A 109517-nucleotide genomic window follows, 5' to 3' on the forward strand; every position below is an offset into this window, starting at 1 on the left:
AGGAGAGAGAAAATGTTAAATTGAGAAGAAAACTGAAGAGAGAGAAAAATAATAGAGCTAAGGAAGAATAAGAAAGAGAATTAAGATATAAGGAAGAAAAAAAAAACGTATGTTCATTTTAACGTAATATATGTTCACATTTAATGGTGTTGCAGCTAGCTTGGCTGCACTAGAATACAACCAAGAACTTGTACTAATTTCCTTCTCTTATAAAATATCCAGTTCAGTTCAGTTCAGCTCAACTCTAATAAGTTAAGTTAAGTTCAGTTCAGTTCAGCTCTAATAAGTTCAGTTCAGTTCAGCTCAGTTCAGTCAATCAGAACAGGCCCTTAGTCATATGGATTTTGCAACTAATTCAAGTGACCATTCCCAATTTCCTACTCCAACTTTCATAAGCATCAAAAACATGTTTAATTAAAAAAAAAAAAAAAAAAAAAAAAAAAAAAAAAAAAAAAAAAAATCAAAATAAAAAAAACAGAGCTTCCCAAATATTATTAGAGCCTAAAAGTTCCTTTTTTTTTTTTTTTTTTAATTAGAGCCTAAAAGTTCCCTTTTTTTTTTATTAGACCCTAAAAGTTCTGAAAGTGCATGTAACTGTGTAAGTAAACATACAGTTATACAATTGCTGCCTTGCACCACCTTATAGTTCAATATAACACACCAAAATTCCAAAACTGTAATGCTGTACTTCATCATTTGTCCCTCAGAATTGAGCACTGTATATTTATATATACAACCCCTCATCTCTAACAAAAAGAATCAGAAATAACAGCATCTTTCACAATGCAAGATGAATCCTCTCTCATTTTTGAATCAACTATTGTAAAAAAATAAAATTAAGCCTTTTAATTCCTATTAAGATAATCTGCTAACAGCCCTTTCAAGCAGATTATTTACAGATAATGTAAATGCATCATCAAATCGTGTTAGCTTAGCGTCTTCATGTGCATAAACCAACCGAGGCATCAGTTCCTCAATTATATACTTCCTCATCTGTTGCCTTTCCACTAGAGGGATTTTCAGAAGCTCGTTTACCACGTTCACCTCGGACATCTTTACCTCCTCTTGGTCTATATACACTGAATACTTCCTGTGATCTTCGGGCAAATGCCAGGGATATTGGTAGTGTGCTGTGAAAGGATCAAAGACAACCGGAATACAGCCAGCAATGAGGGCATCAAACACTGATTTTCTTGTTGGACTATCCCCTGCAGGCTGCAGGCAGAATTCTGATTCCATGAAAAGTTTCATTACAGCTGCAGAATCAGCACATTTCTGTTCTCCACAGTCTAAGAAGTTGCACACTCTAGGGGCAGAAGCACATTGCTCGATTAGGACTGATCTTATGCTCCCCAAGGCCCTGCGCGGTGCACCTGCAAAGCTGATCAAGTTCATCCGATTCATCTGCTTGATTTTCTCCTGCCATGCTATGATCTCTTCATCTGAGCTGGGGTGGAAGTTGGTCGGGTGTGGTATTCCCACGTCGTTGGGATGCCAAGGTTGTCGTTCTATCAAGAGCTTCATCGGGTTTTGGAGCTCATCTAGCTCCAAGAGGCGGCTCCCCCAGGAGACATTCTCCCACCTCCTGAAATCCCAAGAGATTTTTCCTAGGACAAATACATGATCCAACCCAAAGTTTCTCCTCCACGTCTCCTGCGGTTCAAGCCACTCTACAAGCTCCTCAGAAAGTGAATCCTTGACGTTAATAGGGGCCTTATTAAAGTGCCACCTTAATATATCCATCCCACCGTAGAAGGGCACGAAAAAAAGCTTGGCCTCCTCTGCATTGTGGACTCTACAAGGGTGTTTGAGTACGCGATTGTGGAATATTGGCTCTAGGGAATACTGGTAGGTGTTATACCACCCTTCCCCTAGCTCTGGCATAGGCTCACCCATTGCACTGTTGGTGAAGTACTTACAAAAGTCGAGCCACGACATCATCTCATTGCACTTGGCTAACAAATCTTTGTTGAACTTGGGAGGCAGGTCATACACATATATACCTCTTCCCTCACAATTTAAGGGCTTTTCCTTTGCAATGTAGGTTCGCAAGGTTGCTAGTTGTTCTTCGACGTTCTTCCTAGCATTTGCTATCTCCTCTGCCTTTTCCTTATCAATGCCCTTCCGGAGGACTGGCTTTGAAAACTGATACAAGCTCGACGATTGGGATGATATCATTACCTCTTTCGTACTTCCATCATTTACTACAGGCAGTTGAATATCAACGCTGTCCCTGATTGGATTAATAACTCCTGTGTTTCGGGTTAATTGTACAGCCCCTTCAATCTTTTCTTCAGAAGCAGAGTTTTTGGTGTTTTCAGCTGCAGTTAAAAGGCTAACAGGCGAAAACACAGGCGTTTTCTGGCTGTTATGCAGGACTAAATTTGTGCTTCTTTGAACAGCTGAAAAATCAGAACTATTATTAATCAAAGGGATATCAAAGGCAGAAGGTTGAGCACCAGCAGAAAGACAGTAGAGGTTGTTAAGTTTCCTAGACGTTACACAAACATGGACAATAGAACCGGAAATTATTGTGGTGGAAGAAGACCATATGAAGATGATGACAATAAGAAGTAAAGTCACAGGAATTCTGCTCAGAAAATTAAACAGACATGACTTAACTAAGCCGCGCTCTTCCTCTTTCTTGTATGATTTCTTTGATTTCTTCTTAGACAATGAGACTGCCATTTGGAAGATATCTGATGTTATTACTCTTAGCCATGCTAGCTCCTAGTTTTGTACGACGAAAAAGTTCTAAGAGTAATCTGCAGTAACTGATGGCACGTCGAAAACTTACAGACCTGCACGTCCTTCAGCTAACAATATAATGTGCAATCCAAGGTGACATATCATAGAAGCATAAACATGTTAGAATACAATAGTATTATTGGTCTTAATTTATTATAAATTGGTCAGCATATTGAAGCAGAAACCTGTCATAAGCTCCTCACTGATCGACGTGCTATATGATTTCATCATAATGATCATATAACAACAATTAATTGACACTAAATTACCAAATTTCATGACCATATGATATGTTAGTTGTTGGCATTCAACAATAAATCAAAAGCTAATGTATGATTATATTATTAGTCAATGATGACAATTTTCAGGATCTGGTCATTGCTTGTGATTCTACTCAACTGATTTCCTCCATCTTTGGCACGAACCTTTTATTCGGCTTCACGTAATCAAAATATTTGACAGCTAGTTTTTCGGAATCAGCTGTTGGTTACCGGAACAAGGTCACGAAACGAACGAGCTCCACTTCAACATGATGAAGCCCAGCTAGGCTACCATAATGTCATGTTCTTTCATACTTCAATACTCCAAATAAAATTTGTATTCTTCTGACCTTTGATATTTTAACTATTATCCTGTGTCATGTGATAGCTAAGCTGTCCTTTTCCAAGGGAACTAAATTACAATTAACTCTAATATTCATTATTCTAATATTCTTTACCTTGAAGAATCTAATAACCTTAATTGCACCAATGGTCAACACTTAAAATACTTGTATATACAGTAAAGTAGCAGATGTTCATTGTTTAAACTCATTATTTTAAACATTGGCTAGAATTTGCTACTTACCATAGGATTAAGACAATGCATGTACGCCCCTGCAGCCCTGCCCCTGCCCTTACCCTGCATATGCAAAAACCTTGTTAAGATGTAGGAACGATTTCCAACTAATACTCCTACGACATATATGTTCCAGTACTGAATGAGTCGTCTATGTAATACTTACAATTTTTAACACGGAACAACTCCTCTGTACAACAATAATAATTGCAACTACGTCGTATTAACTTCTGATATGGCTCAGCTATATTTTGTTATCTGCACACAGCATTATTAACAAAGTGCTTGCTTTAAAGAAAATCAGAAGAACAAGTGGAAAACTACACAATAATTTCAATCAAAGGTTGAAAATGAGATCTCTAATATAACAGGAATAATTTAACCTTAAAATTTCAGAATACTATATGTGTTAGCAAAGCAGAAGACAGCATAAGTTGAGGGGCATTAAAGGCAAACCTATGACGAAACCTAAGATGCCTCATATACAGATCTGCAGCTAAAGACTTGGAGTTGTACATGTGCCAAAGAATCATCTTTATAAAAAATCTTTACAAAAACAAAAATCTTAATAATAAAAAAAAAATGGATTGCAAAAATTGTCTTCAATTTTGCTTCAATGCTTAGCAAATTTGCAATTGTTGTTGTAATTTGTAAATACTGTATGACTTTCTATTAACGACAATTTTTTCTATCCAATGAAAAAAGAAAAAAATCTAGCTTAGTTTCTAAAAAGAATAAAACAACCTTTAATTTCCTACTCAAGGGAATTTGCTAATCGCCCTTTCAAGCAGATTATTCACAGCTAGAGTGAATGCATCTTCGAATTTTTCTAACTTGGCGTCAGCTTGTGCATAAACCAACCTAGGCATCAACTCATCAATGATATACTTCCTCATCTGTTGCCTCTCTTTCAGAGGGATCTTCACAAGCTTCTCTATTACATTAACTCCTGACAACTTTACCTCATCTTGGTCTATATACACCGAATACTTCCTGTGATCCTCAGGAAAATGCCACGGATATTGGTAGTGTGCTGTGAAAGGATCAAAGACTACGGGAATGCAGCCAGCAATGAGAGAATCAAACATCGACTTTCTTGTAGGACTATCCCCGGGAGGCTGCAGGCAAAACTCTGTTGCCATGAAAAGTTTCTCAACAGGTGCTGATTCAACACATGATTCTCCTATACAATTCAAGAAGTTGCACGCCTTGGGGGCAGCAGTGCACTGCTCAATGAGAATCGATCTTATGCTCTCCCAGCGCTTGTGTGGAGTCCCGGCAAAGCTGATTAAGTACTTTCTTTTCAGCTTCCTGGTTTTCTCCTGCCATGCAATGATCTCTTCATCTGATCTAGGATGGAAGTATGTTGGGTATGGGACACCAACCTCGTTGATATTCCAAGGTTGTCGTTCAATTAAAAGCTTCATTGGGTTTTGGAGCTCCTCGAGCTCTAATAGGGGGCTCCCCCATGACACATTCTCCGTCCTCCTGAAATCCCAAGAGATTTTCCCTAGAACAAACACATGATCTAACCCAGAGTTTCTCTTCCACATCTTCTGCTGCTTGAGCCACTCAACGATTTCCTTAGAGAGAACATCTGAATCATTCATGCCGCTGCCATCCTTACTAAAATGACATCTTATCATATCTATTGCACCATAGAAAGGAACATAGAAAACCTTGGCCTTCTCTGCCTCCTGAACTCTGCAAGGATGCTTCAGGATACGATTGTGGAATATTGGCTCTAGCGAAAACTGATGGCTGTTATACCATCCTTTCCCCAATGCTGGTATAGGCTCACCCATTGCTTCATTTGTGAAGTATTTACAGAAGTCAATCCACGCCATCATCTCATTGCACTTAGCTAGCAAATCCGTGTTGAACTTAGGAGGCAAGTCATACACATATATCCCTCGTCCCTCACAGCTGGAGGGCTTTGACTTTGCAGTGTAGGATCGCAAGATCGCTAATTGCCCTTCCACAGCCAACCTAGAATTCGCTGTCTCCTCTGCCTTAGCCTTGTCTATGCCCTTCCGGATTACTGGCTTTGTAAACACGGAGTCTCCCAATGCTGGTGATGGTATCATCAGCTCATCTTCCGCAGTTTCATCACTAGTTTGGCTCTTGCTACTTACAGAAAGCCGGATATCAGGGCTATCCCCAATATCTGAAACCGGGGTGGTTACAGGGCTGACAGAAGAAGGAACTACAGAATTTTGGGTTATATTTACAACCTCCTTAATCTCATCTTCTGCAGCAAAACTTGTGTTGTTTTCAGCTGCAGTTGAAGGACTAACAGATGAAAAAACAAGGTTTATCTGGGTGTTACTTTGGTAAACAGGACTTTCAGAACTTTCATTAATCAAAGAAAGAGTAAAACCGGAATTTGTGGATATACCAGGACCACCAAAAGAAATACAGTTGGGGTCGTTAAGCTTCCTAGACCTTACACAAACATGAAAAATCGAACCTGATATAAGTATGGTAGACGAACACCAGATAAAAAGTATCAAAAGAAGACAAACAACCGCGGAAATTCTCTTGAGATTTCTGAACAGACACGGATCAAAGAAGCACTGCTCCTCTGATTTTTTCCTCTCCATTTTTTTTGTGAGCTCTCTATACAAAGCTAAACCTCTCGGCTAATCTCCTGCCTTTATAACTTCAACGGTAATCCTCGAAAAGTTGGCAGGCACGTTTATAACTTGCAAGCCTGTACATGAGCACTGCCCAAATCGTATAAAAACATTACTTATAGAGAGACTTAAACACATAAAAAACTACGCGATCAGATAAATATTTCCATTTTAATTGGAGTAAAACAACAGCCGGCTAGACGTCGCAGTCACGACCATCATGACAAGTTGTTGGTAACAACCATTATATCATAATATATTAACGATTATGTAATCATTAACTTGAAATTCCCATGTTTATAATTCAAACTATAACATTACATCGTATAATATAAGATCAGAGAACACAGGATCTGGTCCCTCCAATCTGTTACAACCCCTCTAATAGGCAAAAGGGTCGGAAACAGCTTATACACGTGCATAGTCTGTTGTTATAAAACAAAAATTATCAAGGAATAATATTGGACCATCTATTGATTTAAACCTTTGTCATACTTGTATTTAACTCCTCCTTAAAATGACATGCTTACCTCTAAGGTTACCGCGTTCGACGCCGACTCCGGTGGTTGGATTAATAATCTCTGCTTGTTGTATTTGTTTATTTGATGGTGGCTGTTAAAATAGTAGAAGAATGATGATTATACTTTGATATGATTTCTCCCCTAATATCATTAGTTTAAGGCTTTTTTAACTTTCCTTGCTAATTACACTTGCCTTATTTTAATATCTCGTTTCTTTTTCATTGTTACTAGATTAATGTAAAGTGGGTCATTAATTTGTATGAATACAAGTTTGATACTCTTTGCTTTCGTTTTATTATTGGTTGTTAAGTATTTTAAACGCGTTTAATTTGACTAGTTTTAGGTGTTCAAGTAAGAATATTCTTTATGGGGTGGTGGCCTGGTGGGGTGTTGATTGTTCACTTTAATCTCTTTTGCTTTTCAAATTTAAATTATGACCTTTAATTAGTCAAATTATACATTGATTACAATTATAATATTCATTACTGTTATGTTATTTAAAAAATAAAATAATATAATATTCATTACTGTTAGGAGATTTGAAATATTTGAGATTAGGGAGATAATAAATATTGTGGTATATTTTACATACTGTTATAAGGTTTTGATTAAGTAAGTTTTGAAATATTTGAGATTTGGGAAATTATAAATATTGTGGTATCTTTTACATATTATTTTTATAAGGTTTTGATTTATTGAGATTTTGAAATTATTTGAGATTTGGGAAATTATAAATATTGTGGTATATTTTTCTTACTGTTATAACTTATAAGGTTCTGATTAAGTGAGATTTTGAAATTTGGGAAATTATAAATATTGTGGTATATTTTACATACTGTTTAAGGTTTTGATTAAGTAAGATTTTGATATATTTGAGATTTAAATTACGGAGTATAAATACTACGAAGTATTTTACATAAATAAGATTTTGATTTAGAGAATACCCCAGAACATCTAAAGATTCAGTAATCAGTAATCAGTAATCAGTATGTAAGTTAGGATTGTTTCCTAATAATCAAGATTAGCTACGGTATACCATCTGGTTTGGTAGTTGTCAAAATTGTTACAGAGTATTTTTTTTTGGGTACTCTGTAACCCTTGATTAAAGGCCTCTCATCTGGTCATCTATGTACGCGTACGCAGTCTTAAAGCACAACGCGTACTTAGTTATGTCCGTATTCCAATTTGCACCGTATGGGCAGGGACTAGAAAAACAGAACAAAACAAAACAAAAGAAAACTAGAACAAATTTCCAATCTATTCTGTTAGGGTAGACAACACTTCAGAAAGGAAACCCACAAGGCCACAAGCACTTCATAGTTAATTTACTCATATGGTTGTACGGTTTATTATTGTACAAAATGCTTGCTGTAAAGGCAAACCACTAAAAAAAACTACACAAAAACTTAAAAATCAAAAGTTAAAGCAAGATCTAGGACATGCCTTAAATAATCTGACCTCAAATCTACAGCATACTGTCAGTCCTAGCAGGCAGACGACGGAAGAAGTTGATGGGCACTGAAGGCAAGCGATAGCGAAACCTAGGATGTCTCAGGGCGTAGAACCCAGCTAAAGCAGCAATCACTTGAAATGGAGTAACATACAGCACAATAGCAGCAACAAGACAGAACGTCACAAAGATGGCTGTAGCACGTGGATCCCGCCAGCTTAAGAGAGCCTGGAACCGCTCACCTTGAGTTGCAACATCACCAACCACGGTTTGAATCCTTCCAGCCACACTCCTCAGCCGATCATACCTCATTCTCACAAGCTCCGGACTCTTGCTAGTTGGGAAAGTGTCAAACTCCTCATCAAGTTCATCAGGAAGGGAAGTATCGGCCTGTGAGATTTTAATATTCATATGTGGAGGGTACCTAGGGCGGTACCTATAGTTCCAAATCCCGATCAAAAACATGTAGAGGAAGACCGTAGGCAAGATCAGCTCGGGAAAGCAAACGAGCATAAGAAAGAGAATGTGCACGAGGACTGTGGTTATAGGATTTCTCCACATGCATACATCACCAAACCATTTTCCAACAGCAAATAATCCTGAGAAGACTGACATGAGGCGGAAGAAATTTGCCTTGCTTCTCCGCATGCTCCAGAGATGGGCATCCACATCAGACATGTATTCCACTACCTCCTTCCGGAGTGGAGGTTCTGCTCGGCCAAGCCTCATAGCAACTATATTCATGGCTTGAAATCGTAGCATGTCCTGCTGCATTACTGTGAAGGGTCTAACATAGTGCATTTTTGGTAAGAGGGGACGTGAATACTGATACATCATGTTCGCAAATGAAGTGCAGGAATACCTAAGAGCCAAATGCAGCTCCCCCATCTTTTTAACTCCGTTTGGTTGAAGAACAAGCAAGGGATATGAATGTGTATAGATACGACCAGTTTCAAGGGTAGAGATACGTATCCGTACCTTCCCTATCTTGACGTCCTTGTGCACTCCACTTGATTCCTTCCCTCCAATTTGACAGTTGTCAAACACACCCACTGTTATAACGGTTGCTGGGTCAAAAACTTCCCAAGTATACTGCTCATTGTATTTTGGAGAGAGGCTGTCAACAAGTGTTCTTGTTCTGATCCACTTATGACCATACTTTGCTACACAATACGTATCTGATGTACCTCTCCCATCCCTTGTTTTCATCGGGTGGAGTCCTTCAGCACTTAATATGCCCAATTCTAAGACACCTATTGTAGGCTTCCAGAGCTGTTTTGCTGTGGGGCGAAGATCACTGCTGTAATGAGTGGACTCATCAAGAACATGATAACCTCCATCTAAACACACACGAATATGAAGCCGGCTCGCAAACTTCTCTTTCTTCAGTTGGTCAATATCCACAGCAACCGGCTTCTCAAGATGAAACCACCGAGAAGGAATGAGCCGGTCATCTGCACGCCTATCGACTTGAGTCAAGGGGATGATAACTCTCCCAATGATCTCATCTTTACCAGGAGCCACACGATCCTCAACAGTGAGAACCAGATGGTCATCAAAGGGCTCTGCTGCAACAAACAGTAGATCCTCATTCCAAAGGGAGTTCAGTGTACGAGCCTGAACAGGTTTAGTCTTCATAATTTGGTGACCAATCTGTGCCTTGCAGAAAACTTCAGGAAATCGGTTTTTTTCAGTAGGTATCAAATCCTGTGCTTCAATAACATTAACACGGACATACCACAGCCTTGGGGCATGATAAACCTTTGAGCGCAGAAGTGCTGAAGCAGCAGAAGACTGAATATCAATACCAGCTGTATCTGAATGCCATGCTTCTGAATATGCTTCATCAGCTTGAGTACCAAGCCAGACAGCAAGCATTAATTCACCTTTTACCTTTTCACCCTTCTTATCCTCAAGACGGTACCATTGAGGAGCTAATGGACTATCTGGGGGAACCCTGCTTGGCACCTCATGCAAATCAAACCTTACAATGCCAACGAAATCATCTTTAATTAAATCCTTGTCCTTGACCTTTACTTCAAGAACTGAGGCCTGCAAACGATCCTTTGAAAAGGCAAACACCACATTCCATTCCGGATGATCATTCTTATCTAGGTGCTTGGTCACACCTTTATAGTTTCCTATTCTCACCTCCACAAAAGGGTCAATACTACCAGTAAGATCCATATTAGGAAGATCATGGGCTTTAACGACTCTGACATAAAGGAACTGCATCCGTTCCACAAGATCATATGTGCTTGAAGTTTTATCTGCATGAACAATACGTCCCCCAATTACTCGTCCTCCTCCTAGGTATGGGCTGGTCTCTTTGAGAGCAAAGTCAACTGGTTGTGCGGCAGAAGCAGAGTGCATCCTGACAATCTTGGGCGGTGGTGCTTGAGCTTTCATTTTCATTTCTTCAACTTCTTGATAAGTTGCCTCACGGGAAGCGTTCACAGGACCACCATGATTATGTTGATGGTCTTGATGAGGATGAGGCTGCGGATGAGAATGAGAATGGGAATGGGAATGATCATGAGGATGAGAATGGCTGGTGTTAGGTAAATGACGGAAGGTGTGCCTGACTTCAGATTTTGGAGCCTGAGCATGGTTGTGTATTACATTAGTTTCAGCAGCAGGAGTGGACGACTTAATGGTTGGATCATTTGTGATAAAAACTTTGAGACCAAGCTCTCCTTTGATGCGAGAGAAGATGCCACGCTTTTCCAGAGGGTAATGCAAGACAACTGCATCAGAGTGGGGAACAAATGAAGTTCCACTAAGAGAGACCTTACCAAGAAATGACCTTGAGTTTGTGGCTCTGTTATGATTGTATACATAAACATCAAGAGCAAGATGAGGTAGGACAGATGGATCAGATATATTGAAATAGAAGGTCTCGTCCCAAACTGGGCTGAGATCCTTTTCCTTGACAGTGGTTCGGAATTTCTGTCCATCAAAATGAAGCTCAGCAAATGGACTTGATGATCCTTGGCCATCTTTTGGCATAAGATCATGTGCACTAACCACATGTACTCCCAGTTTCAAATTGTTCATGGTTAGGTTGGCAGATGGGCAATGCTGCTAGCTGGGTGCGGATGACAAATTGGCTTGCAAATTTGCAATACCTAAAATTAAGAAGATAACAATTAATATTTGGAGATATTGCAATATAAATAGATGACAGAATAATAAATGGAATATTCAACTTTATATTACTGTTTTGTGGTCTGGTCAATTGCTATTTAGATTGAGAAATAATAAGAAATAACCTCTTTGCAATTCTAGGGTTAAGGACTTAAGGCCACAGGCATTGAAATAGTGCAGTCTAATCCATTCATCCCACCACGGGCAGGAGCTTGGTTAGAAGCGTTGGAGTAATGGTATGGTAGGGTAGTTATACAAATAAATTAGAAAATAATATCAGTAAGGGGAAAATAACACATCAAGCCAATGATTAGAAGAAAATATAAGCTTTCCTCTTCAAGTGATATAGAGATTTTATGTTCCTATGTACTCCCCAAAAATTATCTTGTGCGGTCTAATTAAAAGAAAATAAGTAGTCATAGTCTAATGTATTGATGGTCAGCATAATACAGGGAGGACACTGTCCGCTAACACTATGATAATGGTGTCACGGTTTAACAAAAATCAAGATGAAAATTTTCAGATCTTGTAAAACCATTTCAGAAACTCGTCATGGTCATAAGAGCAAGCAAAATGAACCACATGAACAACAGGGCTCGTGTTACTTGGAGTTGTGGCCTGTGCATCTGAGGGTTGGACCGAGTTACTTTGAAGAGCTTGGTTGTTTTGTCTTATTTGAAGTTTTTTAAAATTAAGTCACATCCAAGAGTTCAAGAGCTGGATGCAGATAGTCCTGCAGGTCTAATAGAGAAAAGTGGAGACTTTTCTCCAGCAGATCTTGGGTGGTGAGGGGGGGGACTAGCAAACTTGCAAGAAATAAAAGTTCTTGAGCTAGTGTAAACAGGATCCCTTGATAGAGTGTTCATACTTTCTAGTCAAGCTGGAAAAATGTTTTACTGAACATTAACACAGTTTCACAAAATGCCATGGATCAGAAAAAGAAACAAATTCAGCACAACAAAAGAAGTTCCATTGCAAATATTACATGCATAAAAACAAATTAAATCATGTGGTATGGTCGCTGTCACGCTATCCTAACGAACTAACAACAAAATCCAAAGTTTCATCCACGTAAAGCGGATTCAGACAGCAGTAGATGAAATAAGAGTTGCTGAACTTCAAAAAAAGTTAGAAATAACCTGATGGTAAGTAAATTGATCAAGATTCAAGACTTTGTTTATTCCTTTCAGCTTGTTTTTTTCACTTCAGATTCTAAGAAACTGTTTAGGTAAGCCAAAAGTTGATATTGAATCCTTTCTTTTAACAAAAGCTCATAATGCCAATAGTATTAGCTCTAAAGTATACAATCTAAGATTATTGTATTTCTTTTTTTGGACAGATTGAAAATGAAAGTTAACATTTTTGGAATGATGGGAACTTACAAAAGTGAGATTTAGGAAGTAGGCAACAAGTCAACACTTTCTCAAGCATGTGCATGGTCTAAATTCTAGGAGATCTCAAAGTACAAGTAACTTTAATATATTATAGATTATACACATACATGTAGAAGGTACTCTTATAAATTTAATAATTTAAGGTCTAAGGGTCTTAATCTTCATTTAAAATGATAAATTAATAAAAAAAATACACTTTTTTTTTTTTTGAAACAAAAAAAAAAAAAAAAAAAAAAAAAAAAAAAAAAAAAACACTTGATTACGTAAAAAGAGTCCTACACTCCAAATCTTAATTAATAGAAATAAATGAATAATAAGTTCAAGGGTCCTAATCTTCATTAATAAAAAAAAAAAACTAACATAAAAAAGGGTGGTCCAAATTTTGAAATAAAAGGTTTAGGGATCCTAATTTTCACTAAAAAAAGAGGGAGGGGGGGTTAAGGGTCCTAATCTTCACTAATAAAAACAAATGAATACAAAGTTTAAGGGTCCTAATCTTCAATATTAGTATAAATAAAAAAAAATTGAGGATCCTAATCTTCATTTAAAAAAATTTAAAAAAAAAAATAAAAAGTGGGTGTTTAAGTGTCTTATTCTTCATATAAATAAAGGTTTAAGGATCCTAATCTTCATTTAAAAAAAGAAGGGTGTTTAAGTGTCTTAATCTTCATATAAATAAAGGTTTAAGGATCCTAATTTTCATTTTAAAAAAAAAATAATAATACTCTGTAGTGTTTAAGTGTCTTAATCTTCATATAAATAAAGGTTTAAGGATCCTAATCTTCATTTTTTTTTAAAAAAAATACTCGTAGTGTTTTAGTGTCTTAATCTTCATATAAAAAAAGGTTTAAGGTTCCTAATCTTCATTTTAAAAAGGGGTTAAGTGTTCTAATCTTCAAATAAATAAAGGTTTAATTAAGTGTCCTAAAAGCACGCTAATTACACATGATCTATTTAGCAAATTCAACAAAATTAAATAAATACATTGACTACTTTCTATGGAATCTCAAAAACCACACATTTGCGAAAAGGGTAGAAAAGTCATTATCCAAAACTACTTATGTATATTGCATATTCCAACAATAATTTGGGATCCATTTTAGTATCTCAATCAAATCCTTTTACCTTTTTTCCTGATAAAAAAGGTACCAGAAAATCCAAATTAAATAATAAAAAATGTAAACAACTTCTAATTTTCTCTTCAAATCCCAATAATTCTAAACTTTGATGTTTAATCTTAAAACCCCAGTAATATTTGAATTTTCCCATCAATTCAACCCCAGTAACATTGAAAATTCCTTATCAAATCACAGTGATTTGTACAAATCATAAACAAAATACTACAAACAAATAGGAAGAAGTTTTCTCAAAAAAACATACAATTATAAAATCAAAATGAGAATGTATAATGTTAGACAACCAAAACAAAGATTAAAACACAGTTATAAGAAAGTACCTGAGTAATTTGGGTGAATTACTTCTAATCTGCCATGTTTGCCGAGTAGATGATGAGTTTAAGGGGAGAGAAAGAGAGGGTTATAAAGCTGAGAAAAAAGGGAGATGTTTACTGGTACAACTGTACAAGTATTTTAGAATTCGTAGAATTCGAATTGGAATTTGCAAGTAGAAGTAAATGGCAAAAAGTGGTGGAATTAAGACATTTAATACGTGTGCGAGTCATGTAATGTTAAAAGACTTAAAACCATATCTTACGCCATGTCATGTGAGGGATTCAGGAGTCGAGTGAGAATGGGAGGACTGTCACTCAGTTACAATACTTCCTCCGTTCTATTAATATTGCAATAATGGATTTTTTGCACTATTCATCACTCTTGTTTGACCATATAATATGAGTTATACGTTAAGCAAAATATAGTCAAGCGGGATCTTGTTGGATTCGTCTCATAAAATACTTTCACAATATTAATTTTTTATAATTTTAACTCTTGCACAATTATAGATATTTAGCATATAAAGTGTGTTTTGGGATGCGTAATTTCCTCCTTGTTGCAATATTAACAGAACGTAGGAACTATTATCCTTTGTCCCATTAAAATTGCCTCCTAAATTGTATATGAATAATATGATACTCTCTCCGTTCCTAAATTACATTCCTCCTTTCTATTTTGGGTATTCTAAAATTACATTCCACCTTTTTATTTTTAGTAAGTTTTTTATTCTAAATATTCCAAATACGCTATCTTTTTCGGTTGTACTTTTAATGTAAAATTAATGTATTTACATTCCACTTTTAATGTTTGGTTGACTAATGTAATTTTTCAGCCTTTAATTTTTTATAATCCTTGTACCAAATTACAATGAATATGATTGGTTAAAAAATTTCAATTAGGAGCATGTGATTGGTCCTTTTTTTTTTTTTTTTTTTGCAAAGGATTGATGACATGTCATAGTAATCACTAATCTATCTTTGTTTTACTCGAAAATATTATTTAATGTTTTGTACTTCCCATTGCATTATCTAATTATTGTTATTTGTCTTATTCTTTCCTCCTTAATTCCCGTGTAAATTTCCAAACATGAATGTAATTTAGGGACGGAAGGAGTAATAGATAACTAATTTTGCTCATTAGTGATCATTTTGCTTTCGTAATGTATGTCCAATGATAAAGGATTGTATCTTACCAGAGTTACAAATTACTTTTTTTTGTATACAAGAAAGCCAGAGTTACAAACATACGTATATCTTGGTTTAAAAAAAAACGGTTTTGTTATTCATAGCCCTAAGGGCTATGCATAAAAACTAGCAAATTCCTCCAATTAATGGTATATATCTTATTCCAATGGAATCTATGACAAACTTAATATTAATAATTAGACCATCATTCAATTCTCATTAAATTGTATTTATTAAAATATTATTTCCTACCCACTTATTAGTTATACACATTATTTTAGGAAATAAAATACGTTCATTGTACTGCAATTCTGTAAATCATCTTTAAAGCAATTTTTTTTTTTTTTATAAAGAGAAAAATAAAAAAAAAGAGCACACGATTATTTTAGCGACTTTGATTTCACTGGAATTGGTCTAAGTATGGCAGTCATAATATTACAAATTCGTCCTTGAACAATTTCTTGTACAGCAATATCAATCTAAAATTTTCAAAAGTAAAAAGATTAACTACATGATTTAAGAAATTTTACAATTAAAATAGTAAAATATATTTCAAGAAGTTAGTAGACAATATCAGCAAGTCAATTAGGATTTGTATCCTTCTTTTTTACTCCAAATACGTGAGAGTGGGTTATAATGTTAGGGTAGAATCACAAGTATTAAAACAACTAGCATGATCGTAATTTACTTCATTTAAAAAAAAAATAAACAATTCATCAAACCAGTATATATTACTTCATTAACAGGAAAAAAAGAAAAAAAAAAAACAATTTATCAAACAGGTTGTGGGCAATAAGATTATCACAATGCAAAATATTTTCACAATACTGATGGTGATGAATTGATGATCAATTATTCATTAAAACAAAATATTCATCTCATAAAAGACAAAAAGACATACCTTTTAGAATAAAAAATAATTCATAAGACTCTTGCTAACCTTTTTTTTTTTTTTTTCCCACTAGTATAGATAGAAAAGATGTAAAATGACGAAGAGGAAATGTTGTAAGATGATTTGATGGAGACTTCAGTTTTTTTTTTTTTTTTTTTTTTTTTTTTTTCCATATATTTTTATGGTATAAGTAAGATGAAAAATCTGATTCTAATTTAGGCGCCAAGCATTAGTTTCATGGGGAATTAACATATTTGTGTGGGTATGTGCTATTTATTGACTTGTTTTTTTTTATTATTCCTCATAAATATTAAACATGTACACTATTATTTTTATTGAAAATATAAGAGAATCTAGACATGTATTAATGGTTATACATAGCCCTTAGGGCTATGTTTAACATTTGCCTTATTTTTATTGAAAATATAAGAGAATCTAGACATATATTAATGGTTATACATAGCCCTTAGGGCTATGTTTAACATTTGCCTAAAAAAAAACATATGTATACAACCATACGTTATAGAATCAATTTGGGTACTATTATTCCAAAGTTGCACATAACATTTAACGGAGGTAGTATATATATAGATTAAAAGCAAATTAAGTACATGTAAAACAACTTTACAGCTTCAACTTATTGATAAATCAGCAATTGAAGAGTGCTCCATATACAACAATTGAATTTTGGTAGAAAAATATTTTTATTTGATTCAATTAATATGTGTACAACACTCCTATAATTTTGTAATAGTGATATGAAGTAGCATATATAATACGAAAAACAAGGAGACTTTTTTTTTTCCTTGATGAATACTTTTCATTTCTTAAGAGAAAATTGCCTAATTTCACATAATAAATTAGTGTAAAATGATCTTATTCAAGACAAATAAAGATGAACAAAATGTAAGTACTCCTTATTAAAGAGTTGTATTTGTAGTGCTATATATCTGATTAAAAATAAAAACGAAGTATATATACATCTAGCTTTATTTTCTGTATAATTCTTTAGGTACATGTTCATCTCAAAGTGTTTCAAATATAATATTAATAAACAATGGTGGTTTAGATAAATTATTGGTAATTGCGATGCATTTGGTACAGTGGAAGATTGGGAGCACCGACTATAACAAGTGCTCTGCACTGATCCCATCCAGATACCATTTGTTCTAATAAATGGAGGGGTCTTTTTCATACGGCGTAGTCCATATTCATTACTCACTAGTAACTCCACAGTCCATGTCTCATGCATGCTTCCTCCGTCCCATTGAAATTGCCTCATTTAATTACGGAGATTATACAGAGAGTTTTTTTTTTTTCAAATAAAACAATCTTATCATGGGAGAACGAAGTACATCATGTATTGGTTCATCCTATTTATTTGTAAGGATGGTATCCCACGTTGTCTATGTCTATTTATTGGTTTCTTGTTGACCCCATTGAATTGGCCCATTGCTACTTATTAGTTTTAGAAGTACCACCAATATTTATTGGTTCCTATACGAGGGCATAATAGATTCCCTGGACAAAAAGTTATAAGACATTCCATTTTGATTAATAATCTCAATCACATAAATGATGGTCATGATAATTGTAAGAGACATAATCAAGGAAAACGAGGGAGAGTAGAAAAGGACGACATGTGGGAAAAATAACAAAAGATAGAGTTAGATCTGATTATTGGGCGGGTTAGATCAAATATGTATGGGTCATTAACTAACAAATCATCTTGTAGAGGGCCAAATGATGGTCATGTCAATGCGGATTAAAAGAAGCTAGATTTTTGAAGGGCTAGTAAATAAGCAAGGAAAAAGACAAGAGGATAATAAGAAAAGTTATTGCGATCTAAATTTTAAACCAAACGAGTACATATAACATGTAATAAAAACCCTTTACATCAAACCCAACTCTACATGGATATATCCATTGGTATATTTGTCCAATAATGAACCACCACTAAGTAGAGTGTTCGTAAGGTTTATCCGTTTATGTACTTGGTAAGCGAAATTTAAGCAAAGAGATTTTTGACAAAATAATAGGAAAAAAAAAATGTAACTAATAGATAAAGTATTAAGTGTAAATAATCACAAAGATTTGCCACGGCAATAAGAAAGATATAGATAAGGTGTTTTATAAGTAACGTCATCTTTTCACTTTTAAAGAACTTGCCTTTTACACTTCATGGCATAAATAAAAAGCTACAAAAATAAAATGTATTGTGTAAGCCCTGTAAGGACTTCTAAGATTCATACTAACTAGTTATACTACCTCGGGTCAAAAATACAATGTATTGTGTAAGCCCTGTAAGGACTTCTAAGATTCATACTAACTAGTTATACTACCTCTGATCCAATTTAATTGCAACTTTTGGGGTGATTGCAAAGACCGAGGCAAAAGATCATAAGCATGATTATTGAAAGATAAGGATATATGCTTAAGTTTTTATCCAGCCTAAGAAAAAAAAAAAACAAATTCAACTAAATTTATACTAATTTACCCACCACCACCGCCACCACCTAGTTGTACAGAAACCACCCACTGGCCACCACCACCTACCACCAAACCCAGCAAACCCAACACCAACGACCCCCCGAACCCACCAACCACCAAACCCGACGAGCCTAGAAACCACCGAACCCACTAACCACCAAACCACCGACCACGACCACTAACCTACGACCACCAACCCAGCCACGACCATCAAACCAACGACCAAACCACCGACCACTACCACTAACCTACGACCACACCCAGCCACGACCACCAACCCAGCCACAACCACCAACCCAGCACACCGACACAACCAACCCAACAAACCCGACACATCGGCACCGAAACCACCAGCCCATGGCACACCGAAACCACCAACCCAGCACACCGAATCAACTAACACCGAAACCACCAACCCCAACCCACCTATTTGAAACCCACGAAGCCACCGATCTTAAACCATGACAAAGCCGATCCTCGCCGATCTTAAACCACGAGAAAGGAGAGGAGAGAAAATAAAACTGCTGATTCACGCTCAATTCTTCACTGTCAAACTCTGGAACTCGCCGGAAATCACCGCTGAAATCTTCGCTGCAGCGCAAAATGGAGGCATAATTTTCAATATCGGAGCCGAAGGAAATGGTGTTGTCTCAATTGGACTCGATCAAGTGACAGGTTGAAGGAGGAGAGAGAAAAAAAATAGGGATGAGGAAGAAGATGAAGAAATTTGATGAATAATGATGATGAGGAGGAAGATGAAGGAGGGTGAAGGTGGCTGGAATTGCCCTAAAGGTGGTTGATTAGATGGAAAGGGGTTGATTTTGGTGAAAATAGTTAACTTAATTAATGTTAGGGTTTAAGCTAATTAGATAAAATCAGTTTTTTTAATTAGGGTGTTTTAAAAAAAAGTAAGGGTAAAATGGTAATTTTACCACTAAAAAGTTAATAAAAAAGAAAAGAAATGGGAAAGTTGCAAGTAATGTGGATCGGCCCATAAAGGAAATAGTTGCAATTAATTTGGACCGGAGGTAGTATAAGGTGTCATCTATGACGAATATTTAAACTAAAGCCCAAATAAAGTCTAAGATCATTTAACACCATATGGTGTCATATCATGCTTGTGTACCTATAAACTACGAAGTAATAAGGGCATGTTCTCATACGATTATTTTCATTTCAGTTCAGTCTAGCTGTAATAAATTTACTTTAGTTCAGCTCCTAATTTCCTTCTTTTATAAAATATTCAATTCAGTTCAGTTCAGTTCAGCTCTAATAAGTTCAGTTCAGTTCAGTTCAACTCTAATAAGTCCATTTTAGTTCAACTCTAATAAGTCCATTTCAGTTCATTTCAGCTCATTTCAATCAATGAGAACAAATCCTAAATTAACATGTTTTGTTGTGCCGGATCTTGTTATCTCATCCCTAATTGTGCTTCTTCGAAAATAACGTGGCCCACAACTAGAAAAGTACGGAGTACAATATTGTTTCGTACAACTAGAAAAGTACGGAGTGCAATATTGTTTCGTGTTGTACTTTTTCGTGCTAGGCCAAGTTGTGGCACTGGGCAACCCGACCCACTTCCATATTTACTTTTGCACTGCAGGCCCAGCCAATGTCATCTTAACTTTTGCATTGCATAGCATTATTGACTAGAGATTTAAGCATCATAATCAGGCAATCAGCCAACTTTGATTTCTAACTTTTCAAACAATGAGAGTTATGAGTCCTGTTCTCTATTAGGCTAAGCCCACTAACTCTTTAGTTACCAAAGGGGTCCAATATTTAGCCAACTAGCCAATGAAACTCTAATTTTGGTCTTTCGGCTTCCTAGAACTAATAGCAGGATTCATGAAGGGTCAATTACGAATATCAAAGATTTTACGTTTTGAATATCACCTTTTAATATTATTACTACTAACATATTATATAAATTATATCTTTATTTACTTTTATTCCTCACACTATCCTTATAGATCAGTTTTTACCTTTAGTTCACATAGGTTATTGGATAAGATTGATCTATCTCAAGGCTATCAGTCTAACTCATCAATGTTTATGATGCCTCCTTTCCACCGTTCTTACCACAATATATATCATCCACATACTTTGATCCCTAGCTAGTCTCCCTAAGAAAGTGAGCGAGAACACTAATCACAAGGGTTTCGGTAAAATTCTACTCAAGTAAAAGTAGTTATATGTACCTTAGTTATCTAATTACCTTGAACAACATGTCTAAATTATAATGGTGACATCCATTCTTTTATATTTCTTCCGTGTTTAGATAAATGAAACATTTTGACTTTTACGGAGTTTTAGAATAGTTAGTTGAATTTATTAAAATAAATAGGCAGTGGCCAGTGGGGGTATAAGTTTATGAGAGAGAAGAGAGTAAGGAGTTTTGTGTGGACCATTACTTAGTAGAATAAATATTATTACCTCCAATTTTTTTTTAGTTGCAACTTTAAAATATATATTTTATATCTTACAAAAATTACCTCAAAGTTGCAAAAATAAATAAATAAATTCGGAGGTAGTATTAAAAATAGAGAGAAGTTACTAAAAAAAGAGAAATGTTTCATTTACTTAAACACAGCCGAAGAAGAAAAACGTTTCATTTATTTAAATAAGGAGGGAGTAACTATTACGAGTAATAAAGTTTGGGGATATTTTAGATTTTAGGGCAAGTCGTGCATATGGCTAGCTATAGACAATCATAAAATAATGTAGAATGTACTTTGTATATAAAAATTAATGGTATGTTATATATCGAAGGATTATAACAAAATCATATACGTTTACTACTCCAACTTTTCTTTTGACAAATGCTTGACGATTGTCTATTATAGTTAAGTTAGCAATTTGACATGATGACATCTCATGCCCAACGTTACTAGGCTGTTGTTACCTCAAAAACACAAAAGTCAAATTTTAGCTTTCTAACAAAAATTTTCTTAGAAAATGCATAATCTTTAATTACATCAAAATTCATTCCTCTCCTTATCAACTTAATCTGTTAATCATAATTAAAGAACCAATATCAGTTGGTAACCACTACAATTTTTATAATGATTAAATCATGGTAAGTGAATTAAACTATGCTAATGAATTAAACTATGCTAATTTAACGTATTCTATAATTAGCGGCAACTAATTGATTGAGATATGATGAGCTTCACGTTCCATTCCTACATAATGTTGTTGGCTTCCACGTTTCATGATACATTCATAATCACTTATAACATTTAAAATTAAATACATAAAATAAAGATTAATGATAAACCTACTAGTCTACTACTATGCATTAAACATTATACTGTAAAACTCAAATATTAGTCCTTAATTTAGAAGAGAAGAAAAAATAAAATAAAAGAGATGGCAACTCTCAAGGTTTATGCTGATAGGAGGTCCCAACCAACTCGAGCTATTATCATTTTCTGCAAGTAATAATAAAACTTGTTTTATTTTCATGAACAACTAATGTGGTTTAGTTCGTTTGTTTAAGCTTATGTCCCAAAAAAAAAAAAAAAATTGATTTCTTCAGCTAGTATTTGAATTTCAAGTTTGTTAAATGCTTCCACTAATTGGAATTATTAATTTGTAATTAGGGTTAACGATATCGAGTTTGAAGAAGTGGAAACAAGGCTCTTTAGCGATGATCTCCAAAGCCCAGAATATCAAGGTGCTTAATTTTTCTAATTACTTGTCTTTAATTTGGTTTCCCTAAGCTAAATTTTCTTTCGTTGTATACTTGTACGTATGACTTATGAGTTATGACAATGTTCATTGTTAAATACTTAAATAAGTCATATTTTCTCTTTTAGAGGTCATAGTGTATCGTTTTAATCATCCTTACACTATTTTGATAAAATTATGTTGGTTTAATATGAATACCAATTTTTATTTTTATTTTAAAAAAAAAAAAAATTGTAGTAGTTAGTATCATTAAATTTTAAGATTTTAATTTTTTATAACAAAGTTTAACCATGTGTGTGACATTTTTGCAAGCCTCTAAACCAAACATAAAATAGTTGATTTACTAAAATTTATGACCCAACTTTAATTTCAGCAATAAATCCTATGAAGAAAGTCCCAGCAATAGCTCATGGAGATTTTACACTCTTTGAGAGGTAATTTTTATTTATTTATTTATTTTAATAATTAGCTTTGAAATTTTTTATAATGCAACTAATTGTTTTTTTTTTTTTTTTTTTTTTTTTTTTTTTTTTTTTTTTTTTTTTTTTGGGTCACTCTTGCTCGATCGCAGCCATGCCATCCTCATGTACCTTGCTTGCTCTTACCATGTACCTGATCACTGGTAATAAGCTCATTATTTTCTCTCTCGATTCAAATGTTACTCCATTGTAATTAATGCACTCATATCTTAAGATCAAATTTCATCAATTTTGACTTTTTTTATACCAATATATGTAATACGGAGTATTCGTTTAAGTTTTGTACTTTAAAAATACTTCTGTATAAACTATTCATTATTCGTAAAATTAATGACAAAAAACATTTGTCTTAAAATCAAATAATGGAACAATTAAATTATACGGGGACCCTATTGATGATGTTGCCTTTAGAAATACGGAATATAAGCTAGCTAGGTAATGATATACCCTAAACCTTTTAGACAAACACTTGGTAATGATAATGGTTTTAATAAATCCGTTTCCAATCTAAAAAACACTATTACCAAACATGCTCGCTCTAAACTTTTAAAATTTGGTCATGTAGGTATCCAGCTGATCTTTGCAAGAGGGCTAAGCTTCAATCCTTGTTGGATTGGCATCACTCCAACTTGCGCTATGGTTCAAGTAATATACAACATGTACACTAGAATTTCCATTTTCTTTTACTAATGAGTAGTATTAAGTAATGTTACAAGTATTGATATCTCAAAATTAAAACTATTTAGGCCCCGTTCACGTCACCTTATTTTTGCTGAACTGAAATTATTTTCACTGAACTGAAATTATTTTTACTGAAACAAAATTATATTTGCTGAACTTTATTTTTTATTGCACTTAAATTAATTTTACTAAACTGAAATTATTTTTGTTGAACTGAAATTATTTTTACTGAAACAAAATTATATTTGCTGAACTTTATTTTTTACCGAACTTAAATTAATTTTACTAAACTGAAATTATTTTTGCTAAACTGAAATTATTTTTTACTGATTTTCTATTATAATTCTTCTATAAGTAAACTGAATTTTATTGTACTAAACTTATTTTTACTGAACTGAAATTATTTTTAAATTAGTCAACTGAAATTAATTTTAATAAACTGAACTTATTTTTACTGAACTGAAATTATTTTACTTAATATTATTTTTCTAAGGAGAAGTGATCAGGGCCTTAACAAGCACATTTTCTAACGCGTAACTTTAATTAATAATCAATATTTTTTACCTTGCTAATATAATTTTGTGGTGTATGCAGTGGGATACTTGGTTAACACAATATTAGCACAATTTTTGGGAAAATTGCCAAACCATGATTGTGCAGCTGATTGTGAAAAAAAATTGGTTGAATCATTTTCCACAATTGAGAAAGTATGGCTTAAGGACGATGCCAAGTTCTTGCTAGGCAACGATCAACCCTCCATTGCCGATCTTTCCTTGGCTTCAGAGATAATGCAACTTCATGTAATTAAGCAAACTTTGTTAAATTCCTCTCATTGATCAATATTATGCCTCCATATTCATTGTTAATCAAACATGCAATTAAGTTAAAATCAAAGTAAATGTGTAAAGTAGCGCGATTTTAATGGTTTTCTACGACTAACACGTTGTTCTTGTACGTATAGATGTTGCCTGAAGAAGAAAGGAATAGGTTGATAGGCCCTTACAAGAATATTCAGCAATGGGTTGAGGATGTGAAAGAGGCAACTAACCCTCATTTTGATGAAGTTCACAAGTATTTATTTGATGTTATTGCCACTTTGAAGCAAAAGGCTTAATTTTCAAAAGCATGTATTATTATTGTGTTAATTTTGTACACAATTTGATTGATTAAGGAGGTTTTCAGCCTTAATACATCTCTCTCTCTCTCTTTTTTTTTTTTTTTTTTTTTTTTTTTTTTTTTTTTTTTTTTTTAATTTCGAGTTTGAGTTGTTCACTTGTTGTATTATTGCATTTGGAAGTTTCTAGTCGAGTGACTCGCGTCTATGCACTACTAGTCTACTAGTAGTGTAATGCAATTATTAAATGATATTTCCTCCGTTCTTTATTACTTGACCCGCTTTGACTTTTACATTATTCACCACCTCTCCTTAACCGTCTTTTGTGAATAATAGGTAAGGAAAAATATATTCATGTATGATCTTTTTAGATTCGTCTCAATAATAACTATCATAATATATAACTTTTATAATTTTTACTTATGGAGAATTTAAGCTACTGATCATTAAAGTTTTGCATTGGCAAGCGTGATAAAAGAAACAAGTCAAGTAAAAAAGAACAGAGGAAGTACGGGGTACTGACTACCGAGTATTTTTTTTAATTTTTAATTTTTAAATTTCTTTCATTTTTAAGTATCTTTGTATTTTCTGGCTCAAATGAGTTCATATAATAATTATGGGCATTCCTTAAGCGGTTAAGCCTTACTCCGTATTAAGCCCACTCACACATACTACGGGCATGTTTACATTTACTAAAGTGAGCTGAATTGAACTGAAGTGAACTAAACTAAACTGAACTGAAGGAACTAAACTAAAATTAAGTTGAAATAAACAGGTCCTATGTATCGTGTCAAAATTTTTAAAAGTTCTTTTTGAAAAAGAAAGATAAGAAAAGAAAAAAAAAACCCTATAATTTGAGACCGGCACATCTTGTAATTTATAATGCTATTTTATGCACAAGGACAGAGGTGATAATCGAACCCAAGATCTCTTGGAATCGGGAGGGAAGCTCTAACCACTTGAGCTATTTCTCACTCGCGACTCATATGGATATATTAATTTAACATGACTCAACTTTAAAAATTGACTTAACCTTATCAGATTCGATCCGAACATTCGAATTGACACCACTAATCACAGATTGGCTTTATTAGTGTCATTTTAAGCCACAACTACTCAAGCTCCTTCGGACCCTACCTCTTTTAACAAAGAGAAACGAATAAAGTAAATTAGACAAAAGATGTTAATTGTGTCCTGCAACTTTATCTATAATTATATGGTCTTGTATTCACTCAAATAATGAGTACTGCCAAAACAAGAAAGAGTTTGAGAGAAAGCGAGAGAAATGGCAACAGAATTGCTCAAGATTTATGGTGATCGCAAGTCTCAACCCACCCGTGCTATCTTGATCTTTTGCAAGTATTTTACTCTTTCCTTTATTCCCTTCATTTAAAAAAAAAAAATTATTTTGTTTTATCCATAAGATTGATCATTGAAAAACATCATACAATTTTGATCAACGAAAATGTTATACAATTATCATTTTAAAGATGCTTGGCATAATTTGGATTTACATGTATAATTCTTACTACACACCAATTAATATTTGTAATTTTAGGGCTAATGGGATCCATTTTGAGGAGGTGAAAATAAGACTCTTCACTTCTGATGTTCAAACCTCAGAGTATCAAGGTATAGTATGCTACCCATTTTTTAAAGTACTAATATTTCGTTTCACAATTAATTAGTACGAGTTTTGGCTTTTGTTTCTTTGAATTTAGAAAATATAAATTTAATTAATTTTGTCAAATCAAATTTTATGTTTCTTTCGCAAGGTAAAATTAATGTAGTACTCAATTTAGTAGATGATTGATAGAAATATACAAGTGTTTTTTAACAGTAAGGGAAAACCTAACTAGACCTTAATACTTATGGTTTTTTTTTGGTGAACGATTTGAGGCCTAAGCACTTAATCGGAGGGTAGAAGGGAAGGGTAAAAGAATTCCTGCCCTCAAGTACCCGGCCTAGATGCTTGATATAGGCCGAGATGCCTACCAATCTACCACATTATTTTGAATTGGCTTGCGAATTTGCGATGCACTGTGATTATTAATAATTATTACCCCCCTTTTCTTTTTTTCTTCTTTAATACAATAGTAATTTTGTGGTTTAATCTTTCAGCAATACATCCATTGAAGAAAGTCCCAGCAATAGCTCATGGAGATTTTACTCTCTTTGAAAGGTAATCCTATAGTGTACGTAAAACACTTTGTTAAAATTACTTATGTTACAAACTACGACTAACAATCATGGAATAAAGCTTTTAATTATGCATCTATTTAATACAATTTAAAAAAATTATCAATTAGCATTATTTGATTCTTATGTTTTACTCTGCTTGCAGCCATGCCATACTGACGTACCTTGCTTGTTGGTATCAAGTGCCTGATCATTGGTGAGCTTATTATGTTTTTCCTCGCTAGTCAAATTAAGAAACTGATTTTGATACACCTTATACTCCGTATTGATTTTGGCACATCCTTTGAGAGGCGATCATAGAAAATTGTGCTCTCGTAATTAGTGTGCCAAAATCAAATTTATACATGTCAAAATTGAATCATTCACGCCTATTTCTTTTTGAAACTCTGATCTAGGCCAGGGCAAGTATTCATGTTTCAATTGAATTAAAAATTGTAGGTATCCTGCTGATCTACGGAAGAGAGCTAAGGTTCAATCCGTGTTGGATTGGCACCACACAACTTTACGTTATGGTTCAAGTAATACTATCTCTCTATAACCCTTCTCAACTTAGAGTCTTAGACTATGTTCACTTTACCTGACCTAATTTGCCGTTATTTGATTTTTTCTAATTTGATTTAATTTACCTGATTTGGCCTGGTATAAATTTGATTTTTTTTTTTTTAATTTTTTATTTGATCTAGTCATTTATGATCATATACAAGAAAGAGTACTTTATAGTTTAATTATGCTGTATTATATTGGTTTTTACTAATTCTCATATAATTTGTTCTTGGATGAGCGCAGCAAGATACCTGATAAACACAGTATTAGCTCCAACATTTGGTAAAACGCCAAATCCTCAAGTAGCAGCCGAATATGAACAGATTTTGGTTCAATCTCTTTCAACCATTGAGACTTTGTGGCTTAAAGGCGACGCCAAGTTCCTCCTAGGCAACGATCAACCTTCTGTTGCCGATCTTGCTCTAGTTTGCGAAATCATGCAACTTCACGTAAGCCATCATTTTTGGGTGCATATATAGAGTGTGACTCACAAAAGGCTAACGTATCTATCTAGACGAGACTTGGTCTTAGGTTTGTAGACATCTAGTAAATATGCTTAAATAAATATAGCCTTGTGACGAGAAAGTATAATGAGACAACTAGTTATACTAGTTTCGTTACTTATTATGTGCAACTTTTTAAGTATTATTTGTAAGATATAAAAAAGTTGTTACTAACATGTTTTTGAACAGATGATACCTGATGAAGAGCGGAAGAGGATTATAGGTCCATTTAAGAAAGTTCAACAATGGATTGCGAATGTTAAAGAGGCTACAAACCCTCATTTTGATGAAATTCACCAGCATCTCTTAGATGCTATTGCCAGTTCCAAGCAAAACATGGCTTAATCTCCAATCCGAAAAGCCAAAATTAAAAATATTGATTCTCGTATGGAATTTAAGTATGTAATATTTGATTGATGAGGTTCTGGTTCTCCTCTATGTAAGAGTTGTTATATGTATGTGTTGTGTGGCTATGAATGCCTAAACGGCAACTTTCATTAAATTAGCCACTACTATAGAGTTTCGATGAAATGGTTTAGTGATGATGTATACTTATATTTTGTGTAAGTTTTAGATAAATAATTTATTGTTTGGGTATGCTCTAAATAAATCGAATATCCCCCAATTGGAACGGGACTTGTTTAAGTTTTCAACACCCTAACTTGGGGTGTTTATTTTTTGGTCAAGTTTGAGTTGACTATTTGTTTAAATTTTTTAATATTGTTTTGAAGTATTCTAAATGGGTCAATTAGAACCCTCTAACTTGTCATTTACAGATTGAATTGAATAGTTGAATCAATCATGCAATGAGACTGATGAAGGTGATGGTGAAGACTAGAGTAGGATCAAGGGCTTGAAAAGAGAATACAAGGAATAAATTGCTGCCATTGAATAATGAAGAGAAAGATAGACATAATTGATAGGGTTATTAGCTCTAAACCAAGGTCTCTTTTCTATCCGATGTCTCCGAAGAGACAATTCTAACCTAGGGACTTCAGAAAATACAAGTTTCTTTCATTGATACACAAAAAAAAAATATTTATCACGACATTTTCGGAAATAAAGTAACATTTTTTAAAAAAAAATTATGTTAGATATATAGTTGATGGTGATTGGATAAAATTACTTATTTAATTATGAAAATGCCATGTGATAAATAGTTTAGGTTAATCATTGAGAGAGATAGGCAAGCTAAGCTCGACTTAGGGCGGAATAAATTTTTAAAGGGTACTTGGATTAAGATTAATTTTTAAATAGTTATTAGGCTGGTGTATTTGGACCAATAGGACACTTATCTAGCTTTTCCTTAGAAATGACAGAGTTTCAAAGGGAAGTTGCCAACAGGCCCAACATTCACTAGAACTACATCACCCTACAGTACATTATTATCTTTTCCATAGATACTCCTTAAGCTTGACATACATACGATGATGATTTAGACCTTGTTTGGTTTGATGTAAAACATTTTCAATTAAAAAATTATAGTTTTTGTGGAAAACATATTTTCAAGGAAAATCACAATTGCAAGTTAGTTTTTCTTTATTTGGTTCATTCTTACAACAAAAGTTAAAAGAGTAGTTTAAAAATATGAGTGGTAATATAGGGATGGATGAGAGGAAAGTAAAAAGGAGGTAAGGAGGTGGGAGAAAAATTAAAGGTACTTTTGGCACTTCATCTAATAAAGACAAAAAAAATAATGATAAATGAGTGATTTTCAAGGAACATTAAATGGTAAAAAAGGAAATAAAAACTGTATTAACGATCACCAGATTTGGAAATGGAAACTATATTTAAGGACGGAGGAAATAGTTAATTGAGAGGAAAATTTCGTAATTTTCATTTTAAATTAAACTAGCCTTCTGGTCCGTGCAATGCACGGATTGTTTATAGGTATTTAATATGATTTTTAATTTTATAATACTCGTATATTTTTTATTGGAAAATTAATAGTTATAAAGAAGAATAAGGGGTGAAAATTGAATGTAATTGTAGAAAATATTAAGTTGGGGGAAAATGAACAAAACATTCATTCATGTATTGAATTAAAGCTAATGTATTTTTTTTAATATGAGAAAGATTAAATGAAATGACATGTGGCATTGGTGAAAAATTTAATTTACATGTGGCATCATGAGGATGATGGTTTGTGTTTTTAAATACTAAGTATAGAAGTATAGATATAGATATAGATGGTTGCTAAAAAGTTTTGGAAAAGGGTTCAATTTTGGCATTTCACGACCCATTGTAAAGCGCAAATAATACACACATGTCTTAGACCCCTTATGCACTTATCTTTGTTTCTACAATAAGTCTTGTGTAAGGTGGACTTACATTAAACATGATTGTATTTTACGGAGTAACGTGTAATTTTTAATGAATACATAGTATGAAGGCTAATATGATTAATCTAAATACTCCATCCGTCCCTAAATTACATTCCTCCTTTCTATTTTTGGTATTACAAAATTACATTCCTCCTTTCTATTTTTGATACTACATCCGTTTCGTATTAGTTGCAACTTTGGAATATTATATATCTCACAAATAATACCCCAAAGTTGCAACTAATACGAAACGGAGGTAGTAAGTTTTTTTTTAGTAAATCAACTCTCTTTTTTTGTTTTATATTTAATGCTTTCTCACTCATCCTTACCTAATCTCACTCATAATCCTTGTGCCAAATTACAATGAATATGATTGGTTAAAAATTTTCAATTAGGAGCATGTGATTGGTCCTTTTTTTTTTGCAAAGGATTGATGACATGTCATGAGTAATAACTAATCTATCTTTGTACTTCCTATTGCATTATCTAATTATTGTTATTTGTTTTATTATTTCCTCCTTAATTACCGTGTAAATTTCCAAAGAGTAATGTAATTTAGGGACGGAGAGAGTACATTATACTCGATATGTGTTTTTTTAATTGTGGTATGCTCATTATTAACGAAGTTAGAAAATTTCATTTGTTCAATAATACAGTAATATTTTTTTAAAGACAAATTCTGCCTGAAATAAGAACTTGTGTCGTTTTTATACCAATGAAAATTATGATACTTGTACAATAAATCCTGACCAATCCAGACTCCAGAGCAAAGGGGAAACACAAAAAATGACTCTGACAGTTTTTGCAGATCGAATGTCCCAGCCTTCTCGAGCTGTTATTTTGTTCTGCAAGTACTTCAATTCTCTTTAATCTGCTGTTTTCTTTAATTTCCTACTTTATTTATCATTTTATTTAATTTAATTTGTTTGCATTTTTGTTGCAGGCTTAACAAAATCGATTTCGAGGAGGTCAAAATTGATCTTTTCAAGCGCCAGCATTTATCTCCTGAATTCGCTGGTAACTCTTTTTTCTTCTTCTACTAATTTGATGTTGAATTTATTGAAATCAATTAGTTCTGGTTTTTTCAGGAACTTGTAGTAATAATTCATATAAAGTTTAATATTTGTATCAATTGGTTGTCAAATTCTTTTCCCATGCTCCCCAATTAGAAAGATAAATTAACATGTATATAATTCCACTCCCAAGTAATTAAATTTCTAAAACTTGTCAAAAACAAGACCCCCCTTTTTATTTTTTATTTTTTTGGTGTTACACCCGGTTCATCCTTTGAGTTAATCCGGATTCGGGGATCAGTTTGGGTGATTAGGTTCCACTTTATTTATTTATTTTTTTTTTTTTTTTTGGGGGTGTGAATTAGTGCTAAAATTTGTGTCAATCATGAGAAAAGTATATTATTATGCATAAGGTTTGATCCTATACCAATACAGAGTGGAAATGGGGAAGAATAATAGTTGGGGAGAGAATTCAACTTAGTAGCTCTTCATTAAAGGCCTGAGTCATGCTCTTTTATAGTTTTATGGGTGCGAGAACAAGAAGAGCGTTGTTAGCCTAATTACATAGCTTAATTCCTCTGCTTGTATGAGTAATTTGTTTGCCTAGGCTGTGAGTTGATCTGGAAGCGTACACGAACTGTTTTAAGATCATGATAGGGTAGAAATATATAAAGAGAAGCTTAATTTCAGTATTCATAACAAAGAGAAGCTAATTAACCTCAAGATTCGAAAAGGAGTGTAGGACAGTAGATCACGACCTCCTTTTATCTGCTCCCTTATGTTTTTCCTGATACCCCTATGACCCGGGCTAGGCGGACACCTTGAGAATCCCAATAACTGGCAAACCCAGAACCCTAAGGTAGGCTATGATCATGATAAAAATGCCGAATTGATCACTAATCCATTGAAAGAGCATCATCTCCCTCTAATCTATTGTATTGTAGAATTTGTAGTGACTCTTTTTAAAAATTTAGCATAGTAGTTTCAGCCTAAAAATCCAAATCATTCTTAGGAGTTTCCTCATTTTTTGTGTGTAGTGGTTACCCCTTTACCTTTGTTGAATTTTCTCTTCTTTCTTGTGAACATTGTTACTCCTTGCATTACATATAGTGGAAGCACTTCTAATGAAAGTCATTTTCATATTGGAACCCATAAGACGATTGCCTTAGAAGCTTCTAATGTTGGTAAATACGTTATTTAATGATTTCTTGGCCTTATATGTCACCCCTATGTTTGAAATTTGCCTGTTGCTGACATATTGGCATTCAAATGGATAATAAAAACCTCTAAAATATTGGGCTTCTTGTCATGTAGAATTTAAGGCTCTTAACTAACTGTCTGTCTGTCTGACTATACCAAAAGAGTCCTATAAGTGTAGGGCATTTGGCAAAATTAGTTTTTGGAGATTGAAGCTTAAATGTTATAATGAAGATAGAGAAAGGTGTTGGGTCTTTTGTGGAAAGTTTTGAAAATGATGATATAAAGGTCAACAATTGTGGAGAGAGATAGTGCTACAAATGTCAGGAACTATACTACGTCTCAAACATGAGAAAGGCAATATATGTAATTATATATATCCATTGTGGAATAGTAAGGGGTATGAAAAAGTGTTTGGGAGGAGACTTAAAATAATCAACTTTTATAGTGCTGATTTGCAATTAAACTTGTTTGTGTGAGAGAAGTTCATTTTTTTGTGAGAAAAAGAAGCTCTTTTACAGCTCAACTTTTCTGCTAGTATCTGCAGAAAGTAATACTATAAAAGTGGTTAGTTCTTTTTAGGTTGGTAGCTGAGATTGAATTGATAATATTTGGAGTATTTATCTTGAATATCTTTTACATTAACTGGAGATGTCTGCTGGTTGTTCATTTTATCTAAGCTTGTCATAATCTCTGCAAAGTCCATTTTGGTGTTTTACTAATTCTGCACCTTCTTTCTCTTCTTACTGTGTCTATTTATAACAATCTTCTTCCGGCTTCTGATGAATCTTGGATCTTTTTTTTGGGTTGCCTTTTTATTGCTGAAATCTATAACATGTATATTGTTCATGATCATTACATTTCAGAGATAAACCCACTGCAGCAAGTTCCTGCAATAATTGATGGAAGATTTAAGCTGTATGAAAGGTAATACTTAGATTTTGTCTCAGACTGGAATGGTCTCCATATGATGGTAGGATGTCATTTCCTTTCTCCCCCCCCCCCCCCCCCCCCCCCTCCTATTCTGTTGGCTAGTCTAGCATTTCCACAAGAGAATTCTCCCCCATTTAATTGATGACTAGATAGGCTGTTGTCATAGATTCCCCTATGAAGAAGGAACACAGACTTTAAGCCTCAGGGCATCCGAAAAAAAGTGAATATTATATTTCTTGATTGGAGCAGCAAGCATGAAAAGATCAATTTAACCTTTTCCCTTTCTCAAATCATATAGTGAGGGTAGAAGCTATTGTCCCGTCTCTGTTATCGAGACATTTGGATTTCTCCTCATAATTTGCCCCGACCATCTGTGTCTCATTTCTTGCGTGTTGTTGCTAGTCGTTGGATTGACTTATATTTTTTTGCTAGAATGGTTATTATGCATAAAATACCACAATGTGATGCTCAAACACTTAAATAATTGGGTCTTGGGTAGTTGGGTATGAAGCTGAAATGGAAATTCTCAATTTGAAGATGTAAGGACACTGAGTTGTTTGAAATAATATATGGTCGATGCAGCATCTTTCTCAACTTGGTGTTCTACCTTGCCTTTGAAATATTCTCTGGTTGCATATTTGCATCCTTCAAATCCATATAACATAATTAAGTTACTGCTAAGTAGAATATTGGAATCTTGCTGGAATGCGCGCTTTGTGAGGAGTGATTAACTGGTAATATTGGGTAAACTTTGATGTTAGAATAAAAAGTAATGGCTGCTTGCACCTGTTAATTTCTTGTCCTCGTTTGATCTATCTGCAATCATTAATGTTGTTAAAGAGCTTTTCTATAGATATGTGAGCATGCTGTTAAATCATTATGCTTAATCTGAAGTCAGTACACTGCCATAATTTTTAGCTTCGTTCAGTTTATATCTTATGTTATGTATTAAAATTAATTGACTATTTGCTTGAAAATTTCCAGTCATGCAATCCTTATGTACCTTGCTTATGCATTTCCTGGAGTGGCAGATCATTGGTAAGTCCATCCCCTTACCCTCACGAACCTCTGAATAGTTCTTTTTATCTATGTACTTTATACTATAAGAGACATCAATAATTCAATATGACACATATCATCTCCTGATGAATATTTTCCCACAAAAAGGTTTTCTTTCTTTCTTTTTTCTTTTTATTATAATTTATTTGACATTGAGTCTAATGTCTATAAATTACTTTATTTTTTAAACATACCAAATCTCATTGTATACGTTTTTTTTTTTTTTAATTTTTTTTTTTTTTTTTTTTTTTTTTTTTTTTTTTTTTAAATAAGTGAATCAAAATCTAACCATATATCTATATAAGAAAAAAAAACTATAAAAAATTGTCTAAACATGTCTAATATGGAAAAAATAACTGTCAATATTTAAACAACTTATTAGACCTCCAATGAAACCAAAAGGATAGGATAAACTAAAATGATTTGATTAAAAGTATGAATTATATAATAAAGTTCATTTCAAGTAATCATCTTCTTTTAGTAGAAGTCACGCTATTAGATATTTAGATTAATTATTATATAAACTAATTTTAATTCATTTATTATGCCAACAAATAAATAAAACATCTTCTTTCTAGAGATGTTGCACTATCTGCCTTATTATTTGGCATAATACTGGATTCCCTTTCACTTATCTGTTTGGCACCAATCTATACCCTATTACTCTTCATGCATCTATTCGTCATTGATGATATTTATTACTTGAAGGTACCCTGCTGATGTTAACAAGAGAGTTAAGATCCATTCAGTGCTGGATTGGCATCACTTAAATCTACGTTATGGAGCAAGTACTGTGATTTTCTTCTCCTGTTTTCCATTCTTGATGTGTCTATACTACATAAAATTTGGCAAACTAGATTCAATTATATTATCTACAACTATGAAATATCACATATGCTGTAAACTAGAAACAGATTCATGACATCACTGGTAGCCTATCCTTTTTTCCTAGCCTATGTTGTGGCTTTGTATGATATGCCAAATTTCAAAGCAGACTCCTTGTGTGCAGCCAGATAAATCTTTAGCAATTTTATGATGCCCTTTTTTCCCTTCCAGATTGCTTGATTGTTTGAATTAGGTGTGAAGCTGACATAGGAATTGTTAAAGTTGCGAGGATAGAGATTTTTGTCACATAATTTTTATGTTACTAGATGACATTGGCTCTCTCTACTTAGGTTCCATATGGTCCACTGCACAATGCTGTACTGCAAAATCGTTTTCCCCATTTTTCTGTTATATTGTTTGGATCGGTCTAGGAAAGGAAAAGTTGGGCTTCTTCCCAATATCTTGCAGCCTCTTGCTTTGAAGAATGATTTCATTTGCTTGCCCCTATGTCCTTTCAGATTTATTACCACCTTTTTCCTCTCTCCTTCTCTTCCCCCTTTTATAATCTCTCTCTCCTTCGTGGGGTGTAAATTTCTTTAATTAGTAGTCCTTTTTGCAAAATTAATGAGTTAATAAACTGGATAATAAGCTGGAATTATAGTAACAACTAACAAGCATGAAAAAACAATCAGAGAATTGTTTTGACAATTCTTGAAACTTTTTGGGTTAATTCCTGTGGTGATTCTGTGATGCATATGGTATCTACGAGAGTTGTGATGGAGGAAGAAAGAATTTTGGTTTGGAATGAAAATAAGTTCAAGGAAATTTTCTACGCTACCAATCAATGGAAAATTTATCAAAAATTGAGCCCCGCCCTAAAAATGTACTTTCTTCTGAGTTCTTGATAGGCGTACCTTTTCTGTATATCTTCCCAATTTTTCATTGGCGTTGACTCTCAAAATGTCAGGTGGTGGGCAATGGCTGGTATTATTTTGGGATCTGCGCTTCTGCCTTCTGGGCCATATTAGACGTCTCTATCTCACCCTCTGCAAGCATCCTTCCCCCATATGTTGATAAATCCTTAGTCGACATAATTGTTGTAATCCTTTTCTCTAGTGAGAGTCTGGTTCTCTTTTAGCGTCATGCGCCCTAGACCAGTTTGTTAGAGAGGAATACACAATGCCTGTCTGATCTCATCGTATGTATGCAATTACAAACTAGATTGGCATTTAGGCGATTTAGCTCAGCAGCACACACATTCTTTTATTCTGGATATCCTTAGGGATTTCTTTTCCCATTTTTTTCCCATTTTAAATGTTGTTTGAAAATCCTCCAATAATTAGATTTCCGGTTGCCATTATTCAAGACTACAGGATATGCCATCTAGATTTTTAGTCTTTGTGTATGTGCCGTTTAAATTGGAAATAATGGTCAAAGTCAAACTGCATGATGGTTTCCTATTTTGTCTTCTTGCTTATTGTGTAAACTCTCTTTGTTATTTGTTTTGTTCTTGTATTTGTTATTTGGGTGTGAATTTCACCATTTGGGATGTAAAGCTACGTGGCTGTCTTGTCAAGTTTTCTGATACTCTCTTTCTTGTTTTCAGTGCTTATGGATTTAGGTCCACAGTTATTTACAATGACTTGTTTTCTGCTGTCCAGTGAGATATGTTTTACATACCACACTTGGCCCAGCACTTGGCAGACCCTTAAATTCTGAAGCTGCTGCCAAAGCAGAGAAAACATTGGATTCGTCTTTGTCAAAAATTGAATCAGTCTGGCTCAAAGGAAGTGGAAAATTTCTGCTGGGTAGTTACCAGCCATCTATAGCGGACCTTAGCCTTGTCTGTGAAATCATGCAGTTAGAGGTGAGTAGTTTAAACTTTTTTTAGATGTTTTTCTGTTTTCATTTTAAAGTTGATTTTGCCTAATCATGACAATAGAATGTTCAAAGATAGGATGCAGTTAGAGGTGAGTAGTTTAAATCCTTGCTGTGGCACCGGTCATTATAGGATGCAGTCAATAGAATGTTGAAAATGCTTTTTTAATGTTGTAATTATATTGGTATGAGTAAGTTGCTGGATCTAGTGAATCCGTCAGGAACTGATGGGCTGGGACAGATGCTCTTGGTGCTGAAAAGAAAGGACTACTAGTAATTCGAAAGATCTAGTTTTATCTGTGAACATTGAGCACGTTCGATACTTATTCTTCAATGTATTTTATTTGTTAATATTAGGTGAATTTTCTCAACAACTGGATTAGATATACACCTTCCGATATTTTTTTTTTCCTCCTCTTATCGTAGACTCTTTTACATAGGTAATACTGAGAAAGGTGAATGGGTGTAAAAATGGATGATAAAGTAAGATAGAAAGATAGATGGAGTAAATAGGTGGGTGGATGGAAGAAAAGTTGGATAGACTAAGAGATTGCAAATGTGTTATGTGTATGTATTATGTGCTAAGGGGATTACTAGGGTTAATCAAATGGTAAAAGGTGTTTGCCAAGAACATAAATATAGAATAGGGGAGAAAGGGAAAAACACCTCAAATTGGAAATTGAGTAGAAAGGGGATACTCTAATGCGAAAATTTTGCTCATTAAAATTTAAACCAACTTATTTTCATTACATTAATGCCTCCTTTATATTGTACTAGGTTAGGTCCCATGCAATAATGCACAGTTCTTTAAATTCCAATATTTGTCATACTATTTTAAATAAACTCTTGGCTATTTGATTTAGTACAATTAAGGCTATTTACATTTTAGCCAATCTTTATTTACCTTATTAAAAATTTACATTAAATAAATTTAAACAAAAAAAAAATCAAAACTAAAAGACACACCAGAAGATGACACGTGTCATTGTTGGTGTGTCTTTTAGTATATAGTTATTGATGATTGAAAATGAAGTAATTTGACTTTCAATTGATTTACATTCAGCTTTGTCGAGAGGGCAGTGATAAACTGATCATCACCATTTTGCCTTTGATTGACAAAGTAATGATGGTTTGAAGGTCAAATTTGGTTACATGTTCAGTTAAAGGTAGCATTAGCTGCATTACTCTAAAAAAAAGGGTGATAGTTGTTTCAAAAAAAAAAATATTAAGATAGAAATGATATATATCAGGTACATCTGGACAAATATTTCTTATTAACTTTAATAAAGAAAAGTTTGCTACTATTACTGATAAAGATCGTATTGAGCATTGCTTTGCTTCCAATATAATTTATATAAGAAAGAACAACAAATGATAACTTGCTTATTATATAAGGCCCATGTTTGGTTTGATGTAAAATGTTTTCATGGAAAATAATTTTTCAATTTTTACCCATTTTCCTTTGTTTGGTTTAGGAAGGGGTGGAAAACAATTTTTCCAAGGGTTGAAAATTCCATCCTTAATGATGGAAAACATTTTCCTTCACAAAACAAGGTAAGCCACATTTTCCTCTCTCCTCCTTACCTCCTTTTTTACTTCCCTCTCATTCATCCTTACATTTCCAATCCTATTTTTTTTTTTTTTTTTTTCTTGAACTTTTTTTGTATGCAACCAAACATAGGAAAACTAATTTGCAATTGTGTTTTTCCTTGAAAATATGTTTTCCATGAAAACTAATTTTCCATTGAAAATGTTTTACATTAAACCAAACGGGGGCTAAGCGTAGACATTGTGTCTATTCTGTCTGATATGTAACCCAAAATTTTCAGTTCTCATTTGTGCCTTTTTATCGGTATATTTTGGTCTTTTTAGCATGAACGAAGCTCTTAAAGCTGGTATGGCTATAAGTAATTCTTAGATTCTTTCTGGAGCCAGTGTAAGCTAGTTAGCTAGCTAGAGTGACATTCAGTTTTTTTTTTTAATTTTAGGTTTTGGATGAAAAGGATCGTGCTAGGATACTTAGTCCATACAAGAAGGTTCAAGAGTGGATTGAAGCTACAAAGGCTTCAACACAGCCCCATTTTGATGATGTTCATGGGATTCTTTACAAAGCCAAGATAAAATTTCAGAAGCAAAGAGAAATTGCAACATTGCAATCAAAGATGTGAGGAATCTAATTCTAGAACATCCTCCTTACATTCTGGCTTTTGGTGTACAAAATACTAGAAGCTAAGAGAATTCTCGACTCTAGTATATGCTGTAATCTATACGTAAAAATACTAAAGAGAATTAGATGAAAGTTTATTTGGTCGAAACTCTTTTTTCAAGCCCCAATAATGAAGTTCAGTGTTTGATTCTTATCAACCCAACTTTAATATGAGTAGCAACAAGCCCCCTCGTCATATGGTGATAAATAGGCATTTTTACTCAACCCATATATCTGTAACTCCAACTGTGTCCAATATCTTTGGTCTTTTGTAGTTCTTCAGCAATAGAGATCCACAAACAACACTAACTGATGAGGCAGCCATTGCTGCTCCTGCAATCCATGGTGGTAAGCGGAATTTAAGTAAAGGGAACAAAACCCCTGCAGCAATTGGGATTCCTATCATGTTGTAACCCAATGAAAAAATATAATTCAAATGTATCCTAGAGAAAGTTTTTCTTGAGAGGTCGATGGCAGTTATGACATCCTCTAAGTTGCTCCTCATGAGAACAATGTCTGCTGCTTCTATGGCTATGTCTGTTCCTGCACCGATAGCCACTCCGACATCGGCTGCCACTAATGCAGGCGAATCATTAATACCATCTCCAACCATGGCCACTACGTAACCTTTAGCCTGCAACATATGTTATCAGTGAGATGGTGAAATACATATGATTGCAAGTTTTCGGTGAGTAGAACATGGTGTGACAGAGGTGGTATGAACGTGGCCAATAAGAGCTAAGAAGGAAAATTGTAACTTAAAATTTTTTCATTAATGGAAATCAAGGCCAAAATGTAAAGAATTCAAATAAAATCGAGTAATAGCTCCTCTAGCACAAGAGGGGCTCAAAATTACCTGTAATTCCTTCACCTTTTCTGCCTTTTGCTCAGGCTTGGCTTCAGCAACCACAGTTTCTATTCCTACTTGTTTAGCAATGGAGTTGGCTGTTCCCTTGTTGTCACCTGTCATCATAGTGCTCTTGACTTTCATAGTCTTAAGAATCGATATGACTTCGGGCGCACATGGTTTCAGAGCATCAGAAATTGTTATTACCCCTGCCAGTTCACCATTAATAGATACCAGTATGCCTGTTTGGGCCACACTTTCTGCTTCAGCGAGCATTTCCTCTGCCTCAGACGGAATGTTTATTTTCTGGTTCAACATCAGGTCCTTGTTTCCAACAATAATCTCTTTCTTCTTAACTATGGCCTTGACGCCGTGACCACTAATGGCAACAAAGTCCCTTGCTTCTTCCCAGGTTTGTTTTCCTTCATCTGCTTTTAACTTCCGAGCGTTCTCAACGATGGCCTTTGCTAATGGATGCTCGCTGTTGATCTTCCAGTTATACCCAAAGAATAGTGATTATTGGGATTAGCAGTGTGATAAAAGGTAAGGAAGTAAAACTATTTCCAATGAACTTTATAGGATGAACATTGATCGTACATTGTGATTTGTTAACACATACAGCAGTAAAAACGATTGTGGTCTGGGAATTAGTTTGTTCTATGAAGTGTATATTACCTCAGCAGCAGCTACCAATTCATAGAAGTCTTGTAACACCATTGGTCTCAGAAGTCGAGTGCTCACGACTACTGGTTTACCCTCTGTAAGAGTCCCAGTCTTATCGAACACAACGCAATTCACCTACAGCATAATGTTACAAATAAATCTTAAGCATGGGTGTACTTTAGTGGCCATCATTCTTTTTATCCTAGGAGCCTAGAAATTTGATACGTTATCAAGTTTTAAGTTATCAGATTCCATAATAAGACTATAACATACCTTATGAGCGATTTCAAGAGCTTGGCCTCCTTTGATTAGGACACCTTGAGAAGCCCCAACCCCTGTACCGACCATAACTGCAGTTGGAGTTGCCAAACCCAGAGCACAAGGGCAAGCAATAACTATAACTGAGATGCCAAACTGTAGTGCAAGCTCGAAGCTGTCCATGGATGAAGGTATCCATGATTTTGGGTAGCTGTGGAATTTTCCGGCTAGAAACCATGCCAGCCAAGTTGAAAATGCAAGAAATATGACCTGTGGGAATAAAGTACTAAATTAGAGTTGAAGGCGGTGAAAAAGTAAAATCGTTAAAATGTTGCTGACTAACCAAAGGCACAAAGTATCTTGATATACGATCTGCAAGCTTCTGCACAGGTGCTTTGGCCATCTGTGCTGACTCTACAAGGCGTACAATCTGAGAAAGTGTGCTTTCTGATCCAACGCGTGTTGCCTTAATATGTAACACCCCGTTTTGATTCAATGTCCCTCCTATTACTTTATCACCCTTCCTCTTCTGTACTGGGTGAGATTCTCCGGTAATCATGCTTTCATTCGTATAGCTCTGCCCCCAAACTACTAAACCATCACTAGGTATTTTAGCCCCGGGAAGGACTTTGAGCACATCATTCTTGTGTGTCAACTTGGTATCGATTTCTTTTTCGTTTAGGATATTCCCATCTGTATCAAGAGTTAACAATGTTGCTGTTTCAGGGGCCAAGTCCATTAGCTTGGCAATTGCTGCAGATGTCTTCCCTCTGGCCAAAGACTCTAGATACTTCCCTAGAAGTACAAAGGAAATGAGCATCGAACTTGTCTCAAAGAAATCTTTACCCTTAAACGTCTTAGAGGTAGCAGCTCTAAGCACTGTGTAGACCGAATAAAAGTAGGCTGCATTAGTCCCTAAGGTAATCAAAACATCCATAATAGGAGAACCATGCCTTAATGCTTTATATGACCCAGCATAAAATCTCCAACCGATTATGAATTGGACTGGAGTTGCTAACACCCACCTTAGCATCTCACCAACAGTAAGCATCTTCACAACTTTGGCATCAAGTACATGCTTAACACCCGGAATATGCTCAAAGATCATAGATGTCAAAAATACCGGGATCATGAATATTAAACTCCACAGGAATGATCGATAATACTGCTTCATCTGTTCCTGTTTGTGAGAATCCCTTTGCTGTTCTTCAGGATATATCATCACCTTGAATTGCTCTGATCCAGTTGACTCGATCACTTCAATAAATTTTCTAGGTCCTGTAATACCAGACTTGTAGGAAAGTGAGATTTTCTGAAGTTTCAGATCCATACCTATAATTTGAACACTAGGAAGTGCTTCCAGTGAGGTTTCAACCAATTTCCAAGATTGGTCAGTTTCTATACCTTCAACCTTTAGGTGCACTTCACTTCTATCTTCTCCTGTGCTGATAAGTACAGCTTCAAACCCGCTATCTTCCACAGCTTGAAGCAGCTCATTGTAGCCAACCAGCTCCGGATCAAAATGAATTTCGGCTTCTTCAGTTGCTAATGCAATCTGAGCCTTTTTAACACCATTAACTCCCAGAAGATTACCTTGAATGGCATCTACACAAGTAATGCATGTCATGCCCTTTATGTGTACCATACATACTTGATTTCTTCCATTACTAATCTCATCATTAATCAATGCAGTCTGGAAGCCTAAATCTGCAATGGATTTGCATACTTTTTCTTCCTGTAGAATCAGACAATTTCGATTTGTCAGCATTCCTAACAATGGTGTGATAGTTTGACTTAAATAGTCTTGGGTGTATGATACATCTAGGTGTAGGTGTTATCATTTAAACCATTAATATCGTCAACAGCCTTAGCAGCTTTGATTATCTGCTTATATTCTTTAAGTATCCGACGAATTTAGAGAACTAAAGCAGTTCAAGCTAAGTGTTCAACCAACTAATAAAAAAAAGTAAAAGATAGGTAGACAGATGATGCTCACATTAACAAAAGAGGGATTGAAAAGGACTTGTGCCCTGCTATTTGGAACATCAATGATAGCCTCTACAATACCGGGAAGTTGCTTAATAGCTTTCTCGACAGAAGCAGCACTTGCAGAAGTCATTCCCATCACTGAAAACACAGCTTTCGATTAACCCTCCCGTCTTTTCTGTAACAAAAACCCCTTTCAGGGATTTTGGCATGAAGGGGATTGAGTTTCTGGCGACAAATCTATCCTGCAGCTGTTACTGCGTATGCATGGTAACGCGAAGAGTTTTGGTGTTGCCATGGATTCTCACTCTCCTCTTCCTCGGTTCCTCCTAAAGTAAATCTCGCTCCGTATGTATTGTTGTTTTTCAATTACAGCTGACAAAAACTTGTACTCCGTGAAAGTATAAAAATGCATGCAAAGATTTTTCTGTATGACCAGAATGTTCAAACTTTTGAAATTCTAGTTATGCCAGTGAAGATGATAGTTATTCGAAGTCAAACAATTAGCGAATGTGATGAACTGTTGACTTGTCGAGCATCACGGAGGTTGGATTTTTTTTTTTTTTTCTTTTTGGTGTTCACAAGGGCAGAGTGAGAATCAAACCCAAGATAGATTGAAATCTTAAGGGAAGCTCTATCCACTTGACCTATCCCTCACTCTCATGGAGGTTGGATTCGAACACTAAGAAAATGAGAAAAGTTTCATTTGAAAATTATTTAGGAACAAAGGAGTAGTTTCTTTGGTTTATTATTTTAAAGTGAATTTTTTATGTTTTCTAGTGCAGGTGATTTTTTGGAGGATGTTTTAATGGCTACCAAGACCAGGCCAAGAGAGTTTAGTTTTGTAATCTTGCACTCCGTAATGATTTTACATATAAAATTTTCAATTAAGAGGATAATCTTGTCACATTCATTTGTTTGACTATAAAAACAAAACCCAGTTTCTCTATTTTGTTCTTTTGCATCTAAATAAAAATAAAAATTAAAGTCGTTAATATAATCAAATTTGCTTAAAAATTTAAAGTTGTTTTAATGAACATATCAAAGGTTTTTTCTAGATAACTGGTGTTTCAAGTCCTCAAAGATCGGAAAGATTAATGAGCAATATGCTTACTTTTATCAAAGATTGATAAGTACTTTTAAGTGAAAAAAGTCAAAGTGCTTTTGGTCACGTGACTTTTTTTTAATTTACTATGAGCTCTTTTAAGACGGTGATTTCCTTATCCTTTCTCCTACACTTTTAATAAGTTTGAATAGTGAGAGGTATCGATTTATTAGGTTTTATCTATGTACCCCTATAAATTACTTTTGGGGTGAACTTTGAAAAGTATGAAGAACATGATTCAGAATTTGCGTGTGGATCATTGCTTTTAGCTTTGTTGCTGACAGATATAACTATAGATTATGTTTCACAATTTGAAATACTCCATATTTTGCTAAACTAACAAATGCCAAGAGAATGTTGTACACATTATGCATAGAGGAAACATATATATGATCTGTAAAGAGAGTAACCTGATCATAAAACTGATTGAGCTTATTGTTTGCTGCTCCGGCCTCCCCTCCCGCCCATAACGTTCAGAGTTTGATTTCGATCTGAACCAACGTTTACGTGTACAACATGGAAGGGAAAGAATTGGAGCACTTTCTTGGCACTTTATGAACCTATTTACAATTTCATGATTTAGCCAAGTATAAGCAGAACTTCGTTCAGCTTATTGATACTTTTACCAGTACATATTTACAAAACTAGTAGTAGCTAATCATTCATCATATCATGTACTAATATGCATTTTCACTCAACCCTTATTTAATTTCCTTAACTTGAAGGGTGTTCAATATCTTTAATTTTTTGTAATTCTTCAGCAAGAGTGACCAACAAACAACACTGACTGATGGAGCAGCCATAGCTGCTCCTGCAATCCAGGGTGGTAAGCGGAATCTTAATGAGGGGAACAAAGCTCCTGCAGCAATTGGGATGGAAATATCCAGTGGATCACCCGCTCATCCGCTCCACCCGTCTTATTGGATGGGTGAAAAACCCGGTTTAAACGGATGATAGGCGGGTGATGGATTAACGGATGCGGGTGATGGATCGGATTCGGTGGAAAATTTTCACCCATTACCCGATCCATTAACCCGACCCTTCACCCGAATTTTTTTTAAAAAAAAAACAAAACTTTTTTTCAATTTATGAAATCTTTATAATGGGCCAGGCCCAACTGAAGCTAGCTAATATCCTAAGTCAGTATTTTTATTCCTAAGCTAATTTTCTAAACCCTAACCTTACAAAAAAAAAAAACCACCAGAGCTCTCTCTTATCTCTCTCTCTTGCCTCTCTCTCACGGGGGCACCTCTACAACAAGGAAAACGACGATAGCAGCAACTCCACGTCTCCAACTATAGCAGCAACTCCACGGTAGCAGCGACTCCACGTCTACAACTATATACGATTTTTTAAAGGGTTTTTAGGGTTTTGTTCATTCAAATTAAATTACATATGTTGTTGAATTGTTGTAATTGTTGTTGCTAATTTCGGCATTGTTAATTCGAAATTAATTCGAATTTTTTGCTTGTTTTTAGGGTTGATATATATGAATCATATTTTTTCACAAATTTCAGACTTTTTTTTCACGAATTGCTATAACTTTTTGTTAATTGGCTGCTTGTGTTTAGGGTGCTGCTTGTTTAATTAATTGTTGATGTAAATTTGCTGCTAATTTAGGTATTGGAATTTGGATATCTATGAATTATGAGTTTATGTGTTAAAAAATCATCCCATAATTAAATAGTTTGATATTTCGATGAGTCAATGACGGTTGGGATGCACTAAATGTTACATAATTTTTAATCTAAAATGCTCATATTATACATCCGATTATCACCCGAACCATCCATTTCACCCGTGGGTGATGGATGGATGGATTCGGGTGGATGTTATACTGGGTGGTGGATGGATCGGGTGGGGTGGATGGATGCGGGTGACGCTTCACCCGCTCCGATCCCGATCCGAACTCGATCCATTTCCATCTCTAATCATAGGTTGTATAGATATACTCTTTACTCTTAATAGAAACACCAAGGATTTACATTCTTGACATGGTATCAGATCCAAGTTCACGATATGGGACCTTAAATAGCCAAAGTTCGCTGGGCCAATAGCCCTTCCATGTGAGGTGGAGTAAAGAAGCACTCTAGCCCGATAAATCACATGAGACAGAGTTAAAAAAGACATTGCATGTGAGGGGGAGTGTTGAATAATAAACCTCCCAGGTATCACCACATGTAAGTGTCTCACATTGGTTGAACAAGAGAGAGTTAAACACTTTATAAGGCTAAGGGGCTACTCCTCCTATTGCCATATGGTTTTGGGATGGAACCTCCTTTGGACTTGTGAAGTGGACTCTCTCTCTTGGTTTGCGAGTGTTGCCCAGACCCGTATGAGGTTGATAACTGGTTGGTTAATTTTTCTTGGTGGCTCTCCGATTTCTTGGAAAACCAAGAAACAACCAACTGTTGCTAAGTCTTCATTAGAGGCAGAGTACCGTTCTATGTCCTCCGCTTCTGATGAGTTGAAGTGGTTGAAGGCACTTTTGGTAGTCTGGGTGTGGCTTATCCTCATGCAATGAATCTATTTTGTGATAGTCAGTCGACCTTGTACATCGCGCAAAATCCAGTGTTTCATGAGCGTACTAAACACATTGAGATCGATTGTCACTATGTTCGTGATGCCATTCAAGATGGTATTATTGAAACTTTTCATGTGCGGACGACGGAGCAACTAGAGGATATATTTACGAAGGCATTGGGCAAACGACAATTTTTGTGTTTATTAGACAAGTTGGGCATTTGTGATTTGCATGCTCCAACTTGAGGGGGGGGGTGTTAAACCAAATAACCTTTGTAATTAGTTAGCTATCGGGCTTACGTTTAGGCCCTATCATAAGTTGTATATATATACTCCTTACTCTTAATAGAAACACCAAGGATTCACATTCTTGACAAATTGCCACTCCGACATCAGCAGCTACTAATGCTGGTGAATCATTAATACCGTCTCCAACTAACCATTGCCACTACATAACCTTCAACATGTGTTTACTATCAGTGAAGTACTATATCGCAAATATCAAAGGATTAACTGAAGGTAATACTTCTAAATTATGCTTGTTAGTCTCTTTTGAATAGAGGAAAGAAGAGTAATCAAAATCTGACCTGTAATTCCTTTATTTTCTTTGCTTTCTACTCAGGTTTAGCTTCAGCTATCACAGTCTCAATTCCAACTTGTTCGACAATGGAGTTGGTCGTCCCCTTGTTGTCACCGGTCACTATAATGCTCTCAACATTCATGGACATAAGAATAGATATGACTTCAGGTGCACTCGGCTTCAGAGGATCAGAAATTGCTAACTTCATGACTAATGGATACCAGTATGCATGGTTCAGCCTTACCTTCGGCTTTTGAAAGCAATTTCTCTGCCTCTACTGGGATGGTGATTCCTTGGTTTAACATCAAGCTCTTATTTCCGATAAGAATGTCCTTGTTATTGACTATGGCCTTAACACCATGACCACTAATGGCCATGAATTCCCTTGCTTCTGCCCAAGTTTGGTGTTCTTTGTCTTCACTAAATTTCTTGGCATACTCGATGATGGCTTTTGCTAATGGGTGCTCACTATTGACCAGGAGAGAATTAAATGGTTGTTGGTTATTTGGAAAACGGGGAATATCGACTCTATTTATAAAGAAAAATCAACAGAAAAGATAAGGATTTAATCCAAATCCGACGCGGAGTAAAACAGGCGTCATCGCGGCGCGATAGGGTTATCGCAGTGCGATGGGGGTATCGCGTTATGATGATTCTATCTCCGAACAATGCCCAACGATATATTTTTGGAAGATAGGGTTCGTACGGAATCCGACCTACAATCAAATTGGGTTAGTCGAATATCTGTAATTATTCTTATTAAATACGTATAAAATATATTTAAAACACTTGTTTTATTCGAAATAAATTTTTTAATCATAATTATATAGGGTTTTTACATTTATGTTAGTTTTTATATCTTTTTCTTAGTCTTTTTGGTTGTTTTGTATATTTACATAAGTCATCATTTATCGCTCTATTAGGCTTCGTTTGTGTATTTCTTAATGTTTCAGGTGATCAATTTCATAGTCATTGGATATTTTCGAAGTGTTTGAAGATGATTTGAATGATATTTGAATGGAAATCGATGGACGAGTTCATTGGTCGAGGGATTTATGCTTGTGGATGTTGGCTCTAAGGATTTTATGCATGGGAAATGAATATATCATCCACAAGAGTCGCTATGAACCTTTCGGAAACGAATTTGAGTTAGAAACAGAGAAAAACGAAGGCTTGCAAGGTATCAAAAATGACCTTTGCTCACTGTTTTGATCATAACTCGAGTTCTACAGATCGGATTGAAGTGATTCAAGTTGCGTTGGAAACTAAAATTAAGAGCTTTCCAATGATAGGTCACACGCATCGAGAAGCTTCCTAGAACAGAAGTTATAAAGGTTTAAATCCAATTGATGCATTCAGCCACCCGCGGGATCTTGCTGCGGGTATGTCCTGCGACCACTCGAAGGCTGTTGCCGCTGCTGACAGGGCACGAGAACCACCCTGCAGCCGCGGGTTTGGTCGAGTGGTGATGAGCCACGAGCAGCCTTGAATTCTCACGTTCCACGTCATCGCTTATCATCCAATAATATTTTAGCTTATGTATTTATTTCTATTTTAATTAGCTTAGAATCAGGCTTTAATATAAATACTTGAGAGGATTTTATTTGGTCTCTTATACTTTATTTTATGCTTGAACGTTCTTTTGAGTTTTTCTTCCTCCATTGTTAGACCCTAGATTTTGCTCTTCAGTAATTCAATCATTGAGATATTTTATTCAATCTTTCGTTCTTTATTTTATTAATTATGAATGATAGTTTATTTATCTATTTTGTTTTGTTTATTTCAATTATGTGAGTAGCCGTTTTCTAGATCTAAGTGAGGGAAATCATGTTTATAACTTTTATTTATACTTATTTATTTATGAATTAGGGTTTGATTAATTCCAATTGATTTGTGCTTTATTGTTTGATTCATGTAATTGGCTAATATCATGAGTTGATTATTTAGCGACCGAACTACATATATTAATTCAAAAGCGTTAATTCTCGACAATAGGATTAACAAGTGCTTTAACTATTCGACCTAGTTTGTTTATTAATGGATTGTTTGCATTTTTAGGACCAAATATATGCCCTAGACTTTAATTTATCAGATAACAACCTTATTTTTATTATTGTCATACTTTAGTTAATTGATCATCAAATCACTCTTTGTTTATTGAAATAGTTTATATAATAGGGATTCGACCCGTATTTGCTAAGTCTCAGTCAATACCGTGCACTTGCGGTATAACTTTTTATTCATCAATTTTCTTTTCAAAAATAGGATAATTAACAAATTACGTAAAACTTATTTGTGAATTAACAAATTACGTAAAACTTAAACAAATCTTAATGACTTTAGAAATATTAATGGACCCTCCACATCGTTCGATAATCAATGGCGGGAAATGTATTCATCACTGAGTTTGGTTTTTGGGAGACACAATCAAGTATCTATAGGTGTTCTAGTTTAAATTTTGGTTACTACCTTTCAATCTCAGTCTCGTAAATACCTCATGCTCCGTAGATAAATTATGGATGTCTATTATGAATTTAACAATAAGCATGCGCAAAACAATCTTTATTTATGCATGCCTAAACTGACTAAAAGGTAGATGAATTGAGCTGATTATTCTCTTGCCCTCGCACTTTATTGGGTCTTACGGCTGAGTCCGGTAACTCTGGCTTTATCGGATGGGTCATTTTGGTTAGAAAATCTGTTGCCACAGATGCAGAGGTTTCAGAAGATGTTATTATATTTGATTATGTGCATAAGATCGACTTTTCAAGCATTATTAGAGTAGAATAAGGTCTTGTTCCCCCTCTTTTCATTTTGATAGTTGAAAAGTTGGCAATACTGTAAAATCTAAGGAAAATAGTCAAAATACAAACTTTGAGTAATCCGCCAAAAACAAATCAAATTTTAATTATTTTTTAATAATACAAACTTTGAGGTTATCCGCTTTAAACAAGTTAAAACCGATTAGTTACCTCGTGAATAGGTTATATAGCACGTGACATTGTATTATATTTTTAAAACTATTAAACAACTTTATAAGATAAATAAAAAAATTAACCGGCTAAATAAGTTGTAGTTAAAATAACTTGTTTAAAACAAATATCCCTCAAAATTTGTATTATTTAGAAATAATTAAAAGTTTGACTTGTTTTTAGCGGACCGCACAAAGTTTGCATTATTTTTGACAATTTTTCCTAAAATCTATATTCAACCAATTCCACCTTTTGTACCCTTGCATAATTGTCAGCGGCGGTGGAGAGCCTTCGATTGAGTGTCGACAATTCGTCAAATTGCTTTGTGACACGTTTAGGGTTCCGTCTTTCTTTTTAGGAGATTGCAATCCGTACGGATATGAGATTTTTCGAACCTATAAGTAGGATGCGAAGATTTTTCTGTATAACCAGAACGTTCTAACTTTTGAAATTCTAGTTATGCTAGTGAAGAGTGATAGTTATCGGAAGTCAAACAATTAGCGAATGTGTTGTACTGTTGACTTGTCAAGTATCATGGAGGTTGGATTCTTTTTTTTTTTTTTTTTTTGTCAGAGAGCCACAAATGCGAAGTGAGAATCAATTAGTATTTTTTTTTTTTGACAAATGTACTCAATTTTTTTTTTTTTGACAAAAAATTGATCAATTATGAAGATAATCTTGTCACATTCATATGTTTGACTATTAAAAAAAATCCGTTTTCTCTATTTTGTTCTCGTACATCAAAATAGAAATAAAAATAAAAATTACAGTTGTTAATATAATCAAATTTGCTTTGAACATCAACGCCCTTCCACATTTAATAATTTAATGAACACATCAAAGTTTTTTCTGGATAACTGGCGTTTCAAATCCTCAAAGATCGGAAAAATTAATGAGCTTTGATAGGTACTTTTGGTGAAAAATGTCAAAGTGCTTTTGGTCACCTGAATTTTAAAATTTACTATGAGCTCTTTCGAGGTGGTGATTCCCTAATCTTTTCCCCTAGTTTGAATAGTGAGAGGTATCGATTTATTAGGTTTTATCTATGTACCCCTAAATTACTTTTGGGGGTGAACTTTGAAGAGTATAAATAACATGATTCAGAATAAAAGTCGGGGCGTTACAAGGATACTTCTCTCTCTACAAAACCCTCACCGCCTCACCACCGCTATGTCCACCACCTCGTCTCTTTCTCTGTTTGCTCGCCGACGATAGGCGCTCCTTATCCTAGCTGTCGCCGGCGAGGCTAGTAGCCTGTCTATAGTTTCTTTGTTTGGTTGTTTCTCTTCGCCTCTTTCAAAGTACGGCTGACGACGAGGGTGATCGTTCGGAGCAACGTTGTATTCTCTATTTCTAGGTGTTTCGTTCCCTTTCCCGTTGTTTACTGCTCTTTTCTTTTTCGTTTCCTTTGGTTTAGCTTTCTTTGTCCTTTTATGCCTTTTATTTTCCTTCTCTGCTTGCAACTTTCTTTAGGAGTTTAGTTGTGGTTGTTCTGGTTTTATATTTTGTTTTCCTTTTGTGTTTTTTTCTCCTTCAAAGGTGTGATCTCTATTGGTTTTGTTTTAGAGTTTTGGAGTAATTGGCATCAGTTCTTTGCTCTATAATCATATTTTACGTTTGAAAGAATAAAGGTGTTGTCTCTTTTGCTTTGTAGTAGCTGGTGAGATGGTGTGTTTGGTGGAATTCTCTTTTCTCTTTGGTTGTTAGTTGTTCTTCTAGGTGCATATCCTACTCTTACTCTGTTTCTAGTTTTGATTATGGAGTTATTTCCTGCTTTCATTTCTTTTCATCTTCCGGATGATTTTAATGATGAAAGTATCATCCACTTCCTTTCCTCTATGGATAAACCCAGTGACGTCGTAGTTCGTTCCTCGGAGTTCAAGGAGCAAGGGAACTCCTTGTTCAAGGCTGACAAGTTTAAACTTGCCTTTTCCAAGTATGAGTTGGCTAGTAAATGGTTATGTTTTACTATGCCGTGTTTTATGGAAGCTTTTGCTTCGTTTCGATCTTTGGCTTTTGCTCTGCATCTTAATCTTGCGGCTTGTGCTTTGAAGCTTCTTGATTATTCTACTGTTGTTAAGCTTTGTTCCTTCGTGTTAGGGCTTGATTCCGATCATATAAAGGCTCTTTATAGGAGGGCTTCTGCGTATCAAGAATTGGGCAAGCTTCGTTTCGCTAGAAAGGATCTGGTTAAGGCTACTAAAAGTGATCCTAATAATACAGACGTGTTAACAAAGTTGCATTGTGTTGAAGGTTTGTTACAAGATGTGTCTTTAGTCGATCAAAAACAAAGGGGTAAGTTGGTCAAGTCTGTTACCCAAGTTGAGTCGACTTCTCAAGTTCCTAATGACTATGTAGTTGGTTGTGAGGTAAACAAGGATTGTTGTTCTGCGGAAGTGGTTCAAACTGCTGGGGTTCAGTGTAGTGGGTTAAGTCCAGCTGTTTCAGAGCCAGTATTATTGCCTAGTTCGTTTAGTGATGACAAAAAAAGAATGTAATTTCCCATCACCAGTTTCAGAGAGTGCTGATATGGAATGTGATTTCCAATCAGATTCATTTGGTAATGATATGGATTGTGAGTCTTTACCACCTTCTCCTCGGGTTGAAGTCCCTCGTATGCATGAGTTTGTTTCTCGACATGGTTCGAGTTCATCCCTTCGGCTTTCTCCTTCAAATTTACAGCAAGTTATGCAAGGCAAGGTCATTCAGTTCTACCATTCTAAGTCTATGTCGTTAATGTCAATTCGGGTTCATCCCAGTAAAACTTCTATCCAGACCGAGGTCCCCCAAGATGTAACTTCTAGGGAAGCAGAGTTCTCTATTTCCACTTCAGTTAAGTCCCCTAGTGGATTGGAGCAACAGGCAGTGTCCACTTTAGAGTTCCTAAAAGCTCCTATTTCGCAGTCCACGTATGCTCCGGTTTTGCAGTCTTATCAGGAGGAGATGATCACCTCTATTACGACAGAGGTCTCCCACAATGTGAAGTCCAGTGTAGCGATGTTCCCTACCGTTACTTCACAAAAGGTTTCATGTGATGATGATCGGCAGACGGTGCCCATTCTAGAGTCTCAGCCGGTTCTCACTTTGCAGCAGTCCACAGGTGCTCCTGTGATGCACAACAATTCGGAGTGCATGACTACCTTTTCTGATTCTGATAGTCAGATGGGAGAGATGAATTCGCAGGAGTTTGTGGGAAAAGTTTGTGTTCCAAGTTATCAGTTCTCCACTTTGCATTTCAGTGCCTCGGGGCAACCACTTCATCGTCGTCAATCTATTTATCACCCTCGTTTTAGGAAAATTAGTTCTTTGATGGGTCGACCTATATCACATGCAGGATGTCAAGTGGTTCGTGTGGGTGCAAAGCGTGGTCGTGGGCCTAGTGTGGACTTCAAGTACTCCAACTTGGCTCGAATAAAGTTTGCTCGCAAGTGTCTTTTTGGGTTTGTGTAGTGTAGTTGTTGGTTGCTTTCTTTTTATGTATTTCTTTATTAGTACTCATTTTCAAAAAAAAAAAAAAATATGCGTGTTTGCTGCTGACAGATATAACTATACATTATGTTTCTTACATTTTGAATTACTCACCAACAAATGCCAAGAGAAATTTATACACTAGCATAGAGTAAACATATACTACTATGTGATTTATAAAGAAATTGACCTGATCCTACAACAGATTGAGCTTATTGTTTGCTGCTCCAGCCTCCCCTCCCGCCCATAAGGTTCAGAGTTTGTTTTTCGATCTAAACCAACGTTGATAGAGTATAAAATATATTCTTGGGCCTCAACCATCAGCTTAACACTTTGGTTGAGTTGGTCCTTGAACAAATGTTTTCGTGTACAACATGGAAGGGAAATAATTGGAGCACTTTTCTTGCCACTTTACGAACCTATTTACAATTTCATGATTTAGCCAAGTATAAGCAGACCTTGAGCTTATTGATAGCTTACCAGTACATATGTACAAAATTATTGTAGCTAACACGATTGCTCATCTTATCATGTACTAGCTAAGTAGGCGTTTTCACTCTACCCTTATTTCCTTAACTTGAAGGGTGTCCAATATCTTTGGTTTTTTGTAATTCTTCAGCAAGAGTGACCAACAAACAACGCTGACCGATGAAGCAGCCATAGCCGCTCCTGCAATCCATGGTGGTAAACGAAATCTCAATGAGGGGAACAAAGCTCCTGCAGCAATTGGGATACCAAGTATATTGTAACCCAAAGCCCATATATAATTCCATCTTATCCTAGAGAAAGTTTTCCTTGAGAGGTCGATGGCAGTTATGACATCCTCTAAGTTGCTCCTCATCAGAACAATATCTGCTGCTTCTATGGCTATGTCTGTTCCAGCACCGATTGCCATTCCGACATCAGCAGCTACTAATGCTGGTGAATCATTTATACCGTCTCCAACCATTGCAACTACATAACCTTCTGCCTGTGTTTATTATCACTTCATCAGTGAGGTGAGGAGTTACATATATGTGTCCATAACTTCAATTTAACAAGTATTATATCACAAATATCAAAGGATTAATTTCTCAAGGTAATGCTTCTAAAGAAGAGTAACCAAAATCTGACCTGTAATTCCTTTATTTTCTCTGCTTTTTGCTCAGGTTTAGCTTCAGCAATCACGGTCTCAATTCCAACTTGTCCGGCAATGGAGTTGGCTGTCCCCTTGTTGTCACCAGTCACCATAATGCTCTCAACGTTCATGGACTTAAGAATAGATATGACTTCAGGTGCACTCGGCTTCAGAGGATCAGAAATTGCTATTACTCCTGCAACTTCATGACTAATGGATACCAGAATGCCTGTTTCTGCCTTACCTTCGGCTTCTGAAAGCAATTTCTCAGCCTCTGCTGGGATGTTGATTCCTTGGTTTAACATCAAGCTCTTATTTCCGATAAGAATCTCCTTATCGTTGACTATGGCCTTGACACCATGACCACTAATGGCCATGAATTCCCTTGCTTCTGCCCAAGTTTGGTGTTCTTTGTCTTTACTAAACTTCTTGGCATACTCGACGATGGCTTTTGCTAATGGGTGCTCACTATTGACCTGGAAATCATTCCCTAATATTATGTCAAGAAAAAGGAAGCGTGATTTGAGAATTACAAGTATTGAGCTAGAACATTCATCTTTATAACTCAGCCAATTCTAGAAACAATGACTAAAACACTCTGCATCTGTTCTGAAATAAGTCTAACATCAAAGGACTATCAGAAGTATAGAGCAGAACATTGGGGTTTGTCAACAGAAAAATAGGTATCTTTGAAATTTTGAGAATCAGCAAGTTTGCAGAAAAATGAACTACCTCTACAGCAGCAACCAGCTTATAGAAGTCCTGCAGCACCATTTGTCTCAGAAGTCGCGTGCTGACAACTACTGGCTTGCCCTCTGTAAGAGTCCCAGTCTTATCAAACACAATACAATTAACCTACAAAAGTTTATTAGAATGTTGGAGTGTATTAATAGCTGCCAGGGTGTCTCCTTAAACTATAGTCCATCCATTTTAAGCTTATTGAATCCAAGACACAAAAAGTACAACATACCTTGTGAGCAGTTTCGAGAGCTTGGCCTCCTTTGATCAGTACACCTTGAGAAGCACCAATCCCAGTACCAACCATAACTGCAGTTGGTGTCGCTAAACCCAGAGCACACGGGCAGGCTATGACCATGACAGATATGCCAAATTGTAGCGCAAGCTCAAAACTGTCCATTGATGGTGGTATCCATGATTCGGGGTAACTGTGGAATTTTCCAGCTAAAAACCATCCAAGCCAAGTTGAAATTGCAAATAGGATAACCTGGGGGATCAAAGCAGTAAGTAATAAACAATTTAGAATTATCTTAATATAGTTCAAGCTTGTAAGGAATCTATATATGCTTGCTAAGTTACTAACCAATGGTACAAAATATCTAGAAATATGATCAGCGAGCTTCTGCACAGGTGCTTTGTTCATCTGTGCTGATTCAACCAGTCGTACAATTTGAGAAAGTGCGCTTTCTGATCCAACGTGTGTTGCCTTAATATGTAAGGCCCCATTTTGATTTACTGTCCCTCCTATTACCAGATCACTCACCTTCTTAGGTACTGGTCGTGATTCTCCTGTTATCATGCTTTCATTGACATAGCTTTGCCCCCAAACTACAAAACCGTCACAGGCTATCTTTTCCCCAGGAATGACTTTAAGCACATCATTCTTTTGTATCAATCTGCTGTCAACTTCTTTCTCTTTCAGGATCTTTCCATCTGCATCAAGAGTTAACAATGTCGCCCTCTCAGGGGCCAAGTCCATTAGCTTGGCAATTGCTGCAGATGTCTTTCCCTTCGCCAATATCTCTAGATACTTCCCTAGAAGTACAAAGGTAATAAGCATAGAACTTGTCTCAAAAAAATCTGTTCCGTCAAACTTTTCTGATGTAGCAGCTCTAACCACAGTGTACACCGAGTAGAAGTACGCTGCATTTGTTCCCAACGCAATCAAAACATCCATATTAGCAGAACCATGCCTCAATGCATTGTAAGAACCAATATAAAATCTCCGGCCTATAATGAACTGTATAGGGGTTGCTAATACCCACCTTATTACCTCACCAACAGTTAGCATCTTCAAAACTTTGGTGTCAAATACTTCTCCAACACCCGGAATATACATGAATACCATAGATGTCAGAAACACTGGTATCATAAAGATTAAACTCCACATCAATGATCTGTAATACTGCTTAATTTCTTCCTGTTTATGTGAATTTTTTCCATTTTCTTCAGGATATATCATCGCCTTGAGATGCCCTGAGCTAGCTGACTCGATCACTTCAATAAAGTCTCTTGGTCCTGTATTGTCAGACTTGTAAGAAACAGAAATTTTCTGAAGTTTTAGATCAATGTCTATATTTTGAACATCGGGGAGTGCTTGAAGTGAATTCTCAATCATTCTCCAAGAGTGTTCTGTTTTTATCCCATCAACCTTTAGATGCACCTTGCATCTATCTTCTCCTGTAGCAATAAGAACAGCCTCAAACCCGCTATCTTCTACAGCTTCTAGTAGCTCATTGTAACTAACAAGCTTCGGATCATAATGAATTTCTGCTTCTTCAGTAGCTAATGCAACTTGTGCCTTTTTAACACCGTGAACTCCTAGGAGACTAGTTTCGATGGCATTTGCACAAGAAGTGCATGTCATTCCTCTAATCCTTAACCGGCATACTTGATTGCTTTCATCGTTTATAACATCAGCAATCAGTTCAGCCTCGAAGCCAGCATCCACAATGGCTTCAAGGATTCGTTCTTCCTATAAAACATTGATGACACTTTTTATTGGTCAGAAAAGATGAAAGAATCTGAAATTTTATTGCAAAAAATTTCTTTAAGCATACATAAGTTTGATAAGTAGTCATTAACACTTATAAATATATAAATGAATAATGCAATTGGCATTACAGGTACTGTGTTCTCTCAATATAAAATTATGCATCCAAATTTCTAAGTAAACTACTTAGATTTTTTAGCCTTTTCTTTAATCGTACACAAATTTTAAAAAGCAGGCAGCTTAAAGTCATAGATTACATATGGAGGACTTTTTATAGGTTATACTTCATTGTTAACGCCTTAATGGCTATAAAGTATTACTCCCTCTATTTCTAGATGTGTTCTTCCTATTAACAGCACATGTTTGCCAATACAATTTTGACAATAGAAATCTTTAGTTGCATATTAATAAAAAAAAGAATATAACAATTAAATACTATGAAAATTGAAAATTAAAGTATATGTTGAATTGTTGAGGCAATAAATAAAACATAATATGAATATGTTATATTTTATATATTGGGTGTATTTTAGAAGATTATCTCATTTAATGAATCATGTCAACATTCCAAATGGACAAAATAAAAAGAAATAATGGGAGTACAATATTACTCCCTCACTTCCTATTTCTTTGCTCCATTTAACTGTGCACGGTCTTCAAGATGCGTCTTAGGGCATGTTTACATTTACTGAGCTGAACTGAACTGATTACAGCTGAACGGAATTGATTGGAGCTGAACTGAACTGAAATTAAGCTGAAATGAACAGACCCTTAAAACGTCTATATCTTTATTCTCTTCATTTTTTATTTGCATCACTTTCTATTTAAGGGTGTTTTTTTTATGCATCACTTCTATATTTGGTAACTTTATATTATATTTTATCATTTTTTTTCTCTTACTTTAAATCTTATTCAAATTATTATATCATTTCTCTCTCTTCCATGGTCCCACTTATATACTAAAAATATATATCATCTCTCACATACCTTCTCTTTCATGGTCCCCATTTTACTTTTACTATTATAATTTATTTATCTACTTACAATATTATATTACTCTCCTTAAACTTTGTGCAAACCCAAGTGATGCAAGTAAAAAAAAACGAAGAGATTATTTTCATACACGTAAAAATTATAAAAAATGTGATATTAATAAAATATACAATGAGAAGAATCTAGCAAAATCACTCATGCATGACTATATTATCTTTTATAAATTCACAGTAATTCATGAAATTTTGACCCAAGAAATAGCAATGAATGGGGCAAAAATAAAAGGACGGAGGGAGTATAAGGGGCGTTGCTTGGAATAACATGCCATTTGCACCTTTTGAGTACTCCCAAAAGATCAAAAACAATGCTAGTGGGGGACTAGTGGCTAAGGCTGCGGGTCCAGATGGTTCTAGTGAAGGTGCCCAAGATGTGTCCAATGGTGGATTCATAGTGCTGGTTAGTGGGAATGGTATATATGGTAGATAGATTGTGTGTGATTCTTGGAATGAAGTGGTAAGTTGGTAACATAGTTTGATGCCCTAATTTGGTAATACGTAGTATATTGAATAGATCATAGATGGAGTACCTTCAACTAACAAACCTTTTTTTTTTTAATTCAATATACTAGTATTTGTCACTCTCTAGTCAGTAGTTATCAATGTCTTTATCTTTTTTGTTGCTATACACTAAAATTTTATTTAGATTTTATTTTAGTTTCCCGTAATAAATATCACTAGGGAGCGGACATATTGGTAATACACTACGTATATTTTATTTTATATAAGTAGTATGGTATGACATAATGCATGTATTAAATATAGAAATTAAAGAGGAGAGCTAAATACTTCATAAGTTCATAACAATTTTTACATTCTTGCTTGATAAGGTTGGCTAGCTATCACCTCCTTTAAGCTATAAAGTACTCGTATTATAAATAAACTTAATTATAGCAGTTATTATTAGCAATACATTAAGAGAAAAACTATTGCACGTAAAGCTTATTTTAAGATCAGACCTATATATCTTATTATTATTATTAAGAAATTTTTAATAAACAAATTAAAGTTGACCACCCATTATGTAAAGCTTGTTTCCCACTAACGGAGTGATTTTTGTAAAATTAGAGAATTGTAGAATGATCTTTCCCCCTTTACAAATCATTGGAGAAAAGCTAATTTTCATATTATATTTTTAAAAAATCAAGCAATGGGATTAAACAACCACATTTAAAGTCAAGAATTAAAAACAAAACTTTTAAACTAACTAACTTCATATATTGATATCTTAAACAAAAAACATTGCTTAAATTACTCTAATTTTTCACAAGAAACATAGCATTTGTTTTTGCACATATATATATATATATATATATATATATATATATATATATATATATATATATATATATATATATATATATATATATATATATATATATATATATATACATACAAGCAAGTCATATTTTTATCATTTAAATTTTCAAGTACGCATTGAAAAAATTATATTGTATATAAAATCCGATTTTTAATTATATATAGAATGTGAAACAATGAATTGGAAAAAATCTAACAAAGTTCTATATAATAATGTTTTAGTTTACTCCATGGTAAGAAAACAATGTGATTAATCAACCATTAAAAAAAACACTTTTATTATAAAACAGAGGGAATAGCAAAAAAGAAAGATAAGGCAAAAAGAACTTACATTAACAAAGTTGGGATAAAAAATGACTTGAGCTTTATTATTTAAAACATCAACAATAGCCTCTTTAATCCCCGGAAGTCGTTTAATAGCCTTCTCAACAGAAGCAGCACAAGCTGAGCATGTCATTCCCATCACTCTAAACAAAGCTTTCCATTCACTACTCTTACACCCTTCTTCCATATTTCCTCTCATCGACGTCGAAACTCCTTTCGGATACTTGGGCATTGAAGGGTTTTGAACTCTCGGGGATAAAAGATCACTCCTACTGTCATTGCATATGCACACTAACGTTGAGAATTTCACGCTTGTCATAGGCATTGACCTTTTTGTAATGTTATTGTTGTTGGGTTTTTAATTTGATGTTGCTTTGCTGGAAGAATACATGGAAAAATGATGTAAATTGTAAGCAAATGATTCTTATTATGTATATATAAAGTAAAATGTAAAAAGTGGTATAACTTTTGAAAATCTAGCCTGTATTGATGAGTGCGCATTAATTAGTTTAGAGTAAATTGGAAGTAAAAATAAGTAATATAATGCTGAATTAATCGATGTATTAAAAGTTGACACACAGTTCCTTTTATAGTTTGGATGAGGTACTTTACATCTTTATTTTAAGAATAAGAAATGGATAATTATGATAAATCTCTCCACCATGTAATTAATTGTAACTACGTTATATTACTTATATATGGGTGGTTTCCAAAAAAAAAAAAAAAAAAAAAAAAAAGAAAAAAGGTTATAATGGGTAGTGTGTGCACCATGCAAGTTTTGATTAATGCTTTTCGTAGTGGGATAATTCTTTTATGACAAGGTTGATAAAAGTTAGCAACGTAATATGCTACAGTACTACTTTGTTCCTTTGAGCTGCTCGATCTGCTCTGCAATGTGTTGGAAACTCGGCTCTACAGTGTGTTGAAAGCCCTGCTTTACTCTATTGAAATCTATTCTGCTCTACTTTGCCCAGTAACACAAAAAATCAGGGCCTAACTATCATACGAGAAATATATATATTTAGCTATGAAAGCTTTCTAATTTTTGAATAATTCAGTTTCGAGACAATTTTGTTACTAGCTAGCATGACGATCCAGGAATCCCACATCTTTATTTATCATTTTCACGATTTTGCTTGACGTACAATTAAGGGACTAACTTAAAGGGGATGAATAAATGGATCTCTAGCTAATTCCCTATCAATATCATGAATTCATTTCTCATGACTTCTTCCACAATAATGTATATATCGACTAATCGACACTTTATCATTTCATGAGTAGCAAGTATAACTTACCTTCAACCTCATAGTGACATATATCTCATATCATACAATTAATAATAAACAACAATGTAATGCAAAATTTATTTGTTGATCACTATTAGTAACGCATTCAAAGAAGTATTATGTTGCACATACTTGCATTAAAATTATAGAAAACTTTTAGTGATTGGTTAAATTAGTGTGTCAAATTTTTGAGATGACTCATATCATCACTTAAATCACTTTAGTTGTTATTAGTGTAAAGTTTGTCAATTCTAAAAATCTTAAATTGGTGGATCTAATATGCTTACAGCGAAACATACCTTTACCTAAATTGATGATTAAAGAAAACTTATCTTTTGACTAATTGTGACAGATTAAAAGAGAATGATGTAGAAATATCATAATAAGCCACTTTCTTACTTATTTGAAACAAATTTGATAATTGTAACAAATAGTACTAAATAAAATGATAATGGGATGGGTGGCGGTCCAATTTATGTGAATAAACGTTGATAGTAATTAATAAAATACATTTTGAATTAAGCAAAAGTAGGAGGTTTTGGGTAAAGTTAAGTGATTCAAAACACACAGAATTATTTTTCCTGGATTTTCCATTTTAAAATGTTTCTCTTGGATATTGTTTGTGGGGGAAAAAAGCAAGATATTCGGTTGTCAACTTTGTTTCTTCTTCACATGTTTTGTAAGACTTTATATTTCAATAATTGAAAGTGCATGTTTTAATATGAATTTTTAAAATTCTGCTTCCATTTATTTTGATTTCTAATTTGATTTGATCTTGTATGACTTTCATTAAAGGTTTGACTCATTATCATTAAAAATATTGTTTGATTTAATTAATATCGTCATTTATTTATTATTTATTATTTTTTTTATAAATCGTAACAAGTTGATGTAATAATAAAAATCTTAACTGAGATCACAAATTAGTTATACTTCTTTCTCTCATTATAAGTAGTTGACATGGTTTGACTATTATGCTCATCCTCTAATTTAACTACCTTTTTTAGTTTATAGCTAGGTGGGAATTTTTTTATTTTTTTATTTTTTTTTTTTTTTTTTTGTGTACTTTCAATATATCGATTCTTTATAATTTTTATTTATAGATAATCAAATATATTAGTCGTTGGTTTTACGCTTTGACAAATGTAATAAATAATCATGTGATGCCAAGGTACTATAAAGAACTAGAGAAGTATTTTATTACTAAAACTAGGTCAAAAGTCAAGTATTGAAAGGATTGAGAATGAAATAAATAGGGTTATTAGATGCATCATGATATGCATGCAGCATGCTTCATGCCTCCACCCCTAGAGAATACTATCTCTACACCAATTACAAATATCTTCTAAACAATTTTTTCATTGTTTCCACCTTTGATGAAGTTATGCTGAAAATAAATCATAGAGGATTAGAGGTCATTCAAATCTATTGTTAATTAGCTAGCCTATCAAGATGAAGTAATATGTTATATGTACGTATGTATTAGTTGCACTTACTTTCAAGTCAGACCATTTTTGGTTGAAGTTAAAATCATATATACCTCTGTTAAAAAATGATAATAATAAAAAATAAAAATAAAAATAAAAAATCTCCTATACGGAATACTCTTTTTATTACTCATGTATTTCATAGTCAGAAAGCACTTTTTACTAAAACTTGTGTAATTTCTCCACTACTCCACTAAGAAGTCTAATTAGACAATATTTGTTCTCGTCAAAAAAGTTAATTATTAAAAAAAAAAAAGGCGTTTTCAGTTGCTCCACTAATTTATTATTTACTTGTTGGACTATAATTGCTCGGATTAATAGGTGAAGTCTCCTTCAAAATTCTATTTTACTTGAAAAATATAATACTCTTTTATAAAGTCTTTTTTTTTCTTCGCTTAACAAAAATTCATATTAAGTAAAATTAATTTCAATTCAGTAAAACTATAAACTTATATAAAATTAGAATCTTAAACTTATATAAAACTCAAACCATGAGTGCCTGAGCAGTAATGCACCAGCCCTGTTTTTTTGAGCTTCTGGGCAGAGCAGAGTAAATTTCAGCAGAGCAAAGCAAAGCAAAAGCAGAGCAGATTTCAGCCGAGCCGAACAGAGCAGAGCAGATTTTTTTATTATTATTATTATTATTATTATCATTATTATTATTATTATTACTATTATTATTATTATTATTATTATTATTATTATTATTATTATTATTAAATATTAATTATTATTATTCTTAAATATTAATTATTATTATTATTATTTATTATTATTATTATTTATTATTATTATTATTATTATTATTATTATTATTATTATTATTATTATTATTATTATTATTATTACTACTACTACTACTACTACTACTAATATTATCGCATTATTATTAAAATCAATAAATTTTTAAAGTTAAATATTAATTATTATTATATTAATTATAATTATTATTAAATATTATTTAATTTTTATTATTACTAAAAATTAATAATTAGTATTATCTTTAAATATTAGTTATTATCTTAATATAAATTGCTATTATAAAAATCAATTATTGTTATTATAATTAATATTATTAGTTATAAGTATTATTATTACTATTAGTATAATTACTATTATTATTATTATTAAATATTAATTATTATTGTTATTATTATTATTATTGTTATTAATAATTATTAATAATTTAATATTATTATTATTATTAAATATTAATAATTAATTATTATTTTTTATTTTTTATTTTTTATTAAATATCAATAATTAATTATTGTTATTATTATTATTAAGTATTAAGTATTATTATAATTAAATATTAATTATTTATTATTAATAAATATTAATTATTTATTATTAAATATTAAATATTAATTATTTATTATTATTATTAAATATTAATTATTATTAAATATTAATTATTATTATAATAATTTAATATTAAGTATTAATTTTAAGTAGAGCAGAGCAGATTGAAGCAGAGCAGAGCAGATTTCAGCAGAGCAGAGCAGAGCAAAGCAGCTTTAAAGAACGGGGCCCAAGTGTCATCTCCTTCTTTATTTTTTTTAATGTATAGTTTTATTGTTGATTTAATCTATGTATTGATCTGAAAGATGTTTTAATCGTATTCTCCATATTCAATAGTTTTAATGAATATATCTCGTTGTTTTGATCAATGTTCAACTTTCCTCTCCCTAATTCTTTACTTTTTCTCATAAGAAAATACGGCAAATACAAGTTCATGCCTCAAATAAATTTGCGAAATTCGTTAATCTGATGGCATGAATTGTAAATAACATGCAAAAACGTGTCCCTTAGTTTAAGCAAATCGACATTTCACCACAACTCCGTTAACTTGGATTTTGGACGCCAACTTTACGCCAAGTACAATAGCCGTTAGTTGCATGTTAACGCTTGTTAGTTTAAGAAAATATACTACGAGTAATTGAAAATAAATTAATTATAAGTTTGTAACCCGATTAACTTTCTACAATTCCATGCATTGGACTGACCCAAGGCTAGTTAATATAATTTGATGAGCATAGATAACCATACGTGAGTGAAATAATTCTCCTATCTAATGTAGATGCCAATTTCATTTTTTTTTTTTGGATTAATTTACTATGTAAGACAGTAACTAATATAAATACTTAATTTAAAATCATTATATTGGACTATACTTTAAGTAAAATCATTCCTTTATAATATGAGTTTTTATACTGATTATATATACAAATTAATATAAGATGCTAGTATTAGAAAATTTCAAGAGTATACGCATAAGGTTTAAAAATGTTTCTATAATTATATAACTCCAATCACTTAAAGTGGATCTTCATGTTGGTGGAATGTTGAAAAGTAGTGTATTGTGGAGAATTTTGCATATATATTGCGTGACGGCTTGTAAAATAAGTATTACGCCCAATTTTTTATATCTTGTGCTTGGTACTTATGAGATTATGCGAGTGATGAGATTATTAATTAAAGAGAAAGCATAAAATAATTAATGTACCACAAAATTCTCATCAGCAACCAATGCAAACTAGCCTTTTGACCCGTTCGATGCACGGGTTGTTACTCGGATAAATTATTTTCAAATAAAGGTATACTTTTCATAAATTGAAACTTTTTATATAGTATACAAAGTAATTGTTTCATTGCTAAAACTTAAAAAAAATGGTTAGAGTAGAATTTTGAAAGAAGATGAAGGATTAAGTATATATACATGAAGATTGTGGAATATGAAATGACGTATTAGTTTAAGTTATAATTTAAGTGTAGGAGATGAAAAGACAATTTTGATTATAATTCATACTATATTTTATTTAATATGTACAAATTATGGTGGAAATGAAACACTTCATTTTCTTTCTAGAATTTCCAAGTTATAGAATGCATAAAGACTTGAACAAAAAAATTAAGGGAGGTGACATGTGGCATATGGGATAATGAGTGACTTGTGATGACATGTGTCATGTGAAAATATGTGGTTTGTGTTTTTAAATACTAAGTATAGATTAGTGTAGCACAAAAATTTCCATCACAAAACATATATACATTTTTGCATGAACACAAATCATAACTCAGCTGCACAATTTATAATATGTACACATTTTTGACAGATTCACAAATCACAACCCTGTATATGTTTATCATATCATTCAACCCTTATTTCCCTGACGTCAAGAGTGTCTAACTTCTTTGGTCTTTTGTAGTTCTTCAACAAGAGAGACCAACAAACAACACTGACTGATGAAGCGGCCATTGCAGCTCCAGCAATCCATGGTGGTAACCGGAACCTCAGTGAAGGGTACAAGGCCCCGGCAGCAATAGGGATCCCAAGCACATTGTAACCCAATGCCCATACATAGTTCAAACGTATCCTAGAGAAAGTTTTCCTGGAAAGATCAATGGCAGTTATGACATCCTCTAAATTGCTCTTCATCAGAACAATATCAGCTGCCTCAATTGCTATGTCTGTCCCTGCACCGATAGCCATTCCTACATCAGCAGCTACTAATGCAGGCGAATCATTTATTCCATCTCCGACCATAGCCACTATGTAACCTTCTGCCTGCATTTGTTCTTAGTGAATGAGACACTTGTGTAATTATGTATAAGTAATTGTAACATTGAAATACTAAGTATATAACGATATATTATTACCTGTAATTCCTTTACTTTCTCTGTTTTCTGTTCAGGTTTTGCTTCAGCAATAACAGTCTCTATTCCAACTTGTTTGGCAATGGAGTTAGCAGTGCCCTTGTTGTCACCAGTGACTACAATGCTTTTGATATTCATAGACTTAAGGATAGATATGACATCACGTGCACTCGGTTTCAGTGGATCAGAAATGGCTATAATCCCTGCCATAGTACCTCCAATCGATACTAAAATACCAGTTTGAGCCAAATCCTCTGCTTCAGCAAGTAATTCCTCTGCCTCAATGGGGATGGCAATTCCTTGGTCCAACATTAAGCTCTTGTTACCAACAAGAATCTCTTGGTTTCGGACTATGGCCTTTACACCATGACCGGTTATTGCAACAAATTCTTTCGCTTCAGGCCTGATTTGATTTTCCTCATCTTCTCCAAACTTCTTGGCATACTCGACTACTGCCTTGGCTAATGGGTGCTCACTATTGATCTGGCAATGATTTCAGAACCATTAGCTCTAACTAGGTTAGGTAATGTACTCTTTGGATGCAATTTAGTTGGTTAGAAAACTAGTTACTTTATATATATTGCATATCTCCTACATCAAATTACCAAAACATAAATAAGGTTGTGACTTGTGAAGAATAAATTACCTCAGCAGCAGCCACCAGTTCATAGAACTCCCGAAGTACCATTTGAGTCAAGAGCCTTGTGCTCACAACTAGAGGTTTGCCTTCTGTGAGAGTCCCGGTCTTATCAAACACAATGCAATTTACCTTCAAAATAGTTAGGATGACAGATTACCTTATTAATTTCTTGTCAATGTTAAATGCAATGTGGTATTCAAGCAAAGACTGCAGCATACTTCGTATATGATATATATATACCTTGTGAGCAGACTCCAGAGCTTGGCCACCTTTTATGAGAACACCTTGAGATGCACCAATTCCAGTACCAACCATAACCGCAGTAGGTGTTGCTAATCCGAGAGCACAAGGGCAGGCTATAACCATCACAGAAATGCCAAATTGTAATGCGAGCTGAAAACTATCCATAGATGAGGGTATCCATGATTTTGGATATGTATTGAATTTTCCAGCTAAGAACCATACTAGCCAAGTTGAAATTGAGAGAAAAATTACCTGTAAGAAAAAAATTTAAGCATACTTTATAAAAAAAATAAGAACAATCACATTTTTGGTGGTATAGAATCCAAATGATTACTTACCAAAGGAACGAAAAATTTGGATATACGATCAGCAAGCTTCTGCACAGGTGCTTTGGCCATCTGTGCTGATTCCACAAGACGGACAATTTGAGAAAGTGCACTTTCTGACCCAACTCGCGTAGCCTTGATATGTAACACTCCATTTTGATTCACTGTCCCTCCTATGACTGTATCCCCCTTCCTCTTGGGTACTGGCCGGGATTCTCCTGTTATCATACTTTCATTCACATAGCTTTGACCCCAAATTACAAAACCATCACAAGCTACTTTTGCCCCAGGGAGAACTTTCAGCACATCATTCTTTTGTATCAATCTGCTATCGATTTCCTTTTCATTTATGACATTCCCATCTGTGTCCAGGGTCAATAGTGTCGCTGTCTCAGGGGCCAAGTCCATGAGCTTGGCAATGGCTGCAGATGTTTTCCCCTTGGCCAAAACCTCTAAATACTTTCCTAGAAGAACAAAGCAAATGAGCATTGAACTTGTTTCAAAGAAATCCGTTCCCTCAAAGGTTTTAGATGTTGCAGCTCGAAGCACAATATAGACTGAATAAAAGTATGCTGCATTTGTTCCCAAGGCAATTAACACATCCATGTTAGCAGAACCATGCCTTAACGCTTTGTACGACCCATAATAAAATCTCCAACCAATTATGAATTGAACAGGAGTTGCTAGAACCCACCTTAGTACTTCTCCAACAGTAAGCATCTTCACTATTTTAGTATCAAACACATGTTTAACACCCGGTATATACATGAAGACCATAGAGGTCAGAAACACTGGTATCGTGAAGATAAGACTCCAGAGGAATGCTCGATAATACTCCTTAACTTGCTCGTGTTTATGAGAATCTCTTCCACCTTCTTCAGGATATATCATAGCTTTGAAATGCCCCAATCCAACTGATTCGATCACTTCAATAAAGTTCCTAGGTCCTGTCACATCAGGCTTGTAAGAAAGAGAGATTTTCTGAAGAGTCTGATCAATTTCTACAGTTTGCACACCAGGATGTGCCTCAAGTGAACTTTTAATCGTATCCCACGAATCGTTTAAGCTTATGCCATCAACCTTGAGCTGCATCCTGCTAATATCTTCTCCAGTGCTGATAAGTTCAGCTTCAAACCCGCTATCATCTACAGCTTTCAGTAGCTCAATGTAACTTATCAGCTTCGGATCATATTCAATTTCAGCCTCCTCAGTAGCTAATGCAACTTGAGCCTTTTTAACACCTTGAACTCCAAGAAGACTAGCTTCAACTGAATTTGAGCAAGTAGTACAAGTCATTCCCTTTATTCGTACCCGGCATACTTGAGTGCTTCCTTCACTAATATCATCTTGGATCAAAGCAGCCTCAAAACCAACATCCTCAATTGTTTCACGAATTTGTTCCTCCTATAAAATTGTACTAAACTTTTGAAAAACTAATGAAAAATGGATTTGTAACCAACTAAATTAAGACAACAAATAAACAAGAAAACAAGAATCAATTAATTGTATATTTCAAGAACAAAAACATTAATTTTAGTTTTACCATCAAATAAATATAGCATTTAGATTCGAATGTAACCCGATATAATCTGTTATTGAATCAAACAATTCATCACCCATATATATGACTTGAACTGAATCAAATATGAACAACCCATTTCCATTTTGCACTTGTAACAAAAACCCTAATCAAAATCAAATTTTAATTGAGATTTGTGTACTCCAATTAAATTGTGTTCTATTCATCTATTGATAAATTAAATCATATTTAATAGGGTTTATTTTTTTTCAATTGAATATAAACCCCAAAAAAAAAAAAACCAACCAAAATTTTCACATACCAACCAATAATATATAATTTTACATACAAAAAAAATGACAAAATCGTAATCAATAAAAACACATGAATTGAGCACTCACATTGACAAAAGAAGGATAAAAGATAACTTGAGCCCTATTATTCAAAACATCAACAACAGCTTCTTGAATACCGGGAAGTCGTTTAATCGCCTTCTCAACAGAGCCAGCACAAGCAGAACAAGTCATACCAATAACAGAAAACAGAGCTTTGGATTCAGACCCTTCAATCTTCTCCTTCTCTTTTGTCGAAACGCCTTTCGGGTATTTCGGCATCGACGGGTAGTGAGGCCTCGCCGATAAATCTGCCCTGCTCCACTCATTCCGAAAGCACGCAAACGTCAAGAATTTGGCTGCCACCATTGATGAAAATGTCTGGTTTTTTTTTTTTTTTTTTTTTTTTTTTGTTTCTCTTTTTTGTTTTTGTTGTTGTGCTTTACTCTGTTTCACAATGAAATGCTGGGGTTAAACTAACATTATGCAAAAGTTAGTGTACACGCTAAGAAAAGTTGGTTGGTTTTAAAGATTGTGACAAATTGAGTTTTTTAAAATATTTGTTGCCGGGAAAAAAGTGGATGTATCGAGAAAAAGTCAAAAGTTTGTTAGAAAGTCAACTTATGCTATACATACAATGGTACAATTACTCTATATGTACTGTGTTGCTACATCGGCATGAATCGAACAATATTGCATAATTATGTCGAAGTATGATATAAAATGTACAATTATAAATTTATACCGAGTAATTTCTAAGAAATATGTCACATATTGCATCTAATAAATTTGAGTTAAATAATGAGATTTCGGTCTAATAGAGTTCTCCCTATCTGAAGAAGAAAAAAAAAAACAAAATAAAACATAAAGTGTTTTTAATAATGGGCTCCACCATGACAAACACTTAGAAAGTCAAACAATATTTTGGTCACTTTGCTTATTATGGGAAAAAAAAAATTGAGTTAGAGGAAGAGAATACCTGATATATTTTTTATTTATTACATAACAAATGCAAGAAATCCAAGACATTTATTAATAATTTGATTTAAATGCTTTTATATTATAAATTGTGACCAAGTTTTTCAATTATTAGCATATTTCTTCAATTCATTTCTAATTCTAAAACATATACTTCCTTTGTTTACTTTTAGTTGCTGCACTTTGAACTTTTAAAATTGTCGATGCAAAAACTTTAAGTGTTGTAACTAAAACTGAATAGAAAGTATAATCATGCACGGTCTAGTTAATTTGTATTAATTAATACTTACAAAGTAGGTATTATATATTTTTTTGTTCATTAATAATTATATTAAAGATATGCATTGGCAAGGAATGACACCCATAAAACAAAATTCATCTGTAAAAATGGAGGTAATGTCTCATAATACAGAAATTTTGTTAAAAAAAAAAATTACAAGAACATTTTAGAATTAATGTATTATTTGTCAAACAATCTAATTATACTTTGTATTAGTGGTATCATAGGCCCACATAATCTATGCAAAATGCAACAATTGAACAAGTAATACCTTAAAATTAAATAATTTTAAGTAATTCAATCCAAAAGTCAAAAGCAATATGAATATATATATAAGATGTGTTGTAGTAGGCCGCCTTTATGTCTATGGCATCATTGTGAAATCTTTATTCTATATGAATAAATGAATAATTATAAATTTATAATTGGTACCACGATCCAGCAATCAACTTGTCTAATAAGTTGCCTCTACTACGTAATTAAACGAATTAAAGAATGATACGAGTATATGAAACCAAGTTTGATTCTCTATTACTCCAGTATATTTTTTTTTTTTAAGACAAATACATAATTATTATTTGAAATATATATTATTTGGACATATTCTACATTGGATAATCTTTTGTTTTGAACAGTTTGATGCTCAAATAAAGATAGAGAGACACAGGTAGGGTTGGAGCTTGGATGGAAATTTTACTACCAAGTCCGCCTATGCTATGATGCTTCATCAGTTTAGTCCTTCTGATGGGGTGTTTCCCATTTCCTCTGCATGGTGGAAGGTGTTTTGGAAACTGCCTATTTTACCAAAACTGCAATGCTTCTGTTGGAAATTCCTACATAATGCTTTACCCTTATTCGGGACTCTTCAAGCTCGTGGAATTTCGGTAGACTCAAATTGTGTTCTGTGTCATAATAATCAGGAGACGGTTGATCATTTGTTTCGTGACTGTTCCTTTAATTTATCAATAGTCTTTGGTCTGCCAATCCAATTCTCCAGAGCCTTACGGTTCGTGGCAATCAGCCTTTTTTCTGTTTGGTTTGTTGATAAGGTGTTCCTTTTACGAAGATCCAAGTCTTGGGAAGCTTTAATGGTTTTGATTTCGTTTTTATGGGCAATTTGGATAGCTCGTAATCATAAGGTCTTTAGGCGAGCTGTGATTTCTCCAGCGTTTATTTTCCTCACAATGCAAGATTGGACGACGTCGAGGGGCTTAGCATCTCAGGAATTTAAGTCTTCTTCTTTAGTTCCCAGCATTGGCTCCAGATCTCGGGCAATGCCTGGCACAAAGTCTTCTTGTTTTTCTTGCTGTCTTCAGGGTTCCTGGGGTTCTTCCTTTGATATTTGTCTGGTTTTTTATGGAGCTTTCAATGCTCATGATAATGCTACAGGAGCAGGTTGGGTTTTTAGAAGACCAAGTTCGGAATTAGTGATTGGTGGGGGATCCAGAGCATTTCTTTCTTCCTCTGCTTTACACTCGGAGTTGCAGGCATTGTTATGGGCTCTTCGATCTGCTGGTCATCGTGGTTTTAGAAGTTTGTTGATTTATACGGACTGTTTCTCTTTATTATCTTTGCTTCAAGACAAGGGAAGTAAGGATATCTCCTGCTGCTGGTTGATTCAGGATATTAAAGATTTGATTCGTAGATTCTCTGCTTGCGAGCTCAGAAAGGTCCCTCGTCAATGGGTTGCTCCCACTCATTGGTTAGCCGCCCAGGGTCGTCGTCGTCAGTTTTTATTTTGGTCTTTTTAGTTGTTTTTTTTTCCTTTGTTTGTTCGTCTTGTAAAAAAAAAAAAAAAAGCATGAAAAATGATAATAAAGCAAAGTGCGTTGGATATTGTAGAATAGTGTAATTCTCCTTAGCGGAGGCTTTCTCATTAATTGAATATATATAGGATTTACCACCTAATCATGAGATAACCTAAATTACACAAAGATATATTTTACATAATATTAACAAGATAATATAAACATATTATCTAACACACCCCCGCAGTCGAAGCGGGAGGAGGTCGAATGCTGAGACTGTCTCTGAAATCTAGGAATAGTTGGCGAGGTAACCCCTTTGTGAAAATATCCGCATACTGATATGACGACGGAACATGTAAGACCTTGATCTCACCAAGAGCGACTTTATCGCGTACAAAATGAATGTCCATCTCAATGTGTTTGGTACGTTGGTGTTGTACCGGGTTAGAAGATAAGTAAACGGCGGAGATATTATCACAATAGACCAAGGATGCCCGTCGAATAGGGCAATGTAACTCAAGAAGTAGGTTCCGGAGCCAACATAATTCAGAAACAACATTAGCGACACCTCTATATTCTGCTTCGGCACTTGATTTGGACAATGTAGCTTGTCGTTTTGCTGACCAAGAGACCAGATTGTCACCTAAATAAACACAATACCCTGAAGTGGAGCGTCGAGTGTCCGGGCATCCTGCCCAATCGGCATCTGTGTACGAAGTAAGTCTCGTAGGTGCAGAACGGTACAAATGTAGACCATGATCATAAGTGCCCTTAATATATCTAATAATACGCTTAAGAGCGTTAAAATGAGGTTCCCTGGGAGCATGCATAAACAGACAGATCTGCTGGACAGCATAAGCAATGTCAGGTCTGGTAAAAGTAAGGTACTGTAGAGCACCTGCAAGGCTCCTGTAAAGAGAGGGATCCTTCATTAGCTCACCATCATGAGCACTAAGTTTCGACTTAGTGTCGACTGGAGTGACAACCGGCTTGCAACTGTCCATTTTTGCCCTGTGAATAATTTCCTCAGCATACTTACTCTGACAGAGGATCATGGAGTCCTTTGTTCTGGTTACAGAAACCCCCAAAAAATAACTCAACTTCCCCAGATCAGTCATGGAGAATTCGGACTTAAGAAGAGCAATAATATCACATTTGAGTTGTTCGGAGGAGGCTGTAAGAACGATGTCATCAACATAGAGTAAGAGATATGCAACATTAGCACCATGTCGCAAAATAAAGAGGGAATTATCACTTTTGCTGCAAACAAAACCAATCTGCAAAAGATAGTTAGCAAATCTTTGGTACCAAGCCCGAGGAGCCTGTTTGAGACCATAGAGAGATTTGTTAAGCCGGCAAACATGTGTGGGAGCCTCGGGATTTACAAAACCCGGTGGTTGATGCATATAAACGGTCTCTTTTAAGTCACCATGAAGAAACGCATTTTTGACATCTAATTGATGAATAGGCCAGTCCCTACCCAAAGCAATACTCAAAACAGTACGAATAGTTGCCGGTTTCACCACAGGACTAAAAGTCTCATCACAATCCACACCAACCTGTTGAGACTTGCCATTCACAACAAGTCTTGCTTTGTGTCTTTCCAAATCACCATTTTCCCTGTATTTGTGTTTAAATAACCACATACAACGAATAATATTGACCCCTTCCGGTCTTGGAACAAGGTCCCAAGTATGCTGTTTACTAAGAGCATTAAATTCCTCATTCATGGCGGCATTCCAATTATGGTCAAGCATGGCTAATTTCGGGTTTTTAGGAAGTGGGGAAATAGAAGGAACCGTAATATGAGCTTGATATTTGGGGTTCAGCTTAAAAATCCCGTCTTTAGCACGTGTGGTCATAATGTGGGAAGGCCGAGAGATAGGCCGAGAGTGAGGAGAGTTGACCGGGGTGGGGCTCGGTAGTGAACCGAATTGGATTGAAGGTGAAATAGGAGAGTGAGGTGGGCTAGGAGGTGATATTTGTGGGCTAGGCAGGGGGGTCCGCAGGTGGCTTGCGGTAGAAGAGTGAATTCCGCGGCCCACCTGCGGAGTGGACTGTAAGTCCGTGGGAATTGTGGGATTTAGTGGATTTGGGGAATTAGTGGGTTTTTGGTGTGGGCCAAGTGTATTAGTGGGATTTATGGGATTATTGTGTTGCAAAGTTTGGCAGTGAGTTTGCATGAGGAAATTGTTACTGTCATAGGAATCAAAAAACTCATAATCATTTTCTTTGAACTGCTGAAGGTTGGAGAAGGGGAATTGATCTTCAACAAATGTCACATGACGAGAAATAATTATTTTGTTTAATGATAAGTCATAGCATAAATAACCCCGATGATTAGAAGGGAATCCCAAGAAAACACATGGTGTGGACCTAGGTGCAAGCTTATTAGGAGCGGTGGCACTAAGGTTAGGGTAGCAAAGACAACCAAAAATACGAAGATGATCGTATGTGGGCACTCGACGAAATAAGATTTCGGTTGGTGTTTTATTTTGTATGGTTGTGGAGGGAAGAATGTTAAGGATATATGCTACCATATGCACCGAATAAACCCAAAAAGAAGGTGGAAGGGAGGCATGAAAGAGAATGGTTCGAGACATATTGTTGATTGTGCGTATAATTCTTTCGGCTTTACCATTTTGGGAAGAAGTGTTTGGAAAAAGGATAGAGGTCCCCCACACTATTGCACCTCGCTAGAATTGTCCCCGAAAGAAGGTCCTTCACAGAAAAACCGAGAGGGTCAAACTCAACAGACACAGAATTATCACAAACAAATTTCCTAACAGAAATTAAATTCTTAATAATATTAGGAACATGTAAGACATTTTTGAGTTGGAAAGGTGGAAAGGGTGAGGGAGTGGATGTAGTGCCATAGCCATGAATAGGAATACGTTTGCCATCACCAACTAAAATAAATTGAGGAGTGCTCAAAGTAAACAGTTTAGAGAGATTACCCGAGTCACGAGTCATGTGTGAAGTAGCACCCGTGTCCATGTACCATCCGTTGTCGGGACTTTGAAGACTCATTGAACTGTAGGCTTGCCCCAAATCAGTAGGTGACATAAGTTGTCCATAACCGGGTTGAGCTGGACCGGCGTAATAGGCCTGCTGTGGTCTGGGCCCTAACAAGGACGGCTGCTGGTATCCACGAAATTGGGCCTGGCCCGTTGGATAAGGGCAGGGTGGTGAAGCCCACTGCCCTTGTTGCTGCTGCCAGTTGGGTTGACCTCCCCATTGAGGGGCTTGTTGTTGCTGTTGGGCCAAGTGTGAAGGCCCAGTGGACTGACCTTGCTGCCCCTGTTGCGAATTATTGGTGTTGCCTCTCCCACGGCCTTTCCCCTTCCCCTGCTTTGGGTTGCCGCGGCCACGGCCTTTACCACCCCTACCGCCGCCGCGTTGCTGGTCGGCCGCTGCGGGCTGGGTGGTGGTCGTCGGTTGGGCTTGCGAACCTTGGGCCACAAAAGCTTGACCTTGATCTTTTTGCTTGTTCTTTCTAGTTTCCTCCAATAAGAACATGGACCTTGCCTTGTTGAAGCTCGGTGTTGGTTCGGATTGTGACACAATAGCAGCCACAGTGTCATATTCACCCTCAGTGAGTCCGGCAATTAATTGCATAACCATCTTTCGATCGGAGACCGGGCAATCAACATTAGCTAGTTGATCCGCAAGAAGCTTAATGTGCTTACAATAATCGCTCATGTTTGCATAGTGCTCGAGTTTCGCGTTAGCAAATTGTTCCTCTAGGTAAACAGCCCGAGTATGCTTATTGTCATGAAAAATCTCCTCGAGACGGGTCCATAATTCTAGAGCTGTGGCACCCGGCTTAATTATAGTTTGGACTAGGTCCTTAGAAATAGTTCCATAGATCCAATTTTTCACAATCGCATCAAGACGCTTCCAAGTTTCATCATCAATTCCCGCCGGCCGAGAAACCTTAGCGTCAATGTGGTTTTGAAGGTTGTAAGCACATGTTTGACATTGAAAAAGCTCCACCCACGTAGCATATTGGGCTTCTTCTTGATCAAGGGTAACGCTCATGAGGTTTTTGATGTGAACGGTGAAGGCTGGATGAAACGTGTTTGAGGGAGGAGGAGGAGGAGGAGGAGGAGGAGGAGGGGTATCACCGATTGCCATGGAGGGAGACGGAGAAGGCAGCAGGTTGATGGTGGTGCACGGCTAGGGCACGGCTAGGGTCCTAGGGATCGAATTAGGGTGTTGAAAGAGAGAAAAAAATGAAAACCCTAAGAGGAATCTGATACCATGTAGAATAGTGTAATTCTCCTTAGCGGAGGCTTTCTCATTAATTGAATATATATAGGATTTACCACCTAATCATGAGATAACCTAAATTACACAAAGATATATTTTACATAATATTAACAAGATAATATAAACATATTATCTAACAGATATCAACGAGAGACAATGACATAAAAATACGGAGTAAAATATTGGCAAAGGATAAACATGATATCGAAAAAAAGTAGAGAGAAAGACAAACTCACCAATCAAATTGGGACGCCGGACTGAGAACGGTGGTAATAGATTGAGTTACATAAAACTCGTAATAAGAACATTTAATTGTTGAATAATTCACAAAGTAAGAGCATTTGTATCGAATGTTATAACAGTGGAAGATGGTTGGTTTAATATGCATTTATACTGGATAATAACATAAAAGTAATTATGAAGGAGCTTTATTGTTTTGACTGTGTTAATTGGGGAAATAAATTCCAGTTTCTCATGGTGAGAAACGAAATTCGTTTCTTATAGGAACATTTTCGTGAATAAATCAACAACTTTTTCATTATTGTGAGCTTTATAGTTGAATAAAGTTGTTGATTTATTTACGAAAATGTCATATGAGAAACAAAATATGTTTCTCACCATGAGAAACTGGGACATCCTCTGTTGATTGGGCTAATTGGTATCTCCACTGATTAGGAAGCTTTGGCTTAGTTGATTGTCATCTTTTTAAGATTTTATTAGTCTTAGAATGGCTAATTAGGTCTTGACCGGTTGATTAATATTAAGGGCGTGTTTGCATTAGGTTGTAGGTTTAAACTTTCTTCCCTTATTTATAATTTTTACTGTCTTTGCGACTCTTTTGAAAATAAGATAAAAAAGGCATTTGACAAACTCCAATGACATTGGCAAAATCAAATCGGCTCAAGTATCTAGACTTAAGCCAATATTATTCCTAATAACAACGTTCAATCTAGAGCCTTTTTTTAAGATTTAGGGCCTGTTCTCATAGGCTGAACTCGGCTGAATTGAATATTTTATAAGAGAAGGAAATTAGAAGCTGAACTGAACTGAACTGAAAATAAACGTATGAGAACATACCCTTAGCTTATCAACTGATTTGTTTTCTTATATGACATGATAAGATTCAGTTTATCAAGCGATTTGGATCCATGTAGGACATGATTCTTCATTGATGGATTAACGAACTAATTTAGGAATGATAATGAATATGGATTTTTCTTGCCTTACTACTTTTATTGATCTCTTTTTTTTTTTTTTTATCATTGCTTTAATATCTTTTATTTTATTACGTATTGCAAGTGTAATAGCATAAGAAGCAACACGTACACACCACAACCACAGCAAGATGAACTAGAGAGAGAACAGTTCATTTTGGTTGTTAACCTCCTCAATTAAATGTTTTCTCCTACAACTATTTAGCAAAATTAATTAACTTGATTTTGTTGATTTGTCATTTTGTCTAATCAAAGTTTCATACCTAAAACTAAATCAATAAAATCAGCAATCAAACTATGATTTGAAGATTTTAGGGCTCTATGGTAGTGGGTTGGCATTAGAGGCGGGAGCTGTGAGATGTTCTTTTGTGATTTTTATTAAGCTAAGATTTAGGGCTCTATTGGATAGGAATAGGTCAAGTTGGACTTCTTCGTAATCTCTAATTCACATTAAGGGCATGCTTGGATCGAGGAAAATGTATTATTAAGGTAATAAAAGTCAAACTAAGCAAAATGAAAGTAAATAGAGAATGATGAGATAGTAATGGCTGGTGTGCTTGTAAGACAAATTATGTAGTGACGGTGTATGAGGTGAAGAAAAAGGCTCATTTTGAGGGTGTGTAACAATTACCCTCATTATGAGGGTAATAATTTCTCCATCTCTTTCTTTTCCTCATCACAGAACAACTACCTTATTTCGTTTGTAAAGACCATACCTCCTATTAACAATACCTTTACTGACTTATGTTTTTCAATTTTGACTTTTATTACCCTCTTAATATATTATCCCCATTCCAAGCATGCTCTAAACTCTATTACTTTTTTTTAGAGTCATAAGGACATGTGATGAGATTCGATCTCAAGATTTCTTGGGACTATAAGGGAAGCTCTAATCCGTTAAACTATCCTTTACTCTCACTCTGCGTTACATCCTTTCTACAAAAAAAAATAATATTCAGTAATTAATTTTAGTTCAGTAAAAAAATTTCAATTCAGTAAAAATCAATAACTTAAACGAAAAATATAACTGAAAATTAAAAATAAATTCAGTTCAGCAAAAATAATTTTAGATGAGTAAAATAAATAATTTAGTAAAAATAATTTAAGTTTGGTAAAAATAATTTTAATTCGGCAAAAATAAGGCGAAGTAAAATGGCTTCGGACACTCTTGTTTAACGGTTACCATCTTAAATAAATTTTGACTAGTTTGAATCTTGAAAACCTATAATTTAAAGCCCAAAAGCCCTAAAAATAACCCACGCGGCAAACATAACCGAATTTCCGTTATCCCCCACCAACAAAACCGTAATCCCCAAGTAAAACCTTAATCCCCATTTAAAATCCTTGATCCCCAAGTAACACTTTAAACCCTACCCCTTAAATACCTCTGTTTTCCCCTGTTTCAAACTCCCCTGTTTTTTTTTTTTTTTTTCCTCCTTCTTTCTTCCATTTCTCAAATCATAAAAATGGTTAAGTCTCGTACTCACGATTGGTCAGAAATAAACAAAGATGTCCTATCTTTGATCATAAAACGAATCAAAAAACCATCTGATCACATTCGAATCAGCGGTGTATGTTCGTCTTGGAGATCAATCGCAAAGTACAACCGCTACACCTTATCACACCCAATCCCTGGCCTCATTATCACCGTTCCACGTAAAACCCATCACCGGAAATTCATCAATTTTCCACCGTCTGATCAAATTTACCACAATATCAACGTCCCCTGTTCTCACCGGTGTTGCGGGTCTTATGATGGTTGGCTAGTCCTCACTATAGACAATCATAGCTTGTCTAATTCTATTTATCTTCTTAATCCTTTCATCAAACGGCGTCGTTGGCTTCCAAGAATTTCGGAAAATGTTGAAAAGGCGCTTCTTTCTTCGTCTCCTTCGTTAGACTCAAAGTGTGTCGTTTTGATACTTTATGAAGTACGAGGTGCTGCGTTTTGTAGGGTTGGTGATGTTTCTTGGACTAAGTTGCATTTTTTGTGTCGTGAAGATGAATGTGGGTTTTCTGATGGTTTGTTCTTTAAGGGGAGATTTTACGTTGTTAATGATTATGGTAAGATATTCACTTGCAATCTTGACCGTTGCTTGATTAAGGAGATTTCATCTCAGCCGTCCGATGTGTCCAAATTTGTAAGGCAGAAGTATTACTTGGTTGAAATTAAAGGGGAGCTTTGTAGGGTACTTAGGAAATTTCAATTTAATGAAGCATTTTATTACGAAAATGTCAGTGATGATGAGGATATTTACAATAATGCCCCTAATGTGGATCCTCCGATTTCAACCCGGGAGTTTCGGGTGTGTAAAATGGATTCGGGTATTGGTAAATGGGTCGAGGTCTATGGACTTGGGGAGTATGCATTGTTCTTGGGTATGAATACTTCTATTTGTTTGTCTTTATTGGAGGTTAGTGGGATTGAAGGGAACAAGATATATTTCACGGATGATAGGCAAAGGAATGTGAAGGATTTCGGGTTTATTCGACCCGGAAATGATATGGGTGTTTATGATATGGATTATTCGGGTATCAAATCGCTTTGTTGGATGCAACCCGAATGGTTGAAGACTTCGGATCCCTCTGCGGTTTGGGTTGCTCCTTTGCCTTGGTAGAGAAATGTCACGCAAAATGTACGTAGTATTCTCTAAAAACATTTTTGTTTTGGTACATTGAATGCTTTGGTATAGTATAGGAAGATTCATGTTATAGTGCTTACCATTTTTGGAAAATCCATTTTTGGTGTATGTAACTTAATCTCGTAGCTAGGTGGATTGCTATTGTATAACTCACATTTTTCATTTTTGTTTAATACTTGTAATATGTATGAATCTTATGATTCTTTGTACTATATTTTCCCAAATAATTGAGAAATTTTGAACCTTTTTTTTTTTTTTTTGATGAATTTGGTATATTGAAATTCAATGTATTCTTGTCATTGTACTTGAAAATGCATAAGAACAAGTATGCAAGTATTGATCACAAACTTTTATATGTGGCTGGCCACACCATGTGGCCAGCCACAATACATAAGGCCCAAACGCGCGTAGCCCATACATGTAACGGACTTCGTTAACGAGCCATTAACGGCGTAAGGCGCTTCATCAATTTTTTTTAAAAAACTTCCAGTCTTTTCTCTTCACTTCTTTCTCCTTCATTTCTTCTCTGCTCTTCACATTTAATTTTCTCTCTCTCCTTGTTCTCAGTTTCTTTCATTGTTAATTTCCTTGATTCTCTCTCCTCTAAATTGTTCTTTTCGTTGATAATGACTAAAATCAAGATAATCTTCCCCAAGGGAAGGAAAGGATCGACATATACGCTGAACTCTCCTACTTCTGATATAAATCAAACCCTAATTTTAGTAATTTTTCGAATTTCCTGTCATCTATGCTCTGCAATTTGAACAAGCATCGTGAGATTGTTTTGGATGATGTGAAAGAATTCGTGAGTAGAAACCAAGCAATTTATGAAGAATTACTAGAGAATGAAAAGAAACAAAAGGCAGATGAAATGGAGACTGCTAAGAAGATGTTGGAGGAGCTTGCTAATGTAGAAGATACAACATAGTTACTTTGTTCATTATGTAGGGATTACTTTTAAAAATTACAGTGTACTTGTTTTAGGGGTTACTCGTTGGTTTTATTAGGGTTACTTTTTAGTGTTATAGGGGTTAATTGTTGGTTTTAGAAGGGTTACTTGTAAAGTTTTAGGGGGTTACTTGTTACTCGTAATTTATTAGGAGTTACTTGTTAGTTTTACAGAATTTGCTTGTTAAGTTAGAGGGGTTACTTGTTAATTTTTGTTAGGTTTCAGGTATTACTTATTAGTTTTATAGGGGTTACTTGTTAGTTTTACAAGGGTTACTTGTTAGGTTTACAGGGGTTACTTGTTTATTTTAGGGGTTACTTGTTAGTTTAACAGGGGTTACTTGTTAGTTTTATAGGTATTACTTATTAGTTTTATAGGGGTTACTTGTTAGGTTTACAGGGGTTACTTGTTTATTTTAGGGGTTACTTGTTAGTTTAACAGGGGTTACTTGTTAGTTTTATAGGGGTTACTTGTTAATTTTTGTTAGGGCTACTTGTTAATTTTTGTTAGGGGTTACTTGTTTATTTTAGGGCCGGGGTTACTTGTTAATTTTTGTTAGGGTTACTTGTTTATTTTAGGGGTTACTTGTTAATTTTTGTTAGGGTTACTTGTTTACTTTAGGGGTTACTTGTTAGTTTAACAGGGTTTACTTGTTAATTTTATAGGAGTTATTTGTTATTTTTTATTAGGGTTACTTGTTTATTTTAGGGGTTACTTGTTAGTTTAACAGGGGTTACTTGTTAATTTCACAGGGGTTAGTTATTAGTTTTACAGGAGTTACTCATTATTTTTAGGGGTTGCTTATTAGTTTAAAAGGATAGTTATTATTTTTATAGGGGTTACTTGTTAGTTTTACAGGTTACTTGTAAATTTTAATGATGAAATACATAATAAACCGTATAAATATAAATTTTGATAAAATTACCTTCCAATTTGTTGATTTCCATTTCCAGTTTTATTGCTTTTGGGAAGTGTGTCATTGCTTTTATATGTGAGAGTGAGTGCGTGTATGCGTTAGAGTGCTGCTCCATTAAATTCTATTAAAGTCATTTAGTTCAGCGCGTCCACTCCGTTAATTTGGCTGACATGGCAGCAGGCCACATGATGTGGCCTGCTGCACCAAAAAGGTGCCGAGTATTGATATATGTTGACAAAGTATGGCAAGAATCATATTCAATTGACCCCGTCCCCACCTTTTTAATGAATTATTGTACTTGGTGTTGGAAATAAATGCATGTTTAAGTGGTAATTATTTTTTTGAAGATCATACTTTTATATTTTTAAATATAGTCTTAGACAAAATTTTAAGCAATTTACATACATAGTATATAGTATCAACCTAAAATTCTATGATTTCACAAGAATTCTATAAATAATTCGGTGAATTTGTTGTGTAAGCTCCCGGATTTTCATCACCCCAATGGATGTTCAATATTTTATTGGTAGCTCTTTACAGTTCACATAGTAATACTCTCAATTTGTAATGGGCCAAGTCCTTCAATATGTGCAATGTTGTTATCCACTTGGGCCATAGGCCCTTAACTCTTGCAAACTAAATGAAAAAGTGTTAAGTTCTTAAACGCCTAAGTTAAATTTGGGCTTTACAAGGCCTATAGTCCATTAGACCATCATAGGCCTTAAATGATTTTTTTTTTTTGTTTTTTTTTTACTCCTCAACAAATGGTCCAATAAGGCACGAAAATATCATACACAAGGTGGTTCACATGAATATGCACTTTATCTAAAATGAATATAATCCTTATGAGTTATGCATAATAAATTTGAATTCGTGATTCGGATCAAAGTAATTTCAACTTTCACATATAAGAATAGAGCTTTGGTATTTTTTTTTTCCGATGAGAAGCTTGGGATTGATTAAGTGTGAACGAATAATTTAAGTGAAATACTTTATCACGTACTCCATTTTAAATTGTTATGGTTAAGTTTTACTTTGTATAACTTAATCAATCCGTTTATTATTTTTTTTATCCGTTTATTAAATTATTATGGTTAAGTATTAAAAAATAGTACTCCCTCCAACCCTTAATTACAATTATGGCAAAGAATTCATTAAAGAGCTTAAAAAAAATGAACAAACAAATCAAACACTCACAAAGTCACAAATCACAATCTATTCAAGATTTCAAGTACCATGTTGTCTTTTGCTCAATAAAATCCATGGCATTTATTTTCTCTCACTAAACAACTGCAAAACCAGTGCCACCATCAACGGCGTTTAAGCAGCCGTTAATCAATCCCCATGTAAGTCGTCTCATCCCATTTTCTTTTTACCCTTTCAATTGTAGCTAATTGATAATTTGACTTTAATCTGTTCAGTTAAGAAATTTGCAAAGTTACAAATTTTAATTTTTAAAAATAATTAAGTCTGAATTAAATTGTTAAAGAATGATGTCTATATGAAAATGCTGTATATAGTGTATCATGTGATTCATGTCATGTAGTATGATATGTTTTTAGGTAAAAAGAGTACTTTGAAACAAGGCTTTAGTTTTATTGTTGATGATGTTGTTTAGGGAGCCAATTGGTAAAAATTGATATTCATATATGTAATTAAGTAATTAAGAAGCAATTAGATTTGTTAATTGCAATTTCTGGTTAAAACCCATGTCAATCCATACCTTTGAGTTGAATCATTCTTGCATAAGTTTCTATACACTGATGTATGTATGTGTAGCTCCATTTGAGGTTATTAATGGAAGGAGACATTATATTTTTACTATGGTGGTGATGTTTGTAGAGTTGATTTGGATTAAACCCAAAAAGATGATTAAGACTAAGTATTACATCGAAATAGCTAACCGATGAAATAGGAGTCTTGAGGAAGATTAAGTGGGTGGAATTGGAATTTTGGATAGAGTGGCTTGTTGAGTTCGTCGTACATTAGCCATAGGAAGTGTTGGAGCAGATTGATGAAGTGCCTGTCTTCTGGAGATTACATGTTGTCTGTGCAAATGTACATAATCTGCATTTACCAGTATTGAACTTTTGATTCTGTTCCTGGCATATTAAATTCATGTGTTTGTATTGGATATGCATACAGTGTATCAATACAATGGACACAGGGAAAGGCAATGGAACTGATCAATACGCTGCTGATCTTTCTTCCATCAAGGAAGCCCATGAGCGTATTAAGTCTGTCATTCACAATACTCCTGTCTTTTCCTCTGATACTTTGAATGTGATGGCTGGTAGGAGGCTGCTCTTCAAATGTGAATGCTTTCAGAAGGGGTGAGGAGCTTTTATTAAGTTATTTGAGTGCGTTTACAGTTTGAAATTTCAGATTCTAACCTACACAGTCTTCAATTTTGAATGTAGAGATTAGTGTCTTATATTAAGCTGGCAGAATGATTCTAACGCTTCCATCTCTACTTGTCGGTATATTACCCTAGAGGGGCTTTTAAATTCAGAGGTGCTTCAAACGCTGTGCTTTCACTTGATGAGGAACAGGCTGCTAAAGGAGTGGTAACTCATAGCAGGTAAGTCTTTTTACTTAAATTGATGCATTTGTGTTAGTATCTGATTTGCTGTGTTAATATCACCTGACACTAATTGGTAGCGGCAACCATGCTGCTGCATTGTCCTTGGCTGCACAAATGCGGGGAATCCCTGCATATATAGTTGTTCCCAGTAATGCTCCAAAATGTAAAGTTAAGAATGTAATCCGTTATGGAGGTGAGGTAATCTGGTGTGAGCCTACTTTTGAGTCAAGGCAAGTTACTGCTGATAAAGTACAGCAAGACACTGATGCTGTTCTTATACATCCATATAATGATAGCCGCATTATAAGGTACAATCTTATTTAAAGTGTTTGGTTTTGGTAATTCATCTTTCCATATTTCTGTGATTGATTATTGGGGTTGCTTTATTGCTTAGTCACCTATGAATTCGCAATGGCAATTGTAAGTTTGTAACTAGGTTTGTTGCAGTGGGCAAGGGACGATATCACTTGAACTTTTGGAGCAATTCCCTGAAATAGACACCTTAATTGTTCCAATAAGTGGTGAGATCTTGGAACTTTGGAAGTTCACCTTTTTTTTTTTTTTTTCCTTATAATTATATTCATGCTTCTGGTTGAAAGTAATCTTAATCCTCCAGCATTGGCCAACAGATTTCAATTTGGTTTTTTGTAGGTGGGGGTCTAATATCAGGTGTGGCACTTGCTGCCAAATCAATCAATCCATCCATTCGAGTTCTGGCTGCAGAACCTGTCGGAGCCAATGATGCAGCTCTTTCAAAAGAAAAAGGCAGAGTAGTTACATTGCCTCAGACCAATACAATTGCTGATGGACTTAGAGCTTTCCTTGGGGATCTAACCTGGTAAAGGCAACTAAACAAGCTTATTTCATGCAAACTTTAAAATCTAGCATTTTTTAAAAAAATTAGTATTCTTCGTGTTAATGTTTGGAAGAATTGAATGTCTTTTTTTACTTCAAGACTAGCCATGTTCATGCCATATAATTACAAATGTAGCCACTTACAGTCTAACATCTTCTTTCCTACACTTTTGACATGAAATTATAAATTTCATGTCTTTATCTACCTCTTAGGATCAATTGTGCATGCTAGATTATTCACTTATCGTTGGAAATAATTTTTCTTAACTATCTTATGGAAGCAGCAGTTTCTCATTGAGTGCTTCTTAATGTCCTTGCTAAAAAAAAGTGAGACAATAATAATGAGATCTTTGTTGTTACGGTAAATCATCAAATTATTTATGTATGCAGGATCATTTTTCATTCCCTCCCTTCAACCCCACCTCTACATTATGTTTCTGCTTCTTTCCCTTTGTTGCACTCTTATGGGTTATCTTTGCTGGAAATAGGCCCATTGTTCGAGATTTGGTGGATGCAGTCATCACAGTAGATGATAAGGAAATTGTAGAAGCTATGAAACTTTGCTATGAAATTCTCAAGGTAGCAGTAGAACCCAGCGGAGCCATAGGTCTTGCTGCTGTTCTGTCTGATAGCTTTCAGCAAAATCCTTTGTGGGCAGATTGCAAACATGTAGCTATTATAGTTTCTGGAGGTAATGTTGATTTGGATGTGCTCTGGGAAGCGCTGAGCAAACGATAGGTGATGGATGTAATCCTGGAGACATGTCTGCATTTTGTACATGTTCTAGTTAACCAATTGTTCAATCTTTCTGCAAGGATACTGCGGGCAGCATAGGAAATATATAATTGATGTTTAATGTTTGGCATGAAGACTGAAATTAGTCATTTGAGCATTTGTGCACTTTCATATGGGAAAGTGTAACATGTTTGTGAAATAAATCGAGACACTTCATTCCTAAAAAGTTTTCTACTTCCATAAATGTTCAGTATACTGGTGAATTATTCCTAAAATAGGAAAAAAAACATAAATTAAAAAAATTGTTGTCACAATCCCAATAAAAGATGCTAAAAGTATGGAGTAATATTATTTCGTATCTGAGCATGTTCATTCATTGTAGTAGGCATGCCCATGAAAACTCTTCAGTTGAGGATTCATAGCCTCATAGGCCTTCCATCGACTAATCGTGGTTAAACAACCTCGTACATGAAATTTACCAGTTCTTATCGTTAAGCGTGAAGCCCTACTCGTGGCAAATTTCTCACAACTTCGCACATTAATCCTCAGTTGTAAGATCACCGAGACACAGACTAGTGTTAATTCAATTACAGTACACTTTACCCAATTAACCGTGCTGAGGCTTTTTAACAACTTATCCTTCAAAGTTTTGGTTAGTCGCATCTATTCTTTTATTTGTAAAGCCATAAACTTTTTTACAGCAATAATACCCAAATCAACTTTGAAAAATGCTTCCAGAGCCAGCAAGAGGAGAACAATAATCACTTAACAAAAAGCAATCCACATCAGTCTAAACTCAATGCAAGAGATACAAAACCAACTCTTACGAGTTACGAACAAGGTGCAGCAGGCAGGTGAGAGCTCTGCACAAGATTCTCAAAAACATTGCTTCATGATACCACCCAATATCAAAATGTCATCAACCATGACACTGTAAGTTCACCTAAATTAAACCAAATTCTGTAGCCACAAATCCCACAAAACAGTACACAGATTACATCTTATCCAAGACAAAAGGTAAAATCTAATTATAATACTTTCAGGTTCTTGCAACGAATTGTATGTGTATCACAATTCACAAGTAGACAAGATGTCTCAAACAGTAAGATAGCGCAAGCTCGAATCTTTGGCCTAGTCCTGGTATTCCTCCTCCTCTTCTTCGTATTCATCATCATCGGCAGTTGCATCCTGGTATTGCTGATACTCAGAGACTAAGTCGTTCATGTTGCTCTCTGCTTCAGTAAACTCCATCTCATCCATCCCTTCACCAGTGTACCAATGCAAGAAGGCCTTCCTGCGGAACATGGCAGTGAACTGCTCACTCACACGACGGAACATCTCCTGAATGGAAGTTGAGTTCCCAATGAATGTCGAGGCCATCTTCAGGCCTGTAGGTGGGATGTCACAGACAGTGGACTTGACATTGTTTGGAATCCACTCCACAAAATAGGATGAGTTCTTGTTCTGTACATGGATCATCTGCTCATCCACCTCCTTCGTGCTCATCTTTCCACGGAACATGGCAGATGCAGTGAGATATCTGCCATGCCGAGGGTCAGCAGCACACATCATGTTTTTGGAATCCCACATTTGTTGGGTAAGTTCAGGGACAGTGAGAGCACGGTACTGCTGGGATCCACGAGATGTAAGGGGTGCAAACCCAACCATGAAGAAGTGTAGACGGGGAAAAGGAATGAGGTTGACAGCAAGCTTCCTAAGATCAGAGTTTAGCTGTCCAGGGAAGCGAAGGCAGCAAGTAACTCCACTCATTGTAGCAGAGATAAGATGGTTCAGGTCACCAACTGAATGATTAAGGCATTTTACAAGTCAGTAGAAAAAAAAAAAGTAAGATGCTTATAAAACATTCTAACTTGTTTTAAAAAGGAAACAAAAAAGTCTGCAACAATCCTAGCATATGATTAGACATTCAGTTTTAAGATAAAGATACCATGGATAATCATTACCCTAATAGCTTTAAAAATGAAAAGTACAACATTCGTAAATGCTTCTCTCCTTCTCAGAGGATTAACAGCCTCCTCTGTTCATAAAGTGACGGCCTTAAACTAATAAGGATTATGCTAATTAGTTGCAACATGAAAGCATTTCGCCTCTCAGGTGTTTTACAACGCTTCTCACAAGTTTACAACTACCACGGAAAATAAAATATGAATAGTCAAAGCTCACAAGTGAGACAAAACAGATATTCATATTATATAAGCTTAATTAAACTAATGTAACTTCCCCATTAAAAAAATTTACAACAAAGGCCTGTAAGTCACATGAATGTCCATATAGTCGGTTATGCCTTAGAGGATCAATAGAATAATCAATGTTAAAGTCCTAATGTCATCAACATAAATAAAAGCAACAATACAAAATTTGCAGCCCCAGGGCCCAAGCAGATAACTTGATGCTTAAACCAACTGATATGATGATACCAGTCCTACCAACAAGCTATTGATATTATTTTCTACTACAATTGGAGTGCCCACCAAAGCCCATGTGATATAACAACTGTAAAACATACAAACATCGAGTGACAATGATGTTTGGATCCTATCCACAACCACCATATAGTCATAACTCATACTAAACGAAAACGATATTATCTTAACTTGTCCCATCTCTTTTCCAAGTGAAAAGGCTGAAAAACCCTCTTTCTTTAACATTACTCCATTTAATTGGATACACATTATGAGATTTATGACAACGATACACACAACACATCATGTGCAATGGAGATCAACTATCTAAAGCTACAAATCCATCAACCTAATATTTTAAGACACAATAATACTTCAAAGTAGTTGCAAGCCATTAATTATTAGTGACAGCTTGACAGGATTTAGCATCCAAGTTAGTAAGTCCTGGGAAATAGAAGATAACTAACTAGCTTCAGTCAATTACAAGTCACAAGAAGTCAAGAATTCAACAATTATTTAAAACATTACAAGCAACAGATTAGGAGAAAGGGCAATGTGGCTTACAGCTAGGAGTCGTTAGCTTCAAAGTGCGGAAGCATATATCGTATAGGGCCTCATTATCAAGCACCATACACTCGTCAGCATTCTCAACGAGCTGGTGAACGGATAGTGTGGCATTGTAGGGTTCAACCACAGTATCGGACACCTTAGGAGATGGGAAAACCGAAAAGGTTAGCATCATTCGGTCCGGATACTCTTCTCTGATCTTGGATATCAAGAGGGTACCCATACCTGATCCAGTACCTCCTCCTAATGAATGACATACTTGAAACCCTGCATTTGACAAACAGAACAATAATCTAAATCAATACCAACCCATTTAAATTCCATGTCCAATGCAGAATCTGTTCAATACTTGCTAACATCAATAAATTCATTTGAATCAGCAATTTCTCACTCTTGACTGAAACGTTAACCAAATTCGATAACCCATTACCCATCTCCAACACACGGGTATGTGTCCAAGTATCCGACTCAACTATTGTGAAAATTTTCTCAAACTAAAATTTCATTCACAACATCACACAACAATTCATTTAACTCAACATTATTCAACAGAACCATAAACAAAATCACCAGATTAACACCAAAATTGTGTAAAAATAAAAAAAATAATAAATAAATAAATAAAAAAAAAAAACTCATTTTTTTTTTCTGGGTTATTTTATCGATCACCAAAAACAAAAAATAGTAATGACTTGATCAAACATTTTCACAATTTCCCCAACATCAATTATTTACTAAGGAATAACAAAAGAAATTTTACCAGATTTTGAGAAATTCTTTGAAATTGATCAAAATTATTAAACAATTCTACATAATCCAATTAAATGCAAGGATTAAACCATATTAAACAAACCCTAAAAAAACCCCAAAAAAAAAAAAAAAGAGAAAAGGCTTTAAAGAAGTAGTACCTTGAAGACAATCAGAATTCTCAGCTTCCTTACGAACAACATCAAGAACAGAGTCAACAAGTTCAGCACCTTCAGTATAATGACCTTTAGCCCAGTTATTACCAGCCCCAGATTGTCCGAACACAAAGTTATCCGGTCGGAAAATCTGACCGTACGGTCCAGACCGTACACTATCCATAGTACCAGGTTCAAGATCCACCAAAACAGCCCGAGGAACAAACCGACCACAACTAGCTTCGTTGTAGTAAACATTAATTCGTTCGAACTGGATGTCTGACTCACCGTGGAACCGCCCTGTCGGGTCGATTCCGTGTTCGGCGCAAACTACTTCCCAGAATTTGGCTCCGATTTGGTTCCCGCATTGACCCGCTTGAATGTGGAGGATTTCTCTCATTTTCGATTTTCCGACGTTTTTTGGTGGGAAAAATGCGACGGAAATGTGGGAGAAAGTGTTAGGGGGGGGTTTTATTTTGGGGGAAATGAAGGGGTTTTATAGAAAGAGGGAATTTTTATTTTGAGTTTTTAAATTGTTTTGGATTTTTTTTTTTGGGTGGGTTTGACTGTTTGAGTGTGGTAGGGTGTATGATTTGTAGGGTGAGTTTGTTATGTATGATTGTATGACGGGATATACGGTTGTTGCGTTACTACAAAGATAGATGGTCACGTGATAGTGGTGAGTCGCGATCACGTGAAGAAGCATACTTCACTATTCATTGTAGGTATTGGAAAAATGGTTTAACAATTTCAATTTTAACCGATTTTCTCTTCTTTAAATATTGGGAAATACGTAGTACTTACTCAGCAAGATTCGAATTCATACTCTCATGTGAGAAATCACTAAATAATCTCATACGTTAAACCAACTTAGCTGTGAATGTTTTACACATAATCAAGGGGATGGCCATGGTCTACCCCAACCACCTCCTAATTCCGCCCTGGTTACGGAGTAGTTATTTAGTGATAATTGTCATTGATGTGTGATTAGAGTGTGTTATTAATTTATCACCTTGCTTTTCTATAAACTTTTACTTTGTATTTTTTAAATGCATTTTTTAAATGCGTGATAAAATTTTCTTTGGGTTCTCATCTAATAAAGCTGTGATTTTGGGTGGTCAAGGCAAATATAGAGTTAGGTCACCAATGAATCATGATAGTTAGTACTACGTTTAATGATAGTTGGGTCCAGTGGCGGACCTTGACAATTTTCTTTTGGGGGGCCGAATTAAAGTTTAATTTCTAAATTTAAACCATAGCAGATACTAATACCCATATAAAATAGTTAACATTATTTTTTTTTGTAAAGTAGCTATTTAAAAAAATAAAAAGAATTATGAACAACAAATACAGTACATATATATCATTGCTAATTGCCTAATAATTTTTTAAACATGAATAACGTAGTACGAGTACTTTATTATTGTTTATATAGAATTTTTTTTTTAAAAAAAATTAAATTAAAAAGTTGTACTTGACTGCCAATAATACTGTCATTTACGTATTGAAAGATGGGCCAATTTGTCATGTGTCAAACTCACATAGGAGTTTGTGTCAAGTAAAAACATATAGAGGAATACTACTCCGTACATGGTACATAAGGTGTTTATGAATTTAAGTCCAATGGGCTACAAAGTGGGCTTTTTTTTTTTAATTTGCTTCTTAATAGAAATTGGATTAGATCTAAGGGGGGCCAAGCCCAGGCCATCCCTTTAGAAGATCCGTCCCTGGTTAGGTCAATGTTTTTTTTTTTTTTTAAAGACCCCGAGGGACGGGATAGGTTATATTGCTATATTACGCAAAGAAGTATCCAAAATACAATCGGGGATTACATCATTCCACATTCTCAAACCAACTAGCCATGGTTGAAAATGAGCTACAAAATGAGCTAATTTATTACCCCCCCCCCCTCTTGACAAAAGACCAAGTGATACTAGCAAAACTAGAACAAAAATCAAGAATATCATCGATAATTAAATGATCGGAATTAGAACCTCTCACACGCTTGCGAAGAGCTTCAATTACTCCAAGGCAATCACTCTCGATCTCCACATTGCTCATACCTTTCTCCTTTGCCAGCTCGAGCCCCAGTAAGATTGCTTTTGCCTCGGCCACATTCGGATCCCATGTCTCATGCACCTGGGACACCGCAGCCCACCTAACCTTACCAACACCATCCCTGCAGACCACACCCAACCCCGAGCCTAAATCCCCCAAACAACCTACATCAACATTAATTTTAAACACTCCAACAGCAGGGGCACTCCAGACCGAAGGATAGCTCATCCCAGCAGCAGTCCCATTCAAGCAACACTACTGCCTCGCAGCACGAGCTTCAGCACTCACCTTCGAAGCATAGCTCACAATCTGATCAACATTGGGGGTCTCACCTTCCATCACCAGCTTGTTCCTCGTGTTCCACATGGCCCAGCAGAGAGTAACAATATTCTCAACATCCTCCTCCTCCAACGCGCTAAAACAAAAATCCCACCAGTCAATGTTAATACTAGTTGTTGTTCATCATCAAATGAATGAAGAAAAACGATGGTTTGCAAAGTCTCAAAATTTAACTTTGATCATGCCGCTTTTGATCATAACTTGAGTTCTAAAAATCAGATTGAAGATATTCAAGTTGTGTGAGCTTTCCACCGATAGGTCACACGCCCCTATACAATCTCTTGAATAAGAATTACATCCCCTGAAGACGGCCCAGAGAACCATCGGACGACTAGCGCCCGCTGCTCAAACGAGCAGCCCATTGAGGAGCTACCGATTTGGCCGCTGGCCTCAATTAGTATTATGTGCACCACGGTGCACCACATCTATACTTTTGAACATTTAGTAAAAAAAAAAATTGAACATTTTACAAAAAAATGAACATTTAGTAAAAAAATATGAGCACGTCACAAAAACTAAACATAAACATGCAATTTTTATGTTCATATTTTATAAAAAATTTTCATATGTATACAAAAAATGTTCAGTTTATATTACAAAACTATTGAATTATTACGAGTCAGACAAACTTCTTTCAAAATTTCTCTGACTCATAATAATTCAAAATTTGCAATTGTTCAGATTTTTTTACTAAATGTTCAAAATTTGTTATAGTTCATATTTTTTTTACTAAATGTTCAAAAATATAGGCGTGGTGCATTGCGATTGTTCAGGTTTTTTTTAATTAAATGTTCAAAATTTGCGATGTTCAGATTTTTTTTTACTAAATGTTCAAAATTCGCGGTTATTCAGATTTTTAACTAAATGTTCAAAATTTGCGATGTTCATATGTTTTTATTACATGTTCAAATTTTGCAATCGTTCAAATTTTTTTTACTAAATGTTCAAAAGTATAGGCGTGGTGCACCTATAAATAGGTGCATCTTAAAATTTGCGCACTGGCCTGGCAGCCAGCAAGTGATGATTTGGGCGTCCACAATAGCTCTCGTGATGGGCTTGATCGTTACGCCTCTGCAAGCTTCGTCGACTACGATTTGTAATGTCGCCTTAGTCGACCAATCATAATATGACTTATATATGTAATTGTTATTTTTCTGATTTTATTTTATTTATTTATCTTTATATTAGTATTAGGATAATATAATATACGGGATATAATTATTTTTCCCTTAGGCGGTTTATGTTTTTGATGTCTTTGTTTATATACGTTCATTATTTTAGTTTTCTCTCGACCCCTGGTTTCTCATGGATAACTCCATGGATTCTCCTTGGATTTGTCCTTGAGTTTGTTACTTTAATTTATGAAAATTTTGAAAAATACCACCATGTAAAGTAGTGAATTTTGACATTACCACCTCAAGTTTTTTTTTTTTTTTTTTATTTATTTAATCATACCACCAAGTTTTTTCCAAAACGATTAAAAGTACCACCACTTTTCTGTGTGACGTCATCATGGGTCCCACCTTTTCATTTTCCCTCAATTTCCCCTATCTTCTCCCCTCTTTCTACCTATTCATCTTGCAAATTTGATTTCAATTATAGCATTTTTGCAAATTAGGTTATTAACTTATGCAATTAAACCTTCAACGAAATGAATTGATTTGTGTAATTAGGGTTTGGGTAATCAATTTGGGGGTTTTGCTCAATTCAAATAGTTATGGTTTATGAATTGATTAATTGGATGAATAGCTAGACAATTAAAACATGTAATTGGGGCAAAAACACAATTAAAACATGTAATTGGGGCGAAAACACAATTAAAATATGTAATTGGAGCGAAAACACTAACGCAATCCCATGATGACGTCACTCAGAAAAATGGTGGTACTTTTTAGCGTTTTTGGAAAAAACGAGGTAGTACGATTAAATTAAAAAAAAACTTGATTGAGGTGGTAATGTCAAAATTCACTACTTTACAAGGTGATTTTTTTTTAATTTTCCTTAATTTATTGAAGTAATATAATTTTACTTTTTTACTTTAAATATGCTTTCTTTATTAGATTTACTTTTCATTATTTATTTCATGTTTGAGTAATTTAATTTTTTAGGGTTTGAGAATCTATGTTTGTGCTATATATAATTTTTAGTTGATACGTAGTATTATTTATGGTTTGATTATTCTTTAATATTTTTTTTATTAATGATAACGTTCTATTGTTAATCTTGCTGCCCAATCAATTGTTTTACATCAAATGATCATACTAAGGGCCTGCTCACATTTGCTTAATTTTAGTTCAGTTCAGTTCAACTCTAATCAGTTCAGTTCAGTTCAGTTCCTACTTTCCCTCTCTTATAAAATATTCATTTCAGCTAAGTTCAGTTCAGCTCAGCTCTAATTAGTTCAGTTCAGTTCAGTTTAGATCAGCTTCAATCAGTTCAGTTCAGTTCAACTCAGCTCAATAATTTTTATCTAATCTAATTCTAAAAAAATTTAATTATTAATTTACTCACCTGTACAAACGCTCAAATCACGCTCAAATCTATCGCCAATCTAAATGAAAAAATATCCTGAAACCACCTCGACGACATCCAAAGAGTCGCAAACGAATGCAACTCTAGAATCCATATCTAACACCAGCTACGAGAACCGCACACTCAGCCTCAAAGACAGAATCAATGGTTACCTGATTCCATATACATGTAATGTGTCCTCTCGAATCAATCACCACAATCCCATCACCAGCAAATTGCCAAGAGTGGTTAAAATAAACATTTACGTAGATCTTCACACCACCATCCGTAGGTATACGGGATGAACTAACTCCCTGCGTCGAAGGTAAGGTAAGACATACTTAGTTTACCACATAGGATAGACTAAGCATGTCTTACATATTTATTTTGTTGGGATACATAGTTTTATAATAGCACAATTCATTGTTTTCGATATTATGGTAGAAAAAAATAAGTTAATAAGATATGAAACTTAAACAATTTATATTCAAATTATTTATACATTAACAAATTACGTTAAACTAAATCATTATATATACAATACGTTATACAACTCTTTAATAACATCTTCATGTTCCCATGCAATGTAGCTTTGATGTTTTTTAAACAATTTGTGCGTTTTTGCAAACACTTGATACTATAAGTATCGTTAGTTTGTTACCCTCCTTACCACACAATTACATTCCATTTTTCACACTAAATTACATACATTTTTACAATTTTTCAAAATGAAAGTGTCTAATATAGTTACTTCCCCCCTCAATTACAAAAAATTTAGAAAATTTTTATTACATAACCCAGAAAATTAATATAACATTGGATATATATATTATTAAAGTTTCGGGCATGGTTTCGGTCGTACCAAATTTTAGTTTTATAACTTCATATATTTATTAATATAATTACTCGCGAATTATAGAAATTAACTTTTTTTTCATTTTCTTGGCAGTAAAAGTACAACAGGTTAGTTGAGTAGTACTACTAGTAGTAGTCAAAACTCAAAAGGTCAAAAGAAAAAACTAATGGTATATAAGAAGACACTTGTCCTATTCCCACTTTCCTTACCCTCAACTTCCTGACAACTCACACCCCACCTTCCCTAAATTTCTAATGTAATACCTTACCACACTTTACCAGGCTACCAGCTACCCCTTCTTCTTCGTGCTACTCTCCCTCCTCCTCTTTTCTTTACTCTCTGTATTTCAATGGAGTCCAAGACAAAATCGTGAATTCATGCAATGGAGTCCAAAAAATCATGTATTTCAATGGAGTCCCTAAACTGCTACTGTAATTGAGTTCTAATTTTTTTTTTTAATAAAACATAATTTTTTTCCTCACTGGTGAGTCACGTGACTCAGGAGGCACCCATGTAGATCCGCCCCTAACTGTGCCTACTGCTTGATATGTTTATTTTATATAGTGTTTTACCCCCATCCCTTGGTTGTAATTGGTAGTGTTTTTGGCTCTTTATAGCCACTTTTATTACTAATTAGTGTTTTCTAGTGTTTTCGTAGTTTGGTTGAGGTTTGTAGGGCATTGCACATTTGGATCATTTTCCCGGGATTTTATGAAGTGACTACGAGCATTGGAGGAGCACGACGGATATACCGAGGAAATTGGACCGAGTAGTCAAGCCCCAAGAAGGAAATCCGGATTAGGCCGAATGATCGGGGCCCAACCGAAGTCCAAGGCTTTCCCAAAGTGGGCTAGAGTGCCCAAGATGGCCTTGCTCGGCCAAGATGGTCTCGCTCGAAGGCGCGCCCGGCCGGGCGGGGAGGAAGAAGCAAGACGCCCGATCTCGCGCCCGACCGGGCATGAGAGAAGATCTGATGGAGAAAAGGCGCGCCCGACCGGGCGCATGTCTTTAGAAGTAATTAAGCTCGATTTTAGTTCGTTTAAGTTTAGGATTTTCGAGTTTAATATAAATACGTTTTTGTTAAGTAATTTTAGTACCTTTTTTCTCTTAGCTTTCTCTCTACTTAGTTTTCAGATTAGTTTTCTCTCATTGTTTCTCTTTCTACACTCTACAACCTTGTTCTTAATACAATTCACTATTTCCGTTAATTTTGGTAACAATTTCTTCTCTATTATTTTCAGTAATTTAATTTCTTTATTTCATCATGTCTTGTTTAATTGCTTTGATTAGTTTAGATTTAATTATGCGTAAGTAGTTTTCCTTCTAGGGTTTATGGGGATCCATAGATAATATGGAGGGGTAATTTATTGTTGTTGATTGTCAATGCTTGATTAATTTCCTATTGATTGATTTAATGCTACGCAATTAGATTAGGCCCGGTTTAATTGTATGAGTTATGCAATATTGATTCGAGATTTGAGAGATGAGAATTGATGTTTAGGCTTAGTTTCAATAGGCAGACTAATTTATAAATGGTTAAGTCAAGATTTGAGAGATGATATTTAATACCGGTAAATTAACTCCATGATTGTAATACGTAGCAAAATCCCTTTATGATATGTTAATAGATGCATTATTGATGATTGATTATTATGTTTTACCTTGTAATATTATTTATAATTGATTACCTATGCCCTAGGCTTTTATTAATTGATTTCTCCCTATTTTTATCTCCTTTAGTTTAATCCCTTATATCTATAATTCAATTACTTTATAATTTAGATTATTTTTATTAATTAGGAGTAGGAAGACCTGTTTCCCCGTGGATCTACCCTTTCTTCCCTATCTGCATAGTTAAAGGAACTTAGGAATTATTTTTTACTAGATGATATGAATTTATCCTGTCATTGCTACCACGACTGCCATTGTGATCCCCCCAATTTGGCCAAATTATCCTTGGAAAGTTGCAATTGCGATGAACTTAGGTGATTACGAATAACAAAAGTCTATTAAAATCTAGGAAATTTTGCAAACCACCTTTTATAACCAATTTTTTGCAGGAAACCACCTTATAAAAACTTTTTTTAATCAAAATTTGTTTTGCAACTCTACACCTTTGGCCGGAAAAGAGGGTTTGACCCTGTATTCCGACGTTGACTCCACTATGTGCGAGTCACGTGCAAAAAAAAAAAAAAGAAAGGCAGGGATGAATAAAGCAAATGTGATACCATGCAAAGTTATAAAATAATTTTATGAATAATTATTTGAAATTGAAAACAAGTGGTGATAGTTATAATTTTATGCATAATATAAGGGCCCTTTACGTCAAACTTACAGTTGATTTATATTAGGCTACTACTCTAAGGGCCTTATCTGATTTAATATATGTAGAGAAAATAACTGGGAAAAAAAAAAAACAAAGCGAAAAGTTAGGGTTTGCAACTTTTTTTTTTCTTTAAAAAATAAACAAAAATAACTTACAATTTGATTTTTGACCTTTCTTTTTTGAGGAGAGAAAAAATGTGGGTAAATTCTTTTGTTCAACATGATAGTAAAGGGAGGGAAAGGGGGTGTTGGTAGTACTACCTATAGTGGGGTGTCGTAGAGGTGATCAACATTGGCCCGACCCATTAGCCCGGTCCGAAAATAGGGCGGATTTGGGCAAGCTTAAAAACGCATTTTTAGTTAAAAAGCCCGAACCTGGCCCGAAATGCCCATTTGGCCCGACAAGCCCGCTACTTTTTTTTATAGGTTCGGGCATGAGGAATTGTGTTAAGGCCCGACCCAGCCCGACCCAAATTTTGATTACCTCTAGGGTGTAGGTGAACTAAACAAGGCCTAATATAATGGATAATTTGAGCTATTTTGTAGGATCATAGAAATGTAAATTTAGTTTGTAGTGGGAATTTTTTTTTTTAATGTTCGTTTTCATTTTGGTAAATGTTCATTTATATATTAGTATATGTTCATTCACATATTATACTTTGTGATTTCTCATAATATTAATGGAAGTGATTTTTTTTTTTTAAAACATCGTAGAAGAATCAAATAGTTTATTTTAAACATCGTAGAAGAATCAAACTCATATGCTCAAAAGAAATAGTACAAACTCAATAAACTGAGATGTAATTAAACATCGTAGAAGAATCAAATAGTTTATTTTACTTTGCTTAGCGCACTTCATAAAAAAAAAATAAGAATCCCCTTGATCAACAACCAACAATTCAACATAATAAGGCTAATTAGAATAAGGGCGTTCCACCCAAATAGGTGGAGTGATAAAATCAAATTGTGATGGACCTTGATAAATTTGCTCAATGAATTTCTTTTCAGTTAAGCTATATATCCCCATATCACTTCCCCCTTGAGGTGTAGTCGTGGTATGGAAAGCTTCTGTATTATCATCGGTAAAATAGATACAATTAGCCTTACAACCACATTCATCCAAAGATGCGTCTACTGAGAAGGTAGAAGAGTACAGGCCTAAGAAGACGCCTCGATTCCCCACACCCTCAACATCTTTAGCTTTCCCGTTGTTAACATCCAACTTATATATCTCAAATTTAGTAGTCCTATAATGCGCTTCATCTATTTTCGGATAGTCCGGTTCATCATCATCTCCAGCTAAATGCACATACCTATGTATCACCAACAATGTGCTTTCCACTTCCACTAGGTATAACTTTCCTAATGATTGTTCTGACATAACACCTTGATCAATTAAGTCTACAGCGATTCGTGGTTGTCGCTTTGCTACCTCAGCTCCAAAGGCTATAATTTTACCTAAATGATCGATGGCATAGAATTCCCCTTTGAAAAAACACACATCATAAACCCAATTATTCGTCGTTGGAATTATGGTCCATTTGTGTTCCCCAGGTTTCCAAACAGCCAAACGTTGCATTGCGTCGAATATCATTGCAACTGCAATATCATCGTCACAACAAGATGGCCACCCTGTTATAATAAATTTGAAAAAGTGGTATGTATAACTTCTGTCGTCCCATGGTTCGTCGTCCCATTTAAGCAATTTAAGTGGAAGACTTGGTAGCTTTATCACTTTGCCGGAAACGGGATCGAAAAGGGTTATGTTACGGTTTCTCCTACTCACAGAAATAAGCCACCCCTTGGAAGAGAATATAATCCGATGGTCATCATCGTCGCCATCTTCTAGTTTGGGAAGATGGAATTTTCGAAACATGCGTTTGGAGAGGCTGTAAAGTCTACGGTATGAAGAGGTAGGAGGGTCAACTAGCATTAACCAAGGGTGTTGTGTGTTTTTAGACGGGCAGAAGTAGACACCCTTCGTTGCAACTCTCCACTTCGAACAAACCTCCGAAAGAGTTTCGAAATCTTCCAAAGATTCGACATGTTCAGTTGCAATCTTTCTAGCAATGTCTTGAGGGATATCACTCCAATTTGCCATACCATATATTTGAAGTTAAAATCCAACCGGATTAAAAAACACAAACAATAAAAACAGTTAAATCGTAGTACTCGCTTGTGTTGATAAAAAGATTGCCAAGAATTCCCCTAATATCTTGTATAAAGTACATGAAAACAAAACTTTATGAAACAATTTAAAACAAGAATTTAATCAAAAGTCCATGCCGAATTTAAACTATATAACGTAATTTCAGGGATTTTTTTTATTTTATTTTTTTATTTATGCAAACGTAATTTCCATAAGAGTAGACTTTCCTATTTCTACTCTCTATTAAACTTTCACAGCGTCTGAAACTCTGAACCCCAACCCAATCCCCTTTTTTAGTTCTATTGATTTGATTAGAGTAAAATATAAGAAATTTGTTAAACAATCTAATGCCACTAATTCTCCTAACTAACCTCTAATTGTTACTCCCTCCGTTTCAATTTGTTAAAATCATATACTCCGTATTATTTTGGGTGTTTTAAAAAGATCTACCTATATTGAATGTATTCCACTTTTAACTTTGTTTTAATTTCCTATTTTATACATATTAAATTCTGATTGATCAATTGGTCTTGTATGGACCCGGTCTACAATAAATTATTGTAGACCCAAAATTTTACACTTTCAAATAATATAATCACATTCTGGATGATATAATCACTTTTTTTAGATGATATAATTATCTTTTTGTGAGTCATATTTTGATCTCATATTAAACCATTTAATGAGATTATATAATTATCTTTAGGATGATAAAATTTAAAAATCATCTTTTGAATGATGTAATTTACTATTTAATACTTTTTATAATGATAAATTCTTTTTTTGAGTGATACATTTACATAATAGTTTCAAGATGACATAATCACTTTTGTAATAATATAATCACATTTCGTATAGTACACTAGAAGGTTGGGTCTACAATAAGTTATTGTAGACCGGGTCTATTCTAGTCTTAACCCTGATCGATTAGATTAATTGATTGTGAATTGATGACATGACTCTGAATAAAGAAATTACTCCCTTGATTTATGCAATTCTAGCTAATGGTTTCCTAAAAAAAATTAAAAAAAATTTAAATTAGGCAAAACTAATTATGGCTAATGCTTTACTTAGGTTTTGGATTGCTAAATACCGCCAACATTTTTTATCAACCCGCCAACAAAAGTAATCAAGGGACAAAAGTACTCTTACTCATCCCCATTTGGCTTTCTCTCTCCTTAGTCCATCAATACTCACCCAAACGTCAACCACACCACAAAATAAAGCAACCCATTTGGCTTTCTCTCTCCACGATCACCACCACCCACACCACCACGAGTCCACGACCACCACCACCCACACCACCACAAGTCCACAACCACCACCATCACCACCACCCACCATCAACACCCACAACCACCAAGAGACTATGTTGCCCACAGTGGCAGTCAACATCCGTCATTTAAACGCCGACCCACCACCTTCCCTCATCGCCAGGAAGGTGGTGTTGTTTATTTCTGGCGATCAGCACAACCGGCGTTCATAACCGGTCAATCGAGACGGTAATCGGCGTTCAAAACCGGTTACCGTGCCGGTTGACTAGTTTTGGACGCCGGTATCCGTGGTCAACCAAAGACCAAAACCGGTCAACCTGCACGACAATTGGTTTTAGATGCCGGTTACCAGCGACGTTCACCGGTTTTGAATGTTGATTAATGACGCCGAAATTAATAAAAAAAAAAGTATCCCTTTCCTCGTTGTATTCGCCGATCGTTGCTACCTTTTACTCGTCGACCCCTTCACTGTCACAAAGCTTTAACCACCGTCGTTGCTACCCTACACTGTTGTGCCGCCGCTTCCTTACATTGTTGTGTTGTGTTGCCGCTGCCCTTTACCACCACCCAATGTGGTTGTATGGTAGTTGGTGAAAATTGACAGCAGTAGTGATTGTGGATGGTCAAAGAGAGAAAAAAAAAAAGGAAAGAGTAAGGGTATTATTGTCTCTTCACATCAAATGTTGGCGGTTTGGATAAATATTGTTGGCGGTGTTTAACACCCCCCTTATTTTTTTGCTAATTTCGTACTCAATTCGGACCCCTAAAGACTAAAATAGCCCCTAAAACCTTTACCAAAGATTTTTCGACATGTAAACTAATGAAAAAATTGAATAGGGCTGCAATTTACAAGAACTTTTGAGCTACAATTTGCAATTTGTTTTTTAAATAGCTGCAATTTGCAAAATACGAACTTTAAATCACTGCAATTTACAAATTTTCCCGTAAAATATAAAAATATTTCTTGTTTTCTGAAATAACCTACTCTTCCCAACTCACCCCTGAATTTTACAGATCATCCGGCTAACTTTTCAACCAGACAACCATCATAATGTTTAGAAAGTGGAAAGCATAATTGCACCATCCTCAAGTAAACTACTTACTGTAAACCAAGTAAACAGATCCTTCAGTTCGAGATCACCTATAAATTAGTAGAGATAGACAATCAACTATAGATTGGCCACAAATCATGTAATACCCCATATTTTCATACGTATTTTATAATTAATTAATTAAGAATTATTTTATAAAAAGGGTATTTTAGTAAATTCATTATTTGGGGCCAAAATAATATTTGAATTTTGGCGCCAAATATAAGTATTTAATCATTTAAATAATTAATTATTTTCGAATTTCTAAATTAATAATATAGGTTTAATTATCTTTTTAAGGTCGGTCCATATTTTACTAACTATTTCAAGAGAAATATTTAATATACATTATGTATTTAACTAAACTTGATATTATCTAAAATATTTATTTATTCAATTATTTTATTATTATTGATTGTTATCATTTTAGTTTGTTAATTATTATATTTTAAATTAACCTCTAATTTTCTTCTTCATTATCTCATTTTGTTCCTATCTTTCTTCTCCCAACCATATGTATATCCATTTAAATTTTCTTATCTTTTAACCTAACTATTAATCTAGACTTAATTTGATTCAAGTACCTTAACAACCCCAAAAACTTATCACATTTTCTAGTAATCATATCACACCTTAAACTCTATACTTTCTACACCCTCAACACTATAAATAGACCCTTAATTCTTTCCACTTATTCACACCAATTCTCTACTTTTCTTCTCCTCTTTTTACACAAATCATCCTGTTTATCTTTGAAACCAATTTTCGGGCATTTGTGGTCAGTTTTGGGGTATTTATGTTTCACAAAATATTGTTTCTCTCGAAAAATCCTTGAGGTTAGGCTCAAGAATCACCCATTTCAGAGTTATATCGAAGGAGTTATAGCCTCTGCAAGTTCTGCCTATTCTTTCCAACGCAAATCTAATTCTTCTCTTTTCCTTGGTTTCTTATATTTTCTTATTCTCTTCTCTTATTCAACTATTATTATTATTATGGGGGATTTATAAATAATTATTATGAGTAGTTTTGATTATATAAAATCAGATTTTTAATAATATTTATGTTGAAAGGTTCATGTACATATAGTTGAGAGGTTTTAATTTAATTATTTGTGAACCTTATATTGATTAAGGTTATATTTATTTGTAGGGTGTGTTCAATCAAGGTTCTTGAGGTTCTTTTTGTGTGGTTTTTCTAGCAAGGATCAAGGTACGTTTAGGTGGCTAGATACTTTTGAAAGTAATTGGTTTGAATAACATGTTTTACATGATTTGATTGGTGATTGAATTGAATTGATTTTGAAATAAATTATGTTTGAAGGTATTTATTTGAATGATTTATTTTTAAATCATATTTTGAATGGTTTGGATTACTTATCGTGTTTAAATAATATTGGGAACTATTGAATATTAAAAGGATTTATTGAACCATTGAATTATTATTATTAATGCTTTATAAGCATGTTAGTAATCCCACTATACGGATTTGGTTTATTGATAAGGCCTTGGACTTTGTATGACCAGGTCTTTCCTCAAGAATAGCCTTGTAATATAAGGAGACAAGCTTGGGGGGTGTGCACACTTGGGTGAGGAATTGGATTAAAAGGAATTGGTTCTTAATAAAGGAATTGGTTTTATTAACTATTATTTTGAATATTGAATGATTGGAATCGGTTTTGGAATAATGAGTTTTGAATTTATTAGATTAATTATTGGAATTGGTTTTAAAAGCATGTTTGCAAATAAATTGAGTTTACACTATCTTGCACTTATCGTACTTAGCATAATTTGCTAATCCGTATTTCTTATTTGTTTTGGTTCGCCCTGTTTACCGTAATGGTAAGCAGTGTTGACTATTTTCAGGTGGAGTCATGAATGAGCATATAGGAGTCCCGGGATTTGCTTCACCTAGTTTAGGAATGTTGGTCTTGTCTTTATTTTTGAGCACTCATAACAATGTTACTATTTTAATAAGTATAATAAAAGAAAGTTGAGTTTCCGCTGCAAGTTTTGTTGTTTAGTTAAGTATTTTGAGTAGCCTTGCGTAATCACGCGGCGGTAATACACCCAAGTCTATCTCTATGGTATAATTATACGTATTATACTAGTATTTCCGTAGAGGGAGATTTGGGGTGTTACAAATCATACTATTAGTAATCTTGCATTAAAGTCTTTTCAACCATGATTAAACGAAAATCATCTTCTATAATAATGTTGAATGAGGATACCCCATTTCTCACATGGCATTTTCGTAAATAAATAAACAAACAACTTTATTCAACTGTGGAGCCCACAATAATGAAAAAGTTGTTGATTTATTCACGAAAATGCCCCTATGAGCAACAAATTTCGTTTCTCACCATGAGAAACAGGGAATTTCCCAATGTTGAACATTTAAATAACTCTGCAGCCCCATTTCTACCTCAATTCAACAAATCACCTTTAATCAATTTTATTCCCTCAATTAGAGTTTTCACTATACCCCTAATATTCTACAAAACAATCACATGATTCAGTTCAGATAATTCAATTTTATTTCAAAAACCCTAACAATTTAAAAACCTGAGTTATCAAACTAAATAAGTGGGTGAAAGAGTGAAACTTTTAACAAGCTTTATGACAACTAAGAGAAGAAAAGGTTGGTGTCAATGATGCCAGCGATGGTGGAGGTGGAGGTGGAGGCGGAGGCGGAGTAGGGCCGCTTGTTATGGGAGAAATGAAATGAGGGGGGATGAATGATATGGATGATTGGGTATGAATCCGAATGAGGATGAGTGCTTGTATAATATTTGGGAAAATGTGAAGGGTTTTATATTTTGGAAAAAAAATAGGAGGGAAGTTAATGGATTTAACGCACCTTTGCGAAATTTTCATTTATGTTAATGGCCGTTGCAAACTTGCAATAGACCATCTGTCACGGGATATTTTGTGAACTAGTTTTTTTTTTCTAACTTAGGAATTTAAGAGGATCCCGTGATGGCGTCTAGACCGAGTCTAGACCAGCCTAACACTCGAGAAACAATGAATAGACGCACACAAGCAAGAGACAAAGCACCAACAACGTGAACACTTAATTAATTTCGTGGCTTACAAACTACAAGGAGTTTATCTCTCTAGAATCTCTCTCTAGAACTTCCAAATTCGATGCCTAGCAAATGAATGCCTTGGCCTATTTATAGGCACTGACTACAACCCAATCAGATAGGATAACTACCCACTACACCCATGATCTAATAACTGCCCACCACTTGCTTAATTAGTTACTTGGATGAATCTGGACTTGTCCACCTGTTAAGGGAGTTACCCACGTGTTAAGGGAGTTACCCACTTCCACATGATGTGACATTATTCTCTCAGAATAACTACCCACATATTTGGCCACACCCTACTACTCTGGTGCTCCTATTTTATAGGATCCGTCCCCGAGTGGTTTAACCGCGTTCCCGTTTGACCTTAGTAAAAGACACAGTCAAGATAACAGTTATTCAACCCACTAACATCATGGTCCTGTATTATAGGAACCATATATTCTTAGCCACGTGCCACCTCATCATAATCGTCCCGACAATTTAGGGAGAGTGGTGCAACGTGGGTGGCTACCTCAACCGCCCACTAGCCCCACTACTTAGCCAATCTCTAGATTATATTCAATGCAATCGCATGCAACCACAATGACTAAGCATAACCGTCAAGGAGTCCCTACTATATATAATCCACCAAGGAAGGCTTTGGATAGACAATCTACAAGCCAAGGTCTTTTCTTAGCATCCTGCGTATGGCCATGCAAGTCCATGGTTCCCTCGAAGGCACCATATCATAGTCATCGTTGACCTGGGCTGCACTCGTTCCTCCATGCCAGAGCCACTACGATTACCACCGTAGAGACACCTAATCACAATCTCAAGAGCATCCCTTAGTCAAACCACACACCACCTAGCTAGCATGCATCGTACTAAGCCATCGGCCTTCGTTAGTCACCCCGCGTCCGTCCTAGTCGGTTCTTCCGAGTCGGTTTGTCCTATCGAGTGTTCACCATAGCCATCCAAGTGTGATATAGTCCTCATATGGTATCCTATGTCCAAGACCATGATCAAGGCCCCTAACCATAAGGCCACCCTTAGGTCATCCACTGACCCCTTGAGTGAGCACTCACCCCCTATAGAGCTTTATATTGTTCTCGCCTTGTAATACTAGTGAACACCCAATTGACAGTAACACAATAATGGGCTCTCAAGCCCAATCCTTGAACCCAACATTGGCCCTATGGCCAAATATGTATGATCTATTAGGGTCCTAATAAGTCCCTTCAATAAATATCAAAGGTTGTTATGGAGTTTTGCTCATCCAAACACTCCGAGGATCTTGTAGTGCGCGAGCGCGTACTAGCCCTAGGCCCAAGGCCTAGCTGATCAAGTCCTTGCTAGCGCCATGGTCTAAGCACTTAGGGATCATCCCTAATAACCTTACAAGCCTTAGACATGGTAGTGAGCTACTCTAGCCTCACTTGGCTTGTTCTTCCCGAATCGAGCACGTACTTGCTCGAGTGGCCAAGTGAAATCCCGAATGCCTTTCGCGCCTATGCGGGGTGGTCGACGACCTTGCCTAGGCCGACCCAAAAGTGATTATGACACCACTTCCTGATGTGACGGCTTGTTTGAAGACTACGCTAACACAATGGCTAAGTTTGTAGCCGTTGCATTAGCCCTAATTTAGCTTTTGCATCTGATCGAAAATGTAGTAGTGGAAATAGTATGTTGATAGTTTAGTCATTTGTTTTTGCCTAGGATTCTTGTTGATAAGTGAATGGATAAATTGCATCGAGTAAGCTCAAATCATCTGGTTTGAGGAATCCAAACATGAATTGCGTATCTCAAGAAAAGAGCAAAAGAGGAGAGCTTCTTGATCGTGTTCTCCAGATTCCCATATTCAACGGAGGTGAAAAAGGGCTTGTGATTCCCAGATTTAAGACAAAACGGGATTCATACTTACCATTAACTGTAGTCTAACGTTTATTTATGTGCCATGACAACTCAAAAACATAAAAACAATACAATAATTTCAAGATGTGTGAATAATTGCGAAATTGCCATCATATTAACAATCTTTGTCAATATGACATATTAATCGGGGCAGCCTCATAAGGAAGTAGCACTTTAGTAACATTTTTTAAAGAATGTAACACTTAATGTAACACTTTTAACATAAATAACATTACAAAGTAACACTTTTAAATAAGTAATATTTTATGGTAACATTAAGATGTACTACATCCGTTTTTTATTAAATGACACGTTTTGACTTTAGCACTATTCACCCACTTCCCTTTGACTTGTGAGATCTTGTTAGTCACAATATATATTTTCTAAATATCAAAATTTTATAATTTTTACTTATCAGAAATTAAAGATATTAATAGTTAGATTTGTGCATTGGCAAACGTGACTAAAGAAACGTGTCAACTAAAAAGAAGCGGAGGAAGTACTACCTTATTTCTTTTTTTGACCCGGTGTTACCTTATTTCTATTTTTTTTTTTGCAACCACCTTATTTCCAATGTTCTATTATAGATTCATAATATAGTTTTTCCCGTAAAAAACACAACCAATCTACTCCCTCCATCCCTGATTGATAGTCACTTTTGAAGAAAAATCACAGGAATTAAATAGAATTAAAGAAAGTACATTGAAAAAGTAAATTTACATTGGATATGCAAAAAAAGTAGAGAGGGAAAGTAATTAAAGTACATGGAAAAGTTAAATTTGCACAAATATTTTTGCAAATGTTAGAGAATTTTAATAAAAAAATAATATTAATGGTACTTGAAAAAAGCAAATGTGACTAACATTTTGAGTCACCAAAAATGGCAAAAATGACTATCAATGGGGGATGGAGGGAGTATAATATTATTAAAATCCAAGGGAACAACATGGTCACGCCATGTGTCATCCTTCCCACAACATGACTAGGTGACACATGTGTGTGAGATGGCATCTTATGTGTCACGTCTTCCCCCAA

The 109517-nt window shown here is 34.8% G+C and overlaps 14 protein-coding genes and 1 pseudogene across 16 annotated transcripts; 6 read left to right on the forward strand and 9 right to left on the reverse strand.

Moving 5' to 3' along the window:
- Nucleotides 1-540: 540 nt before the first annotated feature.
- LOC145582110 (xyloglucan-specific galacturonosyltransferase 1-like) lies at nt 541-2688 on the reverse strand. The gene has a single exon (XM_081639136.1). The coding sequence runs from the start codon at nt 2686-2688 to the stop codon at nt 856-858; it is 1833 nt and encodes a 610-aa protein (XP_081495262.1). The 3' UTR covers nt 541-855.
- A 1493-nt stretch (nt 2689-4181) lies between these two features.
- Nucleotides 4182-6322, reverse strand: LOC145582120 (xyloglucan-specific galacturonosyltransferase 1 pseudogene; annotated as a pseudogene).
- A 1655-nt stretch (nt 6323-7977) lies between these two features.
- LOC145595160 (multiple C2 domain and transmembrane region protein 7-like) lies at nt 7978-14362 on the reverse strand. Of its 2 annotated transcripts, none has more exons than XM_081651531.1 (2): nt 14190-14362; nt 7978-11320 (listed from the first exon to the last, which is right to left on the reverse strand). In XM_081651531.1, exon 2 carries the CDS (start codon nt 11247-11249, stop codon nt 8208-8210), a length of 3042 nt encoding a protein of 1013 aa, XP_081507657.1. In that variant the 5' UTR covers nt 11250-11320; nt 14190-14362; the 3' UTR covers nt 7978-8207. The 2 variants fall into 2 exon arrangements, with proteins under 2 accessions (XP_081507657.1, XP_081507665.1); XM_081651539.1 differs by lacking the exon at nt 14190-14362 and adding an exon at nt 11465-11880.
- Nucleotides 14363-19211: 4849 nt separating this feature from the next.
- On the forward strand, nt 19212-24717 carry LOC145567780 (glutathione S-transferase T1-like). The gene is made up of 6 exons (XM_081627160.1): nt 19212-19425; nt 22817-22877; nt 23015-23065; nt 23488-23567; nt 24198-24403; nt 24565-24717. Exons 1-6 carry the CDS (start codon nt 19212-19214, stop codon nt 24715-24717), a joined length of 765 nt encoding a protein of 254 aa, XP_081483286.1.
- Nucleotides 24718-25922: 1205 nt separating this feature from the next.
- On the forward strand, nt 25923-28553 carry LOC145582129 (glutathione S-transferase T1-like). Its single transcript, XM_081639151.1, has 7 exons — nt 25923-26076; nt 26276-26349; nt 26839-26899; nt 27062-27112; nt 27355-27434; nt 27703-27908; nt 28152-28553. Exons 1-7 carry the CDS (start codon nt 26003-26005, stop codon nt 28305-28307), a joined length of 702 nt encoding a protein of 233 aa, XP_081495277.1. The 5' UTR covers nt 25923-26002; the 3' UTR covers nt 28308-28553.
- Nucleotides 28554-30998: 2445 nt separating this feature from the next.
- Nucleotides 30999-39551, forward strand: LOC145595180 (glutathione S-transferase T1-like). Its single transcript, XM_081651563.1, has 7 exons — nt 30999-31137; nt 31230-31303; nt 33363-33423; nt 34414-34467; nt 35197-35276; nt 36975-37180; nt 39180-39551. Exons 1-7 carry the CDS (start codon nt 31073-31075, stop codon nt 39357-39359), a joined length of 720 nt encoding a protein of 239 aa, XP_081507689.1. The 5' UTR covers nt 30999-31072; the 3' UTR covers nt 39360-39551.
- On the reverse strand, nt 39527-43375 carry LOC145595173 (putative copper-transporting ATPase HMA5). Its single transcript, XM_081651551.1, has 6 exons — nt 43158-43375; nt 41509-42896; nt 41181-41435; nt 40920-41042; nt 40254-40733; nt 39527-40031 (listed from the first exon to the last, which is right to left on the reverse strand). The coding sequence occupies exons 1-6, from the start codon at nt 43288-43290 to the stop codon at nt 39615-39617; spliced, it is 2796 nt and encodes a 931-aa protein (XP_081507677.1). The 5' UTR covers nt 43291-43375; the 3' UTR covers nt 39527-39614.
- A 10267-nt stretch (nt 43376-53642) lies between these two features.
- On the reverse strand, nt 53643-60667 carry LOC145582139 (putative copper-transporting ATPase HMA5). Its single transcript, XM_081639161.1, has 6 exons — nt 60348-60667; nt 56238-57629; nt 55887-56141; nt 55649-55771; nt 54913-55392; nt 53643-54769 (listed from the first exon to the last, which is right to left on the reverse strand). Exons 1-6 carry the CDS (start codon nt 60663-60665, stop codon nt 54353-54355), a joined length of 2985 nt encoding a protein of 994 aa, XP_081495287.1. The 5' UTR covers nt 60666-60667; the 3' UTR covers nt 53643-54352.
- Nucleotides 60668-66261: 5594 nt separating this feature from the next.
- Nucleotides 66262-70539, reverse strand: LOC145582150 (putative copper-transporting ATPase HMA5). Its single transcript, XM_081639168.1, has 6 exons — nt 69906-70539; nt 67998-69389; nt 67657-67911; nt 67423-67545; nt 66780-67259; nt 66262-66687 (listed from the first exon to the last, which is right to left on the reverse strand). Exons 1-6 carry the CDS (start codon nt 70203-70205, stop codon nt 66271-66273), a joined length of 2967 nt encoding a protein of 988 aa, XP_081495294.1. The 5' UTR covers nt 70206-70539; the 3' UTR covers nt 66262-66270.
- Nucleotides 70540-71810: 1271 nt separating this feature from the next.
- LOC145567788 (uncharacterized) lies at nt 71811-72845 on the forward strand. The gene has a single exon (XM_081627171.1). The coding sequence runs from the start codon at nt 71811-71813 to the stop codon at nt 72843-72845; it is 1035 nt and encodes a 344-aa protein (XP_081483297.1).
- A 2631-nt stretch (nt 72846-75476) lies between these two features.
- Nucleotides 75477-76979, reverse strand: LOC145567806 (uncharacterized). The gene has a single exon (XM_081627192.1). It carries the CDS (start codon nt 76977-76979, stop codon nt 75477-75479), a length of 1503 nt encoding a protein of 500 aa, XP_081483318.1.
- Nucleotides 76980-79670: 2691 nt separating this feature from the next.
- Nucleotides 79671-80946, forward strand: LOC145582160 (F-box protein At2g26160-like). Its single transcript, XM_081639173.1, has one exon. The coding sequence runs from the start codon at nt 79795-79797 to the stop codon at nt 80944-80946; it is 1152 nt and encodes a 383-aa protein (XP_081495299.1). The 5' UTR covers nt 79671-79794.
- Nucleotides 80947-84042: 3096 nt separating this feature from the next.
- LOC145582173 (serine racemase-like) lies at nt 84043-87235 on the forward strand. Of its 2 annotated transcripts, none has more exons than XM_081639181.1 (7): nt 84043-84181; nt 84981-85168; nt 85330-85416; nt 85497-85727; nt 85867-85940; nt 86071-86257; nt 86763-87235. In XM_081639181.1, the coding sequence occupies exons 2-7, from the start codon at nt 84993-84995 to the stop codon at nt 87010-87012; spliced, it is 1005 nt and encodes a 334-aa protein (XP_081495307.1). In that variant the 5' UTR covers nt 84043-84181; nt 84981-84992; the 3' UTR covers nt 87013-87235. The 2 variants fall into 2 exon arrangements, with proteins under 2 accessions (XP_081495307.1, XP_081495314.1); XM_081639188.1 differs by having other exon boundaries at nt 86665-86949.
- A 539-nt stretch (nt 87236-87774) lies between these two features.
- LOC145595191 (tubulin beta-8 chain-like) lies at nt 87775-91424 on the reverse strand. The gene is made up of 3 exons (XM_081651575.1): nt 90908-91424; nt 89997-90266; nt 87775-88811 (listed from the first exon to the last, which is right to left on the reverse strand). The coding sequence occupies exons 1-3, from the start codon at nt 91299-91301 to the stop codon at nt 88141-88143; spliced, it is 1335 nt and encodes a 444-aa protein (XP_081507701.1). The 5' UTR covers nt 91302-91424; the 3' UTR covers nt 87775-88140.
- An 8479-nt stretch (nt 91425-99903) lies between these two features.
- On the reverse strand, nt 99904-101091 carry LOC145567813 (F-box protein SKIP23-like). Its single transcript, XM_081627204.1, has one exon. It carries the CDS (start codon nt 101089-101091, stop codon nt 99904-99906), a length of 1188 nt encoding a protein of 395 aa, XP_081483330.1.
- Nucleotides 101092-109517: the final 8426 nt, after the last annotated feature.

Source organism: Chenopodium album, chromosome 2 (genome assembly GCF_948465745.1).
Source record: "Chenopodium album chromosome 2, dcCheAlbu1.1, whole genome shotgun sequence".
Classification (NCBI taxonomy): Eukaryota; Viridiplantae; Streptophyta; class Magnoliopsida; order Caryophyllales; family Amaranthaceae; genus Chenopodium; species Chenopodium album.

Coding starts and splice junctions, on each gene's coding strand:
- LOC145567788 (XM_081627171.1), top strand. CDS start 71,811: ATGATGCTTCATCAGTTTAGTCCTTCTGATGGGGTGTTTCCCATTTCC.
- LOC145567780 (XM_081627160.1), top strand. CDS start 19,212: ATGACAAAGCCGATCCTCGCCGATCTTAAACCACGAGAAAGGAGAGGA. Junction 23,066..23,487: donor TACCATGTACCTGATCACTG/GTAATAAGCTCA, acceptor TTGGTCATGTAG/GTATCCAGCTGATCTTTGCA. Junction 24,404..24,564: donor CAGAGATAATGCAACTTCAT/GTAATTAAGCAA, acceptor TTGTACGTATAG/ATGTTGCCTGAAGAAGAAAG.
- LOC145582150 (XM_081639168.1), bottom strand. CDS start 70,205: ATGGTGGCAGCCAAATTCTTGACGTTTGCGTGCTTTCGGAATGAGTGG. Junction 67,912..67,997: donor CCAAATTTTTCGTTCCTTTG/GTAAGTAATCAT, acceptor TTTTTCTTACAG/GTAATTTTTCTCTCAATTTC. Junction 67,260..67,422: donor AACTGGTGGCTGCTGCTGAG/GTAATTTATTCT, acceptor AATCATTGCCAG/ATCAATAGTGAGCACCCATT.
- LOC145595191 (XM_081651575.1), bottom strand. CDS start 91,301: ATGAGAGAAATCCTCCACATTCAAGCGGGTCAATGCGGGAACCAAATC. Junction 90,267..90,907: donor GAATTCTGATTGTCTTCAAG/GTACTACTTCTT, acceptor TGTCAAATGCAG/GGTTTCAAGTATGTCATTCA. Junction 88,812..89,996: donor GAAGCTAACGACTCCTAGCT/GTAAGCCACATT, acceptor TTAATCATTCAG/TTGGTGACCTGAACCATCTT.
- LOC145595160 (XM_081651531.1), bottom strand. CDS start 11,249: ATGAACAATTTGAAACTGGGAGTACATGTGGTTAGTGCACATGATCTT.
- LOC145567813 (XM_081627204.1), bottom strand. CDS start 101,091: ATGGCAAATTGGAGTGATATCCCTCAAGACATTGCTAGAAAGATTGCA.
- LOC145582110 (XM_081639136.1), bottom strand. CDS start 2,688: ATGGCAGTCTCATTGTCTAAGAAGAAATCAAAGAAATCATACAAGAAA.
- LOC145595173 (XM_081651551.1), bottom strand. CDS start 43,290: ATGGGAATGACTTCTGCAAGTGCTGCTTCTGTCGAGAAAGCTATTAAG. Junction 42,897..43,157: donor TCCCTCTTTTGTTAATGTGA/GCATCATCTGTC, acceptor TTCTACAGGAAG/AAAAAGTATGCAAATCCATT. Junction 40,032..40,253: donor AAAAGGTGAAGGAATTACAG/GTAATTTTGAGC, acceptor CATATGTTGCAG/GCTAAAGGTTACGTAGTGGC.
- LOC145582160 (XM_081639173.1), top strand. CDS start 79,795: ATGGTTAAGTCTCGTACTCACGATTGGTCAGAAATAAACAAAGATGTC.
- LOC145582139 (XM_081639161.1), bottom strand. CDS start 60,665: ATGCCTATGACAAGCGTGAAATTCTCAACGTTAGTGTGCATATGCAAT. Junction 57,630..60,347: donor TTTATCCCAACTTTGTTAAT/GTAAGTTCTTTT, acceptor AATGTTTTATAG/GAAGAACGAATCCTTGAAGC. Junction 56,142..56,237: donor CTAGATATTTTGTACCATTG/GTTAGTAACTTA, acceptor TTGATCCCCCAG/GTTATCCTATTTGCAATTTC.
- LOC145567806 (XM_081627192.1), bottom strand. CDS start 76,979: ATGGCAATCGGTGATACCCCTCCTCCTCCTCCTCCTCCTCCTCCTCCT.
- LOC145582129 (XM_081639151.1), top strand. CDS start 26,003: ATGGCAACAGAATTGCTCAAGATTTATGGTGATCGCAAGTCTCAACCC. Junction 27,435..27,702: donor AACTTTACGTTATGGTTCAA/GTAATACTATCT, acceptor GGATGAGCGCAG/CAAGATACCTGATAAACACA. Junction 27,909..28,151: donor GCGAAATCATGCAACTTCAC/GTAAGCCATCAT, acceptor GTTTTTGAACAG/ATGATACCTGATGAAGAGCG.
- LOC145582173 (XM_081639181.1), top strand. CDS start 84,993: ATGGACACAGGGAAAGGCAATGGAACTGATCAATACGCTGCTGATCTT. Junction 85,417..85,496: donor GGAGTGGTAACTCATAGCAG/GTAAGTCTTTTT, acceptor ACTAATTGGTAG/CGGCAACCATGCTGCTGCAT. Junction 85,728..85,866: donor AATGATAGCCGCATTATAAG/GTACAATCTTAT, acceptor GGTTTGTTGCAG/TGGGCAAGGGACGATATCAC.
- LOC145595180 (XM_081651563.1), top strand. CDS start 31,073: ATGACTCTGACAGTTTTTGCAGATCGAATGTCCCAGCCTTCTCGAGCT. Junction 31,304..33,362: donor TTTATCTCCTGAATTCGCTG/GTAACTCTTTTT, acceptor ATTACATTTCAG/AGATAAACCCACTGCAGCAA. Junction 33,424..34,413: donor AGATTTAAGCTGTATGAAAG/GTAATACTTAGA, acceptor GAAAATTTCCAG/TCATGCAATCCTTATGTACC.